We start from the raw sequence: 144,179 nt of genomic DNA, 5'->3' as shown, positions 1-144,179 counted from the left end.
TTTTCCTCTAAAATGACATAATTGGAATATTTAGCTCAAAAAAGACATAATTAGGTAATTTAGCTCCAACAAGAGGAGAAGAGGAGAAGAAATAGGCCAAATGAAAAGAAAGAAGAAGAAGAGATGAAGAAGAAGAGAAGAAGGAGGAGGAGGAGGAGAAGGCCAAGGACCTTCTATCCTTCTCCTCCTCCTCCTTGTCCTACTCCTCCTCCTTCTTCTTGATTTATTCTTCTTCTCCTCCTCATTCTATTTCTTCTCCTCTTTGATATTATCCTTGCTTTAATTAACCCAACAATGACATAATTAGCCCATTTAGCTCCAAAATACCATAATAAGCTCAAAATGGCATAAGAACCTTGGTTAGCTCATGAATATTATATACTTAGCTTGTTTTCCTCTAAAATGACATAATTGGAATATTTAGCTCAAAAAAGACATAATTAGGTAATTTAGCTCCAACAAGAGGAGAAGAGGAGAAGAAATAGGCAAAATGAAAAGAAAGAAGAAGAAGAGATGAAGAAGAAGAGAAGAAGGAGGAGGAGGAGGAGGAGGAGGAGGAGGAGAAGGCCAAGGACCTTCTATCCTTCTCCTCCTCCTCCTCCTTATTCTTGATTTCTTCTTCTTCTCCTCCTCCTCCTCTTTCTTCTCCTCTTTCATATTATCCTTGCTTTAATTAACCCAACAATGACATAATTAGCCCATTTAGCTCCAAAATACCATAATAAGCTCAAAATGGCATAAGAACCTTGGTTAGCTCATGAATATTATATACTTAGCTTGTTTTCCTCTAAAATGACATAATTAGCCCATTTAGCTCAAAAAAGACATAATTAGGTAATTTAGCTCCAATAAGAGGAGAAGAGGAGAAGAAATAGGCAAAATTAAAAGAAAGAAGAAGAAGAGATGAAGAAGAAGAGAAGAAGGAGGAGGAGGAGGAGGCGGAGGAGGAGGAGGAGGAGAAGGCCAAGGACCTTCTATCCTTCTCCTCCTCCTCCTCCTTCTTCTTGATTTCTTCTTCTTCTCCTCCTCCTCCTCTTTCTTCTCCTCTTTCATATTATCCTTTCTTTAATTAACCCAACAATGACATAATTAGCCCATTTAGCTCCAAAATACCATAATAAGCTCAAAATGGCACAAGAACCTTGGTTAGCTCATGAATATTATATACTTAGCTTGTTTTTCTCTAAAATGACATAATTAGCCCATTTAGCTCAAAAAAGACATAATTAGGTAATTTAGCTCCAACAAGAGGAGAAGAAATAGGCAAAATGAAAAGAAAGAAGAAGAAGAGATGAAGAAGAAGAGAAGAAGGAGGAGGAGGAGGAGGAGGAGGAGGAGGAGGAGGAGAAGGCCAAGGACCTTCTATCCTTCTCCTCCTCCTCCTTCTCCTCCTTCTTCATTTCTTCTTCTTCTCCTCCTCCTCCTCTTTCTTCTCCTCTTTCATATTATCCTTGCTTTAATTAACCCAACAATGACATAATTAGCCCATTTAGCTCCAAAATACCATAATAAGCTCAAAATGGCATAAGAACCTTGGTTAGCTCATGAATATTATATACTTAGCTTGTTTTCCTCTAAAATGACATAATTGGAATATTTAGCTCAAAAAGAAGGAGAAGGAAGAAGAAGAAGAAGAAGAAGAAGAAGAAGAGAAGAAGAATAGAAGGAGAAGGAGAAGAATAAGGAGGAGGAGGAGAAGAAGAATAAGGAGGAGGAGAAGAAGAGAAGAAGAAGGAGAAGGAGGAGAAGAAGAAGGAGAAGGAGAAGGAGCCCTCCTTCTTCTCCTCCTTGTTCTCCTTCTTCTTCTCTTCTTTTTTCTTCTTCTCCTCCTCCTTCTCCTTCTCCTTCCCCTTCCCCTCCTCCTCCTCCTCCTTCTTGTTTTTCTTCTCCTTGTGCTCTTATTGCTTCTTCTCTTTCTTCTTCAATTTAGCTTATTTGTCATATATATGTTGTTGTTCTTCTTCTACTTACTTTCTTATTCCCATTTTGCAGATTGGATGTACTACATGCATGGAAGCTGGCATTGGAGTGCTTTAGTTTCCGTTTTTATTTGAGTTGATGAACAATGTGTTGGTTCTTTGTATGTGTTGATGAACAATGTGTTGATGAACAATATATGTGCAACTATATGTATGTATATATGGATGAAACTTCGTATGTGTTGGTTCTTTTGATATATGGGATGTACGTTGATGAACAAATGGCATTGATGAGCTTTATATGTATATCATATATGTGTTGTGATCTATTTATGATATATGTGCTCTGAATTATACGTATATGTGATGTGAAATAGAAAAAATAAATAAAAATGGGACAATATAGGATCTTTGCCGTCTGCTGGCTGATGGCAAAGGCCTTTGCCATCAGCCAACAGACGGCAATGGTGCCACGTGGCGCCCAGCTGTGCAACCTGGGCAGTAGCAGCTGGCCATATAGTCTCTTTGCCGTCTGCCTGCTGGGTGGGCAGACGGCAAAGAAGAGGACACAGAGGAGGGGGCAGAAGACAAAAGTGGAGAGAGGGGGGAGGGGAGGACACGACAGACGGCAAAGATAGTCAAGGGGGCAGACGGCAAAGATGGAGGGGGGGGGGGGAGGGGAGGGGAGGAGAAGGCGGACGACAAAGCTTGACCGGGAGGGAGACGGCAAAGATTGCCGAGGAGGCAGACGGCAAAGGCTCTCGGCTGCCGTCCCAAACTCTTTGCCGACTGCTCCTCAGGAAAGCTGACGGCAAAGAGCTTTGCCGTCCGCTTTAGGGGGGCAGACGGCAAAGAAGGTCCTATGCCGTCGTAGGCTAACGCAGAAAATTTGCCGGCCGTGACAATCTTTGCCGTCTGTGGTACTGTCTTTGCCGTCTGGGTATTTGTCTTTGCCGTCTGTGATGGCAGACGGCAAAGAAGGTGATTCCTGTAGTGCATCTCACCGCCGTGGATTTGCCCCACCCGGTCGGTCATTGTTGCGCCAGGCGCTGGAAAGTAGTATCGGAGGTCAAGCCTCATGGTGGAGGCGTGAAGCACCCCGTGGGGCGCGACCACAACCCTGAGGCAAACACTCGGTCGGCGGAAATCTTGAGGCCGGACTTGGGTGGGTTGCTTGGAAAATTTTGATCTCATGAACCCAAGTGGTTGTGGTGAAAGTGACTTGGTAATAATCATTTGCTCTTTATGTGTGCTCTCTCAACTTTCGCAATTATTGAAATTTTGATTGTTTGATGATGACATGTTGATTGTTTTCTTGTATAAAATGATTGCGCAAGGCTTATTTTGAGAGAGGAACAACAAAGGAGAGAAGATGAAGAAGAAAGGAAGAGCTTTCACTTTCCATCATTTCTATAAGAGCTCAAGGATGAGTAGAAGTGGAAACATAGAGAAGTTTTTGATGCTTCGAAGAAGAAGAGTGTGGTGGTGGAGGATGAAGAAGATGTCCCTGGTGATGAGATAAGGGGCCACACCCCTCACTCGGTGAATAAATCGTATATGCCGATGGAGTTAAGAAAGTGAAGGGAACCAAGGACGAAGACAATGATCTCAAGGAAGGATTTGATGTCGTCGTCATGTCGAGGAAACAATATGCAGAAGAAAAAAAAGATTATTGAAGCTCAAATAAATGGAGTATATGATTGAAGCCAAGCGACACAGGGCATCGGCCAAGGATAAGAGGGCAGCGACCGACGAGAGGATGGCGGCGGCCAAGGAGAGAAAGGTTGAGCTTGAGGAGCGAAAGGCGGCGGCCGATGATATGAAGATGGCCGAGGAGAAGGCACTCAAGTTTATGTTCATGGACACATTGACTCTTGATGCCTAAGCAAAGGTGTATGTCGAACTTTGTGGTGGTGAAATGCTCTTGAAGAAGTAAATGCCCATGAGATGCAGCGATGAAGTGCAATGGCTAAACGGCAGCCGAACAGCAACTGCGTGGCCGGCGGACGGTTTTACATCTCTATTTTGCATCTTGTATTGGAGTAGCTGTTTTAAATCTTTGTTTTTTGCATCGTTTGTTGGAGTTGGCCCTTTTTTGGATATGCCAAAGGCACTTTTTGGAGATTTGATTTTTTTTACATCTCCTGTTTTACATCTTCAATTTTTCATCTTCTATTGAAGAGGATCTTATGCTTCATACACACTTGAATAAGCCATCGTTTACACAACTTTATAAACTAACATGCTTCATATACAACTAGAACATGTTTCCCTTACATACTAATCATGCCTTCAATTTTAGTGCATTATGCTTCATTCGCGGCCCACTAAAGCTTTTCATCACACATTAGGCTACTATGCATCTAACATTATTTCAGTATGCACATAACATTAGTCTTCTATGCTTCACACGTTCCAATTTAAGTTCCCTACGTGGATACACCCAGTGTTTTTCTTCGGACGTCCTTGTTCAATGAACCAACAAATGTTGAGTATTTTTCGGGAGTAGTTTACCCGATTAGTGGCGTAATTAAAGCGATTTTTGTTCAGTGAAGGAAACTTCCACGTGATGGGCCTCTTAATATATTATTGTAAAGCAACCACGTAACTTATTTCAGTGATAGAAAATCAAGTCACATAGCCAAACATACATGGAAACTAAAATACTAACTTGAAAAAGATGATTGTCCTGGAAACATTGCACATGAAGCCCTAAAGGATAGAAAAATAAAGAACTATCCTTAGAGTTTCCTGCACTCGCCAAAGCCAGCGGTTGCCGCCCAAATCCAGTGCCGCCAAAGCACATGCCACAGGAGACGTCGAGCCTCCATCATCGCCAGATCCAAAGAAGCATCATCGCTAACGAGGCTTTGTAAGTCGATGAATAGGACCGCTGCAAGCATGAAGGCACATGTCGATGTGGCACCTCGACCGGGGGTCGTCCTCATGCTACATTGGATCCAGATCCGCCGCATCCCATTGACAAGGTCAGGAAAGAACGATAGATCCACCACCGTCGTACCAACCTCCTCGTTCAGAGCATCTAGCTTGCCTTGGCTACCAGCGCTTCCGCAAACAACATATGTAAGCAACACACCAAGAAACTAATATCCCCAGGTCTGAAGAACGGCGAGAGGACCAAGTCACCTGCTTCATGGGTTCGTCGTTCAGAGCACCACCAATATGGGGGAGGAGCAGGGGTTCCTTATTCCGAGCCCACCGATGAGATGCACCCGAAAAACATAGCCCGCCCCTAACTACTCACCAATGATGAAACACCAGGGTCCCCACCTCCTGCTGTCGTCATAACGACAGACCAAGGAGGCGGGGACAAGCTATCTTGCTGGCGGATGTAGGGGAAAGGGTATGGGTCTCCACCACCTCTACGGGTCGGGAACGAGAACAAAAAGGAAGGCCAGAAGGAAACCGCCCGCCTCCTAGTATTATGAAGCACACTGTTAGGGATGTACCCCACGGATAACCTGACATACAAGTTTTACCAGGTAAGTGTCAATGGAAGCTTAATGGAGATGAAAGCGGTGGCTGGAAAGAACCCGGCAATTAAGATCTCAGGAGCCTTGAAGGGACAAAGGGCCAGTTAACATAAAAGGTCGGCTCATGGGCTGGACTTAGTGGGACGGCATTGTCAATGTTATCATAAAGAAACCATCGTGTTTGTAGGACAAGACAAATAGGAATTAGATTATGTCACGGGTCATGATACGACCCGGTCTCCATTGTATCCTTAGGGCCTACACCTATATATAAAGAGGAGCGCCCGAGGGGAGAGATCAAGTAAGTTAGAAACCGTCGAGAGCTAGGTAGAAATTGTGCATCCTTATAAACGAGATCATCCTAAATAAACACCAAAAGCGGGACATAGGCTTTTACCTCCATCAGAGGGACCAGACCTGGGTAAACTCGCTTCTCTCAATTCTGATCAACCCCGTTCAAGCCGCCACTTAGTTGCGATGATCTCACACCTAAGTCCTTTCACAAGGAGATATGCCATGACAGAACCACGATAGTTCACACCCACCGTGGGGCCAATGCATGGTGGTGTTGAGTTCTTGAAGGGAGGTCTCCCAGGGATCGAAGGATACGGGATCGGGCAGATGACCAAGAGTCGCCGCGGTAAGCTTTACATCAACGACTCAGACTGGAGCTCCTAGGCCGGCTTAATCGAGTACTGGTATCGGGTCCCTTTCGGCAAGATCCACGTGTTCATCAGAAAGATTGGCACTTCAGAACCCGAGCCAGACATCGGCACCGACATCATTGAGTCGGCTCGGTGCAAGCAACCCGGGTGTATTCCAGACGACCGGAAGCAAGTCTTCGTTGGCTTCACTCAGGGGTTTGATCTCGCAGATAACTCCGTAGCCAGCAGGGTTACTCTCGTTAACTCCCATGGCGAATCCTCGGTTGGAGACAGCGAGTCGATCTGTCCGCTTTTTGATGACAAGCTTGGCGGCTGTCCCAACGATCTGGAGTTCTCTAAGCCGCCATGTCAAGCTGCTATATACATGGCACGGACCAGGACGGCTCATAATTCCACCACAGAAGGGGCAGCCAACAGCCATGGCTGGTCAACACCAGCGTTAGAGGCCATCGGGTCGAGCAAGACACCGGCTTAGGCTATGGATGATTTGATGGGAGAGATAACCAAACTCCTGGAGGCACCAGTGACTCCGGAAAATCAGGAGGAGTGTAACATGGAGTTGACTAAAATTCTTTCACACATGACCAAGATTCAGGAAGAGATTGATGCTGAGAATGCTCGTATGGCATAGTTACCGGCCCATATCCACAGTGAGGCCGAATGATTGACTACAGAAGCCTCACAATTGAGTCTTCATCGAGATGCCTTGGAAGCAGTTAATCGAAGGAGGCACGAGAGTTAGTTTCTCCCTAATATTGAGCCGGCATGCCTTTTTGACACTCTATAGCGCACCCTAGGGACTAGACAACCATGGGAGAATCAACCTTGTCATCTAACACAACAATACCACACGGATCAACCGCGAGCGGCTCAATCGCTGCCTCAATGATTCCATATGTTGGCGGGTCACTTTTCAAACCCAGTGGATAATATGCTGGTGGCAACTCGCAATCCTGAAGCACTCCCGATCATAGGAAACACCCCGATTCAAGTTCAAGCCAGGAATGGCATCGAGATGCTAAAAACTGCGATCACCCAACAGGCACAATATTCTTATAGTCCTGAACGAGTTCACTCTACACCTTACACAAGTCGTAGCAAGATCTGACACGATTCGCCAGTAGTGTCAAGTAGTGGTCGTAGACAACAGCCCCAAAATTCTCCAACCCGGTCTGTGGTTTCAAAAGCCCAAGCGATTGTGAATGCGGCTCATTCATGGGATAATTGCCACTTCATGCAGGAGTTCCGAAACCAAGATTTTGAGAACTTTCAAGGAGGCAATGGTGATGGAAATCCAGGTCATCCCAGCGGTTATGGTGTCGGCTCATTTAGGGGCTTCATCGTTCCAGGCTCTCATGAGTGTGGGCGCTCGGGTGCTAGTTATCGACATCTTGGAAATAATGACAATGGGCAACAACACTCGGGACAAGCAAATCAGCAGCATAACAACAAAGCCAATTTTTCAAAGCAACCCCAAGTAGTTATACAACGACAATATCACGTGTTCACCACTAGTACTTGCCGGCGGGAGCGTAAGGTCAAACATAGGACCATCAATGTGGTCGAGCCAGCAACCCCTAGGTATTTGAATTGGTCTGAATATCCAATCACGTGGAGAAGGGAAGATCATCCTTCTTGGGTCGATAATCCCTCTGGTCCTGCTCTGGTGGTGGCGCCTCAAGCTGGTGGTTATACTCTCAACAAGGTTCTCAAGGACGGAGGAAGCAATATCAACATTTTATACTATGATACTTCCCAACGCATGAACCTTTCTGAGGACAAGTTGCACCCATCCTTCATAGCCTTTCATGGAATTGCCCCTGGTAAATCAGCATACCCAATTGGCCAGATCAAGCTTGATGTTATGTTTGGCTTGGAGTTTAACTACAGATGTGAATCTCTGATGTTTGAGGTTTTAAAAATTAAGAGCCCGTATCACGCTCTTTTTTGACGACTGGCTTACGCACAATTCATGGTTCGACCTTGCTATATATATCTCAAACTTAATATCCTACGAAAAAACGATACCATCATTTTTGATGGGAGTCAAAAGATAGCTCATGAACGTGAGGAAGGAGATGTGGCATATGCCGAGTCGGCATGCACAGTGGAAGAGTTTAAAATTTTCACATCCAATGTTGACCCGGCCGATATCACATCCCTCAAGAAGCCCACCATAGAAACCGAATCCACCTGAAGTTTAAGTCGACCGAGGACACTAAACAGGTTGATTTTACTCTTGGTGATTCTTCCCAGCAGTTCACTATTGGGATAGGCATGGCTCCCAAATAGGAAAGCGCACTCATCGAGTTCATGCATGAGAATTGGGACATCTTTGCATGGAAACCTTCTGACATGCGTGGAGTACCGAGAGAACTCTATAAGCACCACCTTAATGTGGATCCTAAGGTGAAACATGTTCGACAATTCCCCCATCGTATCAACGAGGAGAGACGAAAGGCTATTGGTGAAGAAGTAGCTCAACTCCTAGCTGTCGGGTTCATCATTGAAGTGTTTCACCCAGAGTCACTCGCAAATCCAGTGCTTGTTGTGAAGAAAAACGGCACCTCACGGATGTGTGTTGACTACGCGTATCTCAACAAAGCTTGCCCCAAGGATCCGTTTGCTCATCCTTGCACTGAAGAGATCTTCGACTCGACATCGGGTTGTGAACGTCTTTGCTTCCTTGATGCTTACTCTGGTTATCATCATATCAAGATGGTTGTTGAGGATCAAGAGAACACGAACTTCATCACCCCCTTTTGTGCTTTCTGCTACATCTCGATGCCCTTTGGTCTTAAGAGTGCGGGGGCTACATATCAACGTTGTGTTCAAAACTGCTTACACAACCAAATTGGGTGCAATGTTCATGCTTATGACGATGATGTTGTGGTCAAATCCCAGAAGAAGCCAACATTTGACAACCTTCATGTCTACAGGATGAAGATTAACCCGGCTGAGTGTGTTTTTGGATCACATGCAGGCAGGTTATTGTGTTTCTTGGTCTCAGAGCATGGCATTGAGGCTAACCCAGAAAAAATTAAAGAAGTGACATCCCTTGCTAAACTGGCAAATATCAATGAAGGCTAGCGTATTGCCGGTCGCATTGCGGCCTTGAGACGGTTTGTAAGTCGCCTTGGCAATAAGGCGATTCCTCTGTATCAGCTGTTGAAAATGACTGATAACTTCGTCTCGACTGATGCTGCCAACGATGTGTTTGAAGCACTCAAGAAACAATTAATTAGTTGAGCCGCTCGTTTTAGCCGCCCCAATTGACAAAGACCCTATGCTCATACACATTGTTGTAAATAATGAAGCGGTGAGTGTAGTGATAACCCACAAGTGTAGGGGATCGCGACAGTCTTCACCGGTAGTATTTCACCCAAATTTATTGATTCCACACAAGGGGAGCCAAAGAATATTTATTGGACGTAACTATAGAGTTGTCAATTTAACCGCACTTGGGATATCCTTCTGCAACAAATATTTAGTAGCACATCAAATGATAGTAGTAACAGTAACAGTGATACCAACAATTTTGGTAACAGTGGTAGTAGTAGAAATTTAGTAGCAAGTGTGACAATAGCAGCAATATAGTACCTTAGCAAGATTCAATATATGTAACGGTAGGCACGTGGATCATAAGTGAATAATCATTTAGATGACATTGATCATATAATAGTTACACACTAGGGCGACACAGAACTAGCTCCAATTCATCAATATAATATAGGCATGTATTCCGTATATAGTCATACGTGCTTGCGATAAGAACTTGCATGAAATCTTTTGTCCTACCCTCCCATGGCAGCGGGGTCCTATTGGAAACTATGGCAATCACCGGAAAGAGTCCCAATTATTGTCACCTTGGGGTATGCGGATCAAGACACGTAATAGGTAACTACAACTTGCAATATAGGATCCAAATCATTCTTATATTCATGAAAACATAATAGGTTCAGATCTGAAATCATGTCACTCGAGCCCTAGTGACAAGCATTAAGCATAGCAAAGTCATAGTAACATCAATCTCAAAACATAGCGGATACTAGGGATCAAGCCCTATAAAAACTAACTCGGTTACTTGTTCAATATCATCCAATTCTACCATCGTCGAACAATCCTGCAAAGTAATTACTCACTCCTGGTGGTGAGCATCATGGTAGTGTTGATGGAGAAGGGTTGATGATGACAACGATGACGAATCCCGCTCTCTGGAGCCCCAAACGGACTCGAGATCAACCCCCTAGAGGAAGAACAAGAGGAGGTGGCGGCTCCGTGTCATAAAATGCAATGAAAACTTCTCTCCTTTTTTCTCGGTCATACTCATAATTCAGAATAGAAAAGATCCTTGTCATACTCATAACCAATATTGACTAGACCCAATGCATAAAAATGAAAATAGTGCTCTCTGATGAGGCGCTTTTAGTAAGAGGGTGATAATTCAACATAAAAGTAAATAGATAGGCCCCTCGCAGAGGGAAGCATTGATTTACAGAGGTGCGAGAGCTCAAGTTTTTAAAGCGGGATTGAAAATATAATTTTTGACTGGTGTTCTTTACTGTCAACGTTACGAGAAAGGTTCTAATTATCTTCAATGCTAAACTCATTATAGGTGGTTCCCAAACGGAATTGTAAAGTTTTACTCCTATCCACCATCCATACACAACCATGGCCAGCCGAATTCACGAGTGCCCTCCAACATATCATCTTGCCCAAGGAGTTTTGTTATGATTTAGTTTTCGATAAGCAGGGTTGGGCACCCTTGTTACCAACCTCCCTCGTGCAATGACATCGAATAAACGCTCCTCTTGAGAGTAACTTACTTAGCATGGAAGATATTGATTGCCCCGTCACTCCATGAGTGGTACGAGTGCACAAAATAGATATTTATTTGAAGGTTTTAGAGGTGGCACATGCGAAATTACTTGGGACAGCAGGGTAATACCGCATATAGGTAGGTATGGTGGACTCATGTGGAATAACTTGGTTTCAGGATATTGGATGCACAAGCAGCATTCCTGCTTAGTACATGTGAAGGCTAGAAATAGGTTGGGAAGGGACCAGCTAGAGAGCAACAACGGCCATGAGAATGCATTGAAAATAATCAACATTGAGCACTAGCATGAGTAGCATATGAACACTCTGGATTTAAACATTATGAAGGTTGCATTGGTTTTGAATGAACTACATATTTGCACATGGGCCAGGTCAAACCACTCGAATTACTCAGAGGAAAATACCATACTCCATATCACATCATAACGATTTTAATGCATGTTGAAAAACAAGGTAAATCATTATTAACTCGTAGCTATTTAAGCATGGCATGAAAAGCTATGATCTCTAATTATCATCACAAACAGGCTCACTCATGATACATTGAATCAAGATGGAATGAGCCAACATATTTAGAAAAAACAAAAAACAAGAAGAGCTCATACCCGTTTCCTTTGCCACGATCACTTCATCTAATATCGTCATTATTGCCTTTCACTTGCAAGACCGAATGGTATGATAATAATAAAAGTGCAAGGGTGACGTGGACTAACCTAGAATCTACAGGGCGGTTTTAAGCAAAGGAGAAGACATGGTGATATTGGCTCTTTGTTAGATCGACGATAAAGCATATGAGAGTCAAGCAACATTTTCATAGTGGTCTTCTCCATTTACAACTCAACAAATGGGAAAGAGTTCAGACAAATAAGCTAAAATAATTTTGGGTTTTTTGTTTTTCTTAAGTAAGAAGGGTAAACTATGGGAAAACAAGTACAAGAAAAATTATTTATACGGGAAATCTCCCAACAAGCAAGTGGAAATCTTAATGGGTTTTACATTAAGACTACAACTGATTGAACAGGAAAGAAAACCCTAAAAGAAGCAAGAAATATTTTTGGATTTTCTAAAGTTCTTTAAAAACACAAGAAGAAAGTGGGAAAATAAAGCTAACATGGATATACAATGAAATATGATGAACACTGACAATTTGTGTGAAGTGTGTGAACATGAATGTAATGTCGGTGAGAAATACGTACTCCCCCAAGCTTAGGATTTTGCCTAGCTTGGAAATCACCACTGGTAGTAGCCGTCTGGTCTAGGAAAGTATTCCTGCTGTAGAACTTGAGCATCCCAATCCCGGACCTCGACTCCGCAACAGCTAACTCATTACGGTATGCAATTGTGTCCTCTGTCATGATGGTGTATCCATTCGTGGCATGGAAATTAAGAAAGGACAACGCATGCAACACAATAATATCACGAGTAACATCACTGAATAGTAAGTTGTAATGAATGACTTGCGGTATATCAGTTTCATGGGCAAAACGATGTCCTATCATAGATTGGTGGCCAAGATAAACCTGGGGCAATAAATAATCAGTGGGGCATATAGCTACTTCAAAACTCTTAGACACGCATGTGGCATAAATACCACCATGAATCATGCCTCTAGTTCGGTTAAGATGCAAGCGGCGTGCAACAATAGCTCCTAAGTTCTAAGTGTTCTCACAATAAAGTGCGTGGCGCAAAATAGCAAGGCTCGAGGCACTGAGACTGCCACCCTGCTCCATAGTAGTTATGCATTTTCCGAACAGAGATAAATGATGCAGAGAGGGAAATGCATACTAGTGGCTCTGGCGTTCGATACCCCCCTAGTTTCCCCCACATTTAAGGTGAGGAGGAAATCCTCAAATTCCCTAGGCTTAGGATCACACACTTCCCCATCACACAGAAGTAAGCATATTTCACAAAGTCGGTCTAGTGGCAATTCATACGCTATTGTATATAGATTAAAGTGTATGGTGGGAGCATCAGGAGTGTTTATGAAATAAATTTTTTGAACAAAGGAATGAGTGAGGAGGTAGTATTGGTCACACTTATCTACGATGAAGTTGGTGAGCCCAGCATTCGCAATAAACTACATGAATTCCTCAATAAAACCAACATCACTCATGAAGGGTGTATGTGACCATTCACACGTCCTAACCTGTGTGTTGCGAGAAATGTTGAGGTCGCTATCAAGAGTACTTCCTGCAACTCCCATAGGACTCCGGCTTGAAGAATCCTTCCTCGAAGAACATATCCTTAGGAAGTTTATTTTCCTGCACACAATTTATAAAAAAATTGGGCCACTAAAAATTTCAACATGCAGGCTCATATTCTACAACACCAAGTGAAGCAATTTAAGAAAAATATAAACTACTAAATCACATACTATTTGGAGGGATGGAGGAGTCACATACCATGGAGCAATTCCCTCAAAACAGTTTCAAAAATGGAGTCACGAGCAAAGAGATTGAAAAAAATTAGTTTCTAAGGGAAGAACACAGGAAATAGAGTGCTAGGAACAAATTTCTGGACGTAGGAGACGAAGTGAGCTAAAGAGATAAGGTAGGGGGCCTCTGGGCCCCACACACTATCAGTCTGCGGCCCTAGGGGCTCTATGGCCCAGACGTGTACCTCCCTGCTGCACTTTTTATTCCAAAAGTTCTTAATTATTCCAGAAAAAATCGTGTTAAAATTTGGTGGCCATCTGAGACTCTTTATTTTTTTTCATTTTCTTGTGCACGGAAAACTCAAAAAATAGGAAATTCATGTTATTTCATTTTTATACAGCTAAAAGAATAGTAAATAAACATGGGGTATCGAGAGATGTGAAAACTAAATTCATCAATATCATGTCTTTCGAAGAGGATTCATTAATAAAGTTGATCAAGTCTTATTAATAACTGGTTCCGGTTAACATGAAACCAAAGAACTTTTGTATGACACTAGGTTACCTCAATGGGGATTTGCATACCCCCAACAACAAGATGACCATGGCACAAGGCTCAATAACATTAATATTATTCAGCAAAATTTCCTTCTTTAGAAAATGCACGGTATGATGATTTCCATTGACATTGAAGGTAGCCTTTCTTTTGTTTCAATAAATAACAGCCCATGCAGTATTTAAAAAGGGTCTACCAAGGATGATCGACATATTGCCGTCCTCGGGAATATCAAGAATAACAAATTCTGTTAAGATAGTAATGTTTGCAACAACAACGGGAACATACTCACAAATTTCAATAGGTAGAGCAATGTATTTATTAGCCATTTGCAAAGATATCTGAGTGGTTGTGAGATTATTCAACTCAAGTATTTTATAAAGAGAAAAAGGCATAACACTAACACCAGCTCCTAGATCACATAAAGCAGTTTTAACATCATTTATCTTAATGGAGCAAGGTATAGCGGGATACCAGGATCTCCCAACTTCTTAGGTACTCCACCATCAAAAGAAGAATTAGCAAGCATGGTGGCAATTTTCAGTTTTAGGTATCTTTCTTTTGTTGGTAATAAAATCCTTCATATATTTAGCAAACGAAGGCATTTTCAATATATGAGTTAAGCAAGTGCGCAAAAAAGACAGGTCTAATCATTTCAGTAAAGCGTTCAAAATCTTCATCATCCCTACTTTTGGAAGATTTTGGACGGAATGGCATAGTTTTTTGAACCCATGGTTCTCTTTCCTTACCATGTTTTCTAGCGACGAAGTCTCTCTTATCATAGCGTTTATTTTTAGGAGGTGGGTTATCAAGACCCTCGCCAGATTTTATTTCTATATCATTGTCATATTGTTTATTACTTTCACGTGGAACATCTACACACACCCTATTATTCTCACTTTCATTTACCTTATCACTAGGTGCATGTTCACTACCGGATTGTGTCTTGGCATCAGAAATACAAACATCATGGATGTTCTCTACACATTTATCTAAATCAGGTTCACTAGGGGCATGCAAAGTCCTATTATTTTTCCTTTTCTTTTTCTTCTTGGAAGGACCAAGTATATCATCACTCATTCTCTAAGAATCATGTTTAATTCTTTCAGAATGACCTTCAGTATAGAGAGGTTCCTAAGTCATTCTACCTCCTATAGTCACTACCATCTCGGTAAGCAAATCAATTTGTGACTTAGCTACTTGATCAAGTTGGGTGTGAACGTAGAGGCATGTTTACTTAGACCTTTCACATCATTAGCAATTCTAAACATCAAGTCACTCAAACGATTTATCATCATGGCATTATTCCTCAATTGACACTTAACATAGTTATTGAAGTGATCTTGCTTAACAATGTAATTATCAAATTCATCCATGCATTGATCAGGAGTCTTAACATAAGGTATATCATTCTCATTAAAGGAATGGACAGATTTTACCTCTACTACCTATGTCGGGATATCAATTCCATGTATTTCTTCAATCGGTGATACCTTCTTAATATCCTCAATTTTAATACCTTTCTCCTTCATAGTTCTTTTTTCTTCTTGCATATCTTCAGGGATGAGAAATAGAATGTGTCTCTTCTTTTGGATAGGTTCATGTGGTGGTTCACGGAGTGCCCAATCATCAGCATTTTGCAGCATAATATTTAATATATTTTTGGCTTGTTCAATGGTTCTCTACCAGAAAACGCAATGAGCACAACTATCTAGGAAATCTCTAAAAGGGTGTGTTAGTCCATTATAAAAGATGTCCAGAATTTCATTTTTCTTAACAGGACAATCAGGCAAAGTTCTTAGTAATTGGAGCAGCCTCCCCCAAGCTCGAGGGAGATTCACTTCTTTAATTTGAGAAAAGTTAAATATTTCTTGTAAGAGCATCTCTAGCACACCCCGTATAAAGCTGACCTTCAAAAGTCATTTAGAGTTCGCAAAAAACGGCTTTTGCAGGCCCGCGCGGGCACGGACAGAAGCAGACCCCCCAAAACAGACCCTAAAAAAGGATATTCGTAGAAGATGCTATTATATGGGACGTCAATGCGGGGTCTGCTCACACGCCGCCGCGTCGACCCGCAAATCGGTAAACCTCCCAATAAAACATAGTTTGAATTTGATAGCGATTCCGGCAAATGAGTTTGAATTTAAACAATAAAACATAGTTCGCGTGCAAAATGAAAGCATAGTTGAAAATACAAACACAAAAGGACTTCATGCATCCTGGTCGCTCTTCACTCCGCACGATGGAGGTCATCACCGCCCTCGAATCCATTGACTCCCCTGCTATCCCACAGACAACAGCGCCAGAAGTTGATACGTTGACACAGGCAGGGCTTGCGTTGGTTCTTCCCTTGAAGAGGAAAGGGTGATGCAGCACAGGAGCAGTAAGTATTTCCCTCAGTTTGAGAACCAAGGTATCGATCCAAAAGGACGGTCTCGTCAAGTCCAGAGTACCTGCGCAAACACAAACAAGCTTGCACCCATTGCTTCAAAGGGGTTGTCAATCCCTTCAAGATTGTTTGCAAAGTGAGATCTGAAGGCGGAAAGTGCAACGAAGTAAAAAGTGTAAGGCTGAAAATCTAGTGTGGAGTAGACCCTAGGGGCCATAGTGTTCACTAGAGGCTTCTCTCAAAATAGCAAGTATTACGGTGGGTGAACAAATTACTACCGAGCAATTGATAGAACCGCGCAAAGTCATGACGATATCTAAGGCAATGATCATGCATATAGGCATCACGTCCAAGACAAGTAGACCGATACTTTCTGCATCTACTACTATTACTCCACACATCGACCGCTATCCAGCATGTATCTAGTGTATTGAGTTCATGACAAACAGAGTAATGCTTTAAGCAAGATGACAGGATGTAGAGGGATAAGCTCAAACCAATGATGAAAACCCCATCTTTTTACCCTTGATGGCAACAACACGATGCATGCCTCGCTACCCCTTCTGTCACTGGGTGAGGTCACCGCACGGTATGAACCCAAAACCAAGCACTTCTCCCATTGCAAGAATCATAGATCTAGTTGGCCAGACAAAACCCACAACTCAAAGAGAATTACAAGGATATGAAATCATGCATAAGAGAGATCAGAAGAAACTCAAATAATATTCATAGATAATCTGATCATAAATCCACAATTCATTGGAACTCGACAAACACACCGCAAAAGAAGATTACATCGAATAGATCTCCATGAAGATCATGGAGAACTTTGTATTGATGATCCAAGAGAGAGAAGAAGCCATCTAATTACTAGCTATGGACCCGTAGGTCTATGGTGAACTACTCATGGATCATCGGAGAGGTCATGGTGTTGATGGAGAAGCCCTCCGTGTCCGAATCCCCCCTCCAGCAGGGTACCAGGACGTGCCCCAGATGGAATCTTGCGGACACAAAAGCTTGCGGTGGCGGAAAAGCGATTGCGATGATCTCCTGATTTTTTCTGGATTTAATGGGAATATGTAGGCGAAAGACCTAGGACAGGGGATGTACAGGGGGCCCACAAGCCTGGATGGTGCGCCCCCTGGCCGCGGGGTGGGGGCTTGTGGGGCCCCTGGGGCTCCCCTACCTTGGCTCCCAAGTTCTCCGATCTTCTTCCGTTCCAAAAAAATCTTTTCGGGGATTTTCTTTCGTTTGGACTCCGTTTCAAAATCTCCTCCGAAAGGGGTCAAAAACATGGGAAAAACAGGAACTGACACTTGGCACTGAGTTAATAAGTTAGTCCTAAAAAATATATAAAAGGCATGCAAAACATCCAAAGTTTGACAAGATAATAGCATGAAACCATAAAAAATTATAGATACGTTGGAGTCGTATCATCCCCCAAATCCATCATCTGCACTTGTTCCTACTCCGGCACCGAAATCATCGGCGATATTGGTTCCGATTCCAGATGAGAAACCATCGCCGCCATAACCCTCAAGCATCCTCCTCTTCAAGAGTTCTCTCCTTGTCATACCATGCCATTCTTTTCTGATGTCGTCCATGTCATCGCGGTTCAAAGTCATGATCTTATTCTCTTCGGCCAGAAGGTTGGCCATGGTTTTGTTCTCAGCGACACATGCTCTTCTCTCCTCAACGTCCTTGAGAATTTCCACCTCTCTTGCTTCTCTCGCGCCTTCTTCTCGGCCAACTCTATCTTTGCCTCCAAAGACTTCACTAGCAATTCCTCATTTGATTGCACCATGGCATCTATCTTGTCCCGCAAGGTCGATGCTTTGTGTTCCCTTTTGATCTTATCCTTTGTCTTTTTGTCACCATCGGGCTTGTTCAAGTTTCTTGGGCCATCATCATCTTCATCTTCATCCATGTCCATAAATAAACCTCTCTTCGGTGGGGATTCTCCGTCAATCAACTTCCGCTTTTCGTAGTTTTTGAGCACTTCCTAACAATACTCTAGTTAAAATTTTTGCCTTCGGAATATTCTAGGTCTTTGTACTGTTGTTGGGCAATTTTTTCCTACACAATCAAAACAAAGTCAAAATGATTGAACCATTTCACGTGTTGCAAACAGTGTGCACAAGTTACTTTGGACGTGAAAACGAACTCACATAGTCGGATTCCACGGTTCCACTTGGAGGATCATTGCGAACTTGTTCGAAGCAAGCTGCCCAACGGCTATAAGTCAGATTGATCACATCCCAATGACCTTGAAGTGATTGAAAGGTCCGTGCTATCCTATTGGGATACTTGGCCATGAATTGTAAGTATTGATCTTCAATTATTTGCCAATACGTATTGGCGCTTTGAGACACCTGTGCCCGGATCCATAGACATCGTACTCCAAGCCTTGATCAAGATTTGATCTTCCAAGATCGTGTAGTTCTTCGATCTCATGCTTTTTTTTGATTCTGATTACTGATACGTACCCTCATCTACCTCCTCCACCTCATCTTCACCACCGTGGTCATCCACGTCACCCTCCAATTCATTGTAATCGAAGCAGCGATCGGGCCTTGATCGATGTCGATGGCGTTGGTGGCCAACAAGTTCACGAACTCGGCAGCAGCATTGTTCGAACCACCACTACATTGAGTGACACCACATCACGACCAACCACTATGGAAAAAAATCGAAGCAAAAATAAGTGAGCGAAGATGCATACCTTCCGGCCCTTTCATCGAACACCTCACCTGCGGTGGAAGCAGCGTCATAGAAAGGCACCGTCGGGGAATGTCTCGCCAGGGCGGAGGGAGTGGGCGAAGGTTTGTTCGTAGGAACCTTCTTCCGCTTCACGCACGAAACCTTTCTCATCGTCCCCGCTGGTGGCCCTGCAGATCGCGCAGAAGCGGTGGTGCACGGCGTGCCTTCCCTTCCGACAGGGCCAGCCGGAATGCCGCCCTGCACGACAATGTTGCCCTGCCGCTTGTGGGCAGGCGCGTTGGTGGCTTGGGCAACGGTGAGGGCGACATGGCTGGCGATGAGATCCGCTAGACGGGATTGCGTGTGCACGAACTCCATGTTGACGAGATCCGCCGGCTCGGAGGCGTCCATGGTGGTGAAGAATGGCGGGGAAGAAGGTCCGGAGCACGCGGTGGGCAGGGCAATGGCTGCCGATGAGGGGGAGTAGGGAACGGTCGCGGAGAAATTTTCCTCGCGCCAAATCTCGTTGTGGATAAGGGGCGAGCTTGGGTCGGCCTCCCACCCTGTGAATCTGAAGGTTGAGGGCGAACTTTTGTCGTGCCACACAAAAAGTTTTATGGGTCTGACGCGTTTGCGGAGTCTGATCTGGCAGCATTTTCCGCCCCGACCCGTATTTTGGTGGTTATTTTGTGGGTCGAAGCATTATACGGGGTGTGCTAGAGATGCTCTAAGGCAGCGTGTTTCTTATGAGCGGGAAAATATTTTTCAGAAAAGTTATAGATCGTATCTTGGGGGCTATGCATGCAACCAGTAGCAAGAGAAAGGCAACATTCATTGGCATCGCCTTTCAACAATAAAGGAAGGAGCTTAAGGATATAATTGTACCGCATCTTTCCAACATTGGCAAACAAGGCATCAATATCATTTAGTTTCATAAGGATTTCTACCACAGTTCATTTTCTTTGCCATGGAAAGGATCAGATTCCACTGTAGGAATTAGTTCACGGTCTATAGCAAATTCATAATCCTTATCACTAAAAAGTATAGGCAAAGTTGCAAATTTAGGATCATATTTCATTTTCTACATCATAGATTTTTCTTTTCGCTTGCCTAGTAGTTTGTTAAAATCATCTGTGTCATTACAAGCAAGAAAGTCCCTAGCTACTTCACCATCCATAACATAACCTTCAAGTACATAAGGCAATTCATATCTATTAGGCGGACGTGTTGTAGCAAGTAATTCAAAGTCTTCATCAGTTTCATCATTTTCAAGTTCACTAGCTCTAGCAATATGAGCATCAAGTAATTCTCCTAGTGGCACATTTTCAATTTCTTCATGTGTACCAATAGCATCATCATTAATTTCAGCAGTAGCATCATCAAGTTCATGTGGCACATCAGGTCGAGCAACAGGTGGTAGTGGAACAAGCCGATTCAAAAAATAGGTAAATCAAAAGAAGAGCTAGATGAATGTTCCTTACCTCCTCCCGTGCGAGAGGGGACAATCTTGGTTCGATTATCTTTTAGATTCTTCAACATAGAAATTGAATATCCTCAAGTCAACACAACAAATAGAGCTATGCTCTCTCACAATGGCATTGGAAAAAGGTCTTCAAAACCCACAAGTGTTGGGGACCGCGATGGTCTTCACGGCTAGCATTTCACTCTAATTTATTGATTCGATACAAGGGGAGCCAAAGAATATTCATTGGCCGTAACATTTGCGTTGTCAATTCAACCGCACTTGGGATATCCTTATGCAACTAATATTTAGTAGCAGAGCAAATGATAGTAATAACAGTAACAGTGATAGCAGCAATTTTGGTAATAGTGGTAGTAGTAGCAATTTAGTAGCAGGTGTGATAGTAGCAGCAACAGAAGTAACTTAGGAAGATTCAATATATGTAAGGCGTAGGCACGTAGATCAGCAGCGAATAATGATTTAGATGACATTGGTCATATTACGGGTACACACTAGGGCGACACAAAACTAGCTCCAATTCATCAATATAATGTAGGCATGTATTCCGTATATAGTCATATGTGCTTGCGATAAGAACTTGCATGACATCTTTTCTCCTACCCTCCCGTGGAAGCGGGATCCTATTGGAAACTTGGGGATCTTAAGTCTCCTTTTAATAGAGAACTAGAACAAAGCATTAACACATAGTGAATACATGAACTCCTCAAACTATGGCAATTACCGGAGAGAATCCCAATTTTTGTCACCTTGGGTATGCGGATCAAGACACGTAATAGGTAACTACAACTTGCAAGATAGGATCAAAATCACTCTTATATTCATGAAAACATAATAGGTTCATATCTGAAATCATGGAACACGGGCCCCAGTGACAAGCATTAAGCATAACAAAGTCATAGTAACATCAATCTGAGAACATAGTGGATACTAGGGATAAAGCCCTATCAAATTTAACTCGATTACATGATAAATCTCATCCGACTCCACTGCCGCGTGATGACCCACAAGTATAGGGGATCAATCGTAGTCCTTTCGATAAGTAAGAGTGTCGAACCCAACGAGGAGCATAAGGATCTGACAAGTGGTTTTCAGCAAGGTAAAATCTGCACACACTGAAATTGTCGGTAACAAGTGATTGTGTGGTGAGATGATTCGTAGCAAGCAACAAGTAACAAAAGTAGCAGCGTTGCATCAAAGTGGCCCAATCCCTTTTGTAGCAAGGGACAATTCTGGACAAAGTGTTATAGGAGGAAAAACGCTGCCGAGGACACACGGGAATTTCTGTCATGCTAGTTTCATCACGTTCATATGATTCACGTTCCTTACTTTGATAGTTTGATATGTGGGTGGACCGGTGCTTGGGTACTGCCCTTACTTGGACAAGAATCCCACTTATGATTAACCCCTCTCCCAAGCATCCGCAACTACGAAAGAAGAATTAAGACAAAGTCTAACCATAGCATTAAACTAGTGGATCCAAATCAGCCCCTTACGAAGCAACACATAAACTAGGGTTTAAGCCTCTGTCACTCTAGCAACCCATCATCTACTACTACTTGCCAATGCCTTCCTCTAGGCCCAAATAATGGTGAAGTATTATGTAGTCGACGTTCACATAACACCACTAGAGGAAAAACAACATACAACATATCAAAATACCGAATGAATACAAAATTCACATGACTACTATTAGCATGACTTATCACATGTCCTCACGAACAAAAGTAACTACTCATAAAGCATAATCATATTCATGATCAGAGAGGTAATGAGTAGCATCAAGGATCTGAACATAAACTCTTCCACCAAATAATCCAACTAGCATCAACTACAAGGAGTAATCAACACTATTAGTAACCTTACAAGTACCAATCGGAGTCGCGAGACGGAGATTGGTTACAAGTGACGAACTAGGGTTTGGAGATGAGATGGTGCTAATGAAGATGTTGATGGTGACGAGTCCCCTCTGATGAGAGGAGTGTTGGTGATAACGATGGCGACAATTTCCCCCTCCGAGAGGGAAGTTTCCCCGGCAGGATCGTCCTGCCGGAGCTCTATATTGGTTCTGCTCAAGTTCCGCCTCGTGGCGGCGGCGAAACCATGAAAAAGCTCCTATGTGCTTTTTTCCTAGACGAAACCCTCCATATAGCAAAAGAGGGGGGCCAGTGGGCCAGTGGGCTGCCCACAAGCCCCCATGGCGCGGCCTGGGGGGTGGTCGCGCCGTGCAGGCTTGTGGGCACCCCATGGTGCCCCTCTGGCACTTCTTCGGCCCAGTATTTTTGTTAAATTAGGAAAAAATCCCCGTTTATTTTCATGGTGTTTGGAGTTGCGCAGAATAGGTACCTCAACTTTGCTCCACTTTCAGGCCAGAATTCCAGTTGCCGGTATTCTCCCTCTTCATGTAAACCTTGCAAAATAAGAGAGAAAAGGCATAAGAATAGTATCGTGAAGTGAAATAATAGCCAAAGAAACGATAAATATCAACATGAAAACATGATGCAAAATGGACGTATCAACTCCCCCAAGCTTAGACCTCGCTTGTCCTCAAGCGAAAGCCAAGGTCAATAAATATGTCCACATGTTTAGGGAGAGAGGTGTCGACAAAACAAGATACGAACATGCATGCATCATGATCAAGATCACAACAACAATGCCAACATATAATATCTCATGCTAAAGTGATAATTCCTTCACAAAGTAAAGCATGGATCAAGAACCTTACCGAGAAGTAACAACCGATAGCCTTTAGTCATTGAAGCAATTGGAATTTATCACAACATCAGAAAGAGTCAAATAAGAGCTTGTAAAGCAAATCCACATACTCAATCATTCTTTCGTTCTCTACAATTGCTACAACTCACGTGGTACTCATGAGATCAAAGTTTCAGCTAGACACAGAGAAAGATAGGGGCTTATAGTTTTTCCTCCCAACTGCTGACCTCAAGGGTAATGTCAACAATAATAATTCATGAATGGCTAACTCCAAGTTGACATATGAATATAGATCTTTCCCAAGCATATGACGTTAGCCAAGATAAAGGCGAAATAAGGAATTGGTGAAGATCACCATGACTCTTTCAGGGGCAAAAAGTAAAGGTACAAGATAGGCCCTTCGTAGAGGGAAGCAGAGGTTGTCATGCGCTTTTAAGGTTTGGATGCGTGTCCTCTTAGTGCGGAGGAACGTCACTTTATATTGCCTCCTGTAATAAAGAACTTTATTATGCAGTTTGTCGCTTTTATGTCTTCCTCATCACATGTTTGTATAAAGCTTATTTTCCACACACTAATAGATCATACATATTAGAGAGCGATTTTTATTGTTTGCACCGATGACAACTTACTTGAGGGATCTTATTCAATCCATAGGTAGGTATGGTGGACACTCATGGAAAAACTGGGTTGAAGGTTTATGGATGCACAAGTAGTATCTCTACTTAGTGCGGGAGGTTTGGCTAATGTAATTTGGAAGCAATCGTCACATGCTAAGGGATCTCTAATCATATAACATTGTTCGGAACCAAGCAAACACAATCCATTACGTTGTCTTCCTTGTCCAACATCTACTTATAGGCATGTAATAGTTTAGTGAGTGTTCACAATCATAGATGGTGTCAGAGATGATATATTTATATGTGAACCTCTCCTTCTTTATCACATCCTATTAATTGCAACAATGACCAAGGTATGCGTTTGCCTACCCTCAACAAGTTTGAATCCTCATTCTTTTTATATGTGAAGCCATCACTTCCCATAAGATCATTACATGATCTTTCATGCTTTTGTTCTATTCTCACTCTTTTGATCATGGCAAGAGGCAAAGCCCTTCAACTAAGACACTCTTTATTATATGGCTCATGAGCAAGAATACATCGGGGGTGACACAAAGCAAAACTAAAGACTAAAACACTAAGACTTTGAAACTACTAGAGAAAAAGAAAACTGAAAAGGAAAACTAAAACAAAGGTAAAGGCAAAAGATGTGATGGTGATACGATACCGGGGCAACTCCCCCAAGCTTCGCACAAGCCAAGGGGATTGCCCATACCAATGCTCAGTTGTCTTCCTTTGGTGGTGATGGTGGAGGAGTTGTTGAAGAGGTCTTGAGTTTGTTTAATTTCCACTTGAGCATGAAATTCTACTCCCTCAGATCATCATTTTTTTCTTCAAGCTTGAACACCCTTTGACAGAATTCCTGCTTACTCTCCTGCAAGAAACGAGAAGGGATAAACAAGGTCTTAGGCTTCTTCCTTGAGTTAGGGAGGCTCGACTTTTTGAACTCCACATGAGTGCGTCCAGGTTGAGGTAGAGGAGCCTCCTCTTCATCGGAACTCGTTTGTTCCTTCCCCTTGGGATCATAGTCTTCTTCCTCATCAGTGGTCCAGCCATATGGTTCCAAGTCCCCATAGACCTTGGGGTTAGCAAGGTAATAAACCACATAGCTCTCCCCCTCTGAATCCTGAGAAGACATCTTGACCTAATCTGCGGCAGAAAATAGTCTCGAAACGAAAAACAGAAGAAATCTATGTGATGTAGGGGTCAGACCAAACGAGAGTATATATAATGATTTTTTTCAGACGAGAAGGAGTACCCTGCACGAAAACGGAGTCCGGGAGGCGCACGAGGTGGCCACAAGCCCTCACTGCACGGCCAGGGGGTGGGCCCGCGCCGTGCAGGCTTGTCGCCTCCTCGAGCACTTTCCGGACTAGTTCCAATTTTTGTATTTTTTCAAACATTCCAAGACGGAGAAAATTTCCTACTGGAAAAGTTTTGGACTCTGTTTTCTTACCGAATCACCTACCTCTTCGTTTTTGGAGTCTGAAATAGGCTGATAAATGTCCCTTAGGTATTCTTCCGGAGTTTGGGTATTGATGATATTGCTTTCAACATTTATGGGAGTACATGAGATATAATGCTTGATTCTATGCCCATTTACCACTCTCGGACAGTTACCTTCCGTGTTGTTGATCTTGATAGCACCGGAACGATATACTTCCTCAACAATATAGGGACCTTCCCATTTAGAGAGAAGCTTGCCTGCAAAGAATCTTAAACGAGAGTTATATAGCAAGACATAATCACCTACATTGAACTCACGCTTTTGTATGCTCTTATCATGCCACCTCTTAACCTTCTCTTTGAACAGCTTGGCATTCTCATATGCCTGAGTTCTCACTCATCAAGCGAGCTAATATCAAATAACCTCTTCTCACCGGCAAGTTTGAAATCAAAGTTGAGCTCTTTGATTGCCCAATAAGCTTTATGCTCTAGCTCAAGAGGTAAGTGACATGCTTTCCCATACACCATTTTGTACGGTGACATGCCCATGGGATTCTTATAGGCAGTTCTATAAGCCAACAGTGCATCATTGAGCTTCTTAGACCAATTCTTTCTAGACTTGTTGACAGTCTTTTGCAGAATTAGTTTAATCTCTCTATTACTTAGCTCTACTTGACCACTGGACTGAGGGTGATAGGGAGACGCAATTCTATGGTTGACATCGTGCTTAGCAAGCGTTTTACGGAAAGCACCATGAATGAAGTGTGAACCACCGTCGGTCATTAGATATCTAGGGACTCCAAATCTAGGGAAGATAACTTCTTTCAGCATCTTGATAGAGGTGTTGTGATTAGCACTACTAGTGGGGATAGCTTCTACCCACTTAGTGACGTAATCAACAGCAACTAAGATGTGAGCATACCCATTGGATTTTGGAAAAGGTCCCATATAATCAAAGAACGAGATGTCAAATGGTTCAATGACAAGTGAATAGTTCATAGGCATTTCCTGACGTTTGCTAATATTACCTATTCTCTGACATTCGTCACAAGACAGGACAAACTTATGGGCATCCTTGAAGAGAGTGGGCCAATAGAAACCTGATCGCAATACCTTGTGTCCTCCGTAGGCCTCGGAGTGACACTTCTGTAGGATCTGTCCCTGTTCATGTTCAGGTACACAACGTCTAATAACACCATCTACTCCTTCCTTATAAAGGTGAGGATCATCCCAAAAGTAGTGTCTCAAGTCAAAGAAGAATTTCTTCTTTTGCTGGTACGTGAAACTAGGTGGTATATATTTGGCAACGATATAGTTCGCATAATCAGCATACCACAGTACACTATGTGAAGCATTGATGACATTCAATTTCTCATTAGGAAAGCTATCATCAATAGGTTGTGGGTCATCAAGAACGTTCTCCAACCTAGACAAGTTATCTGCTACTGGGTTATCAACACCCTTTCTGTCGACAACGTGCAAATCAAATTCTTGTAGCAAGAGAACCCATCTGATAAGTCTAGGTTTAGCGTCCTTCTTCTCCATGAGGTACTTAATAGCAGCATGATCAGTGTGAATAATGACTTTGGAATCAACTATGTAAGACCTGAACTTTTCACATGCAAACACGACTACTAAAAATTCCTTCTCCGTAGTAGCATAGTTTCTCTGGGCACTATCTAGGGTTTTACTAGCGTAGTGAATAACATTCAACTTCTTATCAACTCCTTGCCCTAGGACAGCACCAATAGCATAATCACTAGCATCACACATGATCTCAAAAGGCAAGTTCCAATCAGGTGGTTGAACAATAGGTGCAGTTATCAAAGCCCTCTTAAGTATTTCGAAGGCTTCCTCACAATCATCGTCAAAAACAAAAGGAATATCCTTTTGCAAGAGATTGGTAAGAGGCCTAGAAATCTTAGAGAAGTCTTTAATGAACCTTCTATAGAAACCAACATGACCAAGGAAACTTCTTATACCTATGATATCTGTAGGGTATGGCATTTTCTCGATTACATCAACCTTAGCCTTATCGACTTCAATACCTCTTTCATCAATTTTATGTCCTAAGATGATGCTTTCATTAACCATAAAGTGGAACTTCTCCCAATTCAAGACAAGATTGGTCTCTTTACTGTGACGCCCTCGGTTTAATCGTACGCTAATCATACACGCAAATGCGTATGATCAAACCCAAGGACTCACGGGAAGATACCGCAATACAACTCTAGACACAAATAAAATAACATCAGCTTCATATTACAAGCCAGGGGCCTCGAGGGCTAGAATACGAAAGCTCGACAAACACACGAGTCAGTGGAAGCAACAATATCTGAGTATAGACATAAAACATGGGGTGCCTTAGAGAAGGCTAGCACAAAAGGAACACGATCAAACAAGGAGAGGCCTCCTGCCTGGGAACCTCCTAACTACTCCTGGGCTTCAGCGGCCTCCACGAAGATGACACCATCGGGGCGGCAGGCATCGGCAGGAAACTCCACTCCTGGGCTCCATCATCTGGTCGCAGCAACGGATCGAGGGGACAAGGGGGGGAGCAAAGCAGCGGTGAGTACTCATCCAAAGTACTCGCAAGACTTACATCAGAACTATGCTAAATATGCACCAGTATCAAAGAAGAGGGGTTATATGTGGACTGACTGCAGCAATGCGAGAATAGAGAGAGAAGGCCTAGTCCTATCAAAGACTAGCATCTTTAGGATCTTGCAGCAATAGACGAGACTAGAACAGGGGTAAAACATAATAGACATATTGTTGCAGCAATATTAAAGTGAGGTCACGCCTAAAGATCCTCCCTCGACTCCCTGCGAGGAAGCAATCCCGAGGCAAACTAATTCCAGTTAAGTAACAATTGTAGTTGTATAAGATTGGGGAACAACTCCAAGTTGTCCTGTAACCGTGGACACGGCTATCCGAATAGTTAATTTCATCCCTGCAGGGGTGCACCACATGTCCCGTCACGCTCGATAACACTCTGGCCGGACATACTTTTCTGGGTCCTGCCCGGCCTCGGGATATCGACAGTCGCAGCCCCACCTAAGACTAATCGGAGAGGCCAGCCCGTCGGTCTAACTCCTAAGCACAGAGGGTTCGTGGGCCCAGTTCCCCTTTGCGCTCCTGCACGTGGCGTGGGTGGCCGACGTCAGTCCTAGCATCCCTTAATCACAAGAGCGATGCATCTCGGGACCACTCGGGCGCGCGCCGCTACATTGCTGGCATCTGGAAAGCTTCGACTGATACCACGACACCGAGTACCCATAATTCTTCCCGCGTAGCCAGTTAGTGCGAAAAGGTCTCCGACCAACCCAGATCAAATACCCAAATCTATTAACATTTTAATTAGGCCATCAACACAGTCTCACGGGAATCCACCCGTCTTACAACTAATCACCAAAGATCCTAGTAACATGGTCGAGTAACTGTGTGGTTGTAACATCGGGGGGAATCCGAGGTATCACCCTCTTTGGATTCCAAACGATGTACCCGTCAAGGTGGGTTTAGAGGAATCACCCTCGAGGGTCCCACACTTGAGGGGTTGCACGACAGAGGCGTCAGCGGGAATGGTGAAAGAGGAATCACCCTCGATAACCACGACCGACTAGCTATACTATAGAGATATCATCAGCAGTACTTAGCGAGGTGTCACCCTCGGTACCCGATAGTATCTCTGTAGCGTCGTACAAACGAAGGGGGGTGTATGTGATGTGTCGGGTCTGGCTCGTCGATCAGAGATCGAGATTTGAAAACAAGCGGGGCAACTGAACTACGGGGTCAGAGGGGATGACTGCTCCACCTATACTAGGCATATTAAAGGTACATGACTGAAAGTCGCAGTTCATCAAAAATAGGCTATGCATCAGATATAGGAGCTAACTACAACAGTAGCAAAATACTAATGCAAGCTGTAGGAATAAAGACAAAGGCGATGTAGGAATGATCAAGGGGGGTTTGCTTGCCTTGCTGCTCTGCGGCAAAGGACTGATCGGCAGGGTCGTAGATGTACCCGGCAGCAGCGGTCTCGGGGTCTACCAGTAAGAAGAGGGGGAAGAAACAATAAATAATAGCAATGGTGTAACACAAAGCATGACATGGCAAGATGCAGGCTAGACATGAGCTAACGCAGCAACATCCGTCATTGACGGGTCGGAAGAATATCTGACGATATTTTCCAGGTCTCGGGCTACTACCGGTCATACTGGAAATGATGGAAAAGTTCCATGTTTAGTATGCTAGGGACGCGTGACAGACGAATGGACCGTGTATCCGGATTCGTCTCGTTCTGCTGATCAACTTTCTTGTTGAAAATATTTTGATCTGACTTACGGATTATTTAATATTAATTTTTAAAGTTTTATTCAATAATTAGGAATTAAAAACAGATTTAAATAATTTAATAAAAAGCTATTATGACATCAGCATGATGTCATGCTGACATCAAGAGTTGACAGGTCAACTGACCAGTGGGTCCCAAACGTCATAGGCACAAGATTTAATTAATATTAAATAGTAATTAATCAGATTAATTTGGTGGGGACCCACGTGTCATACTCTAATTATTATAGTTATTTATTTATATCAACAGATTACTAATTTATCTATTTAATTATTTATTTATTTAAAACTTCACTTGGGTGATTTCCGAAGGCTATAACTATTATTATGTAGTTCTAATGGAGACACTTCATATAAGTGTTTTACTCTACTCCAATAGTACTACAAGGCCATGCCATTAGATGGCATGAACAACTCGTGTAACAGGCCCATTTAGAGCACTGAAGTAGTTAAGACAATAAATCTTTTTTTTAGTTATCGCTCTTAACAGATCATAGACTTTTGCCATGTTTATAGAAATTAATTCATGCATTAACTGAGGCTGGTCCAATTGAATAAAATGAAGTTTTTTATGTCTATTCTATGTTCATATAGTTTTCATCTATATTAGGCCGTGTTTTTCTCCTGTAAAATAGATGGTCCAAGTAGCAGCAACATTATAAGATAGCTACCGCTACAGTACCGCTCGAGGGTACTGTAGTAGTGGCTTCAGCCGAGCAACGGCAATGTAGGCACGGGTGCACGCGTCCTCGATGCAGCCCGATGGTGGCGGCGCAGGGGACCGAAAAGAAAAGGAAGGAAAGGGGGAGTAGCTCACCCTCGTTTGGAGGGGAGTGGCAGCGGGCTCGGGGGCGAAGCCGGTGGTGAGGAACGAGACCGGGCGGTGGGGGGGGCCGCCGGAGGGCGTCGGAGGCCAGCGGCGGCCGGTGCCCGCGATTGGGGCGAGGAGGGGCTCGGTGCAGGGGGCTTCGGTTGAGGGAGAGAGGCGCGGCGCGGTGATGGCGGCCAGTGGTGCAGTGGCGCGCGAGGCAACCGGGTAGAGGCGAAGAGGCGCAGCGAAGGAGGAGGCTCGCCGGCGCGGGGGGCTTCGGCCGGACTAGCTATCCGGGGAGGGAGGCCGCCGGGTGCAGGGGATAGGCTGACGGGGGAACCTATAGGGCGGCCTCGGTCGACGAGGGAGGGAGTGGGGCCGACGGGGGCTTCGTTGGGGGGCTCTGGGAGGGAGAGGAGGATCTGGATCGGGGCCGCGGGAGCTCTCGGTCTAGACGAGAGGAGAGACCGGTGGGGGGTTGGGGGTAACAAGAGGGAGAGGAGCCTCTCGGTGGGATGGGGCTTTCGATCTGGGGGATGGGACGGGAGGTGTCGGTGGGGTGGGTCGAGGTGAACGAGAGATTAGGTGGGGGGTAGGTGCGGGAGTCTCGCGGGTGGGAGCGGTCGTGGCGAGAGAGCGAGCGTGGGGGGTGGCGGCAGCGACAGTCAGGGGGAGCGAGGAGAGCCTGGGGGGGGGTCTCGCTAGCGAGGGAAACCCTCCGGGCGCCGGGCAGGGCGCTGCTAGGGTTTGGCCGCGGTGGGCTGTGGGCCTGTGGCCTGGCCGGCTGGGCCACTAGGCCGAGTTGGGCCAGGGGGGTTCCTTTTTTTTATTTAATACTTTCCTTTTTTTATTATTACTATTTCTTTTCATCATTCTTTTTATTTACTTTCTTTTACAATTTAGTATATATATTTTTAACACTTTCTTTTATTTATTTCTTTCTCTTCTAACTATACAGGACTTTTAATATCATTAAAAATGTCCGATTCATTTTCATAACCTATTAGGGAATTTCAATAAATCTCCCGACATTCTTTCTCAACATCACAAAACATTTCTCGTTCGATTTTATTTTTAAATTTCGAATTCGACTTGGTTTTCGACTAACACGAGATCAACGATAGAATTTATGATGATATGGCTTCATCAGCGTGGGATTACTGTCGCTTGACTACAGGGGTTACTATAGCACAAATCCGGGGATGTCACAACTCTCCCCCACTAACAAGAATCCTCGTCTCGAGAATTAAGAGGTAGAGGGAAAGAGCCCGGGGTATTCATTACGAAGATGATCCTCGCGTTCCCGAGTCGCTTCATCTTCAGAATGATTTGACCACTGCACTTTAAGGAACATGGTGACTTTGCGATGGTTCTTACGTTCGGCTTGGTCGAGAATGCGGACCGGATGCTCTTTATAAGAGAGGTCTTGTTGCAGCTCAAGCATACCATGATCCACTGCTCGAATAGGATCCTTGAAGTAGCGACAGAGCTAAGAAGCATGGAAGACATCGTGAACCTGAAAAAAGTTCGCCGACAGTTCCAATTTACAAGCCACTCTTCGACGCCTTTCGAGAACAGTGAAAGGACCAATATAGCAAGGAGATAACTTGCACTTGATTAAAAAACGGTGTGCGCCTCTCATTGGGGTGACACAAAGATATGTCTTTTCGCCAGGTTGATAGACCATATCCTCAGGATGACGGTCATACTGACTCTTCTGACGAGACTTGGCAGCCTTCAGATTGTCGTAATTAATGCGAACTTGGTCTTTAGCATGTTGGATAACATCTGACCAAAGAGTGATCAGTCCATTGAACGGTGGCTCGAGAATTCCATATGAGCCAAGTGCAAAGGATACTTTGGAGTCAAAGATGTACAGGAGAGCGAGGTTTCAATCCTGTGGAATTTTGGGTTATGGGTCCACCATGTGGCCCGGGAGTAGGTAGAGGGGTGACATATTATACGGTCTTGGTAGCAAGACATGTCAGAGGATAATCTGTTAGTTATGTTGGAACAACAGCGGTACCAAGGGCGGGGGACGAATAGAACCATCTTCCTGCTCGTTACAACGAGGCGGACCAATAGGCAAAGTTCTCGTCCACTGGCGGCTACCGGAATGTTATCCACAATAGTAACAGGGTTTTACTGACAGATTTATATACCGAGAATTTTACCTAAGCAGGGAATTAACACTGCTTAGATAAGTTATGCCACAAGAAAGTTCAAACAAACCAATGGGAATGAGAATGTGTTCACTCACACAAAGAATTTAAAGTATACCATTCCCAAGGAAAACATATAGTATGGTATAGATTTTAGGTCATTAAGTGCCTATCCATCTGGATAAAGAGGCAAAAGGGACCATGATGTTTACCCATACCATTCGGTTTGGATAGCTCATCAGGAACAATTTAGCATTGCGCTTTCAATGTTCCTGTTGAAATTTGAAGTACCACATCCGTGCTTCGAGTTAGCATCGATATGGTCATGAGATGAAGGTCAGACTTATGGGTATACAAAGAGGATTCAGGAGGAGCAACTTATGACATAAGTCATATATTCTTCGCATGGAAGATGGTGAATCTTTCATATGGAAGAATTTATAACAATCGGTCCTTCGGCCCGGTGTGCCAGACAAGACATCACTATACCAGATTACCTAAGACCAAAGTTATAATTATTGGAAAATGTTCCAACCATCATATCTGCCAGAGAATTAGATCACATTGGTGCCGGGACACCTCAGACTCAAGATGACTGAGAAAAAAAAATGAAGATGCAAGATTCTCATGATATGAACTACACAAGCAATTCTTGAAATATGAGTGTGATGGTAAGGCACATGAACACCATGTCAAGACATTCGTGCCCATGTGAAATTCCTATCTCAAAATGCAACTGGGTTCTCATTTGGGAACCATCATCGAGGATGACAAGGTTCCATGTGTAAGTCTGGATCTGCTCTTATGAAAGAACTTCTTTTCCTTGATCAAATCAGTCAGTAGTTTGGCGTGCTGAGCAAGTTATATGCAGTGAGAATAGCAAATCATCAAAACATATAACACTTGGCACGTGCATGAATGATTTGGTATTTCCCAAGAGGAAGCGAAACAAAACTTTCACATATTCACGACGGAAAGGTTGCATGTGAACTTTGGGGAAATACACTTCTTCTTTCAAACATATTCTTTACAAGCTAGGCACAAAGATAAAGCTTTCAAGGGCTTCATCGTGAACCATGAATATGTTGAGGGTGTGGTCGATGTGCTCAGCATCAATCCCTCAAGATTTTGACAAGGATGAATTTCCAAAGTTATAATATCAAGGAGATAGCATTTGTCAAATCAAATGGTATAATGCCGTATGCTCGAGGGAATATCAACAATTAAACATTGGCCGAAGGGTGCACTCGAAAATACGGAATGAGTAGCACGACCAATGCTGGAATGGTGAGTCAACAACCAATGCTCCAAGAATGAAATAATTAGTCGTTAACCTCAAGGCAATAGGGTTGCCAGAAGTATTGGGATCACACATCAGAGTTCACCTGTTGGTATTCTGGTTTGAAACAACACATGACCAATAGATGAATGATGATGGCGAGAAGTATTATTATATCAAGAATTCTTAAGACGTGTGCAATCCTCATGACATTCTTGACATACCAGATAGTAATACTCCAAGGTAGAAGATAACATAAACTGGATAGCAAGGAACTTAGGAGACAACACAAAACATGAACACGTTTGTGTTGGAGGGAAAGCAAACAAGGATGTCGATGATAATACAAGTCATCGAGGTGCAAGGATGGTATTTCTCATCATGCATTCGGTCGATACCCTGCAAGAGCTCAGAATGCTGATGGTGATCATGACACATTTGTCGAGAAGCTTCATGAAGGTGTAATCGATCAACGACGACATCAAGCAAGGGAAAGAGGAAGCAAGAGGTTGTCGGAATCACAGTTAAGACTGCTAGCTTAGAATTGAGATTGCCTTTCATGACAACCAATATGATGTGGAAAGCTCGATGTAACTTAGTGCACTGTTGGAATCTTGTTCCAGGGATTAAGGACGTATTATAGCCTGGTCATGCTTTAGCATGACAATGATGTTGTAGCTTAATAGTTTGGAATGACACGATCGAGTACAAACTCATAAACAAGGAAGATTACTAAAAGTTGTTGAAACACAATGTGTACTCGATTCAGTTATCGATGTACTTGCGTGTCCAACGATTCAAAACACGAGGAAAACTGGAATATTTGAAAATAGCATAGTTGATGAGGAGCTCACAAGATGTTATATAGCTCCGCGATCTCCTCGAGCTACAAGGAATAATACTTAGAGGTTGATCAACTTTAAGGTTTGGACCGATGTATCGATCTGAAGAAGACAAGTACTTTAACTCGTCTAAGAATGAAATCAAGGTAGGACAACATGGTCAGAACCATGGTTGCAAAGTACAAGATCATAGATGCCAAATTTAAACCACAAAATGAATGATTATTGATACGAGAAGTTTCTATGATAGGATCAACGTCGTTTCCATGGGCATGAACACAAAGTTCAAGGTCGACTCCCACTTCATCAATGCATCACCTGTCATTTACTCCTCGCCTTTGATCGGTTGTAGCTTTGAAAGAATAACCGGCATAACACCAGAAGAGTAAGACTCGAGAAAACTCTTCGGGTCATATTGATTTAGGAATACATAGGTTCAACCCATCGGGGCATCTTAGGAACATATACCACAAACTCCAAGAGTAATTAACACATGCTTGAAGGGCATGGCTGACAAATCGTATGGTACAACTTATCAAAGGGAGAAGACACCATTTACCAATGGCATCATGTGTCATGGGAAGCAATCACAAGAATTTTCTAAAGCAAAGGATGCCGTCGGATAATAACTAAAATGAGTGTGGCAATCCACAAATGATCTGATGTGCGTACCGGTACTCAATCATAGGGGGTAAAACACAAGGCATCGGATTATAGAACATCTGAAAAATATCGATACCTAATCACCAAAGGAATTATGATTTCCAGGTTGGTGTATCATAATCAGATGCTCCGAAAAATTCAAGTAAATTGAATAGATTTAGATGGACAATCAATAAAAAATGATTTGTCGAGAACCATCTCGGTCTGGAAGGACGTCTGAGCCGATAGATAATTTATGAGCCACAACAGATGATCGTGTGCATTCACAGAAAGGTAGAATCAATAAGATCACAGGAAAATCACAAAGGATTTTAATGAATGCAGCTAGACATATGGATTTAACCATAATGCAAGCAGGTGAGAAAGGTGACGAACATTAGGCTACAGAGGATTTCAAAAGACCAAATAGTAAGTCGAAGAACTTTCGAAACCCATGACAACTGATGATGGATGAATACCCGATAAAATAATTCGTTGCATCGCGTAAACAAGAGCAATTGGAGAAGAAAGTATGAACGACATTTGTATGTAGTCATCCGTAGTGGTCGACGAAGGAAGGGAAAATTGCAGAAACAATGAGCACAACAGCTCAAGAGAACATCGAAGAGTAACTAAAGTTCTTCTTAGGGATCAAGCCATCGTCTGGAATACGGGGCTCTTCGGGAGGAAATGTTTGCGAGAACCTAATGTTAGAGTTAGCAAAATCTTTAACCCGAAAGAGAAGAGAGAGTAGAACCCAGAGTATAGGAAAGGAGTAAAAGATACTAATACCACCCAATTGAGATGTGGGCCCGTAAGCCACAACATCAGTGTTAGTAAAGTTGTTCAAACACTAGACTCAACTTCGGCCAAGGAGTTGAAAAGGGGGCTACCTACAGGCAGTCGGCTCTGATACCAACTTGTGACGCCCTCGGTTTAATCGTACGCTAATCATACACGCAAATGCGTACGATCAAACCCATGGACTCACGGGAAGATATCACAACACAACTCTAGACACAAATAAAATAACATCAGCTTCATATTACAAGCCAGGGGCCTCGAGGGCTAGAATACGAAAGCTCGACAAACACACGAGTCCGCGGAAGCAACAATATATGAGTACATACATAAAACATGGGTTGCCTTAGAGAAAGCTAGCACAAAAGGAAAACGATCGAACGAGGCGAGGCCTCCTGCCTGGGAACCTCCTAACTACTCCTGGGCTTCAGCGGCCTCCACGAAGATGACACCATCGGGGCGGCAGGCGTCGGCAGGAAACTCCACTCCTGGGCTCCATCATCTGGTCACAGCAAAGGATCGAGGGGACAAGGGGGGAGCAAAGCAGCGGTGAGTACTCATCCAAAGTACTCGCAAGACTTACATCAGAACTATGCTAAATATGCACCAGTATCAAAGAAGGGGGGTTATATGTGGACTGACTGCGCAATGCGAGAATAAAGAGAGAAGGCCTAGTCCTATCGAAGACTAGCATCTTCAGGATCTTGCAGCAATAGACGAGAGTAGAACAGGCGTAAAACATAATAGACATATTGTTGCAGCAATATTAAAGTGAGGTCACGCCTAAAGATCCTCCCTCGACTCCCTGCGAGGAAGCAATCCTGAGGCAAACTAATTCCAGTTAAATAACAATTGTAGTTGTATAAGATCGGGGCACAACTCCAAGTCATCCTATAACCGTGGACACGGCTATCCGAATAGTTAATTTCATCCCTTTAGGGATGCACCACATGTCCCGTCACGCTCGATAACACTCTGGCCGGACATACTTTTTTGGGTCCTGCCCGGCCTCGGAATATCGACACGTCGCAGCCCCACCTAAGACTAATCAGAGAGGCCAGCCCGCCGGTCTAACTCCTAAGCACAAAGGGTTCGTGGGCCCAGTTCCCCTTCGCGCTCCTGCACGTGGAGTGGGCGGCCGACGTCAGTCCTAGCATCCCTTAATCACAAGAGCGATGCATCTCGGGACCACTCGGGCGCGCGCCGCTACATTGCTGGCATCTAAAAAGCTTCGGCTGAAACAGTGACGCCGAGTACCCATAATTCTTCCCGCGTAGCCGGTTAGTGCGAAAAGGTCTCCGACCAACCCAGATCAAATACCCAAATCCATTAACATTTTATTCAGGCCATCAACTCGTGTAATAGGCCCATTTACAACACTGAAGTAGTTAAGACAATAAATCTTTTTTTTAGTTATCGCTCTTAACAGATCATAGACTTTTGCCATGTTTATAGAAATTAATTCATGCATTAACTGAGGCTGGTCCAATTGAATAAAATGAAGTTTGTTATGTCTATTCTATGTTCATATAGTTTTCATCTATATTAGGCCGTGTTTTAGATGGTCCAAGTAGCAGCAGCATTATAAGATAGCTACCGCTACAGTACCACTCGAGGGTACTATAGTTGTGGCTTCAGCCGAGCAGCGGCAATGTAGGCACGGGTGCACGCGTCCTCGATGCAGCCCGATGGTGGTGGCACAGGGGACCGAAAAGAAAAGGAAGGAAAGGGGGAGTAGCTCACCCCCGTTTGGAGGGGAGTGGCAGCAGGCTCGGGGGCGAAGCCGGTGGTGAGGAACGAGACCGGGCGGTGGGGGGCCCACCGGAGGGCGTCGGAGGCCAGCGGCGGCCGGTGCCCGCGGTTGGGGCGAGGAGGGGCTCGGTGCAGGGGGCTTCGGTTGAGGGAGAGAGGCGTGACGCGGTGATGGCGGTCGGTGGTGCAGCAGCGTGCGAGGCAACTGGGCAGAGGCGAAGAGGCGCGGCGAAGGAGGAGGCTCGCCGGTGCGGGGGTTTTCGGCCGGAGTAGCTATCCGGGGAGGGAGGCCGGCGGGTGCAGGGGGGTAGGCTGACGGGGGAACCTGTAGGGCGGCCTCGGCCGACGAGGGAGGGAGTGGGGCCGACGGGGGCTTCGTTGGGGGGCTCTGGGAAGGAGAGGAGGATCTGGATCAGGGCCGCGGGAGCTCTCGGTCTAGACGAGAGGAGAGACCGGTGGGGGGTTGGGGGGTAACGAGAGGGAGAGGAGCCTCTCGGTGGGATGGGGCTTTCGATATGGGGGATGGGACGGGAGGTGTCGGTGGGGTGGGTCGAGGTGAACGAGAGATTAGGTGGGGGGTAGGTGCGGGAGTCTCGCGGGTGGGAGCGGTCGTGGCGAGAGAGCGAGCGTGGGGGGTGGCGGCGGCGACAGTCAGGGGGGAGCGAGGAGAGCCTGGGGGGTCTCGCTAGCGAGGGAAACCCTCTTGGCGGCGGGCAGGGCGCTGCCAGTTGGGCCAGGGGGGTTCCTTTTTTTATTTAATAATTTCCTTTTTTTTATTATTACTATTTCTTTTCATCATTATTTTTATTTACTTTCTTTTACAATTTAGTATATATATTTTTAACACTTTCTTTTATTTATTTCTTTCTCTTCTAACTATACAGGACTTTTAATATCATTAAAAATGTCCGATTCATTTTCATAACCTATTAGGGAATTTCAATAACTCTCCCAACATTCTTACTCAACATCACAAAACGTTTCTCGTTCGATTTTATTTTTAAATTTCGAATTCAACTTGGTTTTCGACTAACACGAGATCAACGATAGAATTTATGATGATGTGGCTTCATCAGCGTGGGATTACTGTCGCTTGACTACAGGGGTTACTGTAGCACAAATCCGGGGATGTCACATTTACATCTCTGTAAGACTCGATCAATGTTGCTGAGGCAATCATCAAAGGTAGACCCGTAAACGGAGAAGTCATCCATGAAAACCTCAACAATCTTTTCACAGAAGTCAGAGAATATAGCCATCATACATCTTTGAAAGGTGGCAGGTGCATTGCACAAGCCAAAAGGCATCCGTCTATAAGCGAAGGTACCGAAGGGGCATGTGAAGGTGGTTTTCTCTTGATCAGATTGTGCAACTGGTATTTGGGAGAACCAGAATAACTATCTAGAAAGCATAAGTGTGTGTGTTTGGACAACCTTTCTAGCATTTGGTCGATAAAAGGCAAAGGGTAATGATCTTTCCTAGAGGCTTTATTCAACTTCCTAAAATCAATAACCATCCTATAGCCAGTAATAATCCTTTGTGGGATCAATTCATCCTTATCATTAGGGACAACGGTAATACCTCCCTTTTTAGGGACGCAATGCACCGGACTCACCCAATCGTTGTGAGCAACATAATAAATGATACCCGCTTCCAGGAGCTTTAGTATTTCTTTTCTCACTACTTCTTTCATCTTAGGATTTAATATCCTTTGATGATCAGCAACTGGTTTGAAATCAGGATCAGTTTTAATCTTGTGCTGGCATAGAGTGGGACTAATGCCCTTAAGATCATCAAGAGTATATCCAATAGTAGCACGGTGCTTCCTCATAGTTTTTAGCAACTTCTTTTCTTTGTGCTCTGAGAGGCTAGCACAAATAATAACAGGATATATCTCCTTTTCATCAAGATAGGCATACTTAAGAGTATTAGGCAACTGTTTAAGCTCGAACACAGGATCACCCTTTGGTGGGGGTGGATCCCCAAGCAGTTCAACAGGAAAGTTATTCTTAAACATGGGATATTGTTCTAAGACAACTCTATCTATCTCATCCCTTTCATCCATATGCATATCATTTTCATGCTCAAGCAAGTATTGCTCTAAGGGATCAGTAGGAGGCACAACAATAGAGGCTAAGGCAATAGTTTCATCCCTACTAGGCAACTCCTTTTCATGAGGTTGTCTACCAAACTTAGAGAAATTGAACTCGTGTGACACACCGTCAAAGCCAACAGTGACAGTTTGCTTCTCACAATCAATATGAGCATTTACGGTATTGAGAAAAGGTCTACCAAATATGATGGACAGAAGCTATCTTGTGCGGTAGCAAGAACGAGGAAATCAGCAGGATACTTCGTTTTACCACACAAGACTTCAACATCCCTAACAATTCCCACAGGGCAGATAGTATCTCTATTAGCAAGCTGAATAGTGACATCAATGGGCTCTATCTCAACAGGTGCAATCTCATCTTTGATGTCATCGTATCAGGATTGAGGTATTGCACTAACACTAGCACCCATGTCACATAAGCCATGATAACAATGATCTCCTATCTTAACAGAAACCACATGCATGCCAACAACAGGCCTATGTTTGTCTCTAGCGTGAGGTTTAGCAATTCTAGGAGCATCTTCACAGAAGTGAATATTATGTCCCTCAACATCGTCAGACAGAAGATCTTTGATAATAGCAATGCTAGGTTCAACTCTAATTTGCTCAGGGGGTGTAGGTGTTCTAATATAGCCTCTACGTATCACACTTGAAGCTTTAGAATGATCCTTTATCCTAAAAGGGAAAGGTGGTTTCTCAATGTAAGCACTCGGAACCGCAGGATCATTATAGGAAATGACTTTCTCTTCAACTGGATTGGGTTTAACTACATTGACTTCTAACGGAGGATGATATTTAAACCACTTCTCTGTGGCGAGATCAATATGAGCAGCAAAGGATTCACACAATGAAGCTACTATCTCAGTGTCAAGTCCATACTTAGCGCTAAAGTCACTAAAGGTATTTGTCTCAACAAAGGATTTAACACAATCAAACGTGAAATTCATACCTGACTCCTTACCTTCTACAAGCTCCCAATCTTCAGAGTTGCGTTTAATTATCTCCTATAAATTCCATTTGAAGTCAATATCTCTCTTCATAAAAGAACCGGTACAAGAAGTGTCAAGCATGGTGCGATCATCATGAGAAAGCCGAGCATAGAAGTTCTGAATGATAATTTATCTCGAGAGCTCATGATTGGGGCATGAATATAGCATTGATTTAAGCCTCCCCCAATCTTGAGCGGTGCTTTCTCTGTCACGAGGCCACAAATTGTAAATATAATTCCGATCACGATGTACTAAATGCATAGGATACAACTTTTGATGAAATTCCAATTTCAACCGATTGTAGTCCCATGATCCAGTATCATCACATAGCCTATACCATGTCAGTGCCTTATCCTTCAAAGATAAACGAAATACCTTCTTCTTGACCTCATCCTCGGGCACACCTGCAAGCTTAAATAAACCACAAACTTCATCTACATAGATCAGATGCAAGTCTGGATGTGAGGTTCCATCTCGTGTAAAAGGATTAGCCAGCAGTTTCTCAAGCATACCCGAAGGAAATTCAAAGAAAATATTTTCAGTAGGTGCAGCAGGTTGAGGAGCAACTATTTGTGCTTCCGTTCGAGGTGAAAATACCCCGAACAAGCCTCTCAAAGGATTAGTATCCATAGTGACAAGTGACAAGAAATTTCAGCACACTATATGAATGTTTCCTTACCAAGTTCCACTTACCAAAGGCGCTTCACTCCCCGGCAACGGCGCCAGGAAAGAGTCTTGATGACCCAAAAGTATAGGGATCCATCGTAGTCCTTTCGATAAGTAAGAGTGTCGAACCCAACGAGGAGCAGAAGGATCTCACAAGTGGTTTTCAGCAAGGTAAAATCTGCAGGCACTGAAATTGTCGGTAACAAGTGATTGTGTAGTGAGATGATTCGTAGCAAGCAACAAGTAAAAAAGTAGCAGCGGTGCAGAAATTTGGCCCAATCCCTTTTGTAGCAAGGGACAAGCCTGGATAAAGTCTTATAGGAGGAAAAACGCTCCCGAGGATACACGGGAATTTCTGTCATGCTAGTTTCATCATGTTCATATGATTCGCGTTCGTTACTTTGATAGTTTGATATGTGGGTGGAACGGCACTTGGGTACTGCCCTTACTTGGACAAGCATCCCACTTATGATTAACCCCTCTCGCAAGCATCTGCAACTACGAAAGAAGAATTAAGACAAAGTCTAACCATAGCATTAAACTAGTGGATCCAAATCAGCCCCTTATGAAGCAACGCATCAACTAGGGCTTAAGCTTCTGTCACTCTAGCAACCCATCATCTACTTACTACTTACCAATGACTTCCTCTAGGCCCAACTAATGGTGACGTGTTATGTAGTCGACGTTCACATAACACCACTAGAGGAAAAACAACATACAACATACAACATATCAAAATACCGAACGAATACCAAATTCACATGACTACTATTAGCATGACTTATCCCATGTCCTCAGGAACAAAAGTAACTACTCACAAAGCATAATCATATTCATGATCAGAGAGGTAATGAGTAGCATCAAGGATCTGAACATAAACTCTTCCACCAAATAATCCAACTAGCATCAACTACAAGGAGTAATCAACACTACTAGCAACCTTACAAGTACCAATCGGAGTCGCGAGACGGAGATTGATTACCAGTGATGAACTAGGGTTTGGAGATGAGATGGTGCTGATGAAGATGTTGATGGTGACGACTCCCCTCCGATGATAGGAGTGTTGGTGATGACGATGGCGATGATTTCCCCCTCCGGGAGGGAAGTTTCCCTTGCAGGATCGTCCTGCCGGAGCTCAAGATTGGTTCTGCTCAAGTTCCGCCTCGTGGCGGCGGCGAAACCACGAAAAAGGTCCTCTGTGATTTTTCCTAGACGAAACCCTCCATATAGCGAAAGAGGGGGGCCAGTGGGCCAGTGGGCTGCCCACAAGCCCCGATGGCGCGGCCTGGGGGGTGGCCGCACCGTGCAGGCTTGTGGGCACCCTCTGGTGCCCCTCTGGCACTTCTTCGGCCCAGTATTTTTGATAATTTGGGAAAAAAATCCCCGTTGATTTTCACGGCGTTTGGAGTTGCGCATAATAGGTATCTCAACTTTGCTCCACTTTCAGGCCAGAATTCCAGTTGTCGGTATTCTCCCTCTTCATTTAAACCTTGCAAAATAAGAGAGAAAAGACATAAGAATAGTACCGTGAAGTGAAATAACAGCCAAAGAAGGGATAAATATCAACATGAAAACATGATGCAAAATGGACGTATCACCATGAAGTAATCCTACAAAGTAATTACTCACTCCCGGTGGTGCGTATCATGGTGGTGTTGATGGAGAAGGGTTGAGGATGACAACAATGACAAATTCCCCCTCTCCGGAGCCCCAAACGAACTCCAGATCAACCCTTCGGAGGAAGAACAAGAGGTGGATGATGTCTACTATGCAACTTTATTCTTGTATACTCATGTTGGGCCTCCAAGCCCAGAGTTTTGCAGGGTAGTAGCAATTTTCCCTCAAGTGGATGACCTAAGTTTTATCATAAAGATGGTCTCTCTCAAACAATCCTACAACTAAATAATAAGAACTCTGTTGTGTCCACAACACACCAAATACAATGGTAAATTGTATAGGTTCACTAGTTCGGCGAAGAGATGGTGATTGAAGCGTAGTAATGATAGTAGATATTGAGTTTTGTAATTGTAACAATAAAGTACAGCAAGGTAGCATGTAACGAAAGTGAGCCCAAATGGTATTGCGATGCTTGAAAATGAGGCCTAGGGTCCGTACTTTTGCTAGTGCAATCTCTCAATAATGTTAATATAATTGGATCACATGACAATCCCTCAACATGCGATAATCACTCCAAAATTCCTATCTAGCGGAGAACATAAGAAGAAATTGTTTGTAGGGTACGAAACCACCTCAAAGTTATTCTTTCCGATCAACCTTTACAAGAGTTCGTACTAAAATAACAAGTTATCCTTTCCGATCAATATGTCCAATAGTTCGTACTAAAATAACACCATCGATACATATCAATCAACCCTAATGTCACCTAGATAGTCAAATGTCAGCTCAAGTATCCATGGGCTAATTATGGGACATGCATCAAACAATTTCAGATTCTTCATATTCAATCCAACACAAAGAACTTCAAGGAGCACCCCAAGATTTCAGTCGGAGAGCATAGTATGGAAACATGCAATCAACCCCTATGCATAGATCCACAAGGTCACCGGAATCCGCAAGTTGAGGCCACAACATATATCAAGTGAATCACTTGAATACCCCTATTTCACTACGGGTATCCGCATCTAAGACATACATCATGTGCTCTCGAACCTGAATATTCAATCCAACATAACGAGATATTAAAGTGAATGATTCAATTCATCACAACAATAGCATGGGACAAACACCATATGATCCAATTATACTAAAAAGGCCCATGATGTAGCAAGATCATGACATCTCTAGAACACGAGAGAGAGAGAGAGCGCGACTAAAAACATAGCTGCTGGTACAAACCCTCAGCCCCGAGGGTGTACTACAATCTCCTCATCATGGCCTTTGCCGGGATGATGAAGATGGCCATCGGAGATGATCTCGCCCTCCAGCAGGGTGCTGGAACGGGCTCCCGATTGGTTATTTGTGGCCAGAGAGGCTAGTGGCGGCGAAAATTCTCATCTAGGGTTATTTATGTCTATTTCTCTATTTATAGGATTTTTGGGTGCTGGAATCACGCGAAGATGGGCCACGAGGTGCCCACTAGGTACTAGGTCGCGCCAGAGGGGCAAGCGCGCCCTGGTGCCTAGTGGGCACTATGGTCCTCCTCTAGTTGCCTTCCTTGGTCCTCTAGATGTCATCTGGGCAGAAAAGAATCTCCAAAAAGTTTCGTGACATTTGGACTCCGGTTGATATTGATTTTCTTCATTGTAAAAAACAAGAAAAAATTGCAAGTGGCACTCGGCATCATATCAATAGGTTAGTCCCAAAAAATAATATAAAGTTGCTATAAAATGATTACAAAACATCGAAGAATGATAATATAACAGCATGGAACAATAAAAAATTATAGATACGTTGGAGACGTATCAACATCCCCAAGCTTAATTCATGCTCGTCCTCGAGTAGGTAAACGATAAAAATAATTTTTTTGATGTGGAATACTGCCTAGCTTGTTCATCATATTCTTTTCTTTATAACATGGACATATGAAATTGTAGATGATTCAAAGCAACAACCTATAATTTGACATGAAAACTTTAATACTCAAGCATATAAACAAGCAACCAAGTCTTTCAAAATATGAATGCTAAAGAACGCTGTCCCTAGCCCACCATGCTCAATCATTGATCCATTCATGCAACACACCCTAATATTAGCTACATCCAATGCTCAAGTATGATAATAGTCTTCCTTAGTTGGTGCTTTATAACACAAGATGGAGACTCCAATTCAAAATAAAAATTGCATAAACTAAATATATAGGCCCTTCGCACAGGGAAGCAAAGATTTGTAGAGGTGCGAGAGCTCAGAGTGAAAATTTAGAGATAAAATATTTTGGGCGGTATGCTTTTCCTATCAACAAAAATGACTAAGAGTTTCGAATATCTCCTATGCTAAACAAATCATAGGCGGTTCCCAAACTTAAAATAAAGTTTATACCTTTTCCACCATTCTTTCACATTGCACGGCTAGCCGCATCCACGGGTACCGTCCATACCAACACTTTCCAAGGAATTTATTATTTGACAATCATAAAATAAAATTTCTTAGCATTTTGGGACTGGGCATCCCTATTACCTCCATACTCTCATGTAATGATAAATGAATAAAAACTCATCTTGAGAATAACCTATTTAACATGGAAGATACAGTCCACCCCTTGCCGCTTCATGAGCGGTACGAGCACACAAAACAGAAGCTTATTTTGAATATTAGAGTTGGCACATACAAAGTTACTAAGAACGACACTGAAATACCACATATAGGTAAGTATGATGGACTCATTTGGCACAACTTTGGGTTTAGGATTTGGATGCACAAGCAGCATTCCTGCTTAGTACAAGTGAAGGCTAGCAAATAGATTGAGAAGCGCCCAACCACGGAACGGAAACCATCATAAGCGAACATTAAACATAACTAACACCAAATAATGCAACACAAGTAGGATTTAATTTCATAGCATAATTATTGACTTCATGTGCATGCATAGGGAATCACAAACCTTAACACCAATATTATTAATAAAGCATAATTACCCATGAACACAACTCACATATCACTATATTCATATCGCAAAACTATTGCAAAGAATCAAGTTTAACATCCAATAATATTCATGAAAGTTTTTATTGTATCTCCCGTGGATATCTATCATTTTGGGACCAATTTAATTTAAAGAAAATCGACATCGCTAATAACAAGCTCTCAAAAAAATATAAGTGAAGAACAAGAGCACAAGTTTCTTTAAAATTTTCAACTCTCAAAAAAATATAAGTGAAGCAAGAGAGGATTTCTTCAAGTTTTCTAATAACTCCCAAAAGAATATAAGTGAAGCATGAGAGCATATTTGTTCGAAATAACAACACCACCATGCTCAAAAAGATATAAGTGAAGTACTAGAGAAATTCAATCAAAATACTATCAAAAGATATAAGAGAAGATCAATGAGTAGTCAAACAATTAAGTAGCTATGTGAGGACACTCTATTAATAAATATTTTCAGATCGAATATTTTATTTCAAACTGCAAATAAAAAAAGACACTCCAAGAATAGCACATATCATGTGGACAAGTAAAAATTTAGGGTCAACATAGCCTAACTGATAGTCATTGATGAAGAAATGTTGGATGCGTAGCATCACCAAGCTTAGATGCTCGAGACTTCTTGAAATATTTACTTGGGGTGCCTTGTAAATCCCCAAGCTTGAGACTTTGTACCTCTTTTAATCCTCTCATATCCCGGTTTCACCTAAGTCTCAAAAACTTCATCCACACAATACTTGAAAAGAACTCGTGAGATAGGTTAGTGCACATAAAACTAAATCAACACTTCATTTAATGCCAATACAAGTTTCATAATAATTTTCAAACATTATCTAATGTTTACTATTTTCTACAATTTATATCTACCAATATAAGCTATGGAAACTATAGCATAAGTAGATAACAAAACAATGACATCAATCTATCTAAACAGGATAGTCTGTAGCAATCTACTTAAAACTTATACTTATGTATCTAAAAATATGAAAAAATAGGAAAATATAAATAATTTGTATTAAATTATTGTGTTAAAATTTAATAAACTTCCCACATTCCAGTAAAATGTGATAATTCAAATACTACAGCATAAGTTTGTGTTTTTTACAGCACACATTGCACATGTAATTCAAGCATTCTAAAGGCTATTCTTGGAACTTTTTTTTGAAAAACAAAATTATAAATAACATCTAACATAGAAAATAAAATAAAATGATTCTCCAAGAAAAACACATACCATGTGATGAATAAAAATATAACTCCAAGTAAGATATACCGATAATGTTGGAGATGGAAGAGGGGATGTCTTTCGGGGCAACCCCAAGGTTAGACGCTTGAGTCTTCCTTGGATATTACCTTGGGGTCACCTGGGAATCCCCAAACTAAGGTTCTTCTTCCTCCTTATTCTCCTCATATTGGCATGTTGCCCAAAAATTGAAAACTTCGATCACACAAACTTAACGGAACTTCGTGAGATGGGTTAGTATGATAAATATAGATCATTCACTTAGGTAATGCAAAGAGGAGATTCAAAATTGTTCTGACATGATGCCTACTATATTATATCATTACCATAATTTATTTCACTCAATATAAGCTATGGAAACAATAAAATGAGGAGACTATGCATGCAAAACAGAATCTGTCAAAAATAGAACATACTGTGAAGATCTGAACTTACTTCCCTAACTCTTGAAATTTTGAAACATTAGGAAAAGAGAGAGAATTTGCATACATAAACTGTTTAAAAATTAACAATTTTTTGACAGTCCGGTAATATCAGAGAAATTCTGTACTAGACGTAATTTTTTTTGTTTTTTCACAGAATTAAACTAACAAGTATCCACATGATCCCAAAGGCTTTACATGTCACTCTATTCAAATAAAATATATAAAACATGATTAATACAATAGATTAACCATGTGAACACTCAAAAATAGAAAGGGTAAATATTGGGTTGTCTCCCAACAAGCGCTTTTCTTTAATGTCTTTTAGCTAGGCATGATGATTTCGATGACTCACATAAAAGTAGTGAACTAAAACACAATGGGAGCATCATGAAGAATATGAAAAACACATTTAAGTCTAAACCACTTCCTATGCATATGTATTTTGTGAGCAAACAATTTATCGGAGCAAGAATCAACTAGCGTAGGAAGGCAAAACAAGCATGACTTCAAAACTTCAAACACATAGGGAGGAAACTTGATATTATTGCAATTCCTACAAGAATATGTTCCTCCATCATAATAATTTTTGGTAGCATCATGAATGAATTAAAAAATATAACTATCACATAAAGCATTCTTTTCTTGATGCACAAGCATATAATTTTTATTGCTCTCCACATAAGCAAATTTCTTCTCATTCATAAAAGTGGGAGTATCATATGAAACTCGAATACTATAAATTTTTTCACATTAAAAGAGTAATGTTCAGTAAAAGTATATTCAAAATTATGACAATAATTATCACTACTTTTATAACATAAGTATCATCATCATAATCATCATAGATAGCAACTTTGTTGTGATAGTCAATTGAAGCCTCTTTCAAAATAGTGGACTAGTCACTCAATAAAGTCATGACCTCTTCATATGCACTTTTATTATTATGAAAAAATCAACACCCTCCAAAATAGTGGGATCATTAGTACCTAGAGTTGACACTCTTACAAACCCGCTTTCATCAATATAATCATCATAAATAGGAGGCATGTTTTCATCATAATAAATTTGGTCATCAAAACTTGGGGGAATAAAAATATCATCTTCATCAAACATAGCATTCCCAAGCTTGTGGCTTTGCATATCATTAGCATAATGGATATTCAGAGAATTCATACTAACAATATTACTATCATGATCATTATTCAAGGAATTTATGCCAAACATTTTATTGAATTCTTCTTCTATCAATTGAGCACAATTTTCCTTTCCACAATTTTTAAGAAAGACATGATAAAGATGAACAATATGAGATCACCTCAATTCCATTTTTTTGCAATTTTTATTTTATAAACTAAACTAGTCATAAAACAAGAAACTAAAAGATTCAATTGCAAGATCTAAAGATATGCCTTCAAGCACTCACCACCCCCACCCCCCCCCCCCCCCGGCAATGGCGCCAGAAAATACCTTGATATCTACTACGCAACTTCATTTTTGTAGACTCGTGTTGGGCCTCCAAGCGTAGAGTTTTGTAGGACAGTAGACATTTCCCCTCAAGTGGATGACCTAAGGTTTATCGATCCGTGGGAGGCATAGGATGAAGATGGTCTCTTTCAAACAATCTTACAACCAAATAATAAAAAGTCACTTGTGTCCCCAACACACCAAATACAATGGTAAATTGTAGGTGCACTAGTTCGGCAAAGATATGGTGATACAAGTGTAGTAATGACAGTGGATATTGATTTTTTCAATGGGAACAATAAAAAACAGAAAGGTAGCAAGTAACAAAAGTGAGCACAAACGGTATTGCAATGCTTGAAAATGAGACCTTGGGTCTGTGCTTTCGCTAGTGCAATCTCTCAAAAATACTAATATAATTGGATCACATAACAATCCCTCAACGTGCGATAAAGAACTAGCCCAAAGTTCCGATCTAGCGGAGAACATAAGAAGAAATTGTTTTAGGGTACGAAACCACCTCAAATTTATTCTTTCCAATCAATCTTTCCAAGAGTTCATACTAAAATAACAAGTTATACTTTCTGATCAATCTATCCAAGAGTTCGTACAAAAATAACACCATTGATACATATCAATCAACCCTAATGTCACCTAGATACTTCAATGTCACCTAAAGTATCCATGGGATAATTATACGACATGCATCAAACAATTTCTGATTCTTCATATTCAATCCAACACAAAGAACTTCAAGGAGAACCCTAAAATTTCTATCGAAGAACATAGTATGAAAAATGTGCAATCAACCCATATGCATAGATCCCCAAGGTCATCAGAATCCGCAAGTTGATGCCACAACATATATCAAGTGAATCACTTGAATGCCCCAATGTCACTACGGGTATCCGCATGCAAGACATACATCATGTGCTCTCAAACCTCAATATTCAATCCAACATAATGAGATCTTAAAGTGAACGATTCAATCCATCACAAAAATAGCAAGGGACAAAAACCATATGATCCAACTATATTAACAAGGCCCGTGATATATCAAGATCATGACATCTTGAGAACGCAAGAGAGAGAGAGAGAGAGAGAGAGAGAGATTAAACACATAGTTACTCGTACAAACCCTCAGCCCCGAGGGTAGAATACTCTCTTCTCATCATGGCCTCCGCCGGGATGATGAAGATGGCCACCGGAGATGATCTCTCCCTCCGGCAGGATGCCGAAACGGGCTCCCGATCGGTTTTTCGTGGCTACAAAGGCCTGCGGTGGCGGAATTCCTCATCTAGGTTTATTTCTCGAGGTTTCTCTATTTATAGGATTTTTGGGCGTTGGAATCACGCCAAGATGGGCCACGAGGTGCCCATTAGGTATGAGGCCGCGGCAGGGGTCAGGCCGCCCTGGTGCCTAGTGGGAAGCCTCGGCCTCCTCTAGTTGGCTTCCTTGGTCCTCTGGATGTCTTCTAGGCAGAAAACAATCTTCAAAAAGTTTCGTGACATTTGGACTCCGTTTGGTATTGATATTGTGCAAAGTAAAAAACAAGCAAAAAATAGCAACTCGCACTCGGCACTATGTTAATATTTTAGTCCCAAGAAAATGATATAAAGTTGCTATAAAATGATTACAGAACATCCAAGAATGATAATATAACAACATGGAACAATAAAAAATTATATATGCGTTGGAGACGTATCAGTGGTGGCGGTTCCGTCTCGTAAAAAGCGATGAAAACTTCTCTTCTATTTTTTCTCGGTGAATATGAATTTATAGGACTCGAATGAGGGTGGGAGGATCCTCGAGGAACCCACAAGCTATCTGGCCACAACCCGGGGGGTGCGGCCTGATGGCTTGTGGCCCCCTAGCACTTCCCCTCCGTGGGGTCTTTGCTCCATAAATCCTTATAAATCCCAAAAATAATTCACAAAAAGTTTCGTCCAATTCCGAGAACTTTTATTTTTGCACAAAAATAACACCAAGGTAATTCTGCTAAAAACAGCGTTATACCGGGTTAGTTCCATTCAAATCATGCAAATTAGAGGCCAAAATAAGAGCAAAAGTGTTTGGAAAAGTAGATACCTTGGAGATGTATCATGTAGGAGTTGTCATTTAGTGCAAGGACGTAGGAAAAGAGTACCCAATGCACATACATGTCTATTATGTCAGCGAAGTTTTGACCTTATCAAAACAGAGATACCCACACTCGCAGAAGCTAGTTTTTGGCGTCTTCATGGCTAGCTGCAAGCTCAAAGAGTACTTCTAGGAACATCCAATCATTGTGGTTAGTTCAACTCCTCATGGAGATATAATACAAAATATATAGACCACGAGCCGAATTGCTAAATGGACAGTCGATCTTGGACCACACCAGGTGAAGTATGTGCTTCAAACTGCCATCAAGTCCCAAGCATTGGTGGACTTTATTAACGATTGGACTAAGTTACAAGTCCATGAAGAAAAGCCAGATAACACATACTGGGCAATACACTTCGACGGGTCAAGACAGCTGGAAGGCTCGGGTGCAGGAGTTATTTGATCTTCCCCACGAGGTGGCAAGTTTTGTTATCTCTTACGGCTCATGCTTCCTTGCACTAACAATGCAACTGGGTTTGAAGCTCTCTTTCATGGACTTTGCATAGTGAAGGAGATGAAGCACAGCCGGGTTAGATGATTGGGCGACTCAGATTTGGTGGCTCAACAAGTACCAGGGACTTGGGATTCAAAAGACCCCCTCATGGCGGCTTATCGACATGCAGTCACGGTTATTGCAGGACATTTTCAAGGTTACCAGGTTGACCACATTGATCGCCGGCTCAACGAGGTTGTTGATGCCTTGTCCAGACTTGGCTCTCACCGTAAGTCGGTCCCACCCAATTTTTTCCTTGATGCGCTCCGCAATCCTTCAGTGAAGTTACAATCACAGGAAGATATAGCTATCCCAGATCTAGAATCATAGCTCATGGCGGCTCTCCATGCAAATTATCAGGCGATGCAAATCCATGACTATAGACAATGGCGAGTTACGTCGTCGAAGCGTCACTTGGATATTTTAATGTTGTCTTTCTCTTGTAGAAGGCCGAGAAATCCTTAATGAGATCCACGCTTGATATTGTGGTCATCATGCCGTCTCAAGGTCGTTGGTCGCCAAAGCTTATCGTCATGGTTTTGATTGGCTTACCGCTCACGCTGATGCACAAGACATTGTGTGAAAGTATCATGGTTGCCAAAAATTTGCATGACACGCTCATGTACAGGCTCAAGAGTTACGGATGATTCCAATTACTTGGACTTTTGTAGACTCGGGGCTTGATATGGTGGGTCCGTTCAAAATTTCATCACATAAAAAGACACACCTCTTGGTTGTAGTGGATAAATTTACCAAGTGGATTGAAGCAGAGCCAATCAACAACTATGATGTTGAAACTACGGTAAAATTCTTGAAAAGTTTGATTTATCGTTATGGATATCCACACAACATCATCACAGATAACGGCACCAATATGACCAAGGGTGTTGTGGAGAAGTTTTATCTAGAACAACACATCAGACTTGATTTAGCCTCTGTTGCACATCCACGGTCCAATCGACAAGCTGAGCGAGGCAACCAGGACATATTGCATGGGATCAAACCCTGGCTTATGGTGCCTCTTCATACAATTCCTGGTTGTTGGTTTGAATATATCCCCACAGTACTATGGAGCATAAGGACCACCCTGAATAGATCCACGGGCTATACACTATTTTTTCTGGCCCATGGAGCAGAATTTGTTCTACCAAGTGATGTAAGAAACGATTCCCCAAAGTCACTGCTTATGTCGAGGATGACAATGAACAAGCTCGTCAAGATTCCTTGGGCGCACTCGAGGAGGGACGTGATCTCGCGGCTTCCACGTCACCTATCTATCAACAATACCTACGCCGCTATCATAGCCGTAGAGTTTGCACACAAAATTTCCATGAAGGTGACTTAGTGCTCCATTTGATTCAAGATCAAACACACATGCATTATCTCTCACTACCTTGGGAAGGTCCTCTTTTCATTAGCAAAAATCTCAACAATGGGTCATATTACCTGGTTGACATACGGGGACACCAGCAATCCCAAACTTCTGAAGAGGAAACCAACAAGCCTTGGAACATTGCTCATCTTTGGCCTTACTTCACTTAGACACACTAGCTCCAAATCATTAGGCGTACTTATGTATATACCTTTATGTTCAATATAATAAATCCGGCACCCCTGGAACCCCGGTTCTCTCTCGTTTCATCTACAAAATAGCATGACTTCTTATTCTTTGAAAACGGGCCACTTGGGGGCTCCCGACTCAATAAGTTAGCCATTAAGAATATCTCTCTTGACCCGGCTAAAATGCCAACAGAAAAAAATTATGGTTAAACTTGCATGTTTGCAAGATGCTTCTCCGTAAAAAGTGACCCATGTACTCTCAATAAGTCAATCCCTATGGACCTTGAACTTATACACGTTAAAACACCAGATTGTTTCACGTGAGAGTCGGCTTACAGAAAGCGAGGATAAACCATGGGCTATCAAGCCAGCTTCATGAAAGCAAGACTTCAGCTTCAAAAAGCCGCTCTAAATTTTGGAGCTTAAAAGACGGATTATAAATTTATTTTATTATGTATTCTTGTATACTAAATTGGAGGAACAAATTTCACCTCTATATTTACCGGGTCATACATACACCGCCGGGTTATTATACTGGATCACATGATCACCAACTATTTTCTTGGTGCAATACCAAGGAATTCATAATGTTCAAGCATGATCCTATTCTATCAGCTTATTCTGGTGGCTAGTCATACACATTATTGTGTCCTAAATTGCAGGACCAAACTTCAACTTTACATTTACCGGGTCACACATGGACCGCTGAGTTATTTCACTCGATCACAAGATGACCAGTTATTTGTCTGGTCAAGATACCAAGGAGTCATTATGTTAAAAGATTGATATCCTTTGGGCGACTTGTCTTGCACAAAAAAAGGCGACTTATCCCGCACAAAAGCAAGACGGCTTACCATACAAACAAGAAGCAAGGAGCAAACATATTGAAAACACCGCTACAACAGACTCAAGCTCAACAAACATTTTACATTCACGATGGCACGACATACGGGTCAAATTCACTGCCCCTATTACACGCTCATCTTAGGAACCACAAAAATATCAAAGTTTTTTTGCCCAAAATAATTGGAATTACTCGTGGCCGGTGGCTTGTGCATCTTCTACCTCGGCTCGTGTGTGTTGGTATTCCACGCGAGTAGCCACACAATTCGCTTGAGCCGGCTCATCTTCTTCGATATATTGGTCCTTACGCACCCACTCAATTGTGTTCAGAGACTAAAAATTTGAAGGTCCAGGAATGATAACGGACGAGTCAACATCACGAGCAAAAGGTTGCTTGCGACGAGGAGGTACAAGATTAAAAGGTTGGTCTTTGGGTGGATTTATGCGCTGATTTTCCATGGAATAAGTGGAGTGGTACTTGTTAACATCTAGCTCGCCTGTGATAAGAGTCGCGAGCGGACGGGTATCCTTCACACACATGGCAGAATCTTCCATTGTAAATTCAGAGCCATCAAATTTCAGTTCACGAAACTCGCCAACCGCTGCTTCAAGGTCAAACTTTGGCACATATGCTTTTGCACGAGAAACTGTCATATTTTCTCCCACACAAAGCCGCCGATCTCTTAAATTCCTCAACCCATTGTGGCAATGTCGACAGTTGTTTAAGCATATCTTTAATATTCCTCGAAGGCTCTTGAATATTTTTTACCACCATAATGGCAAAAATAGATCCCGTGAATAGCTCCTCTATATAGGTGAAGATATGGCCTTTAGCTTCACAATGGGCACCTAGACAAGATTGTCATTCCTTCGTCCTGCGCACAAAAACATAAGCGGCAAAATAAGCTGCCACATCATTTTACTCATAATTCAAGCAGCAGAAAGTTCAAGCATCATACTAAAGATCATAGTAATCATCTCATTAATTTGCTTTTTGAGGGTTTGTATCTCCTTTGTCACAGGCTCAAGATGTTTCTCCGCATCTTCAATGTGCTTGAGGAGGGTGGCTTTGACCTTACCAAAATTGGCCTTGGCTTGATCGAGGAGATCGTATGCATGTTGAACAAATCCTTCAAGATGAGTCACCTTTTGCTTTGCATCAATCTTAAGTTCTTTCTCATCTTCAATCCGCCTTTGAAGATTGAGTGCGGTAGAATCAAAGTTCTCCAATGATTCCTGTACAAACATATAAATTATAAGTACAAGTCTCGAGCCGACTAAATAAGAAGACTCGACACTTGGAGGCTACATGATTCTAAAAAACTAGATCAAACTAACGATGTCCTATCCAATTGCAAGCAATCCACATGGCACTTGGGGGCTAACGCGGCATATTTGTTTGTTCTACAACAAGAAGTACTGGCTCGCTATTCTCATAATGACCCGACCCTTGGGGACTATGGTTAGAAAATTATAAAACTTAAGCAATCAAAGAAGTACCGCCCCATTATTCTCGTAATGGTCCGGTCCTTGAGGGCAGGAATGACATTTTCATCATCAGGAGTTTACAACAGTACCGACTCGTTATTAATACAATGACCCATTCCTTAAGGGCTACATATGGTTCTTCAGATATTTAGAAGACCCAGTTCACTACTTATTGTACTAAACTGGCTCTTGGGGGATATAGTGGTCTACACAATGAGTAAGGGATAAAATAAATAACCTCATATTTGGACCTCATGATGTTGACCAAATTCACTTAAAAATCCCGGCTCTCAGACGGTTGGGTCACGTAGTGCTGATACAACCCTTGGATGTCAAGATTATTAACTTCCGGAAGCTCCAGTTTGGTTTTTCCTTTCTCCAAATGTGTCGGCTCACCTTTGGACACAACTTTGGTCAAAAAAGTTGAAGGGCCAGGAGCTTGAGATGACCCTCCAACAACAACCACTTCCGTGTCGTCCGTGGCGGTTAATGGAGTAACATCATCCATAGGAGGTACATGACTTGAAGAAGTAACAGGGCTTGGAGGATGAACGACCGGCTCAACCGGCGAGCCTTGATTATCACCAGCTATCTCCACAAGAGGTGGCTCATCAACCTGGGTCACCTCTATATTATGAGCCGACTAAGTGCCCAAGTATGGCTCAACCTGAACTGATAGCTCATTGTGATTTGTCACTTCAGCTGTAGAAGGATCTTCAAAAGTGTGATCCCTAGCAGCAGAAGAAGATGCACCCGCCTTCTTCGTAACAAAGACTTTGGCTCTGCAAGTCATAAAAATAGTTTATCAAATCAAAAAGGAATAACAGGTAAGGATATGACCAATGAAAGGCGTCTCAAATAAAAGCTTACACACGGTTGATGTTGAAAGCTAGAAGTTGAGTAGCACTTGAGTCGCAAGATGAAGGTGGTGACTCCTGGTAATAAAGTGAATTTGATGGATTAAGGGGTTGTTTAAAGAGGCCATCTTGAGGATGGGAAGTGGTTGGACTGTGTGGCACCTCAAAACGTCACTTACGAGAGGTGTCTCAAGAAATAAGCCGGCAGATAATTCTCGAGAACAACTCCGGGTCTTGATTTTCGATTGGGCGGCATGCTGATCTTGCTTCAAAAGAAAGTTTGGGTCTAAGTAAGAGGTTGGATTTGAAAACTTAACCTTTCTGATGGCTCAACTTGTCCTCTTGATAACATATGTCTGTGAGGAACTAGAGGAGATTAAAATTATCTCAACATCTCCGGGATGACTATTTTCGATATCATCCTGGGAAGAAGAAGCATTAGCAAGCTCAATAAAGAGACGGCCAAGCGAATTGAGTTCTACCTTAGATTTCCCCTCTAAGGCGATTTCTTCTGTCGGGTCATCCATTTCACCGGTAGAGGGAGGACTAGGGGTTCTGGCCCTGGCTCCCCAAAAATCAGAATTGGCCTCTAACAAAAGAATAAGCCGGTTAAATAAGTGCAAATACTATAAAAGTTGAGGTAAAGAAAGTAGAAAAGCTACAAAGGACTCTTACAGGAGGAAAAGAGTTGGTCCCGCAGAAGGGAGCTAAGCTGTTTATGCTACACTCTCCTTCGACTCGCCATAGATTCTCCTGGAAGTCTAATTAGCTTCAGCGGCACGCAAATCCAACTCACTGAAGCGTTGGGCGTATTTCAACTCGCAGGTGTAATTGCACATTAGGTCACCTCTTAGACTAAGGGGTTGAATCCTCCAGGTTAACCAACACCGGACTAAATCAATTCAAGTGAGACCATGAGCTGTTAAAGCTTCGAGTCTCAAGATTGTGGGTGCCAGCTGTTTTTGCTCTTCATCGCTTGGCCAACCAGGGAATTTGCTAGTAGTGTTAAGTCGGTGAGCTCTATAACCCGGCAAATGATGTTGACCATCTGGAGAAGCATCTTTGCAACAAAACCAGGTGCCGTTCCAACCTTTAGGATGACTCGCCAGTTTTGATTCAGGGAAAGGACTATTCTTTCTTTTCTGGATGGTGATCCCACCAAGCTCCACACTTGGGCCATTCTTCACTTTCGTCTCGTGGTTGATGTAGAAAAACGGCCTGAACAGGGTGACAGTCGGCTCAATGTGAAGGTAAACCTCATAAAGCACTTGAAATTGACAAATATTGGTCGGTTTGGGCCAATGTCTTGGGGCCTCAGCTAGAAAAGTGGAGTAAATCCCTAAACAATTTTGACTCGGGCGGCCGAAAACCCTTGAGTAGATGATCACCAAAGATGATTATTTCTCCTTGTCTGGGTTGAGGAGAAGTTTATTATTCATGAACTCTCCACTCAGTCTCATTATGAGCTCGGAAAAGCCCCTGGGTCACGAGCTCCTCTAGAGTAAGAGTTGATACCTTAGATCTGGCCCAACTGACAATTTTGATGGTTTTGGGGGGCATTGTGAGTGACAGCAGCACTGCGAAGAAACAAGCTAAAAGGAAAAATAACCCGGAATACTAGGATGAGCCGGCAAAAATACTCACAAGACAAGCCGGGAAAAAGGGGTGAAATGTGTTGAGCCGGCCATGTGACAAGCTATCAGCTAGAGCCGGATAATGGGTGAAAGCTTGAGATCCACGAGACTTAAGGCAATTTGTGAGGAACAAAAACTTCCTACCGAAGTGGCAGAACAGACGGATCTAAATGATATGCAAAAAAGGAATAAAAATACGCCCTGGCCAGCGGAGCTATCAAAACAAAGCATCTACAAGGGTTCGAGACGAAACTGCTATGGATCTACAAGATTGTGAGAAGTGAAATGATATGAGAAGTGATTGATCTATAACTATGATCTACAATGCATCTGATGAACTGCCGACGAACTATGAACAAACGGTGATGACCTAAGGCGGTAATGGGGATTCACAAAGCTCAAAGCAGAGGAGTGTTGATTAAAGCCGTGTTACAGGAAGACTCCGCTATCGATGAAGCCGAACTCCGACAGTAACAACACAAGGGCGGAATCACCTGTGGAGGGGCGGCACCGGCAAAGCTCGAGAAAGGCGCTGGAGGCGAGAGGAAGAAGGGGTGAAAAGGTTAAACTCGAAGGGCTCGGGTCTATTTATAATAAGACAAGACCCGAAGCGACACGGTAAAAAATGGAACATAAGCAGTAATTTGTGGCTGAGAAGACGCCTAGATTTTTGCGCGAGACCAAATTTTATGACTGTTCAAAAAGATTCGATGTGATGGTGTAATGACAACAAGGGTCAACAAGATGACGTGAGGATAAGCAACACCTGAAACAGGCTAAGTGTTGCAAAAGGAAGATGACCCGGAAGAGAGGTGAAATGTCGGCTCACCCAATAAACCGGCTCGAAGGTTCTAAAAGCATGACCAACTTGATTGTATTCAGAAAATAGTTTGGCATGGATGAATCCATGAAAAACTGGGGGCTAATGCTACGGATGTACCCCACGGATAACCCGCCATACATGTTTTACGAGATAAGTGTCAATGGCGGCTTAATGGAGATGAAAGAGGTGGCTGGAAGGAACCCGCCAATGAAGATCCCGGGAGCCTTGAAGGGCCGAAGGGCGACTTATCATAAAGGCCGTATCATGGGCTGGACTTAGTGGTTTGGCTCTATCAATGTTATCGTAAGGAAATTATGTGTTTGTAGGACAAGACAAGTAGGAATTAGATTATGTCACGGGTCATGATACGACCCGGACTCCATTGTATCCTCAGGGCCTCCACCTATATATAAAGGGGAGCATCCGAGGGGAGAGTTCAACTAAGTTACAAACCCTAGAGAGCTAGATAGCAATTGTGCCCCTTGTAATCGAGATCATCATCAATAAACACCAAAAGCGGGGCGTAGGCTTTTACCTCCACCGAAGGGACCGGACCTGGGTAAATTCGCGTCTCTCGATTCCGATCAACCCCGTTCAAACCGTCACTTAGTTGCGATGGCCTCAGACATAAGTCATTTCACAAGGACAGCTGCCGTAAGAGAACCACGACACACACAATTAGTGGAAACATTAAGGGATGACATTACTTACCTAGCATGAGCCCTCTACTCCACGTATGAGTAGTCTCATGGGGTCGGACAAGAAACAATGTCAAGAGCATGGACTTATGCAAAACACCAATGCGCGAAAGAAGGAAGAATAGCTATAAAATGCGGAATAACTTTGATTGCATATTTGATTTGCAAAATACTCCCACTGTTTTTAAATATAAATCCTTTTAAAAATTTCACTACGTACTACATAAGGAGCCAAATGAATGAATCTACACTATATGTTTATATACATCCATATATAGTCCCTAATAAAATCTTTAAAAAGACTTATATTTAGAATCGGGGGATGTATAAGTGATATGTAATAAAACTTATATTGTTGAATTCATATTTAAAAGAAGTTTTTAATGGCATCATTTTATTGCATATAACTCATATTTTACGTGAATGCATGATCAAGTTTTGCCTTAAAATGCAAGTGTGGATAATAAATCCGGACAGAGAAAGTATTGAGCACCTCACCTAAGCACATGTGCATTGGGATATGCTAGGCACGTAGAATGGAGGCATGCGTCGATCGGTCATGGCATCATCAGTTACGGGAAAGCTTATTTGTGTAACTCGTCCAACGACTTTGTAGCGAATGAATGGACGGACGGTACTCGCGTCGTTGAATTCAAAGATTCGAATTCATGTATATGTAGACACAAGGGAAAGTGCAATTCTGAGTACTCTCTACCTCTTCTTTTAAACAAAGGACATTGGTCTACGCAGTACGTACGATTCTTTCTTCCAGTGAAAGAAAAGCATACGAGATAAGATGTCCTAAACTGTCGGCTAAACCATTCATGAGTATTGTGGTGCAGCAGCTAAATTAACAAGAGGGCTGAATAATCTTCTTCGGCCAATAATGTAGAGCAACTGGATGGTCATCACCCATAAATTGGTGTGAACTGTTTACGGTTTTGGTGTTGGATTCTAAAGAGAAAAGTGAAGGCTATCTTCTACTCGCTCTATCTCTGTCAAGTTCGTAATGGACGGGTCACACGCGCGCAGTGGGTGGATGATGCAAGAAAACCATGCATATATGTACGTGCTACTCCGTATGTGGCAGTATCGGATTATCCGATATGCCGGGGGCATATACAAATGGACTTTAATAGTTCTTCTTAGGGAAAAGACGCACTTTCTAGTTGAATTCGCCGTGGCACGCATATTGCGTCAGCTGTGTGCTTGCAGGTCAATCGGTCCAAGATAGAGCTAGCTAGCTCCAACACTTCGCTGTCCAGCTAGGACGCGTACTTTCTTTTCCTTTTTGCCGTACAGATCGAGATTCGTTTACGCTCGTTGCAAGGCTCGTATCGATCTGGTTATTTATTCCTCCATCTGTTCCTCTTACTGTACTAGTAGACTGCTCATGGGTTGCTATGGGTTTTTTAAAAATTATAATGATTGCATAAATAAACATGAGCATGTTAAATTTTACGTGTACAAAAAATATAGCAAGTAATATAATGAAAATAATTGAAGTCCGCTCCACTTGCAATGTATTACAATAAATAATGGAATTCAACAACGTATACTATCAGATCAGATGCACAAAATAAAAAAATGGTACAAAAATATATGACTTTATTGCAATACATTGCAATAGATAGATAGCATGTTGGTGCATTTTTATACTTAAGACCGAGTGTCAGGTAAGCATGCTCATTATTATTATGCATTTATTGAAGACAACATATGAAGGATTTTGTTCCCTTGAAACATATATTTCAAGATGCTATAACCAGAAACTTGATTGCATTATACAAGTACCTGGAAAACTACGACATGTGAAATTAGGCACTTGAAGGTTAACATTTACGAAATGTTGCAAAAACACACATCACTCCTACCATTTTGGAACCATGGCAGAGCAAAATATTTCAACCCTTCCTATCTACTATTCATATCACAAATGATTTTGGATGGACCACATCTACTTTTCTTGGTTCAAATGGATTGAGGCCTGAAAATCAATCATCCAGTAAGATTGTTGGTGATCGTAAATGGCATTTATAATTATGTGATATTTTAATATATAATATCTAAATAGTAAAGCTTTTATTTAGATATGAGCTCTCAAGGCAATGCTAGGAGTGCTTATTTCTTACTGATATCACAACTGTTGTAATATGACATGCCGACACATTTTTATTTTCAATGGAGTGAAACGGAGTGGTGTCTAGCCTTTACAAATGTAGTAGTTTTAAATAACTAATGTCCTTGTTATCCATTGAGCTAGAACAAGTAAACAAATAATTTGAGGCCTCGATTCTAACATTAGATAACCTCATGTAAATTGCATACATGTAATTCTTGTAGATATTTTGCAATAACTACCTCGCAAATTTCTTTGCATTTGTAGAAGTACAGGAATTGGTTGACCACTTAAGAAACTATCCATACATTAACCAAATAAACAAAATCTGTAGATACACATATGATTGAGAACTATATTTGTGTATCGGTTATGGATCATAATGTGGTTGACCACTAATCAGGTCGTACAACCGGAGCCATGCCTGCTTGCCTGCATGTAGGCTAAAGTATAACCTAGTAGGTTCTTGTCGTTGTTTCCTGCTTGTTTGCATGTAGGATGAAGTAATAACCTAATTTATTGGTGTTGTTGCATGCAAATGGTAGGAGCACCTACAAATATATGCAGAAGAGGATATAAACACATAAACATATGAACTCACTTGGAGATAAACATATGAACATTAGAAAAATACACGGAGATCACAGATAAAAAAAATTGCAGCCGGGGTAGAGGTATAATATGGATTCACCTAAGAAAAAAGTCGAAGAGAATACGGTACGTCTCAAATGTATAGACTTTTCCAAACACTTTTGCTATTGTTTTGGCCTCATTCTTGCATGATTTGAATGAAACTAACCCAGACTAACGGTGTTTTCAGCAGAGCTGCCTGTATGGTTTTCTTGTGTGCCGAAAAATGGATTTTTAGATGTCCCTGAAAATTCCAATAATCATAGAGAAAATCCACACATCAGGAGGAACCCGTGTCCAGACGATGGGCCAGAGGGGGGTCACCAGGCCTCCAAGCGACCTGGTGGCGCGGCCGGCCCCCTGGCGGTGCAGGGAGGCCGCCTGGGTGGGTCCCACCCTTCCTTGGCTCCTATTTTTTACCCGTGACGGAGAAATCCCAGAAAAGAAGTCGTTTTTCAAGTTCTCGACGTGGATCCGCTGCCACCCTCGGTTTCTCTGAAAGAGCTAATCTGGAGGCTGCCTTGGCCTCCGGAGAGGGAAATCATCGCCATCGTCATCACCATCACCACTCCCACCCTTCCATGGCTTCCCCTTCCATGTGTGAGTAATTCCCTGTTGTAGGTGAAGGGGTGGTAGGGATTGGATGAGTTAGATCATGTAATAGTTCGTCAGATTGTTAGAGGCATGTTGCCTATCATCTGCTATGGTGTTTATCATCTTTGCTACTACTTGTTACTGTTAGTGCTTGACACTTTGGGCCCGAGTGCCATGATTTCAGATCTGAATACCTTATCTTTTCATGATTATATTTGTGTTCTTGATCCTATGTATGAGTAGTATGCACCTATTATAGTCCGGAACCGGCGATCCCAATGGTGACAGCTTGGGACACCAAAGGGGATAGACTATGATTTGAGGATTTCATGTATCCATTGATTGTTAATGCTTTGTTCCGGTGCTCTTTGACAAGAGCACCTTAATCTCCATAGGTTCCTTTTGGCCTCGTTGGTAGCAGGATGGTAGGACAAAAGATGTTGTGCAAGTTCTTATTGCAAGCACGCACGACTACCTTGCGATACATCCCTAATGTTTGATATTTGCCTATATGGTCATTACTTTCCTATGTGTCTTGACCCAAGGTAAATACATGACATCTCTCATCCATGACAAACCACCCATCTCCCTAGCCTACAGTGTTTTAGTCCCGCTGGTTACAAGTTGCTTTACTTTTCTTGTTTTACTTTCGTTGCTTTGCCACCATCATTTTCGTTGCCACCATCACTTCCATATCACCGTTGCTTCTAATATTTCGTTGCCAAGCAAGTATCTTTCAGGTGCGGTTGAATTGACAACTCAACTGTTAAAGCTTATAAATATTATTTGGCTCCCCTTGTGTCGAATCAATAAATTGGGTTATCTTACCCGCGAAGGCTGTTGCGATCCCCTACACTTGTGGGTTATCAAGACTATTTTCCGGCGCCCTAGCCGGGGACCATAGCTTTATTTACAAGTCTACTTGGAGTTATTTTGCTTGCTGCGATTTATCCGCTATGGGTAAGAAAGGAGACCCCAAGGTTTCAATTTTACCATCCACTACACGAAAAGGTAATGTTCTTAGCACTAGTGCTACGCTTGATTCACCTTCCGTTATGAGTAAGTTTGCTTCACCACCACCACATGCTGCTTCTACCGAGTCCGTCGCTATGTCTGATACTTTTGATGATGCTATGAGACTGGTTTACTTGGTTATTTTACCGAGTCTTAGATTGCTAAGGCTGCGAAGCAATCTGGAATTCAAATTCCTGTTACATGGTACCCCATTGGTAGATCCTTTGGTTACCCAGACTTGAGTGGTCTCAAGGAAAGAATTCTTGATGATGATATTGAGCTTGATGATGATTTATGCAGGGAGCTTACAGAGTGTGCTGACTCTGACCCTGCTTCTGTTAAGAAGCTTCTTGAAAAGCATTCTATGAAGAACAAATTTACTCCTGATCCGAAATTTGCTTCATCTCCTATTTGCATTGAGGATGCTGATTTTGATTTCTTTGTCGATCTTTCACTTACGTCCACAGTTGAAGCTGACCCTTTTTATGGCAGAGAAAATGACGACGCTATTGCACACCTTACCAAACTCACCGAGTTGGGTGGCTTATTCACTACAGAAGACAAGAAGAGAAATTATTATGTTACTAAGCTACTTCCTTTCTCTTTGAAGGAAGATGCTAAAGCATGGTATGATGCACTACCATATGGTTCCATCAAGAGTCCTCAAGATTTAGCTCAATCGTTTGTTGCTAAATATTTTCCTACTCTAAGCAACATGCTGCTTTACAAAGAATATATAACTTTAAACACTTGCAGGATGAGCACCTCCCTAAAGCTTGGGGGAGGTATTGCACTTTACTCGGGACATGGAGTCCCTAAGAATGAATTTCTTGATATATTTTATGTTGGTCTAACCGATGAATCTAGAACCTATCTGGATAGTTTTGTTGGTTGTATTTTCAGGGAAAGAACACTGGACGATGCTGAAGAACTAATGGGCAAGATAGCTAAAAATCATGATGATTGGTCCGTTCCTAAACCACATCCACCACCCAAGAAGAGGGGTATGCTTTTCTTGAGCCCCGAAGTTATGCAAGAAGCCAAGAAGTCTATTAAAGAGAAAGGTATTAAAGCTGAACATGTGAAGAATCTACCTCCTATTGAGAAATTATGTGAGCCTACCACTCACCCACCTATGGTCTAGGTACACTATCTTTTAGAATTCAATGCAAGTGGCATCCCTCATGGTAAGCCTCCTGGTCAATGTTTAGATGAGCTTGATAAGTTCATTATCAAGCAAAATCACTTTATGAGACGATTCAAAGCCAATTGCATGACAATTCCCTTGCTATCAAAAGTTTGCTTGATGTTTTAAGTAGAACTGAAAGTTTGCTTGATGTTTTAAGTAGAACTGTTAATGATGTTAAAGGTCTTGTTAAGCATTTTCATATGGTCCAAACTCAGCTTGAACAATTTCTAATGTGCAAAAAGATTTGCTTGCTAACAACGCCAAACAAGTTGATACACACGCATATGGTATAAAGACCCGAGGTGGTACACACACCCAGGACCCCCTCTATCTGGAGGGGCATCCAAAGAGGATTAAGCAAGATTCTCAATTGCAGGAAGAAGACATTGTCACCTCCCCGAAGAAGAAGAAGAAACACAAGGAAGCTGATAACTCAAATGATCCCATAATTGATGAAGAACCTATTGTTGATCCTAATAGTATATCTATTTCCGATGCTGAAACTGAAGATGGTGCTGAACCTGATAAACATAATTAGAAGAATGATCCTCCTGAAATACAAGAAGAAGAAGCACCCGACAAGTGCAAGAGATATACTAGAGAAGACTTTGTTGCAAGAAGACATGGGAAGGAAAGAGAACCATGGGTACAGAAATAAATGCCCTTCCTAGGTATGTCTTTCAAAACCAAAAAAGAAGAGCATTACAATAAATTTTGTGAATGGATGAAACCTCTTTTTCTTCAAATTCCATTGACTGATGCTATTAAGTTGCCTCCGTACTCGAGGTATATGAAAGTGATTGTTACTAATAAAAGAAAAGTTACTAACGAGGCAATATCTACTATGCTTGCTAATTACTCTTTCAGTGGTAAGATTCGTGAGAAGCTTGGTGATCCAGGTATACCCACCATTCCTTGCTCCATAAAAAAAATATGTCAGAACTGATTTATGTGATCTTGGTGCAGGAGTGAGTGTTATGCCTTTCTCTCTTTACAAAAGGCTTTGTCTAGATAAACTAATCCCTGCAGATATCTCTCTTCAAATGGTTGATAAGTCAACAGTCGTTCCTGTTGGTATTTGTGAGGATGTTCCTGTTGAAGTTGCTAATTGCTTGATCCTTACTGACTTTGTTGTGCTTGACATGCCCGAGGATGGGAGCATGTCTATTATTCTTGGTAGACCTTTTATTAACATCATAGGTGCAATTATTGATTGCAATAAAGGAAAGGTGACTTTCAATGTTAATGAGAAGGAGCACACGATATATTTTCCAAAGAAGATTGACAAAAGGCATGGCCTTAATTCTATTGAGAATATTGAGACCGTGAAGGTTGGAGAGTGGAATTGTCGTCTACATGTGCACCACAAATACAAAATCATTATGGTGGGACAATATCCATTAAAATAAAGGTAACATGATTGCTTTATAAGAAGTGAAACTGTTTGCTCGATATAACACCTCTTTGGTAGTAAGACTTGATCAACCTTGCTAACAAATATGTTTTATATGAGTAAAAACAGAAGCTTGTCATGTTTTCATTTCCTTTATCTTTCATCCTCCTTGTTGTACCAAAGTTTTATGTATTTGAAGCTTCATATGTTTAACCATTGCTTCGAGCTTTTCGGAAGTTTTGTAGCTTTCGGTACTTCGAAATTAATTCAAAAGTGAAGTTGCCAAAAAAATTCCAGAAAAATTATAGTAAAAATTTCCATCAAAAAAGAGACGCAGGGGCACCTGGGGCTAACCAGGGGGGCACCCCTGGTCCAGGCAGCCAGGTGGCGCGGCCTGGCCCCTGGCCGCGCCCACAGGTCGCCTGGGCCCACCTGGTCCCCTTTCTAGGTACTTCTTCCTCCCTTCTCTCTCTCTCACTCGAAAAATCCCGATTTTTCTCCCGGAGCTCGAGTTCTTGCTGTTCTTGGTGGCAAATTTCGATCTCTCTCTACAGCCCATCATTTGCATTGAGAATTTGAGCATTTGCTCCTTGGTATGTGACTCCTCCACCCCTCCAATTAGAATTTTGATTGGTAGTCTTATTTGTGAGTATTTAGGAGTTCTTGGTGCTGTTCATATGAGCTTGCATGCATGTTTAGAAATTTATTTATGAAGTTTTGACGCAAGTTTATGCATCGGGAAGTGAGTAGAATGGTTTGCTCCAACTCATTTTTCTTAAACCTTCATTTTTGTGATGTACCAAAATTTTGAGAAACGAGTTTGTTTGGAAAAGCAAAAGGATGGCTTGGGAAGAAGAGACCCGAGGAAACCGATAGACTAACTAGAGCTGTAGCTTCACTTTCTACTGCGAGGACAAGTTACAATGATGATATCGTGCCACCGGAGTTTCTCCACGAGACGGACACGACACGTGCCATGGCATACTCGTGTTCAGATTTCCTTGCGGCGGCATGTATTAAGGATGAGTTTGACAACCTATGTGCAGCTACAGGTTTGACACGTCTCATAACACGACGTGTGCCACAATATCCAAAATTCACCTATTATTTTGTCAACTGGTTTAGATATAATGATAAACCTTCCATGATTGAATTCAGATTATATGAGGATGTCTTTACCATGTCTTTGGCAGAATTTTGTCACGTTATAGGTGTGCGGAATGTCGGGAAGACGACCAAAATGAAAGTTCAGCCCTACGAGCTGAAATCCATATTTGCTTCCCTTTGCAGCAAGGATCCGCAAGACATTCACCAGGGGAAGATTTCGAGCATCTTGTTTCCCCACATCAGGTATTTCGCATACTATATTGCTCGAGGGGTGTTAGCTCGTGACAACACGAGCAACATTTCGGCTCCGGATCTTGCTATCTTGGCAGCCGCCCTCTTAGGAGATAACACGTATAATATTGGTGCTTTGATTGCTCATCGCCTCGTTGCTAACACCGGAAAAGGGCCTCACTTTGGTGGCATTTATGCCACGCTTATCGTCGAGCACCTCAAGCGCACTTTACGCGCAGATGATACTCCTTTTTCATTCATAAGCTTCAATCTTTCCGCTATGAAGAGGCATCACTTTGTTACTAGGACTTATGAGTTTGGTAACCTTGTTTATATTATGAGGTTTGGCGAGTTGACTACACGCTAGATCCGTCTTCCTGCACCACTTTTGTTTGATTATACTAGCAGGAATAGATGGTCTTTCACCACGATTGAGCTGGACGAGTTCATGATCCAGCAGCAGTTCCACAACCCCATGGAGGGGATTGATCCCGAGGAAGAGGATCCTTCTTCTTGGGAGGACAGACGGGCATCCGTCTATGCGCCCGAGGCCCCGTACAATTCTTGGAGCTACCAGTACCACCCCAGAGCCGGAGGGAGCTCCTGGAGCCCGGAGTAGCCAAGCCCAACTTAGGCCAAAAGCCTAAGCTTGGGGGAGTACGTACTCTTCTCCCCTTTCATTGTATCATCCGTGGTTTCCTTTTTAATCTTTTCAGAGTTTTTGCCAGTTCTTCTTTGTTCTTTCTTTGCAAAAACAACAAAAAGGTTTCTCTTTATTTTTGCTCTCGTTTAACCTTTGGAAAACCCAAAAATATTTCCTTTTTCTCTTTAGTTTGCTTTGTTCGGAGAGTTCATCTCACGTCCATGGTTGAATTGCACTTCATTATATCTATCTAAGTTGGATCGTGCAAGTGACGATGCAATAATGACGAAGATCGACGGGATGCAACAAGGAAAGCCGGTATGAACTCTATTTGTTTCTACTTTTGTACATATGCATGTACTTATGATCTAGAGACCAGCTTGTAGCGACATAGTGCTATGTTTACAATGGTTTCCTAGCAGTTCATGCTTTTTTTGTGACTAGTCTCAAATAGCTGGAGTGCATAATGTGTTATTGAAATGATTTGCATGCATTGCATTGTTCATGGTTTGGCATATTGAAGTGGTATTTCCCTTCGGAGAGTTTTAGGATTGACTTGGCACATGCTTACACATGTTTATGACTAGAAGTGTATCAAGCCTTGATGATATTTTTATTTCAGAATAGTTATATGAGTTTCATGCCCGATTCAATGTTGCTTTGTCGTTCTGCATGATTATGACCGTTATTGCTCTCTAGTTGGTCGCTTCCCCGTCTTTTGCTAGCCTTCACCTATACTAAGTGGACTGGCTACTTGTGCATCCAAAATCCTTGAAACTAGTTGCGCCATATGAGTCTACCATACCTACCTATATGTGGTATTTATGTGTCGTCCTAAGTAAATTTACATGTGCCATAGTCTAAATCTTCAAATTAATATTTTGTTTTGTATGCCCGAATCGCTCATGTAGCGACTAGGGGCTATCAGTATCTTCCATGCTAAGTGGGTTATTCTCAAGATATGTGTTAATTCACTATCATTCACGCGAAAGTGGCTGGTGAAAGGACGTGGATGTCGCCTAGAGGGGGGGGTGAATAGGCGCTTTAAAATAATTAAGGTTTAGGCTTGAACAAATGCGGAATAAAACTAACGTTTAATATGTCAAGCACAAAACCTACAAACAACTAGGCTCACCTATGTGCACCAACAACTTATGCTAAGCAAGATAAACAACTAAGTGATAGCAAGATATATTACAATAAACAATATGTCTATCACAAAGTAAAGTGCATAAGTAAAGGGTTCGGGTAAGAGATAACCGAGGCACGGGGAGATGATGATGTATCCCGAAGTTCACACCCTTGCGGATGCTAATCTCCATTAGAGCGGTGTGGAGGCACAATGCTCCCCAAGATGTCACTAAGGCCACCGTAATCTCATCACGCCCTCGCACAATGCAAGATGCCGTGATTCCACTAAGGGACCCTTGAGGGCGGTCACCGAACCCGTACAAATGGCAAACCTTGGGGGCGGTCACCGAACCCATACACGTGGCAACCCTTGGGGGCGGTTACCGGTACCCGTAGAAATTGCTCGGGGCAATCTCCACAACCTAATTGGAGACCCCGACGCTTGCCCGGAGCTTCACACCACAATGATTGAGCTCCGAGACACCACCAAGCTTCTAGGACGCCAAAGCATCCACGAAGAACAATATCTAGGGTACTAAGTACCAAAGGTAATAAGCTTCTCAAACTTCACTTCCACGTATCACCGTGGAGAACTCAAACCGATGAAACCAATGCAATGGCAAGAACACACGAAGTGGTCAAGTCCCTCACACTCAAATCCCTCCACAACAACGAAAGCTATGGAGAAATATGAGAGGAAGAACAAGGAGCTCACAAAGAACTCCAAGATCAAGATCCAAGGGGTTCCCCTCACATAGAGGAGAAAGTGATTGGTGGAGATGTGGATCTAGATCTCCTCTCTCTTTTCCCTCAAGAACAAGCAAGAATCATTGGAGGGATTGAGAGTAAGCAAGCTCTAAGAATGTCAACAATGGAGGTAGAACAAGAGCTCAACGAATGGATAAGGCCAAGGGGGAAGAAGACCCCCTTTATATAGTGGGGGAAGGAATCAGACCGTTACCCCCACTCTCTGCCTGAGCTCCAGCGGTACTACCGCTGGCACTCCAGCGGTACTACCGTTGGGCCCCTGGTAGTGCAAAGGCACTACCACCGCCAAGAAAGTCTTCGCAAAAAGGTCCGTCCACGAACAACCGCTAGGCAGGCGGTACTAAGCTCCTGGAGCGGTACTACCGCTGACCAGGGGCGGTACTACCGCCAGCCAGCGGTACTACCGCTGACCAGGGGCGGTACTACCGCCAACTATAGCGGTACTACCGCTAGGTCCAGCGGTACTACCGCTCGCCAATGAAACAACCATAACTTTCGCATACGAGCTCCGAATCGAGCAAACCCAAGCTTGTTGGATTCAGGACGACAAGATCTATCCAAACAGCGATAGAGATGTGAAAATCTTAAGACCATGCAGATATGAAAATGCCAATGATATAGAGATGTGAGTCCTCTATGAATGAAGAACCGGCAAAAATTCCAACATCGAAAACATCATAGTAGATGCATATGGACTCCGTTTTCGATGAACTCGAGCTTGTCACGAAGATGACTATAAGCTCTAAAACTCACAAAGAGAAACACCAAACAAGAACCAAGAAGTATGATGCAAGGATGCAAATGGTTTGAGCTCTCAACGAACAATACGATCAAGCTACTCACTTGAGAGCCCTCCTTGATAGTACAACAATCTATCCTAACCAGAAAATCTATCAAGGGCAAACCTATACCTTGCACCTCGTCCTCTTGAGCTAGATGATGATGATCTGGACTTCCGCAAGATGGACCACCTTTCTTGATTGCGTTGGCTTGATGAAGACTAGTTGATTGCTCCCCCATACTCACTATGGGTGAGCCACTCTTCAGCATATCTTCACAAGTCCATTGCCACCACAATGGACGGCAAGCTTCAAGCATGATATCTTCGTGCTGATCCACTTGAACTTGCACATCGCAATCTTGATGACAATCACAACTTGACGTCATACTTCATGGGTTGTATGAGATCTTCTCTTTGACGCAAGCCCATGGAAACACAACTAACCCCCACATAGAACTCTCACGAAGACCATGGGTTAGTACACAAACACGTAATGGACAATGCTTACCATACCATGGGATCACTTGATCCCTCTCGGTACATCTTGTACGCTTTGTGTGTTGATCATCTTGATTTACTCTTTGTCTGAGATCTTGATCAACCTTGTGTATCTATGACCATTCTTTGGATAATACCTTGAATACCACCTTGGTCATCATATAAACTCCTTGAACCCAACAGATGGAAACACACCTAACCCCCACATAGAACTCTCACGAAGACCATGGGTTAGTACACAAACACGTAATGGACAATGCTTACCATACCATGGGATCACTTGATCCCTCTCGGTACATCTTGTACGCTTTGTGTGTTGATCATCTTGATTTACTCTTTGTCTGAGATCTTGATCAACCTTGTGTCTCTATGACCATTCTTTGGATAATACCTTGAATACCACCTTGGTCATCATATAAACTCCTTGAACCCAACAGATGGACTTCAAGAAGTGCCTATGGACAAATCCTATAAATATAACTTAAGGCAACCATTAGTCCATAGGAATTGTCATCAATTTCCAAAACCACATATGGAGATATATGCTCTAACATTCTCCCCCATTTTGGCAATTGATGACAACTCTTGAAGAGAGTTTATATAAGGAAATAAGCATAACCAACCGCACACATACAAAGCAATAATGCATGCTTGCAAGATGTAAATGCTTACGCAATAAAAGAAAACCCCTCTAAACATATCCAAAGTAAACTCTCTAAACTTCTCCCCCATTGGCATCGATTGCCAAAATGGACGAAAAGTTTGGAAAGCCAATATATTTGGTGGTCCTCCAAAAAGTGTGTACTTCTCAGCAAATGAGTGCCAAGAAATACACAAATACAATGATAAGTAGTTGGAGGAAAACAAACTATATTGAGGACCCAAAGATTGCAAATAAAAGAAATCATATGCCACAAGGACATACCACAATAGAGGCAAGCAATCAAAAGATACCGGATGGAACAAACAATCATATGGTCCTTCCAACCACATGAATAAAAGATATTATGATAAAAGCAACGGAGTGTTTTATCAAATCTAGAAAAGCTCCCCATGATTTGCACTAATAGGAGATTTTTGTATATGATACAAGTGCACAAAATAGGATCGTTGCTCCCCCAAAATTAATAAAAACACACAATGGGTGCAAGAAGAAAGATGAGACAATAAGAAAATCTCTTGCACAAAACAAGTGGTTGAGCAACATGTAAAAGAAGCAACTTAAGATTAGGCTCAACCAAAATAATGTGTGTGAGTCATGGCAAGGCACTTGAGAAGACTAAGATAAGGATGAACATTACTCATCAACATAGTCTTGATGAAATGAGACTCAAAGTGCAAGACATATCATTCCCACACACACATACTAGAAAATGGGTTCACAAGCTTACTGATAAACAAAATAAGAACCAACGCTTGTGACAATCCATGGTGAAGATAGGAAATAAGAACCTTGTCAAGAGAGGAGGGATACCAATCGAAATGGAAAAACCCTCATCAAGACAGGCATGGGGAAAAATAATCTTCACGGCCAAAGAGTGCATCAAGATGTAGTAAAATAAGATACGCACTCAAGACAAATCCTTTCACGAAGCCACCAAGACCTGAAAAAGGAAATGCAACGGTGGACGTAAAAGAAAAGAGGATATCAATTAGAGATGTAACTTCTCTCAAGTGTAAAAGATTCTAAGTAGAAGACAATCATGATGATATATATCCACAAAGAAGAATGTACACACGAAATGGTTACAAGAAGGAACAAACTAGATATCGAAAAGGAAGTCATAAATATATCAATAAGATCTTTTGCTTGGAAGCATAGCACATGGCCTAATATTTTCTTATTGTACAATATGAACTTCCAACATACGAACATCAAAGACATCCCAACTAGTAATAAGACATCATCGTTAGGATGCTTTGAGAGAGGAAACAAGTACTACAAGAACGAATCAAGAGATTCATGCCATGATGCACCCTGCAAAGAAAAGACAGGGGCCTTTGCAAGAAAAGAATGCATGAAGTAGATACTTGTTACCGAGACAACATTGGATTGATGTAGTAGATAGTTGTTCTTTGATCATCCTAACTTGGCTCCAATAATCACATGGTCTCAACACCTTCCTTATAGGTGAGTCGAGCATCCAATGCATCTCCAATTGTTCCTGGAACAACAAAACAAACAAAATGGTGCCCAAACTCATTGGGACCAAAGAGTTAGAAAACCAACAATACATAGGACAAACTCCACATACATATGTGCATATAGATATGAATTTGAATTTCATGCACACGTTAGCCATTTTATGACAAGGTGGAGTTTCCCCTATATATTGGGTCAAAGAAAGAGAGCATGCCATAGGAAATACATATAGTAAATATGCATGCTCAAGGCTTTCAAGAATCCAATCAACATATAGTTGATAAGATACCAAAAGACAAGGTATAAAGTGATAATAAGATAGCAAATGAAAAACTATTACTTCAGGGATATCAAATAAAATATACAACAAGGCATGAGATATCCATTGACACATGCCAAATGAAAAGGAAACAAGATACCAATTGAAGAAAAACAGACACGAGGTATCTAGTTTCCAAAAGAGAGCTAGGTTCCAACAAACCAAACCCTCGACAAATTTTCATGATGGCACAAAGCATCATAAAGAGCAAGACTTGCCTCCCATCAACATACACTTGATGGGGATCAAAAGATTTTATGATGGGCGAATAAAGAGAGTGTTCTAAAGAAAATAGGATAGCTCCCCCAAGGGTTGTGCATTATATAGAATTTGCATTTAAATACAAAATGCACAAGATGGGATCATCACTTTCTCTATATCTATAAAAACACTAGACAAGTTAAAATAGATCCACAAGAGGCAAGGAAGACAAACGAAACACAAGATCCAATGTAAAGACGATTAGCAATTCCTACCACGTGATGGGAATACCAATTGTCAAGGACAAGAAGTATTTTGGAAATGATACTCATTGGTAGATCGCAAATATATCCAAGATCATCTTTACCCATAAAACGCAAGCAAATGACACTTGTAGAGCAAACATGCCACCTAGGAACAAGATAATTTACAATATCAACATTAAGTGGCAATACCTCAAATGTACACATTCTCTAGGCTTGTAATATGCACATAGCATATTACTCCCCCATAATGTGATAACCCAACAATATTAACAAGTGGCTAATGAAAAACCAACAAGAGATAACTAATGGACCATTTAGAATTTGAATTTCTCATGAGTAAGACATACCACATAGAAACTAGATAATCTGGAAATATCAATACTAAGTGGTATTCCCCATGTATACACATTTATAGGATCGTGAGGTGTGCAAAGCACATGACTCCCCCATAATGAAATAATCCATTAATCTCTCACGAGAGCCAATCAAAGATACAAACAAGATGCAATAAGGCTCAATAGAAGACTCACATGAACATGATATGCAAACCAACATACACATATTCGCTTACTCAAGATAAGAAAGTTGGAAGAACAACATATACAAACACATGCAAGGTACAAAACCACAACATGCAAAAGGGGCAAGCAACTAACAATGTAAATAGTTTAAGTACAAGTTACCGTAAGGAGGCACATTGGATATAAGATAGAAACTCGATAATCCAAATGACTTGGCTTGAGATAATATGAATGATGAAGACCCCTTAATTCTTCATTATGTATCCAAGTCTCTAATGTCCTCCATATTCACCTATTGATCAAGTTTGAGCTTGTTGGTCCCCAACCACGTTGGGTCCTAAGAGGTTAGTCACAATAGGCTGGGCAACCCAAATGGTACTTTTCTTGACACCACTTTGAGTACCAACAAACTTGGCAAACACATTGCCAACCTTATCCTTCCCAAGAGAATAGATATCATCAATAATGATTGGGTTGGATAAATTACCGCTCGTGCAAGAAGAAGCGAAGTGACCCTTCTCACGACATAAGTAGCAACATCTACCCTTTAATTTCTTCCCTATTGATTTCTCAACATGAGGAGTGTTGGCTTGGGTCTTCTTGGGAAGGGGCCTTTCTTCAACTTGTAGTTGAGTATGTGACTGCACTTGTGGCCTCTTCCCTTGTTCCTTGTGACTTTGGGACTTCTTCTTTAGTGGGCAAGATCTAACATGGTGCCCTTCAATTTTGCACTTGAAGCAAATAATCTTGGCCAAATTCTTGACTTGTTCTTGGGCCTTCTTCTTGAAGCTTTTGGACTTCTTCTTCTTGTTGGAGTTGAATCCAAGTCCATTCTTATCATTCCGGGATTTTTGTCCACACAAGACATTGTTGAGTGTGGACATCCCTTCATGCCTCTTTTCCAAGTCTTTCTTCAAGGAAGTGACTTGGGCCTTGAGCTCTTTGATTTCCTCTACATGGTTAGTATCAACACAAGTACTAGAGGAAGTATAAGCTTCATTCTTAGAGCAACAAGGCATGGAAAGTAATTCATCACAAGATGTAGAAGAATTATGAGTAGATGAATTACAAGGACTAGCACATGGCAATATAGCTTTTTGACTAGAAGTAGTGCTAATGTCCACATGCGGCTCACTCGATGTTACCTCGGTAGTAATAGCCTCATGAGCTAATTTTAGCACATTATGGGATGCTAGAAGATCATCATGAGAGCTTGTGAGCATTACATGACTTTCTTCCAATTTCCCATAACTGCTAGATAGCAACTCAAGTTGAGCCCGTAGCTCAACATTCTCCTTAAAAATGGATGCTTCACAAGAAGTAGAGTTAGTAGCACAAGCATCTTCATTAGCAATAAGAGGAGAAGGCACCTTGGAAAGCTCTTTAGCATATGAAGCTTCAAGTTGAGCATGAGACTCAGTGAGTTCGATGAGCGAGCTCTTAATAGCCCTTGAGCCATTTCCGAGGTGCTCATAGTCCTCAAGGAGTTTAGCATGAGCAACTTGAAGCTTATCATTTTTAGTTCTAAAATCATTAGCCACCTCGAGAGCTCTATCATAGGATCCCTTTAATCTAGATAATTCTAGAGCAAAGGTTTCCTCAAGAGATTCCTTGGTGGTTTGTTCATTATCAAGAGCTTGAGATAGCTATGTGATCTCATTAGCGTAATCACGCTCATGACCTTGCATTGTCTCAATGGTGGCCTCATGCTCCTCAAGATGAGCTTCCAACTCCTCAATGTATTTCTTGCCCTCAGTGGCAATAGACATGATTTCCAAGAAGTTGGAACGAGCAAGTTTATTCTTATAAAGAGATTTAAAAATCATTTCACCCTTAATTTTGAAGGATGCAATATTATCACTCTCTTTATCATTATCCTCATCCCCATTATCATCAACATCATCATCATGAGATATATTGGAATTCAAAGTAGGAGATACCTTTGAAGCCTTAGCCATAAGGCAAAAGTGGGTCACAATAGATGATGATGTAGGATCCCTTGAAGCATAATTCAAGGCCACATCTTGTTCCATGGAGTAATGAATTTCCTCTATATTGTTAGCACAACAACTCGAGGAAGTATATACATTTTTATCATGGCAACAAGATATAGGAGGCATATCATCATGAGATTTAGACAGGCAATTTTTACATGATATGCAAGGACTATCAACACAAGCATGTGAAACATTTAGAGTCCTCGAAGTGTTAACGCCCAAAGATGAAGCATTGCAATAATATAGTGATGAAGGATCATTAACAATAAACCCACTTTCGTTATTGCAATGGTCACCACTACTCACCATATCATTACCTTGTGGCAATCCACATGTAGGTGAAGTAGATGAAGTTGAGAATACCCACACGACCAGAGGTGGAGGGAGAACAATCATCCCTGCAAATCTTGGACACACCATATTTATCTTGAAGCTTTGTCCACAACTCATGAGCATCCCGGAATGGCATGAGTTGAAATATAACTACATTGCTCAAAGCATCAAAAAGCACATTAGAAGCTTGAGCATTGAGATAAGAGTTTTTCTCATCCTCTAAAGATATATTTTGAGAATCCTTTGGAGGAGAAAAACCCATATCTACAATTCGCTCTAAATTTGGGTCCATGACCCTAAAGTGATTAAGCATGCGAATTACCCAAACATCAAAATTTGTGCCATCGAAACTAAGAGTGTCACTGAATCCTAAACCCCTAGTCGACATCCTTACTCTCTAGGTGGTTAAACCTAATAAAGAGAGACCTAGCTCTGATAGCAATTGAAAGGACGTGGATGTCGTCTAGAGGGGGGGGGGTGAATAGGCGCTTTAAAATAATTAAGGTTTAGGCTTGAACAAATGCGGAATAAAACTAACGTTTAATATGTCAAGCACAAAACCTACAAACAACTAGGCTCACCTATGTGCACCAACAACTTATGCTAAGCAAGATAAACAACTAAGTGATAGCAACATATATTACAATAAACAATATGTCTATCACAAAGTAAAGTGCATAAGTAAAGGGTTCGGGTAAGAGATAACCGAGGCACGGGGAGACGATGATGTATCCCGAAGTTCACACCCTTGCGGATGCTAATCTCCGTTAGAGCGGCGTGGAGGCACAATGCTCCCCAAGATGCCACTAAGGCCACCGTAATCTCCTCACGCCCTCGCACAATGCAAGATGCCGTGATTCCACTAAGGGACCCTTGAGGGCGGTCACCGAATCCGTACAAATGGCAAACCTTGGGGGCGGTCACCGAACCCGTACACGTGGCAACCCTTGGGGGCGGTTACCGGTACCCGTACAAATTGCTCGGGGCAATCTCCACAACCTAATTGGAGACCCCGACGCTTGCCCGGAGCTTCACACCACAATGATTGAGCTCCGAGACACCACCAAGCTTCTAGGACGCCAAAGCATCCACGAAGAACAATATCTAGGGTACTAAGTACCAAAGGTAATAAGCTTCTCAAACTTCACTTCCACGTATCACCGTGGAGAACTCAAACCGATGCAAGCAATGCAATGGCAAGAACACACGAAGTGGTCAAGTCCCTCACACTCAAATCCCTCCACAACAATGAAAGCTATGGAGAAATATGAGAGGAAGAACAAGGAGCTCACAAAGAACTCCAAGATCAAGATCCAAGGGGTTCCCCTCACATAGAGGAGAAAGTGATTGGTGGAGATGTGGAACTAGATCTCCTCTCTCTTTTCCCTCAAGAACAAGCAAGAATCATTGGAGGGATTGAGAGTAAGCAAGCTCTAAGAATGTCAACAATGGAGGTAGAACAAGAGCTCAACGAATGGATAAGGCCAAGGGGGAAGAAGACCCCCTTTATATAGTGGGGGAAGGAATCAGACCGTTACCCCCACTCTCTGCCCGAGCTCCAGCGGTACTCCGCTGGCACTCCAGCGGTACTACCGCTGACTGCAGCGGTACTACCGCCAGCTAGCGGTACTACCGCTGGCTGCAGCGGTACTACCGCTGGGCCCCTGGTAGTGCAAAGGCACTACCATCGCCAAGAAAGTCTTCGCAAAAAGGTCTGTCCACGAACAACCGCTAGGGAGGCGGTACTAAGCTCCTGGAGCGGTACTACCGCTGACCAGGGGCTGTACTACCACCAGCCAGCGGTACTACCGCTAGGGCCAGCGGTACTACCGCCAACTGTAGCGGTACTACCGCTAGGTCGAGCGGTACTACCGCTCGCCACTGAAACAGCCATAACTTTCGCATACGAGCTCCGAATCGAGCAAACCCAAGCTTGTTGGATTCAGGACGACAAGAGCTATCCAAACAGCGGTAGAGATGTGAAAATCTTAAGACCGTGCAGATATGAAAATGCTAATGATATAGAGATGTGAGTCCTCTATGAATGAAGAACCGGCAAAAACTCCAACATCGAAAACATCATAGTAGATGCATATGGACTCCGTTTTCGATGAACTTGAGCTTGTCACGAAGATGACTATAAGCTCTAAAACTCACAAAGAGAAACACCAAACAAGAACCAAGAAGTATGATGCAAGGATGCAAATGGTTTGAGCTCTCAACGAACGATACGATCAAGCTACTCACTTGAGAGCCCTCCTTGATAGTACAACAATCTATCCTAACCAGAAAATGTATCAAGGGCAAACCTATACCTTGCACCTCGTCCTCTTGAGCTAGATGATGATGATATGGACTTCCTCAAGATGGACCACCTTTCTTGATTGCGTTGGCTTGATGAAGACTAGTTGATTGCTCCCCATACTCACTATGGGTGAGCCACTCTTCAGCATATCTTCACAAGTCCATTGCCACCACAATGGACGGCAAGCTTCAAGCATGATATCTTCGTGCTGATCCACTTGAACTTGCACATCGCAATCTTGATGACAATCACAACTTTACATCTTACTTCATGGGTTGTATGAGATCTTCTCTTTGACTCAAGCCCATGGAAACACACCTAACCCCCACATAGAACTCTCACGAAGACCATGGGTTAGTACACAAACACGTAATGGACAATGCTTACCATACCATGGGATCACTTGATCCCTCTCGTTACATCTTATATGCTTTGTGTGTTGATCATCTTGATTTACTCTTTGTCTGAGATCTTGATCAACCCTGTGTCTCTATGACCATTCTTTGGATAATACCTTGAATACCACCTTGGTCATCATATAAACTCCTTGAACCCAACAGATGGAAACACACCTAACCCCCACATAGAACTGTCACGAAGACCATGGGTTAGTACACAAACACGTAATGGACAATGCTTACCATACCATGGGATCACTTGATCCCTCTCGGTACATCTTGTACGCTTGGTGTGTTGATCATCTTGATTTACTCTTTGTCTGAGATCTTGATCAACCTTGTGTCTCTATGACCATTCTTTGGATAATACCTTGAATACCACCTTGGTCATCATATAAACTCCTTGAACCCAACAGATGGACTTCAAGAAGTGCCTATGGACAAATCCTATAAATATAACTTAAGGCAACCATTAGTCCATAGGAATTTTCATCAATTACCAAAACCACATATGGAGATATATGCTCTAACAGCTGGTAACCGGGATGCCCAATTCCATGCTCAAAAGTCAAATCAAATTTAATAAAACAAGACTACCCCGGGATTGTTGTTTGTATGGACGATCGATTGCTGGAGGGGGAGTAAAAAACTTTAATTTTCTGTTTGGGAACCGCCTATAATGTATTTAGCATGGAAGATATTGAGATCTCTTAGTTGTTACGTTGACAATGAAAGCATACCACCCAATTTTTTATTCATCTCTGTTTTAAAAGCTCAAGTTCTGGCACGCCTACAAACCAATGCTTCCCTTTGTGAAGGGCCTATCTATTTTACTTTACTGTTGAGTCATCCTCTTCTTATAAAAAAATGCACGAACTATTGAGAGCATAATTGTCATTCTGAGTGTAATTTGCATTGTCCCAAATTACCACATAGTCTTCTGCATGATTATGATATTACTTATTCTGAAATATTTATTTCTAGTCTCCTTTAAGACTCCGAAGGAGCGTCTGCATTTATGGTTTGCTTCACTCATGGGGGCTAGCGAGATACCACTCTAGTATGTCCAAGTCATGTGCATTGTGATCTCGTCATGATTTTCAGTTGCATATTGTTCATTCTTAGTTATTTGAAACTCTTCACATGATCGAAGGGTTGCTTCGTGCATTGTCTTTGTAGCATTGTTTCAATGCTTGTTTGACTTGTTTGTAGTACATGCTTATATACATCTAATGAAGCAAAAGATTTTGTCAAAGTTTTCTTTGTCGCGTCCAATTCAATGAACTCAATTGCTTGAGGACAAGCAATATGCTAAGCTTGGGGAGTTGATACGTCTCAAACGTATCGACTTTTCCAAACACTTTTGCTATTGTTTTGGCCTCATTCTTGCATGATTCGAACGAAACTAACCCGAACTAACGTTGTTTTCAGCAGAGTTGTGTGTATGGTTTTCTTGTGTGCAGGAAAATGGATTTTTAGGTGTCCCGGAAAATTCCAATAAAAAATAGAGAAAATCCACGCATGAGGTGGAACCTGTGGCCAGAAGATGGGCCAAAGGGGGGTCACGGGGCCTCCAAACGACCTGGTGACGCGGCCTGCCCCCTGGCCGCACAGGGAGGCCGCCTGAGTGGGGCCCACCTCCTCTGGTGCCCTACCTTGGCTCCTATTTTTACATGTGACGGAGAAATCCCAAAAAAAAGTCGTTTTGGAAGTTCTCGACATGGAGCCGCCGCCACCCTCGGTTCTTCTCAGGGAGAGCTAATTTGGAGGCTGCCTCGGCCTCCGGGGAGGGGTAATCGTCGCCATCATCATCACCATCACCACTCCATCACCCTTCCATGTCTTCCCCTTCCATGTGTTAGTAATTACCTGCTGTAGGTGAAGGGGATGGTACGGATTGGATGAGTTAGATCATGTAATAGTTCGTCAGATTGTTGGGGGCATGTTGCCTATCATCTACTATGGTGTTTATCATTTTTGCTACTACTTGTTACTCTTAATCCTTGTCACTTTGGGCCCGAGTGCCATGATTTCATATTTGAATACCTTATGTTTTCATAAATATATTTGTGTTCTTGATCCTATCTATGAGTAGTATGCACCTATTATAGTCCAGAACCGGCGATCCCAATGGTGACAGCTTGAGACACCAAAGGGGATAGACTATGATTTGAGGATTCCATGTATCCATTGATTGTTAATGCTTTGTTCCGGTGCTCTTTGACATGAGCACCTTAATCTCCATAAGTTCCTTTTGGCCCCGTTGGTAGCGGGATGGTAGGACAAAAGATGTTGTGCAAGTTCTTATTGCAAGCATGTACGACTACCATGGGATACATGCCTAATGTTTGGTATTTGCCTAGATGATCATTACTTTCCTATGTGCCTTGCCCCAAGTTAAGTACGTGATATCTCTCATCCATGACCGACCACCCATCTCCCTAGCCTACAATGTTTTAGTCCTGCTGGTTACAAGTTGCTTTACTTTTGTTGTTTTACATTCGTTGCTTTGCCACCATTATTTCTGTTGCCACCATCACTTCCATATCACCGTTGCTACTAATATTTCGTTGGCAAGCAAGTATCTTTCAGGTAATGTTGAATTGAAAACTCAAATGTTAAAGCTTATAAATATTCTTTGGCTCCCCTTGTGTCGAATCAATAAATTGGGTTATCTTGCCCGCGAAGACTGTTGCGATCCCCTACACTTGTCAGTTATCAGAATAGCATGTGTAGAATTGCACCAAGGGCATATCTTCTGCATATACAGAACACATATCACGCAAGAGATCTGAATGCATGCATCCTTCTCCATTAATCTCCATCTGATTAAAATCGCCTTTGACACGACCTGGTGCCTAAACTACACTAAGACAAAATTGTACAATGCGGGGATAACAAAAAATGCAACAGAAAAATAGGTGAACCGTCCAAGTCACCGAAATTCTGAACACTAAAGAGGCTCCAATAGATTGGTACACAATAGTTTGGATCAATCATATTCAGCTCGTAGTGGTAGAGATGTACTGCTTGTTCTCTTACCCCAGAGGCTAGATTGATTGTGATCTATCACATTGCACTTCTAGTAACAACATTAGCCTGTTTAGAATTCTAGTAAGAGAAAATAAAACTCGAAACAATTAGTACTATATCGTGTGATTCTTTTAACAAAAGAACCCAATAATTGGAATAACTTCTGCACTAATCCAGATATGAAGTTGCTTCCAAAAGCCAAATTATCCTTTCCCTTCACAATATGAAATTTTGTTCAAGAGTAAATGCCACCAAATAAACTCATGAATAAAGATCTAGAAAATAAATATCGACCTGTGACGCAATAGGAGATGCATATATAAACAAACATAGCTAACGTGACATGAAGGGCAACACTAATTATATTGAGCCAGACTGGAGCGTGACATGTGAAGATTAATACTCACGCGTCATGGATTTAACAATTCGGAGAGAGGAGGTGAGAGGAAGAAGGTTAGACGATGACAACAATCCTCCTTTTGATATTTCGTCGTACAAAATTAAAATGACCTTTATAAAGAATCGGAATAGAGGCTTTGAAGCTAAATTTAAATTTTACTTCAAGTAAGTTATAGGTCCATGCTTCTGTCTAGAAAAAATACATCAACTCATGACAGCATATGCACGAGAAGTTCATACCATATTGTACATGCATTAGGAATTATGCCTTAGATATCGCCTCCACGTTGGATAGTAAACCTTCTCTACAACTCGTGACAACAAATCCATATTGTATATCCATTAGGAACTATGCCTGGTAATTGCCTCCAGGTTTGATTATGAAACTTATTTACATGTTGCTCACCTTCAAAGCATAACTCTAAAGATTTGTAAATGTATTGATCAGCATTGACAGGATATGAAATTGTATGGATAGATCAATAATGATCTTGGTATATATATGTATGTACCTACATGTGGTCGTCGCACCGAGGCAGACCTTGTCATCTGTGGCAATGAGGCTGAAGTTGTACTTACCAGCCTTGCAGATGTGGAACCATGCAGAGAGGTGCATAAAGAGGCTAGGAAGACGATCCAAGGCGTGATGTCCCTCGCATATGTTTTACGACCAACCACTCTTCCTTGGCTCGATGACCACCACAGATACAGGGATCCCCTTGACTCACAGCTATCCTCTCTTCTCTCCCTCCTTCTCTCTTCCATGGATAGCACAAGGGATATGACGGAGAGGATACGGCCTCTTGATCCAGATCGGGCAGAGGTCAGGTTCAAAAAGAATAAACTAGTGGTGATTCAATACTTACCTCTATATCATCGGTGATGAATGGAGGAGGGCGATGGAGAATTCCTGCTTTAGGAGGATACGGATGTAGGCTGAGGTGAGAGGGACTCAAGGATTGGCTTACCTTGTGGAGGAGGAGACCTATGGGGATGAGCTTCCATCGTTGGGAGATATCGCGCTGCTTCTCCCACTCGAGTCCATCGTCAAGGAGGCAAGCATGGATGTCATCGTCCTTATTACCACCTCGCCATACCGCCACCTTTTTCTGGATTGAGATTCCAGTGCGAGAGGATAGAAAAGGATAAGAAATAGTTGAGGAAGGAGGGACAGGCGAAGAGATAATCACTCCAAATCGGGGGTGGGGGTTCGAAAGCAAAATCAGAATCAAGAATGGATCGGGAAGGAGATCGAGGTGGATCGGAAAAGAGTCACTTCCTGTCCATTTGTAACGTGCGTGGTTAGGAAAGTTTTAATTGGATGGGTGACAAAAATAAGTCAAACGAAATAAAACCACACGAAGGCACGAGGTGAGGCGGAAAAAACCATGGAACAAAGACTACCAACTCCTCCTTTAGGAAGAAATTCGAAGAAGGAAGGTTGAGATACATATATCTCGATTAGTCAATTTTTTTTTCAAATTTGCTATTTGTTTCCTTAAAATCTGTTATTTTGTTTCCTAAAGTAAATTGCATTGACGATAGAGATCGGTTTATTTGGGTAAGTTAGGAAACTTATGTGTGTGATATTTTATACGTTAAGAAAGTGCTGGTTACAAGGAAAGCAAAATAAGAATTGGGAATGGATCAGGAAGGAGATCGAGGTGGATCAAAAAAGAATCACTTCCTTCCTATTTGTAATGTGTTTGGTTTGGAAAGTTTATTGGATGGGTGACAAAAATAAGCTATACGAAATAAAACCATACGAAGGTGAGAGGCGAGGCATAAAAAACCATGGAACGAAGACTACTAACTCCCCTTTTAGGAAGAGATTTGAAGAAGGAAGGTTCAAATAAATATCTGTCAATTAGTCAATGTTTTTTTTCAAATTCGTTATTTGTTTCCTTAAAATCAGTTATTTTGTTTTCTAAGGTAAATTGCATCGATGAAAGAGAGTTGTCGATTTTGGTCAGTTAGAAAAGTTATATATATATATATATATGATATTTAATACATTAGAAATGTGTTGGTTACAAGGAGAGAGTGAAGAGAAAATGAACCGGTAGAAGGGAGTAGCAAGAAAGGATGATGGTAAGAGATACGAAAAAAAACCAGACAAAAATAAACCTAGATCGAAACTACCATCTCCTCTTTTAGGAGTAGAGATTTGGTGATGTATGGAAACATTAATAAAATTGATTGAGCCACTTATGATAATGTTAATTAATTTAGATTTGATCTTTAAAGATTTACTAGAAATTAATGTAATATGGTTATGTACGGAAATATTAATAAATGTGATTGAGACACTTATGGTAAGGTTAATTGATTCAGATTTGGTCTTTAAAGATTAATTAGAAATTAAATTTGATAGATTCTTTCACATAAATACATTACTAAATATACGGTGATGGGAGGAGGGACGAAAAAACCAAAGGCAGGTAACAAGGGAGACGGAAAAACCCTGGAAAAGAAGCTACCAACTCCCCCTTTAGGAGTAGAGATATTTAAAATATGTCTTTGTTATTCAATATGGACTATATACGAACTAAAATGAATGGACAACCACACTAAAATACACTAGTAGAATGTCCGTGTGTTGATACGGGCTACAATGCATAGGATTAACCAAACAAATATTTAAGGTCGCCTTCAAGGTTGAAACTCATTTCTACTCATGCGTTCGAACGTCTTGAGACATCAAACGATCTAGCGGGCTCAGAAAAATTCAATGCATGGACAATCTCACTCCTGTGTGATGCACCCATTTTGATCATACGTTAACCATACATGCAAATGTGTACGACCAAGATTAGGGACTCACGGGAAGATATCACAACACAACTCTAAAAACAAAAGAAAGTCATACAAGCTTCATACTATAAGCCGGGGGCCTCAGGGGCTCGAAAACACACGAGTCAGCGGAAGCAATAATATCCGAGTACACACATAGAAACAAGTTATGCCTTAGAGGAGGCTGGCACAAAAGATACATCGACCGGAAAAGGCGAGGCCTCCTGCCTAGGAACCTCCTAAACTACTCCTGGTCGTGAGCGGCCTCCACCTAGTAGTAAGCACCGTTGGGGTAGTAGTCGTCGGTGGTGGGATATGCCATCTCGTGGGATCCATTATTTGATCGCGGCAATCGTATCAAGAGGGAGCAAAGCAACGGTGGGTACTCATCCAAAGTACTTGCAAGGCTGACATCAGAACTATGCTAGGTATGCACCAGTATCAAAGGGATGGGCTTATATCTAGATTGATTGTAGCAATGCGAGAATAGACAGAAGGGACTAGTCCTATCGAAGGCTAGCATCTTTAGTTTCTTGCAGCAGTATAAGAGTACAGATCAATAACACATATATAGTCATATTGTTGCAACAAATTTAATTAAGTCACACCCAAATATTCTTCGTCGACTCCCTGCGAGTAAGCAATCTCCGAGCCAATCATTCTAGTTAAGTCACAGTTCTAGTTGTAGTAGATTGGGATACAATTCCAAGCCATCCTGTTACGGTCGACGCGGCTATTCGAATAGTTAATTTCGTCCTTGCACGGGTGCACTACATTACCCAACACGCTCGATCAACTCTGGCCGGACACACTTTCTTGGGTCATGCCCAGCCTCGGGAGATCAACACGTCGCAGCCCTACCTAAGCTCAACAAAGAGGCCAGTCCGAAGGTCTAAATCCTAAACACACAGCGGTCATGTGCCATCACCCTTTGCACTCCTACATGATGTGAGGACAGACGAGGTCAGTCCTGGCACCTCTAATACAAGAACAATGCTTACGCGGGGCACTCAGGCGCACGCCGCTCCATTGCTAACATGTGAAGAGTTTTGTCTGATACTATGACGTCGAGTAGTGCTACTTCTCAAACAACAGCGCGAGAAATTGACACGTTGACGGAGACTGGGCTTGCGTTGGTTTTTCCCTTGAAGAGGAAAGGGTGATGCAGCATAGGAGCAGTAAGTATTTCCCTCAGTTTGAGAACCAAGGTATCGATCCAGAAGGAGGGTCTCGTCAAGTCCAGAGTACCTGCGCAAACACAAACAAGCTTGCACCCAACGCTTCAAAGGGGTTGTCAATCCCTTCAAGATTGTTTGCAAAAGTGAGATCTGAAGGCGGAAAGTGCAACAAAGTAAAAAGTGTAAGGCTGAAAATATGGTGTGGAGTAGACCTTGGGGGCCATAGTGTTCACTAGAGGCTTCTCTCAAAATAGCTAATATCACGGTGCGTGAACAAATTACAGTCGAGCAATTGATAGAACCGCACAAAGTCATGACGATATCTAAGGCAATGATCATACATATATGCATCACGTCCGAGACAAGTAGACCGATACTTTCTGCATCTACTACTATTACTCCACACATCGACCGCTATCTAGCATGCATCTAGTGTATTGAGTTCATGACAAACAGAGTAACGCCTTAAGCAAGATGACATGATGTCGAGGGATAATCTCAAACCAATGATGAAGACCCCATCTTTTTACCCTTGATGGCAACAACATGATGCATGCCTCGCTACCCCTTCTGTCACTGGGTGAGGTCACCGCACGGTATGAACCCAAAACCAAGCACTTCTCCCATTGCAAGAATCATAGATCTAGTTGGCCAAACTAAACCCACAACTCGAAGAGGATTACAAGGATATGAAATCATGCATAAGAGAGATCAAAAGAAACTCAAATAAGATTCATAGATAATCTGATCATAAATCCACAATTCACCAAATCTCGACAAACACACTGCAAAAGAAGATTACATCGGATAGATCTCCATGAAGATCATGGAGAACTTTGTATTGAAGATCCAAGAGAGAGAAGAAGCCATCTAGATACTACCTATGGACCCGTAGGTCTATGGTGAACTACTCACGCATCATCGGATAGGTCATGGTGTTGATGAAGAAGCCCTCCGTTTCCGAACCCCCCCTCCGGCAGGGCACCAGAACGTGCCCCAGATGGGATCTTGCGGAGACAGAAGCTTGCGGCGGCGGAAAAGTGATTGTGATGATATCCTGATTTTTTTCAGTTTTTTAGGGAATATATAAGCGCAACCCCTAGGGCAGAGGGCGCCCAGGGGGCCCACAAGCCTGTGGGCCGCGGTCTACCCCCCTGGCCGTGGGGTGGGGTCTTGTGAGGCCCCTAAAGCTCCCCTACCTTGGCTCTCAAGCTTCCCGATCTTCTTCCATTACGGAAAAAATCTTTTCGGGGATTTTCTTCCGTTTGGAATCCATTTCAAAATCTCCTCTGAAAGGGGTCAAAAACATGGAAAAAACAGGATCTGGCACTTGGCACTGAGTCAATAAGTTAGTCCCAAAAAATATATAAAAGGCATGCAAAACATCCAAAGTTTGACAAGATAATAGCATGAAACCATCAAAAATTATAGATATGTTGGAGACGTGTCAAGCATCCCCAAGCTTAACTTCTACTTGTCCTCGAGTAGGGAAGTGATAAGGAATGAATTTTTGATGTGGAATGCTACCTAGCATAGTTGTCTTTTGCAACCTCTTTCACGTGACATGAATGTTCAGAACTGTAAGATTCAAAACAATAGTTTGCTATTGACATGAAAACAATAATACTTCAAGCAAACTAGCAAGGTAATCATGAACTTTCAAAATAGCAAGGCCAAGGAAAGTTATCCCTACAAAATCATATGGTCTGGCTATGCTCCATCATCCTCACACAACTAATGTAAATGTTGCACAACCCCGGTATTGGCCAACTAATTGTTTTCGCACTCTTACTTTCTCAAACTTTTTATAACTATCACGAAATACATGACCGCGAGCCATGGATATAGCACTATAAGTGGAATAGAGTGTGGTGGTGGTTGTGAGACAAAAAGGAGGAGATGGTCACGTTGACTAGGTGTATCAAAAGGCTATGGAGATGCCCATTAATAGATATCAATGTGAATGAGTAGGGATTGTCATACAAGAGATGCACTAGAGCTATAAGTATGTGAAAGCTCAAAAGGAACACTAGTGGGTGTGCATCCAACTTGCTTTGTCACGAAGACCTAGGGAAATTTTGAGGAAGCCCATCATTGGAATATACAAGCCAAGTTTTATAATGAAGATTCCCACTAGCATATGGTAGTGACAAAGCAAGAAGCTCTCAATCATGAAGAACATGGTGCTATTATGAACCACAAGTGTGGAAAAAGATAGTAGCATTGTCCCTTCTCTCTTTTTCTCTCTTTTCTTTTTTTCATTTGGGCTCTTAGGCCTCTCTTTTTTCTTTTCTTTTCTTTTATTTTTCTTTTTGTTTTTGGGCTCTTTGGCCTATTTTTTTTTATTTCCTCACATGGGACAATGCTCTAATAATGATGATCATCACAGTTTTATTTACTCACAGCTCAAAGATCACAATGATGATGACTCCATAGGAAATGCCTCCGGCAGTGTACCGGGATGTGCAACGATCTAGCATGGCGTATGACGTTGAAACATGTCGCTAGCTATGTTACGATCATGAAATGGCAATATGAGAGTGACGGCACAAGTCATGAGACGGAACGGTGGGAGTTGCATGACAATATATCTCGGAATGGCTATGAAAATGCCATAGTAGGTAGGTATGGTGGCTATTTTGAGGAAGGAATTTGGTGGGTTTGTGCACCGGCGAGAATTGTGCGGCACTAGAGAGGCTAGCAATGGTGGAAGGTGAAAGTGCATCTATACCATGGACTCATATTAGTCATGAACAACTCACATACTTGTTGCGAAAGTTTTTATTAGTAATCAAAACAAAGTGCTAAACGCATACTCCTAGGGGAAGGGTTGGTAGGTGTAAACCATCGCGCGATCCCGACCTCAACACAAAGGATGACAATAAATAGATCAATTATGCTCCGACTTCCTAACATAGCGGTTCACCATACGTGCATGCTACGAGAATCACTAACTTCAACACAAGTATTTCTAGATTCACAAGACCCTACTAACACAGCTCTTAATATTACCAAATCCACGTCTCAAAACTATTTGAGAGGAACCAAAACTTCTCTTTTTATTCAATGCACATGAAGGTGGAAGTTTTTGCATCCTCTTTGGGTACCTATCACATTTGGGACTACGTTCATAGCATAAGCCAACAACCAAGTCACGCACCGCCATGCTCTAAAAGATATAAGTGAAGCACTAGAGAAAAAGTATCTACTCAAAAGATATAAGTGAAGCACTATGAGCATTCTAGCAAAATCACGATGGGTGCATGTATCTATCTCTCAAAAAGGTGTGCATCAAGGATGATTGTGACACAAAAAAAAGACTCCTAAGATACAAGACGCTCCAAGCAAAACACATATCATGTGGTAAATAAAAATATAGCTCGAAGTAAGGTTACCGGTAGAATGAAGACGAAAGAGGGGATGCCTTCCCGGGGCATCCCCAAGCTTAGGCTTTTTGGTGTCCTTGAATTTGGCTTGGGATGCCTTGGGCATCCCCAAGCTTGAGCTCTTTACACTCCCTATCTCATCGTCCATGAGAACATCACCCAAAACTTGAAAACTTCACATCACAAAACTTAAACAGAAACTCGTGATAACATTAGCACAAGAAAACAAACTACCTCTTCTTTTGGTACTGTAGCAATCTTGATTTCTATTTATATTGGTGTTAGATTACTATATTCTCACTTTTCCATGGCTAGTACCCCCGATACTATCCATAGTTTCATCAAAACAAGCAACCAAGTCAACAAAAACAGAATCTGTCAAAAACAGACCAGTCTGTAGCAATCTGTATACTTCGTATACTTCTCGTACCTCAAAAATTCTGAAAATTACTAGTGCCTGGGAAAAGGCATATCAACCAGCAGCAAAAAGAATCAACTCAAAAGCTCTTTCTGAATAAAAATGAAAAATAATATCGTTAGCGAAAAGTTTCTGTCTTTTTCCAGCAGGACCAAACAACCATCACCAAGACTAGTCATAAAGGTTTTGTTTGGCTCAAACAGAAAAAGAAACAAAAAAGACACAATCATAACATAATTATGATGGTGTGGACGCAACAAAACAGAAAGAAAAAGATAAATTTATTGGGTTGCCTCCCAACAGGCGCTATTGTTTAACACCCTTAGCTAGGCATTGATAATTCAATGATGCTCACATAAAAGATAGCAATCGAACACGAAGAGAGCATCATGAAACATGTGACAAACGCATCTAAGTGTAACATACTTCCTATGCATAGGCATTTTATAGGAAAACAGATTGTCAAGACAACCAATAGTTACCATATGCAAGGAAGAAGAAAGAGACAAGAGCAATCTCAACATAACGAGAGGTGACTTAGTGATATGAAAGTTCCTACCACCATATTTTCCTCTCTCATAATAATTACATGTGGGATCATATTTGAATTCAACAATGTAACTATCACATAGGATATTCTTTTCATGATCCACATGCATGCAAAGTTGACGCTCTTCAAAAATAGTGGGATTATCATCAACTAAAGTCATGACTTCTCCGAACCCACTTTCAATATTATTGCAAATATCATATTCATCATGAGGTTTAAACAAATTTTCAAGATCATAAGAAAGACCATCACCCCAATCATGATTATTGAATAAGTAGTGGTCATAGCAAAACTTGCATCCCCAAGCTTAGGGTTTTGCATATTTTTAGCATGATTGTCACTAATAGAATTTATAGTCAAACCATTGCAATCATGCTTTTCATCCAAGGAGACCTCGTGAATCACTTCATAAATTTCTTCCTCACAATTTTCAGTTTCACGCATCTCAAGCAAAACTCCATAAAGATAGTCAAGTGCACTCAACTCACTAGCAATTGGATCAACATAATTGGATCTCTTAAAGAGATTAGCAAGTGGATGAGGATCCATATCAATAGATTTTCAGCAAGCGAAGATGCAAGCATATTGAAGGCAAATGGCAACACAAGCAAACAGAAAGCAAGCGAAAGAAAGGGCGAACGAAAAAGGTAAATGTTTTTTTGTAAATTTTTGTTTTTAAGAAGTGGGGGAGAGGAAAACGAGAGGCAAAAAAGTAAATGCAAGAAATGAGGTTGTGACACTTACTTGGATGAGTTCTTGACTTGATCCTCCCGGGCAACGGCGCCAGAAATCCTTCTGCTACTTCTCAAACAATAGCGCCAGAAATTGACACGTTGACGGAGACTGAGCTTGCATTGGTTTTTCCCTTGAAGAGGAAAGGGTGATGCAGCATAGGAGCAGTAAGTATTTCCCTCAGTTTGAGAACCAAGGTATCGATCTAGAAGGAGGGTCTCATCAAGTACAGAGTACCTGCGCAAACACAAACAAGCTTGCACCCAACGCTTCAAAGGGGTTGTCAATCCCTTCAAGATTGTTTGCAAAAGTGAGATCTGAAGGCGGAAAGGGCAACGAAGTAAAAAGTGTAAGGCTGAAAATCTGGTGTGGAGTAGACCCTGGGGGCCATAGTTATCACTAGAGGCTTCTCTCAAAATAGCTAATATCACGGTGGGTGAAAAAATTACTGTCGAGCAATTGATAGAACCGCGCAAAGTCATGACGATATCTAAGGCAATGATCATACATATAGGCATCACGTCCGAGACAAGTAGACCGATACTTTCTGCATCTACTACTATTACTCCACACATCGACCGCTATCCAACATGCATCTAGTGTATTGAGTTCATGACGAACAGTGTAACGCCTTAAGCAAGATGACATGATGTAATGGGATAATCTCAAACCAATGATGAAAAACCCATCTTTTTACCATTGATGGCAACAACACGATGTGTGCCTCGCTACCCCTTCTGTCACTGGGTGAGGTCACCGCACGGTATGAACCCAAAACCAAGCACTTCTCCCGTTGCAAGAATCATAGATCTAGTTGGCCAAACTAAACCCACAACTCGAAGAGAATTACAAGGATATGAAATCATGCATAAGAGAGATCAGAAGAAACTCAAATAAGATTCATAGATAATCTGATCATAAATCCACAATTCATCGGATCTCGACAAACACACCGCAAAAGAAGATCACATCGGATAGATCTCCATGAAGATCATGGAGAACTTTGCATTGAAGATCCAAGAGAGAGAAAAAGCCATCTAGATACTAACTATGCACCCGTGGGTCTATGGTGAACTACTCACGCATCATCGAAGAGGTCATGGTGTTGATTAAGAAGCCCTCCGTATCCGAATCCCCCCTCCGGTAGGGCACCAGAACGTGCCCCAGATGGGATCTTGTGGAGACAGAAGCTTGCGGCGGCAAAAAAGTGATTTCGATGATCTCCTAAATTTTTTGGGATTTTTAGGGAATATATGGCGCAACCCCTAGGGCAGAGGGCGCCCAGGGGGCCCACAAGCCTGTGGACCGCGACCTAACCCCCTGGCCGCGAGGTGGGGGCTTGTGGGGCCCCTGAGGCTCCCCTGCCTTGGCTCTCAAGCTTCCCAATCTTCTTCCATTATGGAAAAAATATTTTCGGGGATTTTCTTCCGTTTGGACTCCGTTTCGAAATCTCCTGTGAAAGGGGTAAAAAACATGGAGAAACAGGAACTGGCACTTGGCACTGAGTCAATAAGTTAGTCCCAAAAAATATATAAAAGGCATGCAAAACATCCAAAGTTTGACAAGTGAATAGCATGAAACCATCAAAAATTATAGATACGTTGGAGACGTATCAAGTACCCACAACTTCTCCCACGTGAAGGTTAGTGGAAAAAAGGTCAACGACCAACTCAGATCAAATACCCAAATCTCATTAGCATTTTAATTAACTTGCGGTCATGATCAGCAATCAATGATATGTGGCCTCGTCGCCCCGTTTTGAGGATGTGGATAAGGGCTAAGAATGCCCGACTACGGCTCGTCACAATCATGCGGGGATCCACCCGCGACACACCTTTCGTCATGTTCCGAGTAGTAAGGGCAGGTAACCGTGTGGCTGTAACGAAAGGAATCAAGGGTATCACCCTCAATGGATTCCCAATAGATGTAACCATTAAGATGACCAGGGAGGAATCACCCTTGATGGTCCACGCTTGAGGGGTTGCACGATAGAGTCGTTATAAGAAGTGGTGAAGGAGAAATCACCCTCTGTAAACCACCGCCAGTTGACTACACTACAGAGTTAACATTAGGAGTATGTAACGAGGTGTCACCCTCGGTACTCGATAGTTACTCTGCAGAGTTGTACAACTAGGGGGTGTGAAGTGATCTGGTGGGTCATGGCTCGTCAATCACTAGACCGAGATTTCGACGGTAAAGTAGGGGAAAGTGGGACTAAGGGGTCAGTGGGGATCACTGCTCCACCTATACTAAGAATTTTTAATGTGCAATAGAGTATAATAGAAGTTTATCAAAAACAGACTATGCATCATAATAGGAGCAATCTACAACAGTAGCAGAATCTAATGCAAGCATGAGGGAGAAAGAATAGACGATATAGGGATGATCAAGGGGGTCTTGCTTGCCTTGCTGCTTTGCTGCAAAAGGCTGGTCGTCACAAGGGTAGTCATATCCGGCAACAGCGTCAGCTTCGGCGTCTACCGGAGAGAAGACCGGGACGAAACAATAAATAAAGGGAGATACATGCATCACGATGTATGACATCGCAATATGCAATGCTAGGCATGAGCTAACGCAGTACTACACGTCATAGACGGGGAGGGAAAATATCTGACGATATTTCCCAAGTTTGTGGCTACCACCGGACAAGTGATACTAACGCCAAAATATCCATGTTCGTTATGTTAGGGTCATGTGACACACGAACGGAAGCCGTATTCGGACTTTTCTCGTTTCTGTAAGCAACTTTCACGTACAAAATATTTTCATACGAGTTACGAGTTATTTTATATTAATTTTTAAAGATTTATTATTATTTTGAAATTAAATAGATTTGTTTTATTTCAAAAATACAAATATGACATTAGCATGACATCATGCTGACATCACCAGTCAACAACCTTGTTTGACTCGTGAAACTCACGAGTGGGTCCCACTGTCATAGACCTAGTTTTAATCGAGGGTTTAAATTAATTTAATCTGGTTAATTAACAAGGTGGGTCTCACATGCCATACCATGTTAATCAATTAACAGGATTATTAGCCTAATTAAGTTGAAGTTAATTAAGTTAACTAATTAACTTATTAGTTAATTAATTAATTAATCATTTTATTATTATCATTTTATTTTATCTATTTATTATTATTTTTTCATTTTTGTTTTCGTTTTTTCTGGGGGGCTGGGGCCCGTCTATCATTGGGTGGGGGGCGAGCAGTCACTGGGTTTCGACCCCTCGCCACACAGAGGCCTAGACGAGCCGAGGCCATGGCCGAAGGGGGCAGCGGGGCAGCCGGCGGCTAGTGGCGGAGGCGGCCCGGTGTGTCAGCGAGTGATGACCCACAAGTATAGGGGATCAATCATAGTCCTTTCGACAAGTAAGAGTGTCGAACCCAACGAGGAGCAGAAGGATCTGACAAGTGGTTTTCAGCAAGGAAAAATCTGCATGCACTGAAATTGTCGGTAACAAGTGATTGTGTGGTGAGATGATTCGTAGCGAGCAACAAGTAACAAAAGTAGCAACGGTGCAGCAAAGTGGCCCAATCCCTTTTCTAGCAAGGGACAAGCCTGGAAAAAGTCTTATAGGTGGAAAAACGCTCCCGAGGACACACGGGAATTTCTGTCATGCTAGTTTTCATCATGTTCATATGATTCACGTTCGTTACTTTGATAGTTTGATATGTGGGTGGACCGGCGCTTGGGTACCGCCCTTACTTGGACAAGCATCCCACTTATGATTAACCCCTCTCGCAAGCATCCACAACTACAAAAGAAGAATTAAGACAAAGTCTAACCATAGCATTAAACTAGTGGATCCAAATCAGCCCCTTACGAAGTAATGCATAAACTAGGGTTTAAGCTTCTATCACTCTAGCAACCCATCATCTACTTACTACTTCCCAATGCCTTCCTCTAGGCACAAATAATGGTGAAGTGTTATGTAGTCGACGTTCACATAACACCACTAGAGGAAAAACAACATACAACATATCAAAATACCGAACGAATACCAAATTCACATGAGTATTATTAGCATGACTTATCCCATGTCCTCAGGAACAAAAGTAACTACTCACAAAGCATAATCATAATCAAGATCATAGAGGTAATGAGTAGCATCAAGGATCTGAACATAATCTCTTCCACCAAATAATCCAACTAGCATCAACTACAAAGAGTAATCAACACTACTAGCAACCTTACAAGTACCAATCGGAGTCGCGAGACGGAGATTGGTTACAAGTGATGAACTAGGGTTTGGAGATGAGATGGTGCTGATGAAGATGTTGATGGTGACGAGACCCCTCCGATGAGAGGAGTGTTGGTAATGACTGATAGTCTCCATCGTATCTACTTTTCCAAACTCTTTTGCCCTTGTTTTGGACTCTAATTTGCATGATTTGAATGGAACTAACCCGGACTGACGCTATTTTCAGCAGAATTGCCATGGTGTTGTTTTTGTGCAGAACGTCCTAAAAATTTACGGAGAATATTTCTGGGAAATATGAAAAATACCTGCGCAAAGATCCGCCGGAGGGGGTGAGCCAGTGGGCCACAAGCCCTGTGGTCGCGGCCACCCCCCAGGCCGCGCCGTCAGGGCTTGTGGGGCCCACGAGACTTCACCCCCTCCAAACTCAGCTCTATATATTCCCTTTCGTCTCGGAAAAAAAATTCAAGGGAGAAGATTTCATCGCGTTTCACGATCCAGAGGCGCCGCCACATCCCGTTCTTGCCCTAGAGGGCAGATCTGGAGTCCGTTTTGGGCTCCGGATCAAGGAGATCGTCGCCATCGTCCTCATCAACCTTCTTCCTTCTCCAATTCCATGAAGCTCTTCATCGTTCGTGAGTAATCTATTCATAGGCTCGCTGGGCGGTGATGAGTAGGATGAGATCTATCATGTAATCGAGTTAGTTTTGACGGGGATTGATCCCTAGTATCCACTATGTTCTGAGATTGATGTTGCTACTACTATGCCATGCTTAATGCTTGTCGCTAGGGCCCGAGTGCCATGATTTCAGATCTGAAATTATTATGTTGCCACCAAAATATGTGTGTTTTAGATCTGATCTTGCAAGTTGTAGTTACCTACTATGTGTTATGATCCGGCAACCCCGGAGTGACAATAACCGGAACCACTCCCGGTGATGACCATAGTTTGAGGAATTCATGTGTTCACCAAGTGCTAATGCGTTGGTCCGGTTCTTTATTAAAAGGAGAGCCTTAATATCCCGTAGTATCCATTTGGACCCCGCTGCCACGGGAGGGATGGACAATAGATGTCATGCAAGTTATTTTCCCTAAGCACGTATGACTACACACGGAATGCATGCCTACTTCACATTGACAAACGGGAGCTAGTCACATATCTCTCCGTGTTATAACTGTTGCATGATGAATGTCATCCAACGAATCACCGATCAATTGCCTACGAGTTTGTACCACTTCTGCTCTTACTTGCTTTGCTCTGCTGCTGTTACTACTGTTGCTGCTATTGTTACTTGCTTTGTCCTGCTGCTGCTGCCACTACTGTTGCTGCTATTGTTACTTGTTGTTGTTGTTACTTTCTTTGCTCTGCTGTTGTTACTACTGTTGCTGCTATTGTTACTTGTTGCTGTTGTTACTTTCTTTGCTCTGCTGTTGTTACTACTTTTGCTGCTATTGTTACTTGCGGCTACTGTTATTTGCTTTGTCCTGTTGCTGCTGCCACTACTGTTGCTACTACTGTTACTTGCTGTTGCTACTTGCTACTGCTGTCACTACTGCCTTTCCTTGCCACTGCTATTACTCGTTACACTGCTACTACTTGCTACATTACTTTTTCTGGCATCGTTGCCGGGAAAGAATATTTCTCGTCCACGGACAACTTACTGGCGCCATTGATACAACAGTTAGGAATAGTCTGCCGTCAACAGATCGTTTCTCGCACCGTTGTTATCATACTACTTTGCTACTGATACTTTGCTTGCAGACACTAATCTTTCAGGTGTGGTTGAATCTGACACATTCAGTTGCCAATAGTTGAGAATATTCTTTCGCTTCCCGTCGTGCGAACCAACAAATTTGGGTTGAATACTCTACCCTCGAAAATTGCCGCGATCCCACACACTGGTGGGCCATTGTAAGACTATTGCTAATTGTTGAGCAATTGGAAGCAACTCTTTTCTGGCGCCGTTGCCGGGGAGGCATCAAGTCAGGAATAGTTGCACGTCAACAACATTTTTCTGGCGCCGTTTTCGGGGAAGGATAGATATATTCTCTGAGTCACTTGGGATTTGTATCTACTGATCACTATGAAGAATCTAAAAGATCCAAGAACCAAAGTCTTGCCCTCAACTACGAGGGGAGGTAAGGAACTGCCATCTAGCTCTGCACTTGATTCACCTTCAGTTATGAGTAAGGTTGCGACACCACCTCCTGCTAGAAATCTTGATATGTCACTTGTGCTTGATGATGCTTATGATGCTACTATGCCTGATGATGCTAGAGATGCTATTTTTCCTGATGATGCTATGCGTGATACTGCTAGAGATACTATGCCTGATACTGCTAGAGATGCTATGCCAGATACTGCTAGAGATGCTATGCTTGATACTACTTTGCCTGATGATGCTAGAGATGATATTTTGCCTGATGATGCTATGCTTGATACTGCTATAGATACTACTTTGCCTGATATGCCACTAGGGGTATTCCTTGATGCTCATATTGCTAGAGTTACTGCCAATGCTCGTGATGCTTCTGAAACTGCCGATACTATTGAGATAGAATGTAACGCCCCGGACATACCCGCCGGCGGTCGTTACTCCTGGCGGGATCTAGACTGGCCACACATATCAATACTAGTCTTTTCTACACACTTTGTCCTCACTCATGCGCACCCGGGATCAACTTTCCGGTCGGTCACCCATCCTAGAACTACTCCAAGCCAAGCACGCTTAACTTGGGAGTTCTGTTTGAATGGGCTCCCAGAAAAGAAGGAATTCCTTATTGATATGAGTAGTCTATCATCCCTAATGAGCCAGGCTATCACATAGAACCTGCTTTTGCTCCTGCTAGATCTAGCTCTCCTAGATATGAATTGCGTGATATACCTGAGGGTTATGTTATGGAGGGAGAGATAGCTGAGCATTTTCTTGCGTGTAAGGATGTCTATGATGCTGAGAAATTACTTCTCAAGTGGAAGGAAAAATCTCTAAAACCTAGGATGAAATACGACCCAAAGTTTGCCACTTCACCTATCTTTCGACCCTGAGATTATGAATACGACCCAAATTCCGATGAGGATTATGAATTCTCTCTCGACCCTAAGATAATCTCTCTAGTCGAATCTGATCCTTTCCATGGTTATGAGTCTGAGACGGTCATAGCCCATCTTACCAAACTACACGATATAGCCACCCTTTTCACTAGTGAGGAGAAGATCCGCTACTACTATATCCTTAAGTTGTTTCCTTTCTCTCTAAAGGATGACGCTAAAGCCTGGTTCACTTCTCTTGCTCCTGGATGTGTGAGTAGTCCCCAGGATATGGTCTATTACTTCTGTGAGAAATATTTACCTGCCCATAAGAAGCAAGCTGCCTTGCAGGAAATATACAACTTTGCTCAACTCAAAGAAGAGAGTCTCCCACAAGCTGGGGGGAGGCGCATCCAGCTATAGAATGCTTTGCCTGATCACCGTCTTAAGAAGAACGAGATACTGGATATCTTCTATAACGGACTTACTGATGCTTCTATAGACCACCTAGATAGTTGTGCCGGTTGTGTTTTTAGGGAACGAACTGTAGAACAAGCTGAGATCCTACTGAATAACATCTTGATCAACGATAATGCTTGGACTATTCCCGAAGAACCTCCTAAGCCAACTCCTAAGGAAAGAGGTATTCTATTCCTCGGTCCCGAAGATATGCAAGAAGCCAAGAAATATATGCAAGAGAAATGCATTAAATCTGAAGATGTCAAAAATCTACCACCTATCGAAGAAATCCATGGTCTCGATAACCCGATACAGGTAGTAGAGGTGAATTCTCTGTGTAGGTTTGATGAGAGTAATATTTGTAGCGACCCCACTCAAAACGAGTCAAGCCTCTATGTATCTGTGCCATCCCTGGATCAGTATGCTAGCACACACAGTACATCAATGTATATATCAAAGTGCAATCACATGTAAATAGCGTAAAACTGATATATACCTTAAATATCTCAGGGGAAGCAGTCAAGGGAGTGGAGTCCCAATAAACACCAACGGCAAGTTGAGTGTAGACCGTAACCCTGAATCGTACTCTTACTCGTTGAAGAAAAATATCTGCAACATAAGGTATTGCAGCCATGTAGGTCAGCATATTGAATATGCCGGCAAGTCACATAAGCGAGGGGTGAAAAGTAATCATCTATACTATATGCATATATGGCAGGTGGGGCTATAAGTTTTTAGCGAAAAGCAAGTTTTCTCCTACATCAAGAGAGGGCTAAAAGCAAAATATTACTACATTGTTGGTTGTTAACGAGATGGTTCCACCAACCAATTCTCGTACCTATGTTGTCAATAATACCCACATCAATATTATTATTTGTGTTGAGAATTTCAGATAACTTCAGTTCCTTTGGCTCAAGTTGTCCATGACCGTGGACACGGCTAATCGATTAGGTTTGAGTACTCTGCAGAGTTTTGCACACGTTCCCCACAAGATTTGATCGCCTCCGTGTATGTCCTCACACTTCAGGGTGTTTGAAGACCGGATGATCAAAACATGGTCTTTCAACGGGTCCCTCTGAATCCCTGTCGGTGCCCATCCAATCCTACTGTTCTTCTACATCTGCTAGCACCGCCTGTCCAGAGTCGCCGCGTTGTCCAACCAAGCCAAAGCCCATAATGACTTGTGGCTGCGTAGGTAAGCCTTGGGTCTTGAAAATATCCGTCCGTCTCTTTGACCCTGGGTGAAGCTTTCCGCAGGATGTCATGGCCGTCTCCAGCATCCCGGGTCATCCACTAGTTTCTCCAGGGAGCCGATCAACCGTCCTTCACCCAGAGTTGCATTGCATCACGAGGTCTTGAAAAGTCTTGACTTAACCGGTCTTGGTTATTAAAGTATCCTCGCATCACTCGTGATAAACTCTCAACCAGAATCCCGTCTACTCAAGCATAGCAATACGAAATTTGTCGTCCCGGGCCTAGTAACGGGGTTGTTGGGTGCCTACCACATGATACTACAATATGTAACCATAATTTCCAAGTACCTAGTCAACATGCAATTGGGCATATGATGGTAGAACTACGATGCATAAAACATAGGTGATACATGATCAAATGACTTGCCTGGTGATGTTGACGAAGAAGAAATTTCTCGAGAAATAACTTGATAGACTACTCGTCACTCTCCGATGAAACCTATATAACAAACATATCATTCACATAAGCACTCATACTAGCAATCATTGTAGCAATCGAAACAAAAGAGGGAGCGAATAGGAATCCGAAGGAAACTTCAAATAAGACTAGGGAGTCTTCTACTACATCAAACACTAAATAGTTTTTGTCCAACGGAAAATAATAACAGGGAACTAATATATAAATTTAACTAAGATAAAATAAAGTATTTTTCACAAAACTTTTTGAAAGTATTTCCAAACGGGATTTGAAACAGTGGAGAAACCAATTGCAAGTTATTAGGGAACTAGAATTGATTTCATGATAACATGTAAAAACAAAAATCAAAACTTATTGCAAACCTACTGGTAACTAACAGAAACAAAACGTAATATTTCTTAAATATAAAAGATAATAATTTAAAAACAACTAAAGAAAGGAAATTAGTCACAATCCTAAAAGAGGTGAAACAGAAATTGTTTCACAAGAAACAATGAGCTAAGATACTCAAACAAATCTGAAATTTTTACCACTGGTAAAGAAGATCACTAGTGATCAGTAGAAAAAAGAATAAAATTAAAATCTATTTTTAAACTCCTGGAATAGGCAAAACAAGATCTAAACTAAATCTGATCTAATTCAAATTTGAAAATTTCGAACATAGACAAATTATATGTTTTTAAAAACTACAGGAAAATTGTGATCTACTGGAAAAAGAATCAACCTCATTGGATCTCTAGACCAAAAGTTATGATTACAACAAGATTGGAACTTTCTCTGTTTTGGAATTAAAACAGAAAAAAGAAAAAAAACTGATTTGTGAATAGGGGGTCCACGTGGCATCTTCTGGTTGGCCTAGGTGGTGTGTGCTGCGGGGATAACTAGCAAACGGCCGATACTTAAGTAAAACCTTCCGGCTAAATTTAAGTGAGACAGAAAATCGTTCGGTTCTTTAATAAAAACCGAAGGGGTAAGTTGCTTTTAATATACACGGTTGGATCTAGATCTAACGGTAAAACTATACAAAACAAAACAAACAAAAGAAAAAAAAGAAAGGAAGGAGGAGTTACCTCGTGCACGATGGCAGGGAGGAGCAGTGGCGAGGAGGAGGCACTCCGGCAAGGGGGACTACGCCGGCGAGGTGGGGAGGGCGGCTCCGGCGTGGGGAGGGGTCGGTGGAGGAGGGGGGCGCTCCTGGGAGGGGCGAGGGAGTCCCTGGGGGGGCGAGGCTCTCCTGGCAGGGGGGCTTGACGGAGGAGGCCGCAGCTCCGGCGAGGCTGCAGGGCGAGGGGTTGGGGAGGAGCGGTGGTGGGGAGGTGGCGGCGAGGTAGGGAAGGCTCGGCAGGGAGGGGAGGGACCCGCAGGGGGGGCGACGGGGTGTAGCTCCTGCAGAGCTCTGTTATGGCAGGGAAGGTGGAGATGGTGGCGAGATGGCTACGAGCAGGGAAACAAGGATTTCTCTAGGGGAATGGAATGAGGAGGACGAGGGGATCCTTTATAGGGGTGAGGGAGGTGCTGGGAGGGAAGGAGCTTCGCGAATCCCGCAGGGGAAGCTTCCTGGGAAACTTCTGCCATGGCTACAGAAGGCAAGTGACGAGAGGAAGGAGAAGGTGGGGATATGGGCCAGATGACGTTCCTAATATGGCCCAAGGACTTTCCTAAAATAAAGATCTATTTCCATTTTATTAAAACAGGAATTAAAACAATTAAAAGGAAAAGGAATATTCCTCGGAATATAGGGTAATATATATTAAAATTTTCAGAAAAATAAATCCAAATAGATGGGCATTTTTCCACGACCAAAATGAAAAACTTAAAAACTGTTTTTCAAAAAATCCCCTTAGGCTTTATTTTCTTTTGGCAAAATACTTTCTCCATAAAACTTGGGTCTTCTTGGCTCAAAATAATTTAGAAATGCCTCACATTTTGGAGGGTCATTTTCCTCCGCTCTTTCTTGGTTGCAAGAATTTTGTCGGTGCATTTTCTCGGGGAAGAAAAATAAAGAAGCAAGGTCAAAAGTTTGAAAGAATTCAAATGCAAAACTCCGTTCAAATTCTTTATAGTTGAAGAAGTCATGTCATCTTCTCTCATTGCTTTTGAATTGAATTTGAATTCACCGGAGAAGGGGAAAGTCATTTTATTCCCTCTCATTCAAAAGTTTTTAAAAGTTTCAAATTTCACTCAAGTTTCAATCACTCAATCAAACAAACAATCAACCTAATAATTATTTTAACATTCCAAAATTTGGGATGTTACAAATCTACCACACTTAAAATTAATCTCGTCCTCGAGATTCGAAGAGTCTAGAAAGAAAGGTTAGGGTTTGGGGGTCTTCTAACAAATCCAATCTCCGGCAAGGTGGGGTCCTACCACACTTAAAATGAGAGATACTGGTCCCTTAAGATTTTAATAATCCTGTGGGGTTTTGGCAACTGACATCCCACAATCTTCATACTAAATCCTTTGGTGATGCTCTCCCGTTATATTCATAACGTTTTCCATCAAAATCGAGTGCTCTTCCGTTGATATATGCTTCTTCCATTACTGGGTCTTCTTAACTGACAGTCTCACGGTCAATTCTAAATAACCTATCGATGGTTCTCATGGTGGTCTACCACTTGTGGTTATCCTGCAGAGAGAGAGGTCTTGTCTTCATTCTCACCGTAAAATTTCCTACGCGTGACAACAAATGCCATGTACATGGGCTTTCATCATACCATTCTAAGGCTTAAACAAAAGCTTCAAAGAACGTCGTCTCTCACTATGGGTAAGTCTCTCAGATTTACCATTCCGAATAGCAAGAGAATGATAATAGTAAGTCGTCATGGTGGCCAAACCATGTCGCACTGAAATCATTACCTTGTATAAGGCTTAGTGAATCTCGTATTCTAACACTTGGGCATCCTCACAAGCATTGCAGAATTTCTGTTCTCCACGAACGAAGTTCGGATAATCCAATGATTCTGCAAGTTGAACAAACATCTATCGTTTCTTCACAACTCTCAGGTTTTCGTATGCTCCTAGGGAAATGTTTGCTGATCATCTTAGCTTTTTCCAAGTTTCCTTCTCCAAATAGGTAGTACTTGATCCTTATTAGTCTCGGGGTCTGTGGGTTGCAGTCATACTTGGAATTACTCCGCCTTTAAATTTCCATGGTGTTTGATTCCATCATACTCTTGGGGTAACCATCATAAAAATAGTCCTCAGACTTATCTTTGGTACACACTCCACTCTGTGGGATGCTTTCCGCTGGTGTGTTTACCATGAAAATGTATTGGTTCATCCATAAATCATACTCATTTCATAATCAATCCTTTATTACATCCTTAACTCCTCAAAATTCCAACTCTAAAGTAGTTTATTACAAATGCTGCCATCCACATTGTTCGGTATGGTCGAGCATTTCTGCCAACTTTATTCATCTGCCTCTCTTGGAGGTACTTTAGTCCCACTCGAACTTCCCGAGGTGCTTCTTGAAATCATCCATGTTTTGCTTCATCATGGTGGTCATGAGCTTCATCTCCATCATCTCCGCACGTACCTCACTCAGGTATTCCTGGGTATGACGGAGTCTTGCTTCAAGTATTTCTTCGATCTGACGTATGGCTTCCATGGCAGCTTCACGAACCGCATCAAAGAAGGTTGCTCGTGGTACACGTGAGATGAAAATGTATCGCCCCATAGTCTTTGGACAAACTCCTTTCACATGGTGGAGGTGTACTTCCACGTACCAAAGTTCTACTCCACTTTCCATGAATGGGTAGCCTTTGTAGACTGCATCACCTTCAAGATGAATGTGCTTCATCATGTCCCTCGGGATTTTCGGGTAATCATGATCACTGGTCAGGGTCATGATCGTTTCTGGACCCTTGAGGAATGACTCGTAGAGAGTTGTCATCTGCAGGTGTCAGTAAATAGGTACACAGAGGAATGTATGTGTCTCCTTGGTAATCATGGTACATTCCTACTCAGTGGATCTGTGGGTTTACCGATTACTACCACACTAAAAATGAATTATACTCATGCCTGCATAGACCATATTTTCTCATATCCTCATAATTGTTCAGAGATCTTGGTTCGAAGAGAAACAACGCATATAGTTTCAACATAGGCAATCATGAGGCAATAAATTCCATTTATTCATGATGTTATTACAATCCCAGGGACTTCTGTTACAAAAAATTTCACTCCATGATCTCATGAAAAACAAGAGTTCTTCATATTACACTAATTGCCGCGGTCAAAACTTAAATACTCCTTCTTTGCTTTCTTCCTTTGTGGACAATCACTAGCAAAATGTCCTGCTTCCTTGCAACGAAAGAAAATGAGTTCTGACAAGTCTCGAGGTGTCTTAGCGTTTGCTTTTGCTCCTTGGGTTTTCGGCTTCCTTCCTGAGCACATGTATTTGTGGTGGCCGAATTCCATACACTTGTAACATATGACATGACTCAGGTCTATATCTACAGAGATTTGGCTCTTCCGAGGGTACTTTTTCTTCTTTTTGGACTCCTTTATTTTGGCCAGTTCTTCTATTTCAAGTGGATCAAACTCCACTTTTTCCGTCGAGAAGTTTCCCAGATACTCTTGGCTTCCCTTCGTGCAATCCTGTGAATAATGTCCTTCTTCGCCACATGAGTAGCATGCATTGGAGAAAAATCTGGTCAGACCTTGTCCATCAGGATTTTCAATATTTCCGTTCATCACCGGTTCTTCTAGAATCTTCTTATTGAGTGTTTCCTTCACTGCATCTTTCTGCTGCTTGACAACTTGTTGCACCTTGGGGTAAATGTGACACTGAGCTGGGTAGTGGGTGGTTCCTTCACAAGGAAACAAGTCACCTGACTACTTGGGCACTCCTCAGCTGGGTGATTTTCTTCACAATGAGTGCATCCATCCTTGTGTTCTTCCTGGGTGTGTCCTATTTCTCCACAGATCTTGCATGCACAGGTCTTCTCCTTCAGATTATCATAGCAGTTCTGAATAAGAAGGGATCTTAACAGGGTGTTCTTGAATTCGTCCCAAGTTTCTGATCCACTAAATCCCTGTAAGGTATGGTGCATTTTCCACCAGATAGGAGCACTTTGTGTCAAGTACTGAAGAGCGTGTTCCACTTCATACTTCCTTGAGATCAAGTTGCTCCCGAAGTGGTTCTCCATGTTCTGAATCCATATTTCAGCCTCCAGCTGGGTCATTGGTCCAGAGACTACAAGTCCAACTTCATACGCCATCTATTGGGTTGAGGTTTTGGGGATGAGACGGGTAAGAGAGGGAGGGAGATACACACAATACAAACAATATTTTTGAGAATAGGTTTTATTTGTGGCCGTCGGAAAACACACACCAGTGACGTCTCACAAATCATCGTAACTAACGTGGGTATATAACAGGGGTTTGGACTTCTAATGGTCATAAATATTCGAACGCTTCAAGGTCTTCGAATTCTTCGGGTCTTGAGAGTCTTCAATTGGCGCAGCTTGAATTCTTCAAATGCATGATGAAATCCTCTTTACTTTGAAGTAGAACTCCGTTGATTCTTCATGAGGTCAAAGGGGTAAGGGTATTGTCTAACTATTAGAGGTGAGGGAGAACATTTGATGCAGTCAGAAGAGATGAGAAGTAAAAGGTGTTCTTGAAAATAAAGTTTTTTGAGAGATCCTTTCCTAAGAGATTTCCAATTTCTAGGGTCGCGTCCTACAGTCAACATGTGCTCTGATACCATTTCTATAGCGACCCGACTCAAAACGAGTCAAGCCTTTATGTATCTGTGCCATCCCTGGATCAGTATGCTGGCACACACAGTACATCAATGTATATATCAAAGTGCAATCACATGTAAATAGCGTAAAACTGATATATACCTTAAATATCTCAGCGGAAGCAGTCAAGGGAGTGGAGTCCCAATAAACACCAACGACAAGTTGAGTGTAGACCGTAACCCTGAATCGTACTCTTACTCGTCGAAGAAAAATATCTGCAACATAAGACGTTGCAGCCGTGTAGGTCAGCATATTGAATATGCCGGCAAGTCACATAAGAGAGGGGTGAAAAGTAATCATCTATATTGTATGCATATATGGCAGGTGGGGCTATAAGTTTTTAGCGAAAAGCAAGTTTTCTCCTACATCAAGAGAGGGCTAAAAGCAAAATATTACAACATTGTTGGTTGTTAACGAGATGGTTCCATCAACCAATTCTCGTACCCATGTTGTCAATAATACCCACATCAATATTATTATTTGTGTTGAGAATTTCAGATAACTTCAGTTCCTTTGGCTCAAGTTGTCCATGACCGTGGACATGGCTAATCGATTAGGTTTGAGTACTCTGCAGAGTTTTGCACACGTTCCCCACAAGATTTGATCGCCTCCGTGTATGTCCTCGCACTTCAGGGTGTTTGAAGACCGGATGATCAAAACATGGTATTTCAACGGGTCCCTCTGAATCCCTGCCGGTGCCCATCCAATCCTACCGTTCTTCTACATCTGCTAGCACCGCCTGTCCAGAGTCGCCGCGTTGTCCAACAAAGCCAGAGCCCATAATGACTTGTGGCTGTGCAGGTAAGCCTTGGGTCTTGAAAATATCCGTCCGTCTCTTTGAGCCTGGGTGAAGCTTTCCGCAGGATGTCATGGCCGTCTCCAGCATCCCGGGTCATCCACTGGTTTCTTCAGGGAGCCGATCAACCGTCCTTCACCCAGAGTTGCATTGCATCACGAGGTCTTGAAAAGTCTTGACTTAACCGGTCTTGGTTATTAAAGTATCCTCGCATCACTCGTGATAAACTCTCAACCAGAATCCCGTCGACCCAAGCATAGCAATATGAAATTTGTCGTCCCGGGCCTTGTAACGGGGTTGTTGGGTGCCTACCACATGATACTACAATATGTAACCATAATTTCCAAGTACCTAGTCAGCATGCAATTGGGCATAGGATGGTAGAACAACGATGCATAAAACATAGGTGATACATGATCAAATGACTTGCCTGGCGATGTTGACGAAGAAGAAATTTCTTGAGAAATAACTTGATAGACTACTCATCACTCTCCGATGAAATCTATATAACAAACATATCATTCACATAAGTACTCATACTAGCAATCATTCTAGCAATCAAAACAAAAGAGGGAGCGAATAGGAATCCGAAGGAAACTTCAAATAAGACTAGGGAGTCTTCTACTACATCAAACACTAAATAGTTTTTGTCCAACGGAAAATAATAACAGGGAACTAAGATATAAATGTAACTAAGATAAAATAAAGTATTTTTCACAAAACGTTTTGAAAGTATTTCCAAACGGGATTTGAAACAGTGGAGAAACCAATTGCAAGTTATTAGGGAACTAGAATTGATTTCATGATAACATATAAAAATAAAAATCAAAACTTGTTGCAAACCTACTGGTAACTAACAGAAAAAAAACATAATCTTTCATAAATATAAAAGATAATAATTTAAAAACAACTAAAGAAAGGAAATTAGTCACAATCCTAAAAGAGGTGAAACAGAAATTGTTTCACAAGAAACAATGAGCTAAAATACTCAAACAAATCTGCAAATTTTACCACTGATAAATAATATCACTAGTGATCAGTAGAAAAAAGAATCAAATTAAAAGCTATTTTTAAACTCGTGCAATAGGCAAAACAAGGTTTAAACTAAATCTGATCTAATTCAATTTTGAAAATCTCAAACATAGACAAATTATATGTTTTTACTAACTACAGGAAAATTGTGATCTACTGGAAAAAGAATCAACCTCATTGGATCTCTAGACCAAAAGTTATGATTACAACAAGATTGGAACTTTCTCTGTTTTGGAATTAAAACAGAAAAAAGAAAAAAACTGATTTGTGAACAGGGGGTCCACGTGGCATCTTCTGGTTGGCCTAGGTGGTGTGTGCTGCGGGGATAACTAGCAAACGGCCGATACTTAAGTAAAACCTTCCGGCTAAATTTAAGTGAGACAGAAAACCGTTCGGTTCTTTAATAAAAACCGAAGGGGTAAGTTGCTTTTAATATACACGGTTGGATCTAGATCTAACGGTAAAACTATACAAAACAAAACAAACAAAAGAAAAAAAAGAAAGGAAGGAGGAGTTACCTCGTGCACGATGGCAGGGAGGAGCAGTTGCGAGGAGGAGGCACTCCGGCAAGGGGGACTACGCCGGCGAGGTGGGGAGGGCGGCTCCGGCGTGGGGAGGGGTCGGTGGAGGAGGGGGGCGCTCCTGGGAGGGGCGAGGGAGTCCCTGGGGGGCGAGGCTCTCCTGGCAGGGGGGCTCGACGGAGGAGGCCGCAGCTCCGGCGAGGCTGCAGGGCGAGGGGCTGGGGAGGAGCGGTGGTGGGGAGGTCGCGGCGAGGTAGGGAAGGCTCGGCAGGGAGGGGACGGACCTGCAGGGGGGCGACGAGGTGTAGCTCCTGCAGAGCTCGGTTATGGCAGGGAAGGTGGAGATGGTGGCGAGATGGCTACGAGCAGGGAAACGAGGATTTCTCTAGGGGAATGGAATGAGGAGGACGAGGGGATCCTTTATAGGGGTTAGGGAGGTGCTGGGAGGGAAGGAGCTTCGCGAATCCCGGAGGGGAAGCTTCGTGGGAAACTTCTGCCATGGCTACAGAAGGCAAGTGACGAGAGGAAGAAGAAGGTGGGGATATGGGCCAGATGACGTTCCTAATATGGCCCAAGGACTTTCCTAAAATTAAGATCTCTTTCCATTTTTATTAAAACAGGAATTAAAACAATTAAAAGGAAAAAGGAATATTCCTCGAAATATAGGGTAATATAGATTAAAAAATTTAGAAAAACAAATCCAAAAAGATGGGCATTTTTCCACGACCAAAATGAAAAACTTAAAAAATGTTTTTCAGAAAATCCCCTAAGGCTTTATTTTCTTTTGGCAAAATACTTTCTCCATAAAACTTGGGTCTTCTTGGCTCAAAATAATTCAGAAATGCCTCACATTTTGGAGGGTCATTTTCCTCCGCTCTTTCTTGCGTGCAAGAATTTTGTCGGTGCATTTTCTCGGGGAAGAAAAATAAAGAAGCAAGGTCAAAAGTTTGAAAGAATTCAAATGCAAAACTCCGTTCAAATTCTTTATAGTTGAAGAAGTCATGTCATCTTCTCTCATTGCTTTTGAATTGAATTTGAATTCACCGGAGAAGGGGAAAGTCATTTTATTCCCTCTCATTCAGAAGTTTTCAAAAGTTTCAAATTTCACTCAAGTTTCAATCACTCAATCAAACAAACAATCAACTTAATAATTATTTTAACATTCCAAAATTTGGGATGTTACAATATTCCTTTTGATAAACCTACTAGCCTATGCTTTGATGAATTTGACAACTTCGTTGCCAAACAACAGAGTTTCAATGATTATGTTAGCGGACAATTGGAACAAAGCACTCCTATGCTTACTCATTTAAGTGCTTGTGTAGACAGGAATGTCAATGATCTGAAGCTTCTGAGTAAACATGCCTCTATGGTTACTACTCAGGTAGAACAAGTACTTAAAGCTCAGAATGACATGCTCAATAAATTAAATGATAACTCTGTGAGAGTCATTACTAGAGGAGGCAAAATGACTCGGGAACCTTTGTATCCTGAAGGCCATCCTAATAGAATTGATCAAGATTCTCAAGGAATTAATGCTGATACACCTAGTCATCCTAAGAAGAAGAATAAGGATGATGGAAACCTACATGTCAGTTCACCAAATACAGTCACACCTGAAGAACCAAATGATATTCCTGCGTCTGATGCAGAAACACAATCTGGTGATGAACATGAACCTGGTGACAATATGGAAAGCGATGTTCATAATAATGCTCAACCTAGCAATGGTGAGGATGTGGAGATTGAACCTACGGTTAATCCTGATAACCCACAACCTAAGAGATACGATAAGAATGACTTCACTGCTAGGACGCATGGTAAAGAAAGGGAGCCATGGGTTCAGAGACCTATGCCCTTTCCTCCTAAGCCATCCAAGAAAAAGGATGAGGAGGATTTTGAGCGCTTTAATGAAATGTTGAGACCCGTCTTTCCGCAGATGCGGTTAATTGATATGCTCAAAATGTTTCCATATGCAAAGTACATGAAAGATATCGTGACCAATAAACGGAAGATACCAGATCTTGAGATCTCCACCATGCTCGCCAATTACACTTTCAAAGGTGGAACTCCTAAGAAACTTAGTGATCCCGGAGTGCCCACTATACCTTGCTCCATTAAAGGAAACTACGTAAGAACTGCCTTATGTGACCTTAGAGCCGGTGTTAGTGTTATGCCTCTCTCTCTTTATCGTAGACTTGAACTGGATAAGTTGACACCCACTAAAATTTCTGTGCAAATGGCCGACAAATCAACTCCTTTCCCTGTCGGCATTTGCGAGGATGTGTCTGTTGTGGTTGCTAACGCCACTATCTTAACAGACTTTGTTATCTTGGACATTCCCAAGGACGATGCAATGGCTGTCATCCTCGGAAGACCCTTTTTAAACACTGCAGGGGCTGTTATAGATTGCAACAAAGGCAATGTCACTTTCCATGTCAACGGTAATGAGCATACAATGCACTTCCGGAAGAAACGATATCAAGTAAATTGCATCAATGCTATCGAAAAAAATTCATCGATTCTTATTGGGATCTTTGAATGCCCTATTCCTCGTGTTAAGATGTAGTATGATTTGTTTGTTGGGGAGATTCATATCCCCATTGAGGTGACTTAGTGGCTATTCGACACTCCGTTTCCTTTTGCGATTTGAAAAAGTTTTGTCATGAGGATTTGATCAACCCCATTGACGGATTTCTTTCGATGACCATGAAATGGATGAATCAAGGAGTCACATACCTCTGTTTGAAGCTTTCACTTTCTGTTGCTTAGAAGAAAAATGATAGATTTAGTTTAGTTTTTCCTGTTTTTTGTTTTAGTGTCCACTATTGCGAGAACAAACCTTCCCTGGCAACGACGCCAGGAATCCTGTTGCTATAGCTACGGCGCAAGAGATGAGTTTGTGACACCTACTTGGATAGATCTTGACTTGATCTCTTCTCCTCGGCAACGGCGCCAGAAATCCTTCTGCTACTGCGACAACAGACCTTCCCTGGCAACGGCGCTAGGAATCCTGCTGCTACGGCTACGCCTATAGGGACTTCCTTGGCAAATATGCAAAGGATTTCACCGCGGCCTTGGAGCCTTGCGTTGGTGTTCCCTTTAAGAGGAAAGGGTGATGTAGCACAGCGGCGGTAAGTATTTCCCTCAGTTTGAGATCCAAGGTATCGATCCAGTGGGAGGATCGCGTCAAGTCACAAGTACGTGCACAAACAGAAAGAGCTTGCACCCAACGCTATGAAGGGGTTGTCAATCCCTTATAGATTGTTTGCAAAGTGAGAAGTGAAAGCAAAGAGTAAACAAAGCAAAGTAGAAGTGAAAGTGGAAACGATAGTTGTGAATAGACCCGGGGGCCGTAGTGTTCACTAGTGGCTTCTCTCATGAAAGCAACTAGACGGTGGGTGAACGAATTACTGTCGAGCAATTGATAGAACTGCGCAAACTCCTGACATTATATATGGCAATGATTGTATCTACACGCATCACGTCCAAAACAAGTAGACCGATACTTTCTGCATCAACTACTATTACTCCACACGTCGACCGCCATCCAGCATGCATCTAGTGTATTAAGTTCGAAAGAAGAGAGTAACGACTTAAGCAAGATGACATGATGTAGATGGAGAATCTCATATCTACGATAAAAGCCCATCTAGTTACCCTTGATGGCAACAACACGATGCTTGCCTTGCTGCCCCTTCTGTCACTTGGAAAGGTCACCACACGGTATGAACCCAAAACCAAGCACTTCTCCCATTGCAAGAATCATAGATCTAGTTGGCCAGACAAAACCCAAGACTCGGAGAGACTTACAAGGATATCAAATCATGCATATAAGAAATCAGCAAAGACTCACATATAATTCATAGATAATCTGATCATAAATCCACAATTTGTCAGATCTCGACAAACACACCGCCAAAGAGGATTACATCAGATAGATCTCCATGAAGATCATGGAGAACTTTGTATTGAAGATCCAAGAGAGAGAAGAAGCCATCTAGCTACTAACTACGGACCCGTAGGTCTGAAGTGGACTACTCATGAGTCATTGGAGAGGCGATGATGTTGATGTAGAAGCCATCCAACTCCAAAGTCCCCTCCGGTAGGGCACCGGGAAGGGTCTCCAGATGAGATCTCATGGAAACGGAAGCTTGCGGCGGCGGAAAAGTGTTTTCGTGGATGCCCTGATTTTTTCTAGATTTTTAAGGAATTTATAGGCCAAAGAGCTAGGGCAGGGGAGCGCCGGGGAGGCCACAAACCTGGTTGTCGCGGGCCCCCCTGGCCGCGGCAACAGGGCTTGTGGGCTCCCTGTGGGCCCCCTGCCTTGTCCCTCAAGCCTTCCGATCTTCTTCTGTTCTGGAAAAAATTATTTCGGGGATTTTATTCCGTTTGGACTCCTTCCAAAATCAGATCTGAAAAGAGTCAAAAACACAAAAAATAGGAACTGGCACTTGGCACTGAATTAATAAGTTAGTCCCAAAAAAGATATAAAAGGTATATAAAACATCCAAGGTTGACAAGATAACAGCGTGAAACCATCAAAATTTAGAGATACGTTTGAGACGTATCAAGCATCCCCAAGCTTAACTCCTGCTCGTCCTCGGGTAGGGAAGTGATAAAGAATGAATTTTTGAGGCTTTCATGCTACCTAACATAGATGTCCTTTGTAACTCCTCTTATGTGACGTGAATGTTCAGATCCATTAGATTCAAAACAATAGTTTGCTATTGACGTGGAGACAATAATAATTCAAGCAAACCAGCAAGGTAATCATGAACTTTCAAAATAACAAGGCCAAAAGAAAGTTATCCCTACAAAATCATATAGTCTGGCTCTGCTCTATCATCCTTGCACAACGAATTTAAATCATGCACAACCCCGGTATTGGCCAAGTAATTGTTTTCACACCTTTACTTTCTCACACCTTTTCAACTCTCACGCAATACATGAGCGTGAGCCATGGTTTTAGCACTATAAGTGGTGTGGAGTGTGGTGGAGGTTGCAAGACAAACAAGGAGAAGATGGTCACATTGACTAGGCATATCAACGAGCTATGGAGATGCTCATCAATAGGTATCAACATGAATGAGTAGGGATTGCCATACAAATGATGCAGTAGAGCTAAGAGTATGTGAAAGCTCTTAAAGAAAACTAGTGGGTGTGCATCCAACTTGCTTGCTGACGAAGACCTAAGGCAATTTTGAGGAAGCCTATCATTGGAATATACTAGCCAAGTTATATAATGAAAATTTCCCACTAGCTATATGGTGGTGTCAAAACGAGAGACTCTCAATCATGAATATCATGGTGCTTAATATGCACAAGTGTGGAAAGGTGGTAGCATTATCCCTTCTCTCTTTTTCTCTTATTTTTTTGGTGGGCTCTTTGGCCTCTCTTTGTAAATGGGCTTCGCTGGCCTCTTTTATTTCCTCACATGGGACAATGCTCCATCAATGATGATCATCACACTTACAACTCAAAACTTAGAGCAATGATGACTCTATATGGAATGCCTTCGGTAGTGTACCGTGACAAATGATCTAGCATGGCATAGAAATCTATGGGAACATCATGCTAGCTATCTTATGAGCATGCAATGGCAATGTAGAAGTGGTGGAACATGTCATGGTGGTAGTTGCATGGCAATGTATCTCGGAATGGCTTTGAAAAAGCCATAGTAGGTAGGTATGGTGGCTGTTTTGAGGGAGGCTAATGGTGGGTTTTGTGCACCGGCGAAAGTTGCACGGCACTAAAGAAGATAGTGATGGTGGAAGGTGAAAGTGCATCTAAACCATGGACTCAACATTAGTCATGAAGAAATCATATACTTGTTGCAAAAGTTTTAGTAGTAATCGAAACAAAGCGTTCAACGCATACTCCTAGGGGAAGGGTTGGTAGGTAAAAACCATCGCGCGATCCCGATCGCCACACAAAGGATGACAATCAATAAACTAATCATGCTCAGACTTCATCGGATAGAGGTTCACCATACGTGCATGCTACGGGAATCACTAACTTCAACACAAGTATTTCTAGATCCACAAAACCTTACTAGTATAACTTCAATATTACCACAACCACAACTCAAAACTAATTGAGATTAATCAAAACTTCTCTAACTATTCAATGCACATTAAGGTGGAAGTTTTCATATCCCTTTGGATAACTACCACTTTTGAGACTTCTATCATAGCATAGATCAACTACCAAGCCAGGTGCTTCCGTCCTCTAAAAGATATAAGTGAAGCACATAGAGCAAAAATCAACTAGCTCATAAGATATAAGTGAAGCTCGACAAAATCACGAACAGTGCATGTCTCTCTCTCTAGGTGTGCAGCAAGGAAGATTGTGACACAACAAAAATAAAAGACTCCTACGATACAAGACGCTCCAAGCAAAACACATAACATGTGGTGAATAAAAATATAGCCCCAAGTAACGTTACCAATGGATTGAAGACGAAAGAGGGGATGCCTTCCCGGGGCATCCCCAAGCTTAGGCTTTTACGACATCCTTGAGTCAACTTGGGGTGCCTTGGGCATCCCCAAGCTTGAGCTCTTGCCACTCTTTATCTTTTTGTCCATAAGAACTTCACCGAAAACTTGAAAACTTCACAACACGAAACTTAAACAGAAACTCGTGATAACATTAGTATAAGAAAGCAAACCACCACTTCCTTATGTACTGTAGCAAACTTAAATTCTACTTATGTTGATGTTGGGTTACTGTATTTTCAATCTTACATGGCTAATACCCCCCGATACTATCCATATTTCATCAAAATAAGAAACCAACTCAACAAAAACAGAATCTGTTAACATCAGACCAGTTTGTAGCAATCTGTATACTTCGTATACTTCTGGTACTTCAAAAATTCTGACAAATTATGACAGTCTGGAGAATTTGCGTAGGAATAAGCAGCAAAAAGAATCAACTCAAAAGATCTAACAGAAAAAAATGTAAATTCTTTTCATGAGTAGAAAGTTTCTGCCTTTTCCAGCATGACCAAACGATCATCCCCAAGACTAATCATAACGGTTTTGCTTGGCACAAACGGAAAAAGAAACACAAAAAACACAATCATAACAGAATTATGAAAGTGTGGAAAACACAATACAGAAAGAAAAAGGATAGATTCGTTGGGTTGCCTCCCAACAAGCGTTATTGTTTAACGCCCTTAGCTAGGCAAAAGGTGATGGAATCACGTATAGTCATCTTTGGTGCTCAAATCATAAGTAGCCTTCATCATAGATTCATAAGGCAATCTTATTTTCTTTCTAGGAAAATGCTCCATCCCCTTCTTTAGGGGAAATTGAAATCTAATATTCCCTTCCTTCATATCGATGATAGCACAAATAGTCCTTAGGAAAGGTCTACCAAGAATAATGGGACATGAAGGATTGCAATCTATGTCAAGTACAATGAAATCCACGGGTGCATAGTTCTTATTTGCAACAATAAGAACATCATCGATCCTTCCCGTGTGTTTCTTGACATTAGAATCCGCAAGATGCAAATTAAGAGAACACTCTTCAATCTCATGAAAACCAAGAATATCACATAAAGACTTTGGAATCGCAGAAACACTAGCACCCAAATCACACAAAGCATTGCATTCATACTTTTTGATCTTGATTTTGATAGTAGGTTCGCATTCATCATGAAGTTTTATAGGTATAGAGACTTCTAATTCGAGCTTCTCTTCAAGATATTTCATCATAGCATCTACGATATGTGCGGTGAAGGCTTTGCTTTGGCTATAAGCATGTGGATAGTTTGCAATGAATTGCATCAAGGAAATGCATTCAAACAAGGAGCAACTATCATAATTGAATTCCTAGAAATCCAAAGTGGGAGTTTCATTACTACCCAAAATTTTGATTTCTTCTACTCCACTCTCCACACCTTTATCATCAAGATAGGTGGACTCCGGATCATTGGGGCGTTTTTCAACCAAAGTGGATTCGTATCCAGCCCCTTCATCAATAGGTTTGACACGCGAAAACAAAGATTCAAGAGGAGTCACACCAAGCACTTTAAGATCTTCGTGATTTGCATCACTAGAACGCACCCTTTTAAACCATTCATGCCTATCACGAATTTGGGCGGTTCTTTCTTTGCTCTCATTCATGGAGACACACATAGTTTTTAAAGTTTCATCCAAGTTGACCTTGGGAGGAGCACATCTAACTTTCAAAGCATCAATATCAAAAGACATCCTATCAAAGCTCTTAGCCAAGTCGTCTATTTTGAGTAGTTTTTCCTCTATGGACGCACTGAAAATCTTTTGAGAGTTGATGATCTCTTTGATATTACTCTCTAAATCAAAGGGTAATTTGTTGTGATTTCCATAAATGTTGTTGTACAAATTGCCATAATTGTTAGAGGAGTTACTAGGAAAAGGCCTAGGAACATAGTTTCCTCTAAAAGCATTGTTGTTGCCATAATTGTTCCTTCCAGCAAAATTAACGTCCAAACTAGCGTCGCTACTCTCAATCAAGGAAGATAGTGGCATGTCATTAGGATCTAAAGGAGCATTTCTACTACCAACCAAATTCATCAACTCGTCCATCTTAGCACTAAGCGGGTTAATTTCTTCTATAGCGTGTACCTTTTTGCTAGCAAGTGACCTTTCAGTGTGCCACTGAGAGTAGTTGATCATGATATTGTCTAGGAGTTTTGTAGCGTCTCCTAACGTGATTTCCATGAATGTTCCACCTGAGGCGGAGTCCAAGATATTGCGAGAAGCAAAATTCAAACCAGCGTAAAAGATTTGTATAATCATCCACAAACTCAAGCCATGAGCAGGACAATTTCTAATCATTAACTTCATCCTCTCCCAAGATTGTGCAACGTGTTCACGATCAAGTTTCTTGAAATTCATGATATCGTTACGTAGAGAGATAATCTTAGCTGGCGGAAAATACTTGGATATGTAAGCATCTTTGCACTTATCCCAAGAATCGATACTATTATTAGGCAAAGAAGAAAACCAAGTTTTTGCGCGATCTCGCAACGAGAAAGTAAAAAGCTTCAACTTAAGCACGTCATTATCCACATCTCTTTTCTTTTGCATATCGCAAAGTTCAATGAAGGTATTGAGATGGGATGCGGCATCTTTACTAGGAAGGCCAGAGAATTGCTCTTTCATAACAAGATTCAGCAAGCCAGCGTTGATTTCGTAAGATTCCGCACTAGTGGCGGGAGCAATCGGAGTACTAATAAAATCATTATTATTGATACTCGAGAAGTCGCAAAGTTTGGTGTTTTCAGCAATGATGACTTCAACAAACCAACAAGAGCACAAGCAAGCAAGAAAACCTGCAAAGGAAAACGGCAAAGGGCAAAAGAAAATGGCAAAGGAACACGGCAAAAAGGCAAAAGAAAACGGCAAGGGAGAAAGGCAAATGAAAACAGCAAATGTGAAGTGGGGGAGAGGAAAACGAGAGGCAACTAGCAAAAAAGGTAAATGCAAGAGATGAGTTTGTGACACCTACTTGGATAGATCTTGACTTGATCTCTTCTCCCCGGCAACGGCGCCAGAAATCCTTCTGCTACTGTGACAACAGACCTTCCCTGGCAACGGCGCTAGGAATCCTACTGCTACGGCTACGCCTATAGGGACTTCCTTGGCAAATATGCAAAGGATTTCACCGCGGCCTTGGAGCCTTGCGTTGGTGTTCCCTTTAAGAGGAAAGGGTGATGTAGCACAGCGGCCGTAAGTATTTCCCTCAGTTTGAGAACCAAGGTATCGATCCAGTGGGAGGATCGCGTCAAGTCACAAGTACGTGCACAAACACAAAGAGCTTGCACCCAACGCTATGAAGGGGTTTTCAATCCCTTATAGGTTGTTTGCAAAGTGAGAACTGAAAGCAAAGAGTAAACAAAGCAAAGTGAAAGTGAAAGTGGAAAGATAGTTGTGAATAGACCCGGGGGCCGTAGTGTTCACTAGTGGCTTCTCTCATGAAAGCAAGTAGACGGTGGGTGAACGAATTACTGTCGAGCAATTGATAGAACTGCACAAAGTCGTGATGTTATCTATGGAAATGATTGTATCTACAGGCATCACGTCCAAAACAAGTAGACCGACACTTTTTGCATCTACTACTGTTACTCCACACGTCGACCGCCATCCAGCATGCATCTAGTGTATTAAGTTCAAAAGAAGAGAGTAACGCCTTAAGCAAGATGACATGATGTAGATGGACAATCTCATATCTACGATAAAAGCCCATCTTGTTACCCTTGATGGCAACAACACGATGCGTGCCTTGCTGCCCCTTCTGTCACTGGGAAAGGTCACCACAAGTTATGTCCCCAAAACCAAGCACTTCTCCCATAGCAAGAATCATAGATCAACTTGGCCAAACAAAATCCAAGACTCAGAGAGACTTACAAGGATATCAAATCATGCATATAAGAAATCAGCAAAGACTCAAATATAATTCATAGATAATCTGATCACAAATCCACAATTCATCGGATCTCGACAAACACACCGCCAAAGAGGATTACATCGGATAGATCTCCATGAAGATCATGGAGAACTTTGTATTGAAGATCCAAGAGAGAGAAGTCGTCTAGCTACTAACTACGGACCCGTAGGTCTGAAGTGGACTACTCACGAGTCATTGGAGAGGCGATGATGTTGATGTAGAAGCCCTCCAACTCCAAAGTCCCCTCCGGCAGGGCACCGGGAAGGATCTCCAGATGAGATCTCTCGGAAACGAAAGCTTGCGGCCGCGGAAAAGTGTTTTCGTGTATGCCCTGATTTGTTCTGGATTTTTAGGGAATTTATAGGCCAAAGAGCTAGGGCAGGGAAGCGCCAGGGAGGCCACAAGCCTGGTTGCCGCGGGCCCCCTGGCCGCGACAACAGGGCTTGTGGGCTCCCTGTGGGCCCCCTGCCTTGGCCCTCAAGCCTCCCGATCTTCTTCTGTTTTGGAAAAAATTATTTCGGGGATAATATTCCGTTTGGACTCCGTTCCAAAATCAGATCTGAAAAGAGTCAAAAACACAGAAAAAACAGGAACTGCCACTTGGTACTGAATTAATAAGTTAGTCCCAAAAAAAGATATAAAAGGTATATAAAACATCCAATGTTGACAAGATAACAGCGTGAAACCATCAAAAATTATAGAGACGTTTGAGACGTATCAGCGTCCCAGAGAAAAGTACCCCGAAAGTAAAAGTTCTCCCATGGTCGTGAAAATCAAATATGATTTTTTCTAGATTTTTCGAAAAATAGTGGGACTGAGAGCTGGCCTGGGGGCCACACCAGTGGGCCACAAGCCCTGTAGCCGCGGCCTCCCCCTGGCCGCGGCCACCAAGCTTGTGGGGCCCACAGGGACCCCCTCCACTCATTCCTGCTCTCATCCTCTTCTTCTACCTCCAAAAAAAATGATTTCGCAGCTCAAACCCGTGTTCTTGCTCATTTGGCTGTGATTTTCGATCTCCTTGCTCAAAGCACCTTTCTCCGAACCGTTTTGGGGAAATTACTCCTTGGTAAGTGACTCCTCCATTGGTCCAATTAGTTTCTACTCTAGTGCTTTATCCTTCGCGTATTCTTTCTACCTTGGTGACCCTGTTCTTGAGCTTGAAATGATGATTTTAGCTGGTCCCAAGTAGTTCTAGCGCGTGATACGGTCTCTAGGCACTAGTAGGAGTAGTTGCTACAAGGTGTGGTTGGTCTTTATTCACTTTTCTCTAGAACTTCAAAAATTTCAGCAAAAAGAAATTATGTTCAGGAGGAAGTTTCATGGTGGTTCCTCAAGTAATAAGGGCCCCCGTCTTTCTATTCGGGAGCCCGATCCTTATCAACTAAGGGACGCACTTGTACAACCATGTGAATGGCCTTCCGATGAGTTCATGATCGAAGCAGGCTTCAAGGATGAGTTTGATACACTTGTCCGCAATGCCGGGTTAGAAGAATTCCTCTCAGATAAATGTGAGCAGTATGCTATGCTCACTGCCTCTTTCGTGCGTAGGTTTAAATATTCAGTTGGCCGTGACTCATCCATACTGTTTGATCTGTATGATAAATCCTACAGCATGGATTTGGAGGATTTTAATAGGATTTGCAAGATACCCGATGGGGGTAGTCTTAATGATCCTGCTAAGTCTTCGGATAGAGATTTTGTCTCTAGTATAACTGTTGGAGAAACTAGAGACATCACGCAAGCTACCATAGGAAGCATTCATTTCCCTGCCTTGCACTAGTTTGCCCTCTTCATAGGTAGATGCATTAACGGCAAGGTTGAACATTGTCACCTATGCGCATCCGACCTTAGTATCTGAAAGGATCGATATGGTTGGCTAGAGGGGGGGTGAATAGACAACGACCACTTTTTAATTAATCTTAACAAGTTAAGGTAAACATTATACGGGTTCACAAATAATATGACAAAGAGGTGACCCCTATAGAAGCTATCAACAAGACCTATTAAGACAAGTAAGATATTGTAACAAGGAAAAGAAACTACAAAGTAGAGGTTAGAGATAAGCACAAGTGGAACCGATGAAGACGAGGATGTGTTACCGAAGTTCCTTCCCTTTGACAGGAAGTACGTCTCCGTTGGAGCGGTGTGGAGGCACAATGCTCCCCAAAAAGCCACTAAGGCCACCGTATTCTCCTCACGCCCTCGCACGATGCAAGGTACCGTGATTCCACTATAGGTGCCCTTGAAGGCGGCGACCAAACCTTTACAAACAAGGTTGGGGCAACTCCACACAAAGCTTGGAGGCTCCCAACAAGACCACGAAGCTTCACCACAATGGAATATGGCTTCGAGGTGACCTCAACCGTCTAGGATGCTCAAACACCCAAGAGTAACAAGATCCGCAAGGGATAGGTGGGGGAATCAACTTTTCTCTCGGTGGAAGTGTGGATCTAGGCCTTCTCAACCAATCCCTAAAGAATCAACAAGTTTGATTGGCTAGGGAGAGAGATCGGGCACTTTTAAGCTTGTGGAGCAACAATGGAGCTTAGAGAGGCAAGAGGTGGGGTTCCTCAGCTAGAAGAACCCTTTATATAGTGGGGGGAAAATTCAGACCGTTTTCCCACTCTCTGCCCGAGATCCAGCGGTACTACCGCTGGTAAGGAGCGGTACTACCGCTGCCTGGCGGTACTACCGCTGCATGCAGCGGTACTACCGCTGGGGCCTCCAGCGGTACCACCGCTGGAACCAGCGGTACTACCGCTGGGGCTTCCAGCGGTACTACCGCTGGACCAGCGGTACTACCGCTGGCTCTTGGTAGTGTATAAACACTACTACCGCCGAGAAAGTCTTCGCAAAAGGGTCCGTCCACGAACTACCGCTAGGTAGGTGGAACAGGGCACCTGGAGCGGTACTACCGCTGACCAGGGGCGGTACTACCGCGGGCCAGCGGTACTACCGCTGAACAGGGGCGGTACTACCGTCAGCCAGCGGTACTACCGCTGGCTGCAGCGGTACTACCGCTTGCAGTCCAGCGGTACTACCGCTGGGACCAGCGGTACTACCGCTGGGGACCATTTTGCCGAGACGCAAAGAACAAACAGGCGAGGGCCGCGACAAGGATAAAGGAAAGGGAGAAAATAGAGGTGTGCGTGTGCAAAGATAGATTCCACCCAAACCTTTCCACTACGGATCCCCTCTTAATAGTACGGCTTTCCTATGACTCAAATGAAAAGAATCTAGGATAGCGTCGTGCTTCCGTTCCCGAAGAGAGGAGTCGTGTCGTCTTGTGCCGTTGACGAATGTTGCCTGAAACCTTGACACACACGATTAGTCCTGTATGGTATTGTCAACAATCACCAAAATTACTTACGCATAAATTATGCCTCAACAATCTCCCCCTTTTTGGTGAATTGATGACAATACCGGATTTGCATCGATAATAATATGAGAATAAAAAGGATGGAGATATATGACATATGACTCACAGCATATGATGGAAATAAATCTAAACTCACATAGGGTAGATCATGTCTCACACACGATAGCAAACAAAGCAAACCAAGTTCAAAGCAAATCAGCAAAGCAATGCAAAGTTCGAATGAAATCAAATCCTAGACTCTCTCCCCCTTTGGCACAAGACACCAAAAAGGGGCACACCTAATGTCACAGGTAGCTACTCCTCGTCCTCAGGATCACCAGACTCGTCGGTCCCCTCCTGGTCAGTCTCCTCCTCATCTTCCGCCTCATCACCCGACCACTGGTACCCCTGAGCCTGCATCCAGGTGGCCTCCGGCGTGATGTCGTCCTCTGAGCCACTGGAGATGTCCACATCCAAGGTCCTGAGAACACGCTTATGCCTCTGGCGGCTCTGCTTCTCAGCCACGTGTGACTGATACTGACCCTTGGCCTGCATACAGAAGAGAGTCTTCATCTTGTCCTGCAACTTGATAGCCCAAGATGGCATGGCAGACGAGCGGGGCTAAGAGGCAGGTCCTCTACCAGCAGCGGTCTCTGTATCTGTGTCCATTTGCTGAGAGGAGGAAGATGGGTTGGTCCACTTATCCTTGATGCGCAGCTTGATTGGGTCATGCACAATATAGTCAGACTGTGCGTAGAGCACCTCATCCGGAAACGCCTGTTGCCACTTGTGGCAGATGTAAGCAAACAGGTAAGGCCCGTAGATAGGGACCTTACGGTTGATAATGCAGTTCCATAGTTCTGTGAACATCACATCTGCAATATCCAATTGAGCAGACTCCACAGACATAGCCTCCTCACATAGTAACAACATCTCAGCCAAGACGCCATGGACCTCATCGAAGTTACCACTCCGAGGGAAGAGGGTGTTCCGAAAGATGCGGTGCATAATGTCCAGGTGCTTGGGAAGCACCCCCTTCCTCAGATATAGTTGCTGCAGTCTGTCCTTTGCAAGGCCCTTATCAGCGGGGACTGAAGCGTGAGGACGCAGCCCAAGAGGGGTGTCAGCACCCTGAAAATCAATGTGCAAGAACTGCATGAACTCTGACCAGGAACCAGTCATCTTCTGTGACCCAGTCATCCAAATCATGGAGCGCTGTTCATCATGGGAGAAATGAACAGTGACGTAGAACTGAGCAACTGCCGTGGGATCAAAATCTTTCTTGAAGGTGATAATGTTTTTGAGCCCCATCTTGTCAATCAAAGTAAGAGCATCACCAAAGTAATCTGTATGCCGCTGAAGATGTGCCAAATCAATCCACTGGACAGAGATGTAATTCTTCTTGAAGTTTGCAATGACATCTCGATATATCCTGCAATGGTCCTTAACCCAGACATTTTCAACACCCTCGATCGTCTCCCTCTCCTGGAGATAGTGGTTCTTGGTACGAAACTGCAGAAACTCTTTAGGAGACATTGCTCGGATGTTCACCCTCTTGTCCTTGTGGGAAACCTTCTTGAAGGACTTCTTCTTAGGGGGGAGACCAGACGTGGCAGACCCCTCGGGCGCCTCTGTGTTGCGAAACTGTTTGGATGCCGTGTCCCGTGGGGGGTTCGAACGGCGAGCAGAGCCACCTGTGACACAGACCACAAAGCGAAAAAAGAGGCAACACGAAAAGTCAAGGCAATGGATCTTGAAAGTGCAGAGAAAAGAAACAAAAGAAAAACATGCATTGCTAAGCCCAAGAAGAAAACACCGTGAATGCTCCTGGCGGTAGTACCGCCACACCTGGCGGTAGTACCGTCAGCCCTGGCGGTAGTACCGCCAGCTCTGGCGGTAGTACCGCTGGGAGTCCTGGCGGTAGTACCGCCAGTCCTGGCGGTAGTACCGCTGGGGCCATAGCGGTAGTACCGCTGGGTCCTGGCGGTAGTACCGCTGGGGCCTAGCGGTAGTACCGCTAGCCCTAGCGGTAGTACCGCTGGGGGTTTGACTGTCAGATCTAGACATATAAAACTCGTATTCTAGGGCATGGACTGAATATATAATCCTTAAAACGTATACACCAGCCCTATTGACAAACGGAACACATAGTAACACGAGGTACAAACATGCATAGGCAAGAGAGAGCACGTTTTAGATCTAATCAAAAAGGTTCAAATATCCGATCTAAGACGATGAAACTCTAAACCACGGCAGCAATCTTAGCAACAAGCCATTGGATCAACAAGATGAATGCAATCCCCAATGCTCCTAACCCTAGAACACGAAAAACAACCAAATAAAAGAGGGGAGGAGCTTTTGTTACCGGGATTCATGGCTTTGAAGGAGGAAGAGGAAGTAAATCAGCTCTTCCACACCAACGGGAAGAGAGGGCTCCTCCAAGAAAGATCCAAACAGCGGGTTTTCGGGGTGGGGGAGGGAGGAGCCGCGAGGAAGAAGAAACAGATTGAAAATCGGGCTCCCCCTCCCTTTATATAGCCCAAGGGGTATGGGCAGCGGTAGTACCGCTGGGTCCAACGGTAGTACCACTGACCTGGCGGTAGTACCGCTGGACTACAGCGGTAGTACCGCTACCTAGCGGTAGTACCGCTGGCGTGCAGCGGTAGTACCGCTGGAGGTCATGGCGGTAGTACCGCTCCCCCTGGCGGTAGTACCGCTCCCCTCGAAACCCTAGAAATATTCCGGCCGGCCGAGTTAGATTTTGAACTCTGGCGGTAGTACCGCTGGGGTCCTGGCGGTAGTACCGCTACCCCTGGCGGTAGTACCGCCACCACGGGCGGTAGTACCGCCGGGGTCCTGGCGGTAGTACCGCTGGGGTCCTGGCGGTAGTACCGCTACCCTGGCGGTAGTACCGCTGTACATGTTTCAACACGGCTAGGGAAGGCGGGAAAACTTGGGCATATGACAAGTGAGTAAAAAGGGATGACTTCTAAGAAGAGGTATCGACTTGTCATTGTATATCCTCTCCTTTATACGCAAGAGAGGATGGAGGGGCGGTGGCCGAGGTCACCTATGTTTGAGACAATGGTATGACACCGCGAAGAATTATCCTTGGGTTCATGACCAATGCTCGTCTTTGAAGCACAAGTGCCATTTGAAAATGGCTAAGGTGAAAGACTAGATTGATTTACGCATAATGGGGGGAGGGAGAGTTCATTGAGAGAACAACACTCCCCCTATGTCCATGCCTACATCTAGACCAAGATGGAATGTGAAGTGAGGTGCAATATGCCTAGTTTCAATCCACATTACTCGAATCAATGATATTTAGCTCATGCCTTAACTCCCGGAACCTTGCTTCATCAAGTGGCTTGGTGAAAATATCTGCAAGTTGCTCTTCAGTGTGAATGAAGTGAACCTCAATATCACCTAGCTTGATATGTTCACGGATGAAGTGATGACGAATATCAATATGTTTGGTTTTGCTATGTTGCACTGGGTTGAGGGAAATCTTGATGGCGCTTTGATTGTCACATAGAAGAGGCACTTTGTCACAAGTGACACCATAATCCTTTAAAGTTTGCCTCATCCATAGCAATTGTGCACAACAACTTGCAGCTGCCACATACTCAGCTTCGGTGGATGATAAGGAGACACAGTTCTGCTTCTTTGACGACCAACTTACCAAAGAGCGACCAAGGAATTGGCACCCTCCAGATGTTGACTTCCTCTCCACACAATCTCCAGCCCAGTCTGAGTCAGAATAGCCAACTAGATTGAAGTTTGCTCCTTTGGGGTACCAGAGGCCAAAGTTCGGGGTATGAGCCAAATATCGAAAGATTCGTTTGACAGCCATGTAATGACTTTCTTTTGGTGCGGATTGAAACCGTGCACATATCCCTACACTCAACATAATATCCGGTCTAGATGCACAAAGGTAAAGTAGGGATCCAATCATGGAGCGGTATACCTTTTGATCCACTGCTTTACCATTGGGATCACTGTCAAGCTTGCATCTGGTTGGCATGGGAAACTTGACCGGTTTGACATCTTCGAGCTCGAACCGTTTGAGCATGTCTTGAGTGTACTTGGCTTGTTTGATGAATGTCCCTTCTAAACCTTGCTTAATCTCGAATCCGAGGAAAAACTTCAACTCTCCCATCATGGACATCTCAAACTTCTCAGTCATTAGCGCAGCAAATCTTCATTGAATGAAATGTTAGGAGACCCAAAGATAATATCATCAACATATAGTTGGCATATGAACAAGTCCCCTTTAACCCTCTTAGTAAAAAGAGTGGGATCAATCTTCCCAATTTCAAACCCACGATCTTGTAACAACTCAGTAAGGTACTCATACCACGCGCGTGGGGCTTGTTTAAGACCATAGAGTGCCTTATTGAGCTTGTACACATGATTTGGGAGCTTGGGATGTTCGAATCCCGGGGGTTGTTTGACATATACCAACTCATTTAAAGGACCATTAAGAAATGCACTTTTCACATCCATTTGCTGTAATTTGAAGTTATGATGAGAAGCAAAAGCAAGTAGCATGCGAATAGATTCTAGACGAGCGACAGGGGCAAAGGTTTCACCGTAGTCGATACCCTCGACTTGGGAGTAGCCTTGAGCCACCAATCTTGCCTTGTTTCGAATCACAATTCCATTTGCATCTTGCTTGTTCTTGAATATCCATTTGGTCCCGATGACATTATGTTCCTTCGTTGGTCGTGGCACTAGATCCCATACTTGGTTGCGCTCGAAGTTGTTAAGTTCTTCGTGCATGGCCATAAGCCAATCCTCATCATCGAGTGCTTCCTGTACCTGTTGAGGTTCACAATACGAGACAAACGCGTGATGCTCACAATAGTTCCAAAGTTGTTGACGAGTAGATACTCCCCTTTTTAAACTACCAAGAACATTCTTCATAAGATGTGACTTGGCTTTCAGCTTGTTCACATTCTTGGCTGCTCGACGCTCCAAGAGTTCTTCATTAGATAACAGGGGAGCATCGACTTGTATCTTTTGTTTGCCCTTGCGTCTTGAGCCGGTTGTTGGAGCTCCAGAAGGGAATTGTGAGACAGTCTCCTGATCACTTTGTCCTTCGACTTGAGCAGGTTCACTAGTTTGATCTTGTATAAGTGGTTGCTCTCGATCTTGATCTCGTGTTGGTTCAAGGTCTTGGGGTAGTGCTTGAGTGGGCATATCATCATTGTTAGGCAATTGATCTTGACCGAGAGCTTGATCAGCTTGTTGAGAGTCTTCTCTTTGTTCATCGGAAGCGTGTGGGGCTTGTGGGGGTGATGGCTCCACTTGAGTAGAGCATTGTCCTTCTCCTTCTTCCATAAGGGGCTCCTCAATGGGGAGTATTTGACCAATTCCCATTCTTCTTATGGCTTCGGGAGGAATTTCATCACCTATATCACAAAGACCACTTTGCTCCACTTGGGAGCCATTATTTTCGTCAAACTCCACGTTACACGTCTCCTCAATTAGTCCGGTGGACTTGTTGAGGACACGGTAAGCATGAGAGTTTGTAGCATAACCAACAAAGATACCCTCGTGTGCTCTAGAGTCAAATTTAGCTAACCGAGCTCCCTTTTTAAGAATGAAACACTTACAACCGAATACCCGGAAGTACTTGAGATAGGGTTTGTTTCCAGTTAGAATCTCATACGGAGTCTTGTTCAAGCCTTTGCGAATGTAGAGCCGATTGGACGCATGACATGCTGTGTTGATGGCCTCTGCCCAGAAGTTGTATGGAGATTTGAATTCTGCCATCATTGTTCTTGCAGCGTCTATCAAGGTCCGGTTCTTCCTTTCTGCCACGCCGTTTTGCTGAGGGGTATATGGTGCAGAATATTGGTGCTTTATTCCCTCATCACCTAGAAACTCATCTAGGGTATAGTTCTTGAACTCGGTGCCGTTGTCACTCCTAATCATCAAGATCTTTGCTTCATGTTGACGTTGCGCTTCATTGGCAAAGTTGATGACCGTTTGTTGAGTTTCACTCTTCCTTTTGAAGAAATATACCCAGGTATATCTTGAGTAGTCGTCAACAATTACTAAGCAATACTTTCTGCCTCCAAGACTATCAAATGTTGGAGGACCAAAAAGATCCATGTGAAGAAGTTCCAATGGCCTCTTAGTGTAGATAAGAGTTGATGGACGATGAGCAGTTTCATGAATCTTTCCTTCAATGCAAGCACTGCAAACACGATCTTTAGCAAAGCTCACATTTGTTAGTCCACGAACATGGTCCCCTGTCAGAAGACTTTGCAAAGACCTCATATTGACATGAGCTAAACGGCGATGCCAAAGCCAGCCCACGTCAACTTTAGCCATTAGACATGTCGCAGTCTTAGTGGGTCGCTTTGAAAAGTTTACCACATAGAGACCATTTTCGACATGTCCAACATAGGCTACTTTAAGAGTCTTGCTCCTTAGGAGGACCACAGTGTCAAGATTAAAGAATGTGGAAAAACCCATGATTGCAAGTTGACGAACGGAAAGTAAATTGTAGGCAAGAGACTCAACAAGCATGACCTTCTCAATAGACAAATCTTGAGAGACAACCACCTTACCAAATCCCAATACCTTTGACGAGGATGCATCAGCGAATTGGACATGGGTGGGCATAGATGGAGAAGGCTGCACATCCACCACTAAGTCCTTGCTTCCGGTCATATGATTTGTTGCTCCACTATCGAGCAACCATGACACCCCACCGGAAGCAAACTCCTGCAATAGATCAAGGCTTGGTTTTAGGTACCCATTTTTTAATGGGTCCTTTCATGTTAGAGACAAGGGTCTTAGGAACCCAGATAGCCCATTCAATATCTTCATCGTAGGAACCAATAAATCTGGCATAAACATGCCCATCACTAGCACAACATAACACATAAGAGGAATTGAGTTTGCCGGCTGTGTTAGTAGGAGCGGCTTTGCCCTTCTTGAGGTTCCCATAGTCCACCTTGTTCCTGTTCACCTTCTGAGTACCCTCACCCTCCTTGACAAAGATGTCCATGAGGGTGAGAGATCGTTTGTTCTTGTTCTTTCTTTTACCTTTTGACTTGGAGGTAAGTCCAATTCCTTCCTTTCCTACAACACCCTTTTGAGTGCTCAAGAGATCGTTCAGACTCTTCTCACCTTGTCTGCATGACACAAGGCCCTTCTCAAGTTTCTCCTTTAACTTGGCATTTTCTTCCACAAGATGAACATGCTCACCACAAGGGTTAGTTGCACAAGTATTATCAATTAGCACAAAGGGAGGACAAGTAGAGATCTCCTTGGTAAGCTTTGCTTGGAGTTGATCATGAGACTCTTTCAGAGCGAAATGAGCACCTTTCAAGGCTTTGTGGGCCTTGTCAAGTATGTCAAACTCTTCTTTGAGTCTGTCACGGCCAACCTCAAGAGCATACTTTTCAGATTTAAGCATGCGAGTAAGAACAACATCATGATCCAGTTTCTTTTGCATTTTAGTGCAGTCATCGTTATATGACTCCTCAAGAGCCAAACGAAGAATGCGCTCTTCTTCAAGAGTACTAGATAATTCGGCAATTTCATCGGCATAGTCACGACTATGTCCATGAAGCTCGGAGATGGTCTCCTCATGAGACTCAATACGGTCAGTGGCCTCACCCAATTGTTCCAAGAGAGCAACAAAATGCTTCTTGGTTTCTCCCTTAATAGTGCATAGAAACTTATCAAGATCATGTTCATTAAGTTCTCCAACATCACTATCTTCTACACAATTTAACAATGAAGGAGTAGAAGTAATGTTGGTCTTAATGATAGAAGTTACCTGATTGGTACCTTTTGCCATGAGGCACTTGGTGATGTGGTTCTCGTTGGGGGCGTTGAAAAGAGACACCTTCTGGGAAGGGGTAGTGGCTATAGCAACAGTTGCCGTTGCCACTGTATCATCATCATCATCATCATCAGAAGGATACTCCTCCAGGGCCACCATTCCTTTTGGGTGAGGTTTCTTCACAAAGTTGTTCTTGATTGGAAATGATTTGGTTTTGTCTTTGCGAATGAGCTTGCCTCCATTGTCTTCTCTCTTCTCATATGGACATTCTGCCACGAAGTGACTCACGTTGCCACAGTTATAGCATGTCCTTACTCGTTGTTTGGGTTTGAAACCACTTGAGTTGTTCTTGTTGAAGGTTGGTCTTGAGTTCCTTTTATTTCCCCAAAATTGCCTTGATGCAAGAGCCATGTGCTCATGATAGGCATACTTTGTGTCTTCCGGGCAGCTCTCCTCTTCCTCATCTTCTTCTTCTTCTTCAAGCATTACTCTTGCTTTCAACGCAAGTTTGGGTGAAGCGGTTTTTGATCGGACACGAGCAAGTGCATTGTCGGCAGTTTCGTTCATGATTGACATTGCAATGAACTCATCCAACACTTCACTGGAAGACAAAGAGTGAAAGTCTGGCCGCTGACGAATGACAGATGACATGGCTTTGTTGAAAGGCATGATGGCTTTGAGAAACTTGCGTTTGACCCAAGTGTCATCCACATCCTTACTTCCATGATCCTTTAGTGCCACGGCAATAGCAGTCACCCTCCGATAGAGATCACGAGGGTCCTCTTCTTCCTTCATCACAAACTCATCGGCCTGATCAAGTATCACTTCATAGTTGGATCGTTGAATACTTGAGCTTCCCTTATACAACACCATAATATGCTCCCAACAATCCTTGGCCAATGTGAAGGGACGTAAGTGGGGAAGATCTTCAGGTGGCACAGCAGACTGAAGGATAAACAGCGCAGAGTGATTATATTGATTGTCTGCATCTTCTCTTGGAGTGAGGTTGCTTGGGTCATGGGGGTAATATCCTTGCTCGATAATTCTCCACAAGTTTGTTGAGCTGTGATTCAAATGAGACTTAATAGAAAATACCCAGTTAGCAAAGTCACCTTTCACAAGTTTAGGAGGAGGACCAACAGGATTAAGACGAGGTGCGAGAACGGGTCCTCCATAAGTTATGGGAGGTGGAACAGAGGCATGTGTTCCAGTCCCATCCTTTTCGTGAGGTGAAGCAGTTTGCATACCTTTAGCCGCTTCCTTAGAGGAGTTGGCCTCCGAATCGGAAATGGTGGGTTTAACCACTAAAGCCGGTTCGGGTGAACTTCTAAGACCATCAATTAATTCCTTAAGCATGGTTTTGACTTCGCTCGTCAAGGACGTCTTGAGGGCTGCCATAGCCGTATTCAAGTCGTCCCTTGTGACCGAAGTCAAGTCCATGCCCTCGGGTTGCCCATGGTTCACTTCCTCTTCGCCTTCCATACTCTTCGGGTGGTTAAACCCTTAATAAAGAGACGTGGCTCTGATACCAATTGAAAGGATCGATATGGTTGGCTAGAGGGGGGGTGAATAGACAACGACCACTTTTTAATTAATCTTAACAAGTTAAGGTAAACATTATACGGGTTCACAAATAATATGACAAAGAGGTGACCCCTATAGAAGCTATCAACAAGACCTATTAAGACAAGTAAGATATTGTAACAAGGAAAAGAAACTACAAAGTAGAGGTTAGAGATAACCACAAGTGGAACCGATGAAGACGAGGATGTGTTACCGAAGTTCCTTCCCTTTGACAGGAAGTACGTCTCCGTTGGAGCGGTGTGGAGGCACAATGCTCCCCAAAAAGCCACTAAGGCCACCGTATTCTCCTCACGCCCTCGCACGATGCAAGGTACCGTGATTCCACTATAGGTGCCCTTGAAGGCGGCGACCAAACCTTTACAAACAAGGTTGGGGCAACTCCACACAAAGCTTGGAGGCTCCCAACAAGACCACGAAGCTTCACCACAATGGAATATGGCTTCGAGGTGACCTCAACCGTCTAGGATGCTCAAACACCCAAGAGTAACAAGATCCGCAAGGGATAGGTGGGGGAATCAACTTTTCTCTCGGTGGAAGTGTGGATCTAGGCCTTCTCAACCAATCCCTAAAGAATCAACAAGTTTGATTGGCTAGGGAGAGAGATCGGGCACTTTTAAGCTTGTGGAGCAACAATGGAGCTTAGAGAGGCAAGAGGTGGGGTTCCTCAGCTAGAAGAACCCTTTATATAGTGGGGGGAAAATTCAGACCGTTTTCCCACTCTCTGCCCGAGATCCAGCGGTACTACCGCTGGTAAGGAGCGGTACTACCGCTGCCTGGCGGTACTACCGCTGCATGCAGCGGTACTACCGCTGGGGCTTCCAGCGGTACTACCGCTGGACCAGCGGTACTACCGCTGGCTCTTGGTAGTGTATAAACACTACTACCGCCGAGAAAGTCTTCGCAAAAGGGTCCGTCCACGAACTACCGCTAGGTAGGTGGAACAGGGCACCTGGAGCGGTACTACCGCTGACCAGGGGCGGTACTACCGCTGGCCAGCGGTACTACCGCTGAACAGGGGCGGTACTACCGTCAGCCAGCGGTACTACCGCTGGCTGCAGCGGTACTACCGCTTGCAGTCCAGCGGTACTACCGCTGGGACCAGCGGTACTACCGCTGGGGACCATTTTGCCGAGACGCAAAGAACAAACAGGCGAGGGCCGCGACAAGGATAAAGGAAAGGGGGAAAATAGAGGTGTGCGTGTGCAAAGATAGATTCCACCCAAACCTTTCCACTACGGATCCCCTCTTAATAGTACGGCTTTCCTATGACTCAAATGAAAAGAATCTAGGATAGCGTCGTGCTTCCGTTCCCGAAGAGAGGAGTCGTGTCGTCTTGTGCCATTGACGAATGTTGCCTGAAACCTTGACACACACGATTAGTCCTGTATGGTATTGTCAACAATCACCAAAATTACTTACGCATAAATTATGCCTCAATAGTATCCTTAAGAGCGCAGTGACGGGTGACAAAAGCTTCAACATGGGAGCTATTATAGCAAGCAGGCTGAATAAGAATGCTATTGATGGGGATTTCTTTGGCGGCATCTATGCCACTCGCATAGCAAATTTTCTTGGAGTACCCATCCGCGCAGGAGATCCCCCACTCCATACAGTTTTCCTTGACCGCGTCGCTATAACACGCTACCAGTTCCTTGAGAGGGATGATGAATCCCTCCTATACCGATTGATATTTACCCGGCAATGTGTTTTCCATATTACCCTTCATGCTCCTGCTTTCTTTGACTTTCAGGTAAAACGGAGATACTACATAACAAGAGGAGAGGCAGAGGAGTATGAGAGGGAGGCGACGGCTGCTCGTCTCCGTGAGGCAGTTATTCAGGCAGTGGCTGCAGCGCTCCCGTATAACCTCGATTATGATTTTGGGTTTCACCAGGACCGTCCTTGGGAGTAGACCAAGCTAGGTCAAAAGCCTAAGCTTGGGGGAGTACGTGTTTGCACCAACTTTACATTCATGCTTATGCTTTCACTTTGTTAGTCAGTGTTTACACTTTGCCACTGTATTATCCATGCTAGTTTATTTTCGTTTTCTTGTTTTCTTGTTTTGTGTCCTTTTGAGAAAACCCAAAAAGATTTTCCTTTCTTCTTTGCTTGTTGGGAGCTTTCCCGTGTAAATAGTTTTCTTTTTCTTTGGGTCAAGGTAGAAGATATTGGTTACAATGTTTAGTGGCTCTTGCATGCATACCTGTTTAGCTTTCAAGGAGCCATATTACTTTGTCTTCTCCTTTGTGTTTGCCTGCAGATTCCAGCTTTAGTCCAAGGCACGAGCACTCCTATTATTGTTCACATCGTTCGATCGTGCAAGTGAAAGGCAATAATGATGATATATGATGAAGTGACTGAGACTCGAAAAGCTGGTATGAACTCTATCTATTTTGTTTTTGTAAATATGACTAGCTTGTCATCCCAGATTCAGCTTTGTTGAGAGAGAACCATGTTTGCAATGACAACTTATAGATCATAGTTTTTGATGCCATGCTTAATTAGCTAGGAGCTTATAATGGTTTGTCTTGAATGCCAACATAGATTTTGAGATGACTATGATGTAGTATGATATATGGTATTCTCCTTTGAATGATTCAAGTGGCTTGACTTGGCGCATGTTCATGCATGTAGTTGAAACAAAATCAACATAGCCTCTATGATGTTCGTGTTCATGGTGGTTTATATCCTGCTCATGCTTGCACTGAATGTTAGTCAAACTCATTGCATCTTGATGACTGTTGTCGCTCTCTAGTTGGTCGCTTCCCAGTCTTTTGCTAGCCTTCACTTGTACTAAGCGGAATACTGCTTGTGCATCCACTTCCATAAACCCAAAAGTTTTTCCATGAGAGTCCACCATACCTACCTATTTGCGGTATCTACCTGCCGTTCCAAGTAAATTTGCATGTGCCATTCTCTAAACCTTCAAGAAATAATCTGTTTTGCATGCCCGAACCGCTCATGTGGTGAAAGGGGGCTATTGGTATCTTCCATGTTAGGTGTGTTATCCTCGACATGTGTTTATTCACTGTCATTCACGAGAAAGGGGCCGGTAATTGGAATGCCCAGTTCCACGCTTAAATCGAAAACATAACTGTAAAACAAGACTCCCCCCGAATTGATGTTAGTATGGACGGTACCCGAGGATTCGGCTAGCCATGGAGTGTGATTGATTGGTGGTGGGGGAACTAAAACTTTACTTTTCTGTTTGGGAACTGCCTATAGCATGAGTAGCATGGAAGATATTGAGAACTCTTGGTCATTGCGTTGACAATGAAATCATGCCACCCAAAATTATTATCTCTGTTTTCAAAGCTTGAGCTCTGGCACCTCTGCAAATCAATGCTTCCCTCTGCGAAGGGTCTGTCTATTATTTTCCTGTTGTGTCATCCTCTTCTTATATAAGCACCAATTAGAGAGCACATCTGTCATTTTTATGCTTTGCTTTTGATTGATATTGAGTATGACTATGACTGAATCTTCGTTGCTATGAATTACAATGTTTAGTCAGCCCTTGATCTTTGAAAGTGCTCTGCATTTATGTTTTGCGGTCTCAAAAAGAGCTAGCGAGATACCACCTATTCATATTGCTTCATGCTTGTTTTGATTGAATTGTTGGTATCTGAAACTCATTATTATTTGCTCGCTAGCTGATTATGCCATTGATATTAGTTTACCATGAGACCTTTGTGTCACTTGCTTATGTGGTTAACTTGTGAACTTGCTGAAATTCTGGATATGAGTTAGACATAGTTGCAACAACAAGATCAAACAGAGTTTGTCAAAGTTTTTCTTTCTCTTTTAGTTTGTCAACTGAGTTGCTTGAGGACAAGCAAGGTTTTAAGCTTAGGGGAGTTGATACGTCTCCATCGTATCTACTTTTCCAAACTCTTTTGCCCTTGGTTTGGACTCTAATTTGCATGATTTGCATGGAACTAACCCGGATTGACGTTGTTTTCAGCAGAATTGCTATGGTGTTGTTTTTGTGCAGAAATGAAACTTCTCGGAACGTCCTGAAAATTTACGGAGAATATTTCTGGAAAATATGAAAAATACCTGCGCAAAGATCCACCGGAGGGGGTGAGCCAGTGGGCCACAAGCCCTATCGCCGCGGCCACCCCCCCAAGCCGTGCCGTCGGGGCTTGTGGGGGCCCGCGAGACACCACCGCCTCCAAACTCAGCTCTATACATTCCCTTTCGTCCCAGAAAAAATCAAGGGAGAAGATTTCATCGCGTTTCACGATCCAGAGGCGCCGCCACATCCCATTCTTCCCCTGGAGGGAAAATCTGGAGTCCTTTTTGGGCTCCGGATCAAGGAGATCGTCGCCATCGTCATCATCAACCTTCTTCCCTCTCCAATTCCATGAAGCTCTTCATCTTTCGTGAGTAATCTATTCTTAGGCTCGCTGGGCGGTGATGACTAGGATGAGATCTATCATGTAATCGAGTTAGTTTTGACGGGGATTGATCCCTAGTATCCACTATGTTCTAAGATTGATGTTGCTACTACTATGCCATGCTTAATGCTTGTCACTAGGGCCCGAGTGCCATGATTTCAGATCTGAAATTAGTATGTTGCCACCAATATATTTGTGTTTTAGATCCGATTTTGCAAGTTGTAGTTACCTACTATGTGTTATGATCCGGCAACCCCGGAGTGACAATAACCGGAACCACTCCCGGTGATGACCATAGTTTGAGGAGTTCATGTGTTCACCAAGTGCTAATGCGTTGGTCCGGTTCTTTATTAAAAGGAGAACCTTAATATCCCGTAGTATCCATTTGGACCCCGCTGCCACGGGAGGGATGGACAATAGATGTCATGCAAGTTCTTTTCCCTAAGCACGTATGACTACACACATAATGCATGCCTATATCACATTGACGAACGGGAGTTAGTCACATATCTCTCTATGTTATAACTGTTGCATGATGACTGTCATCCAACAAATCACCGATCCATTGACTATGAGTTTGTCCCACTGCTGCTGTTACTTGCTTTGCTCTGCTGCTGTTACTACTGATGTTGCTATTATTACTTTCTTTGCTCTACTATTGTTACTACTGTTGCTGCTATTGTTACTTGCTGCTACTGTTACTTTCTTTGTCCTGTTGGTGCCACTACTGTTGCTACTACTGTTACTTGTTGTTGCTACTTGCTACTGCTGTCACTACTGCTTTTCCTTGCCACTGTTGTTACTCGTTACACTGCTACTACTTGCTACATTACTTTTTCTGGCACCGTTGCCGGGAAAGAATATTTCTCGTCCACGGACAACTTACTGGCGCCATTGATACAACAGTTAGGAATAGTATGCCGTCAACAGATCGTTTCTGGCACCGTTGTTATCATACTACTTTGCTTGCAGACACTAATATTTCAGGTGTGGTTGAATCTGACACATTCAGCTGCCAATACTTGAGAATATTCTTTCGCTTCCCGTCGTGCGAACCAACAAATTTGGGTTGAATACTCTACCCTCGAAAACTGCCGTGATCCCACACGCTGGTGGGCCATTGCAAGACAATTGCTAATTGTTGAGCAACTGGAAGCAACTCTTTTCTGGCGCCGTTGCCGGGGAGGCATCAAGTCAGGAATAGTTGCACGTCAACAATGACGATGGCGACGATTTCCCCCTCTGGAAGGGAAGTTTCCCCGGCAGGATCGTCGTGTCGGAGCTCTAGATTGGTTCTGCTCAAGTTCCGCCTCGTGGTGGCGGTGAAACCACGAAAAAGCTCCTCCCTGATTTTTTTTCTGGACGAAACCCGCCATATAGCGAAAGAGGGGGCCAGTGGGCCAGTAGGCTTCCCACAAGCCCCCATGGCGCGGCCTGGGGGGTGGTCGCACCGTGCAGGCTTGTGGGAACCCCCTGGTGCCCCTCCGGCGCTTCTTCGGCCCAGTATTTTTTATAAATTGGGAAAAATATCTCCGTTGATTTTCACGGCGTTTGGAGTTGCGCAGAATAGGTATCTCAACTTTGCTCCACTTTGAGGCCAGAATTCCAGTTGCCGCTATTCTCCCTCTTCATGTAAACCTTGCAAAATAAAGAGAAAAGGCATAAGAATTGTACCGTGAAGTGAAATAACAACCAAAGAAGCGATAAATATCAACATGAAAACATGATGCAAAATGGACGTATCAACTCCCCCAAGCTAGATCTCGCATGTCCTCAAGCGAAAGCTTAGCTCACTAAATATGTCCACATGTTTAGGGAGAGACGTGTCGACAAAACAAGATACGAACATGCATGCATTATGATCATGATTAGAACAGCAATACCAACGTATAATCTCTCATGCTAAAGTGATAATTCCTTCACAAAGTAAAGCATGGATCAAGAACCTTACCGAGAAGTAACAACCGATAGCCTTTAGTCATTGAAGCAATTGCAATTTATCACAACATCAGATATAGTCAAATAAGAGCTTGTAAAGCAAATCCACATACTCAATCGTTCTTTCGTTCTCTACAATTGCTACAACTCACGTGGTACTCATGAGATCAAAGTTTCGGCTGGACACAGAGAAATATAAGGCTTATAGTTTTGCCTCCCAACTGCTTACCTCAAGGGTAATGTCAACAATAATGATTCATGAATGCCTACCTCCAAGTTGACATATGAATATAGATCTTTCCCAAGCATGTAACGGTAGCCAAGATAAAGGCGAAATAAGGAATTGGTGAAGATCACCATGACTCTTTCAAGGGCAAAAAGTAAAGGTACAAGATAGGCCCTTCGCAGAGGGAAGCAGAGGTTGTCATGCACTTTTAAGGTTTGGATGCGTGTCCTCTTAGTGCGGAGGAACGTCACTTTGTATTGCCCCTGTGATAAAGAACTTTATTATGCAGTATGTCACTTTTATGTCTTCCTCATCACAGGTTCGTACAAAGCCTATTTTCCACACACTAATAGATCATACATATTAGAGAGCAATTTTTTTTGCTTGCACCGATGACAACTTACTTGAAGGATCTTATTCAATCCATAGTTAGGTATAGTGGACACTCATGGCAAAACTGGTTTGAAGGTTTATGGATGCACAAGTAGTATCTCTACTTAGTGCGGGAGTTTTGGCTAATGTGACGTGGAAGCAATCGTCACATGCTAAGGGGTCTCTGAACATATAACATTGTTCAGAGCCAAGCAAACACAATTCATTACGTTGTCTTCCTTGTCCAACATCTACTTCTAGGTATGTAATAGTTTAGTGAGTGTTCACAATCATAGATGGTGTCAGAGATGATATATTTATATGTGAACCTCTCCTTCTTTATCACTTCCTATTAATTTCAACAATGACCAAGGTCTACGTTTGCCTACCCTCAACAAGTTTCAATCTTCATTCTTTTTATATGTGAAGCCATCACTTCCCATAAGATCACTACATGATCTTTCATGCTTGTTCTATTCTCACTCTTTTGATCATGGCAAGAGGCAAAGCCCTTCAACTAAGACACTCTTTATTATATGGCTCACGAGCAAGAATACATCGGGGGTGACACAAAGCAAAACTAAAGACTAAAACACTAAGACTTTTAAACTAGTAGAGAAAGAGAAAACTGAAAAGGAAAACTAAAACAAAAGTAAAGGCAAAAGATGTGATGGTGATACGATACCGGGGCAACTCCCCCAAGCTTGGCAAAAGCCAAGGGGATTGCCCATACCAATGCTTAGTTGTCTTCCTTTGGTGGTGATGGTGGAGTTGATGCAACATGAGTTTGATCCTCCGTCTTCCAAGGCATAGGTGCTCCATCATGGAAAGATGAACGAGTCTCCGGAATCCTCAAATCTGCAGCCAACCTTATTGATTCAAATCTATACTCATACTCACAATTTTGGTTCTGCAGGTCATAGATCTGGCCCTAGAGTTGATCAACCCTATCATAGAGCCTGGAGAGATGCTTCCCAATGTCATTGGCACCAATCCTGTGCTTGTTGGTGAACTCCGTGATCATCATGTGGTTGGCGTTGAGTCCATGCTCCACCATCCCTTGGCACTTGAAGACTTGTTGCTCCATTGCTTCGAGCCTCGTCTCCATGCTTCCGGTCTTCTTAGGCCCCTCAACATCACGGATGTGCAACATCCCCTCACGCATCTCGATAGATTGAGGGTGTTGCAGCACTTCCGTGAGGTAGGGATTGATGACCTTCTCGAAGATCTTGTCCTTAGGAGATTTTGGGGAAGTCATGGCGATCTAGATCTGCAACAGAAACAGGCTCGAAACGAAAAACAGAGGAAATCTGTGTGATGCAGAGGTCAGACCGAACGGAAGTGTATATAATGATTTCCAGACCAGAATGAGTCCCCTGCACGAAAACGGAGTCCGGGAGGCGGAGGAGGTGGCCACAAGTCCTCATGGCGCGGCCAGGGGGTGGGCCCGCGCCGTGCAGGCTTGTCGCCTCCTCGCGCACTTTCCGGACTACTTCCAATTTTTGTATTTTTTTCAAATATTCCAAAACGGAGAAAATTTTCTATGGGAAAAGTTTTGGACTCTGTTTTCTTACCGAATCACATACCTCTTCGTTTTCGGAGTCTGAAACAGGCTGATAAATATCCCTTAGGTATTCTTTCGTAGTTATGGTATTGATGATATTGCTTTCAACATTTATGGGAGTACTTGAGATATAATGCTTGATTCTCTGCCCATTTACCACTCTCGGACAATTACCTTCCGTGTTGTTGATCTTGATAGCACCGGAACAATATAATTCCTCAACAACATAGGGACCTTCCCATTTAGAGAGGAGCTTGCCTGCAAAGAATCTTAAACGAGAGTTATATAGCAATATATAATCACCTACATTGAACTCATGCTTTTGTATCCTCTTATCATGCGACCTCTTAACGTTCTCTTTGAACAGCTTGGCATTCTCATATGCTTGAATTCTCCACTCATCAAGCGATCTAATGTCAAATAACCTCTTCTCATCGGCAAGTTTGAAATCAAAGTTGAGCTCTTTGATTACCCAATAAGCTTTATGCTCTAGCTCAAGAGATAAGTGACATGCTTTCCCATACACCATTTTGTATAGAGACATGCCCATGGGATTCTTATAGGCAGTTCTATAAGCCCACAATGCATCATCGAGCTTCTTAGACCAATTCCTTCTAGACCTGTTGACAGTCTTTTGCAGAATCAGTTTAATTTCTCTATTGCTTAGCTCAACTTGACCACTGGACTGAGGGTGGTAGGGAGACACAATTCTATGGTTGACATCGTACTTAGCAAGCGTTTTATGGAAAGAACCATAAATGAAGTGTGAACAACCGTCGGTCATTATATATCGAGGAACTCCAAATCTCGGGAAGATAACTTCTTTCAGCATCTTGATAGAGGTGTTGTGATCAGCACTACTAGTGGGGATAGCTTCTACCCACTTAGTGACGTTATCAACAGCAACTAATATATGCGTATACCCGTTGGATTTTGGAAAAGGTCCCATATAATCAAAGCCCCATACATCAAATGGTTCGATGACAAGTGAATAATTCATAGGCATTTCCTGACGTTTGCTAATATTACCTATTCGTTGACATTCGTCACAAGACAAGACAAACTTACGGGCATCCTTGAAGAGAGTGGGCCAATAGAAACCTGATTGCAATACCTTGTGTGCAGTTCTATCTCTCGCATGGTGTCCTCCGTAGGCCTCCGAGTGACACTTCTGTAGGATCTGTCCCTGTTCATGTTCAGGTACACAACGTCTAATAACAGCATCTACTCCTTCCTTATAAAGGTGAGGATCATCCCAAAAGTAGTGTCTCAAGTCAAAGAAGAATTTCTTCTTTTGCTGGTACGTGAAACTAGGTGGTATATATTTGGCAACGATATAGTTTGCATAATCAGCATACCACGGTGCACTACGTGAAGCATTGATGACATTCATTTGCTCATCGGGAAAGCTATCATCAATAGGTTGTGGGTCATCAAGAATGTTCTCCAACCTAGACAAGTTATCTGCTACAGGGTTATCAGCATCCTTCCTATCGACAACGTGCAAATCAAATTCTTGTAGCAAGAGAACCCATCTGATAAGTCTAGGTTTAGCGTCCTTCTTCTCCATGAGGTACTTAATAGCAGCATGATCAGTGTGAATAGTGACTTTGGAATCAACTATGTAAGACCTGAACTTTTCACATGCAAACACGACTGCTAAAAACTCCGTATCCGTAGTAGCATAGTTCCTTTGGGCACTGTCTAGAGTTTTACTAGAGTAGTGAATAACATTCAACTTCTTATCAACTCTTTGCGCTAGAACAGCACCGACGGCATAATCACTAGCATCACACATGATCTCAAAAGGCAAGTTCCAATAAGGTGGTTGAACAATAGGTGCAGTTATCAAAGCCCTCTTGAGTATTTGGAAGGCTTCCTCACAATCATCGTCAAAGACAAAAGGAATATCCTTTTGCAAGAGATTGGTAAGAGGCCTAGAAATCTTAGAGAAGTCTTTAACGAACCTTCTATAGAAACCAGCATGAACAAGGAAACTTCTTATACCTTTGATATCTGTGGGGTGTGGCATTTTCTCAATTGCATCAACCTTAGCCTTATCGACTTCAATACCTCTTTCAGA

Source organism: Hordeum vulgare, chromosome 3H (genome assembly GCF_904849725.1).
Source record: "Hordeum vulgare subsp. vulgare chromosome 3H, MorexV3_pseudomolecules_assembly, whole genome shotgun sequence".
Lineage (NCBI taxonomy): Eukaryota > Viridiplantae > Streptophyta > Magnoliopsida > Poales > Poaceae > Hordeum > Hordeum vulgare.
The sequence above is the reverse complement of the archived record's forward strand: the minus strand, read 5'-3'. Positions refer to the sequence as shown.